Consider the following 144,179-nt stretch of genomic DNA (forward strand, 5'->3'; position numbering starts at 1 on the left):
AGATGAATCACGTTTTCCTGGATGAAGATCCAGACTAAGGAACTGAAAACTTAATTAAACAGGTAAACTTTGTGTGCACCATGAACTTGTTTAGAAAAAGATTGCCTAAGGAGTGTTCCATGCTGGCATTGTCTGGCATTGTCTGCTAGGTGGGAATGGAGCCAGTGAATAGATATTTAACAAAGGAACATAAAACTCAAACCAAACATTTGTCTTTCAGCTAGAGGCGGGGACAATTTTTGGATATGAATAGAAATGGAACATCAACCATTTTTTTCTTTTGGACAGAGTTTCTACATTTTCTTTTCAGTTGCACACTATACAGTATTTAACCACTTATCAAAAAGAGGGAAGTTAAAAATGGACCAAAGGCATGGTGCTCTAATTGATCCACTATAAATAAAATCATCAGCATTCCTACAGTCCACTGGATGCTATTTATTCAATAATTCTATCAAGGTGAAAAAAAGTGAGTTATTTGGCCATATAGTAACATTAAAAAAAATGTTTTTAACTGTAGTTAGGTTTTAAATTGAAATTTTAGCTAGCGAAACTAAAAACAGAATGCACATTGCAATGTCGCATGCCAAAATGACAGCCATCGACCGTAACCAGACTTCAAAATTCCAAAAATTATGGAACCCATTGTGAGGGATTAGCTCGTGGGGATCACCTTTTCTGAAATCACAGTCTGTAAGCAGGCACTTTCTTTTAAGTCTGGCGGATGCCAGATTTTATTTATAAACGGTTTGCAGATTAAAATAAACAAAACAGTAAATTAAATCCTTGCCGTCCGGCGCTAAACTAAACAAACAGGATCTCCTCTCTATACAGTGTGGGGCTAGTCCCTGACACCCACAAAACATGCAGTAAAGCAAACCTTTTCAGTCCAGCACTCAGCGCTCCCCTCACTCAGGTCCCTTCCTGAGTTTCAAGCCAGAGCCCTGTTGTGCTCTCTTCCTGGACATTTAAAGTCCAGCTGGTTGTGGACTCCAGTGGACCCAAACATCCGGACCGGAACCCTAGCCAGGCCCAGAGGCTGTAAAACCCGGAATGGATTCCGGTTCAGTCTCTCATGATAGAACGTATGCGAGGTGAAATGTACCTATGATCATGTATCGCACCTCGCATAGCGTCACATATCCTCCCCCTCTGCTCAAGCCCCTGCGGCTGAGCACTTGACCCAACCATACAGTGCACACGGGAGAGGGCATCTGCATTATTTTGGAGCTTCCCTGGCCTGTGCTCCAACGTAAATTTAAAAGGCTGTAGAGCCAGGAACCACCTTGTCACACGAGCATTTTTCTCCCTGTTATCACACATCCACTTCAGGGGAGCATGGTCTGTGACCAGCTTAAATGACCTCCCCAGTAGGTAATATCTCAGGGAGTCTAAGGCCCACTTAATGGCGAGACACTCCTTTTCTACGATGGCATAATTTTTCTCGTGCTTGTTCAGCTTCCTGCTCAGGTATACCACTGGGTGCTCCTCACCATCCCTGATCTGTGACAGTACGGCCCCTAGTCCCACCTCAGAGGCGTCCGTCTGTATAACAAACTCCTGGCTAAAATCCGGGGTTACTAGTACGGGTACCATACAAAGAGCCTGTTTTAACTTCTGAAATGCCCCCTCGGCTTCGGGGTTCCATTTGACCATGACCGACCCCTTACCCTTCGTTAGATCGGTCAAGGGGGCGGCAATGGTGGCAAAATTGGGTATGAAACGCCTGTAATACCCCGTAATGCCCAGGAAGGCCCTCACTTGTTTTTTATTGACTGGTTGGGGCCATTTTTGAATTGCCTCAATCTTATTGGTCTGCGGCTTGACCATCCCCCGGCCAATAACGTACCCAAGGTATTTGGCCTCCTCCAGGTCTATGGCACATTTCTTTGGATTGGCCGTGAGACGTGCTTCCCTAAGGGAATCTACGACCGCTTGTACACGGAGCAGGTGCGATTCCCAATCTGGGCTGTGGATGACCACATCGTCCAAGTATGCCGCTGCATACGAGCGATGTGGTCTCAAAATGTTGTCCATCATTCGCTGGAATGATGCAGGGGCTCCGTGCAGACCAAACGGCATCCGCTTATACTGAAACGAGCCCTCAGGAGTGGAAAAGGCAGTCTTCTCCTTGGCCGATTCAGTAAGCGGTATCTGCCAATAACCTTTCGTTAGGTCTAGGGTCGTTATGTAGCGAGCCTGTCCCAACCTGTCCACAAGTTCGTCGACCCGGGGCATCGGGTAGGCGTCAAACTTGGACACACTGTTAAGTCTTCTAAAATCATTACAAAACCTAATACTGCCATCAGGTTTTGGGACCAGCACTATGGGACTTGACCACTCACTGTGAGACTCCTCGATCACATCCAACTCTAACATATTTTTTATTTCTTCCGCAACTGCCTCTCGCCGGGCCTCTGGAATTCTATATGGTTTTACATTTACCCGAACCCCTGGTTCCGTCACTATGTCATGTTGGATCGTGTTGGTCAGTCCGGGTAAGGGGGAGAAAAAGTCTCTATTTTTCTGCACGAATGCCCTAACGTCACTTTGCTGTGCTACGGACAGAGAATCTGTGATGGGAACGTCAGGTATCACGGGTATCCGGTCTGTTGGAGGCGGGGACGTGGCCAGTAAAGTCTCTCGGTCCTTCCAGGGCTTTAAGAGATTTACATGGTAAATTTGGTGTGGTTTCCTTTTCCCTGGTTGGTAGACTTTGTAGTTTACCTCCCCCACCCTTTGGACAACCTCAAAGGGACCCTGCCACTTGGCTAAAAACTTACTTTCTACCGTGGGAACCAGTACCAACACTCTGTCCCCCGGGTTGAAAGTACGGACCTTGGCACCCCGGTTATAGACCCTCCTTTGGGCCTCCTGGGCTCGCTCCATATGTTCCCGTACTAGGGGCAGAATGGTTGCGATTCGGTCCTGCATCAAGGAGACATGCTCTATGATGCTCCTATATGGGCTGACCTCTCCTTCCCACGTTTCTTTAGCAATATCTAGCAGGCCCCTGGGATGCCTACCATACAAAAGCTCAAAGGGGGAATAGCCTGTGGAGGCCTGTGGAACCTCTCGTATGGCAAACATGAGATATGGTAGCAAAAAATCCCAGTCTCTCCCATCCTTGTCGACCACCTTTTTCAACATACTCTTCAATGTTTTATTAAACCTTTCGACCAGACCATCTGTCTGGGGGTGGTAGACAGAAGTACGGAGATGGGAGATTTTGTACAATCTACACAATTCCTTGGTAACCCTTGACATAAAAGGGGTGCCTTGATCGGTCAAGATCTCTTTTGGGATCCCCACTCGACTAAACACCTGGACTAATTCCTTGGCAATAACCTTGGCGGAGGTGTTACGCAAGGGTATGGCCTCAGGATAGCGAGTCGCATAGTCCAGGATCACCAGAATATGCTGGTGACCCCGGGCAGATTTCACGACCGGCCCCACCAGGTCCATGCCAATCCTTTCAAAGGGGACCTCAATTATTGGTAGAGGAACAAGGGGGCTGCGAAAATGGGGCGATGGTGCTGACATTTGGCACTCGGGGCATGATTCGCAGTACTCCTTGACCTCTGCATGCAAACCGGGCCAGAAGAATCTTTGGGCGATTCTCTCCCTGGTTTTTTTGTCCCCCCGAGATGTCCCCCCATAACATGACCATGGGCCAGGTCTAGCACCACCCTGCGAAAGGGTTTGGGAACCAGTAGCTGTTCTACCTCTTCCTCTCCATGTTTTATCACTCGATATAACAAATTGTTTTTAATTGCCATGTAGGGAAAGGACACCACCCAATTAGGATCCACCGGTTCCCCATCCAACACCTTAACATTTTCCCTGGCATTTATGAGGGTGGGCTCTCGCAGCTGCTCGGTACAGAAATCCTCCCTCCTGACCTCCAAGTCGGGTACCACATTTTGGCTACTCTCCATGTCAGGGTCAGGCAAGGTTTCCTGTTCATTACCCTCAAGCTGGGTGCTAGCTTCTAAGTCCTCCGGTTCCCCAGCCATGGCAGGGAAAGGAAGAGGATCTCCGGCTTCCTCGATCCCACCAACAGCATGCCCTTCCCTTTGGCAAAACGGGTCTGGTGAGAGTTCTCGAGTTTCCCCAGTAGGGGAAACGCTATCTACTGGCCTCCCTTCACTCTCCCATAACTTCCAAAAATGAGGAAAGTCTCTCCCCACTAAGGCTTCATGGAGCAGTGAAGGTACCACCCCCACTGAATGTGTTACACAGCCCCAGGGGGTATCAACCTCAACCACCGCTGTCTGGTAGTCCCGAGTGTCCCCATGGATGCATATTACCCCAATACAACTGGGGTGTAGTTTTGCGGGGTCTACACACGCACTCCTGACTAAGGTCACCACACTACCAGAGTCTAGCAGGGCTGTAAGAGGCTTGCCATCTATTGAAATAACGCACATTTGTTTTTCAAGGCGACTCTGACTTGTCGCAACACATGCGACCTGTGCAAACAGAGAAATGCGTCTTACCCTATCAACATAATCACATTGCATAGGTTCATCATTTAGAGGGCAATCTGCAGCAATATGGCCTAATGCATGGCAACGAAAACACCGTATTTGCCCTACCCCCAGTCCTTTTAACGGTCCCAAAAACCTTCCTGGCTTCTTTGGCCAGTCTCTAGGTCTAGGACCTACAGTCTCATCTGCTGTAACAACAGTCTTATCCACTCTCCCCAAACTCTTGAACCCCGGAACAGTCTTACCCGAACCGTTGGGAGATCTTGCACCCCGAGACACACCGAAGTGGGGCATAGGTGGGTTTATCAAGTCCTCAGTAGCACTGTACCTCTCCACTAGGTCCACCATTTGGGCTGCAGTGTTGGGGTCCCCCTGTCCGACCCACTTTCTCAGGGTAGCAGGGAGCGCACGCAGGTACCGGTCCATTACCACACGCTCCACAATCTGAGGGCTGGTCAGAGTCTCTGGCTGCAACCACTTCCTGGTGAGGTGGACCAGGTCAAACATTTGTGACCGGGGTGGCTTGTTGCTGGAATAGGACCACTGATGCACGCGCTGGGCCCGAACTGCCATGGTGACACCCAAGCGTGCGAGTATTTCTGCCTTTAGAGTCTCATAGTCCTGGGCCTTATCTGGTTCTAGGTCAAAATAGGCCTTTTGGGGTTCTCCTGTTAGGAATGGGGCCAATAGTCCCGCCCACTGCTCTTTTGGCCATCCTTCGCGGTCAGCGACTCTCTCGAAAGTCGCCATGTACGCCTCAACATCATCCGCCGGTGTCATCTTTTGCAGGTGGTAGGAAGCACGTACAATCTTTGGTTCCGCTAACACCGGAGGTGCGGACCCCTTTTTCAGTTCCACCAGAGCTTCGGTGAACTGTCGGTTCATCTCCTGCTGGGCAGCGTGTTGTGCTGCAACGGCCTCTGCGACTTGGCGGTGTTGTGCTGCAACGGCCTCTGCGACTTGGCGGTGTTGTGCTGCAGCGGCCTCTGCGACTTGGCGGTTTATCTCCTGCTGGGCAGCCTGTTGTGCTGCAGCGGCCTCTGCGACTTGGCGGTTGGTTTCCCGCTGGGCTGCATTGGCCTGTAGCAGGGCCTTTAACATTTCTTCCATTTTCAGAAAAGTGCCCGCATTCTCCACCACGTGTGAGGGATTAGCTCGTGGGGATCACCTTTTCTGAAATCACAGTCTGTAAGCAGGCACTTTCTTTTAAGTCTGGCGGATGCCAGATTTTATTTATAAACGGTTTGCAGATTAAAATAAACAAAACAGTAAATTAAATCCTTGCCGTCCGGCGCTAAACTAAACAAACAGGATCTCCTCTCTATACAGTGTGGGGCTAGTCCCTGACACCCACAAAACATGCAGTAAAGCAAACCTTTTCAGTCCAGCACTCAGCGCTCCCCTCACTCAGGTCCCTTCCTGAGTTTCAAGCCAGAGCCCTGTTGTGCTCTCTTCCTGGACATTTAAAGTCCAGCTGGTTGTGGACTCCAGTGGACCCAAACATCCGGACCGGAACCCTAGCCAGGCCCAGAGGCTGTAAAACCCGGAATGGATTCCGGTTCAGTCTCTCATGATAGAACGTATGCGAGGTGAAATGTACCTATGATCATGTATCGCACCTCGCATAGCGTCACACCATGGATAAAGTACCACCTACCTTTTAACTTTAATGACTTGGTCCTTTTGCCATGGTAACTGTTTAATAAAATACTAGAGGTCACGCTCTTGCCCACTCATAAAGTGATAACATCATCTACTATACTGATGCTTGGATCGACCTTGTGAACCATCTCTCTGTCATCTATCTATCCTTTCTTTCCCTCTTTTTGTTATTTAATTTATTATTATTTCAGTCATATATGCTCTATGTCAATTGCATCTATTTTGAATGATTTTCACTCATCCGTAACAAGTTTAATAGTTTGAGAAAGATTTTATACCAATATAGCTTAGATAACTCAATAAGGTCACCTACCCTTGGTAGTTACAGTTGCGAAAAACCCTTTTGGAATGATATGGATTTCTGCACAAACTGGTCATAAAATGTGATCTGATCTTCATCTAAGTCACAACAATAGACAATCACAGGCTGCTTAAACTAATAACACACAAATAATTAAATGTTACCATGTTTTTATTGAACACACCATGTAAACAAGCTACGAGTAAGCATCAGACGATGTGAAACATGTCAGCCATCTTTTTCCTTTTGTTCACTTTTATTTTGACTGCATTGCTTTAGTTGTTTTTTGTTTTTTTTGGATTTCATTTGCAATAAAGACATCGTTTTAAGGAGTGTGGCAGTCCAGGACCTTTTTCTATCCAATGCACCTGCGCATAGCCAGCACCCTTCTGGTCCAGTGGGACGGAAGAAAAGCCAAGGGATCAGCAACTTTTAGAGCGGTATTATTTCTCACCTCAGCAGTTTGGTAGTTTAAAAAACCTGGCCACGCTCTAACATCATTTGCCTCTTATTCTCTGACTTCAGCACCTTCCGATTTTAAAGGTTTTGTGCAGGCACTACCCACATTTCCTCAAAAACATCAATCCACCTCAGCGTTGTTTCTTTTTTTACCTTGTTCCTGTGGGGAGAACGTTTTCATTACTCCCTTCAACATCATTGCAAGACTTAGGCCGGGTACACACGAACAAACATGTACGGTGAAAGCGGTCCGTCGGACCGTTTTCACCGTACATGTCTGCCAGAGGGCTTCTGTACGATGGTTGTACACACCATCGTACAGAAGTCCGCGCGTAAACAATACGCGGGGCGAGTCCGCGTCGTCGCCGCGACGATGACGCGACGATGACACGGAGACGTGGGCGGGCCTGCCATTTAAAGGCTTCCACGCATGCGTCAAAGTCATTCGACGCATGCGAGGGACGGCGGGCGCCTGGACATGTACGGTAGGTCTGTACTGACGACCGTACATGTCCGAGCGGGCAGGATTCCAGCGGACGGTTTTAAAACACGTCCAGGAATATTTGTCTGCTGGGAAAAGGCCCGGCGGGCAAATGTTTGCTGGAATTCGGCCCGCTCGCGCCCACACACGACCGAACATGTATGCTGAAACTGGCCCGCGGACCAGTTTCAGCATACATGTTTGGTCGTGTGTACGGGGCCTTATAGAATTCTTGCTGGGACCCCAGTTCCTATTGATGTAGGTATATCGCCCATAACTACATCTCTCAAGAGCCTTTTCCCTGTACACAGTGTGTAGGTAAGCTCCAGTAAGTCAAGGCAGCAGCATTGTTTTGCTGGGAAAAAAATCAATGTCGGTATGTGTGTAGGGACAGAGAGAGGTGAAGGATACAGGGTGTTGCGTAGCCTAGCAGGCAGGGCTGACAATGCTGTATAGGATTTGAGGGCAAAGGCACCCTCTTGTCAGTGCCAATAGGAAGTTAGGAACACACTGGATTTCTGGCAGATTGTCCCCCATTTTGTACAGGTGTGTAGGCTTTTATATAAAAAAAAATTCAATACTTAACTTCCAAAAGTGTTATACTACACTAAAGAGATCCCTTCATTGGTTACCAGTAAAAGACAGAATCACTTTCAAGGCACTCTGCCTAATGCATAAGTGTATTTAAGGAAACGCCCCCCCCAATATCTATGTGAAAAAATAAAAGCCCATAACCCCCAATCGCATTCTACGATCCACCAATCAAAACCTACTCCAGATACCTAAAGCCAGATTCAAGTCCAAAGGAGATCGAAGATTTGCAGTCCAGGGACCTCGGCTGTGGAATGCTCTACCAACCACCATCCAACTGGAGTCGGACCACTTGGCCTTCAGGAGAAAGATTAAAACCCATCTCTTCTGAGGTCAAGGGGTTCCTTACCCATGGAATGGATACAGCGCCCAGAGGCGATTCAGTTCGCATGTGTGGCGCTTTACAAGTTTCTCTCACTCACTCACTAAATCTTTCACAAAAAAAAAAAACGTTTTATTATCACAATAAAGCCAATAAAAAGGGAACATAGAAATGAAAAAGCACTTTTGGGTTTAGCCAATGATGTTTTGTTTAATAATTCTTCATGGGCCACATAAGTAGTGGGTGGCAGGGGGTGTGCCCTTTGTCTGGACATTTTGTGCTAAAGGGCTTCATCTTTCTCATCTTAAAAGTTGGGAGGTATGCAGAAGAGGGAAAGAGCAGTGATACCACAAGTGTGCTGGTGTTGGCATTTGACAAGAAGCTTGGCAGGTCCCGGAATAGGAACAAAATGCTCAAAGACGGGCTGAAACCTCCCTGCTCCTGTACCCTAAACCAAAATATCACAATATACTTTCACTACAGCGTAAACATAATAAGCATGCAGCAATTAAGTATATCAGTTACCAAATGTAAGCATTGTTATTTAATGTAAGCCTTTCTTAATGTGCCAGAAGGGATGTTTCTTAATTCACTCTCATATGCTTGTACTCCAGAGTTACTCTCTTAAACTCAGGAATGCACTTGAAGTCACTTCGCTCTATAGGTACTCAACCTTCAGATTAAAAGGATCACTAGAGAGAAATTCACAGGTACACCCCTCATCTGCTGATCTCAGGCATCCAGAAATATAAGACATAGCAGGGCATAGACCACACTGTGTAGTGCATTCAATTACATTTTTCTCAAAAGTAATAAATATTTGCATTTGATTTTCATTAGCGTGAATCTTAACAGATTGAGCCTCAAAACCGATCACTCTATTCCTGTGGAAAACTGATGGTGCCCCTATCTCTGTATAACTGGCTCATAGAGGAAGGACAGTGCAGAAACAATGTCCAGAGGGAGATGAAGGGTACTGAGAATGCTCCACCAGCTAATGGATGATGCTGGCACAATGAATAGAGGTGAAAAATAAAAACATGGGAATTTCAGAAATCACATACGTGTTTCAGGATGAGGCCTCTAAGCTAGAGTTTCTGCTAAAGGGGCAGCAACCTTAAACGCGTAGTGCAACATTTTCGAATTTTTATCTATCCATTAAAAGTAATTTACTGCAATATGCAGTGCTGTCTGTGCTCTTTTATGTTCTGGTTCCACACAAATATCACCTTCGGCTACACACAGAGCTTGCATGGATTTGCAGTACTACCCAAGGCTGTTGACTAATGAAATCTATACAATTGTGAAGGCTGCTTTATCCAGAGTCACTGGGGCTCTGGTGATAGGCTGGCCCTGCAGGCCTCCATAAAATCTGCCTGTCCTACAAAAGATCACTGGGTATGCCACTAATCTTCCCAACACTCATTCCTAACTTTTTGCTGTATTGATTTTAGTGTATGCACAGAAAAAAAATCATGCCTAGTTGGGAAAGGAAGATCAATGATAGATTGTGAGAGATTCTCCAGACCTCCACACCCATTAACAATCACAACAACATCACTTAAAAAATGTACACGTTTGGCAAGCTATAAACCAGTGGTCCCCTAAATTTAGCCCTTTGTTTGCCTTTATCCAGCCCCTGGGGCACTATTCTTTCCACTGGCACAAGGAGTCATTATTCATCTTACCGAAAATGACAATAAAAGACTATTCCATCTGCAAACAACATCAACAAGGCACTAGTTCTTTTATTGACACAATCACTGGAATATATTTCTTTCCACTAACACCAACAATGGGGTGCAAAAATGTTTCTTCTATTGACGTCAACATAGAGGCATGACACCACCCTCTGACACCAAAGACACCAACAAGCACTAAGTAATTTATTACTCCCACTGACCAATGAGCCCCGGGCATTGAATACTCCTACTGACCACCAACCCTGAGTCACTTTTTGTCCCCACTGGCCACTGATGTTGGGAAATGTTCTACTCCCACTGGCCACAGCCTGTCTTACACCAAGGCCTGAAGGGCAGTGAACTGGCCCTTGGTTTGGAAGTTTAGGGACCCCTACTATAAACAGATATATCTCTCACTGATTTAATAAGGGGAAGAAGAAGAATTATCCTGTCACTGCATATTTACTAAGAGTGTCTAATTTCCAGGCACATTCTTAAGTATTGAAAAATGTAGCCGGTCTTATTTTCAACACATAAATCATCACTATTTATAGACTTAAAGCAGAGTTCGAAACCTTTTTATAAGGTTTATTAAAAGTCAGCAGCTACAAAAAGTGTAGCTGCTGACTTTTAATAAGCAGACACTTACCTGCTCGATGGTCCAGCGACGCGGCCACCCGGAGCTCCGCTCCTCCCCCCCCTCTTTGCCGGCGCCTCCATTCACTCTGTGGACACCCGGCCGTGACAGCTTTTGGCTTCACGGTCGGGCACGAACTGCGCATGCTCGAGCGGTGCTGCGCACCCTGAGTGGACAGGCGATCTCCTGGGACCATCTGTCTGATCATCTGTCCCAGGAGATCGCCTAGAGGGAGGGGCCGCCTAAGGCGAGAGTGGCCAAGGCGGTCCCTGGGCAGAAGTAGGACACGAAGTCCCACTCCTACCGAAGCCTTCACTCCCACCCAACAAAATTACATGCCAAATGTGTCATGTAAGGGGGTGAGGAGTGCTTAAAGCGGAAGTTCCATTTTTGGGTGGAACTCCGCTTTAATACATTAGCTTTGTTTTATTAAAGGATTTATACTGTAAATTTTAACGCCAGCTAAAAAAAAAATGGGGTTATAGAGAAAGTTGTGGAAAATAGCCCCTGTATTGATTATATTATCATCTGTGTCTGCAGCGGAAAGATTTCCCCTCAGTTCCTGAATAGTCACTGTGACGATGGCATGTTAACCTCACCCTGTGCAGAAATGTTCCATCTGACAGAACAACAATTAAGTCATACAAAATCCAACACAGTGTTAGCAGACAGATAGTAATTGTCTTTGTTGGTTAAGTCCTTAAGCTTTGTACACACGGCCAGAAAATCATTTTCGGCCTGTGCGTATAGCTGTCTATTCTATAGAAGTCATTCTCACAACCAGCTTCTGTTGAACAGGCTACTGTAACTGTCCTGACCTTTAGGACATATCCATAACATCGCAATAATGAAAACAGTGAAAAAAATGGGGGAATAAAGATGAAAAGTACTTAGCAAGGTATTGCCTGGTCTTTGGTTTTGGTAAAGTCTAATCACTTTAGTATAAGTTTCATCTGATAGAGTCACTGGCCCTCAGAATGACTCCTGTTGTTTATGCGTAGTATCAATGGAAAATTGAGAGCTCCCAAGTGGTATTTGAGGGTGTTTGCAGCAATAACATGACCAATTGAAGGGTCTGAGAGGGTGTGGAGTAGGAGGGTTAAAAGTGCATAGGATATTGCAGCAGATCCTCCCATGATCTCAATTTTCTAATTGTATCGATATTTTCACATGCTACAGTCCAGTAACCAAAAAAAGGTTGTCCACCATTAAATTACCTGTTGAGAGAGACTAGATATTATATACTGTACATCAGACGTATGGAACTCTTAGGACATTTAACATGGTTAATCAGCCTCCTTTACCTCTGTAGCGCTACCCCTAGAGGGCTGCGGGCTGATGATGATCAAAGGCACAGTCACGGTACACTTCCAGCACAGATAATGATGGTGAGTACAGTTCTCCCTCACTAAGGCAGAGACTGCTAGCACATACAGAGCATTAGTTCAGGCACACTGACATCAGGGCTGTATCCTGGCCTAGGCCAACAAGGCATAGGCCTAGGGCAGCACGTTGCAGGGGGGCAGCACGGAAAGAGTCCCTGCCCGCTTGCGCTATTAGTGTAGCACTGTTAGTGTAGCACCAGTCTTATGGGGCGGACTGGGCAGAGAGGCAAGCATCCCACAACTGTAGGGGGGGGCGGAGCTTCTAATTTTGACTGTCCTGAACCACAAACCTTCCTCACTGTGCTACATATTTTCTGCTGTATCATTGGCATGGTTATATATCTTTTTAGTCCTCTCCATAAAATTATCAGAATTTTGGGCCAGATTCACAGCAGAGATACGACAGAGTATCTCAGATACTCCGTCGTATCTCTCAGAGTATCTATGCGACTGATTCATAGAATCAGTTACGCATAGATAGCCCTAAGATCCGAGAGGTGTAATTGTTTTACACTGTCGGATCTTAGGATGCAATACCGCGGCCGCCGCTGGGTGGAGTTTGCGTCGTATTCCAGCGTCGGGTATGCAAATTAGGTTTTACGGCGATCCACAACGGTTTTTCGCGTTCGGTACGTCGCCGCTAGTCTAGTTTCCCGTCGCAATTTTAGTCATCGTTTTACCTGCCCTAACTTTACACAGCCCACGTATGTGCTGTATAAAGTATGGCCGTCGTTCCCGCGTCGAAATTTAAAAAAACTGTTTCTTGCGTAAGACGTCCGGGAATACGAAAGTACGCTACGCATGTGGCCGTTCGAAAAAATGACGTCACTTCGCGCAAAGCACGGCGGGAATTTCAAAACGGAGCATGCGCAGTAGGTCCGGCGCGGGAGCGCGCCTAAATTAAATGGCACACGCCCCTTTGAATTACGCGGGCTTACGCCGGAGGCCTCCGGCGTAAGTTTTCATGCAAGTGCTTGGTGAATCAGGCACTTGCGATGAAAACTTGCGGCGGTGTAATGTATCTACGATACGTTACGCCGCCGCAGTTCTATGTGAATCTGGCCCTTTGTGCCTAAAGTAGAACTATAGGAACACTTTTTTTTTTCATTTTGGATAGAGTAAGGGTAAGGGAAGGGCAGGTCTTTAACAGCAAGGGGTGTGGCCTTGACAGGAAGGGGTGGGTCATATTTAAATTAGGGGTGCACGAGTTTAGTCAGGCCTAGGGCAGCACAAAACCTAAATACATCACTGACTGACATAGAAATCAGTCTAGCATGGGATACTCCGATAAGTACAGGTTTGAATGAAGAGGACACTAACTTCACTGTCCTGAAAATAGCACTCCGTGACCATTAAGACTGTAAGAGAAATGAGGTCTTTGTCAGATCTGTACCCCATAAAACTACAATGACTCTTATCTCCCTGCAGTACCAAATTTAGCTACCAGATGCCTTATAGAGAAGTGATAGTAGACTGGATCCTCAAAGGTGAGGTCTCAGAGGTGATTATTGGCAGGTAGGGCACCTAGGCTCTGCATCAGCCAGGATCCTGGTGGACAGCATTTGAACCAGAAGCACAGCCTTCGGAGATGGCAGCTTTTCCCAGCTGGGGAATCTCCTAGGCTAGACGTGTAGAATTGTGCTCCACATGATATTCTAGGCCCCAATGAGGCTCCTTGGCCTGGCAGCATAACAGTCCAGCAGGAACTCATGCCTCAGCCTGAAGTGAGAGAGCTGGCACATGGCCTTCCATAATATTTATACTCCCCCCCATCATGCCCTAGTGGCCTGAACCTCCTACTGCAGGGGTGTCAAACTGGTGGCCCTCCAGCTGTTGCAAAACTACAAGTCCCATGAGGCATTGCAAGGCTAACAGTTACAAGCATGACTCTCACAGGCAGAGGCATGATGGGACTTGTAGTTTCGGAACAGCTGGAGGGCCGCTAGTTTGACACCCCTGTCCTACTGTGATGGCTGAGGAAAATATTATCATTTATAACTCAGCCTGGCAGGAAAACCTCATACTATAGCTAGTGGCAACAGTGACACCTACTGGCAACAGTGAGAGATCACAATTTCACTGAGCTTAGGGAGCAATCAAATACTCAACTATAAAAATCAAGGTGGGTTGGCTACCACCTTGACTACCATCTTGACTACCACCCAGCCAAAAATGTCATTTTTATATTACTTAGCAAACTAAGAGGGTGCTACACCTCGGATGACATCCCGATCGCCACATTGACCAATCAAAGGACGCCTTGTATTCATCAATAACAATGCAAGGCTTCTCCTGAATGGCGACGATGCATTAAGAGAGACTTGATAGATACCTAGCAGCAGAAAGGAAGCATCTCATACTGCTGTTGGAACACAGCACTGCTACTGAATGTAGCACAAGCTACTACAGTATAATACAGCAGCCCAAGAAACCAGACCATTCTGGCAAGAAAATAATTTGTTTGGCCCAGCGTGGCCTAAAATAACTATTTCAATTTATAGAAAACTTGGAATTCTACTATCACAATCAATTGCAATCTGTCACCAAACAAGCACCACCTTGAGGATGCAATAATATCGCCTTTCAGAAAGTGAGAATAATGTTATTTTTTGTACATGCTTTGCAAAATGCTTTCATTATTGCTTTTTATCATATCATTGATGTTATTTTTTTGTTATTGCTGTGAACGTTCATGTACATTCCTTCTGTGCAAATGAGGCAAAAAAACAAATGTTATTAGGATATTTCCTGTGCTGAATGAATGTTTTTCATTGATTTAAAACAGAAAATACCGTATCGGGCCACTAACTGGTTTTACTAAACCAATTTCTCTGTCTACACAGATGAAATGGATGGAGGAATCCCCCCACACTGGGACATTGTATCAATGTATTCTGGCAGCAGCACCCTGAACGATGGACATTTTCCAATATGCCCCATCAACAGAATCATCTTTTGTTGAGCCTGGGCGCCCATGCACAGAGGAGCGTCCTGCTGGCATGGCTGAATTTCAATCAGTGCATAGGCAGCTTTACAATACCTCCCACAGCCAACAAAATAACTGTCAGGCCAGCGGACCGTTTCCACGGATAAATCCTCTCGAGGATTTACGCGGATTTTGATGCGATGGAGTGTACTCACCATCGAATCGAAATCCGCGGCAAAATCCTCTGGCGATGACGTGTCGCGCCGTCGCCGCGATGATGACGCGGCGACGTGCGCGACGCAGTCATATAAGGAATTCCACGCATGCGTCGAATCATTATGACGCATGCGGGGGATCCCTTTGGACGGATTGATCCGGCGAGTCTGTACAGACCAGCGGATCAATCCGTTGGGATGGATTCCAGTGGATAGATTTGAAGACATGTCTTCAAATATTTATCTGCTGGAAATCCATCGCATGGGAGAAAAATCCGCGGAAACAGATCCGCTGGATTGTACACACCATAGAATCTATCCGCTGAAACCCATTCGCTGGGATTTTTCAGTGGATGGATTCTATCGTGTGTATGGGGCCTCACAGGAAAACCTTTGAAAATGGATGACATGAGTGTTTGGTTATGGCATGCCAACATTTTTCTATTATGTGCGGACCCTCTGGAGACATTCCCAGTGAAAGTATGGATAAAATGTGATGAAGCAAATTGTAAACAGATCTATACTGAAATAAAAACCACCCACCACCCTGGACATTGTGCTGTATTTAAAAAAAAACAGCCAACCGCTAATCTTTTCCCCATCACTGCATACTGTGCCTCAGTCGAGGCATCCCACTGTGTAGAGGAGCAGGGCTTTAATTCCTAATGTCACTCCAACTAGTAATTAGACCAACAGTCACCCTCCCTGATTATTGCTGATCTAATTACTGGTGGGGTAATATTCAAGAAGCAGATGGATAAAGAAGAAATGGATGAAGTAGTAACAGGGACATCTTTGCACTGCAAGTCCTCAGATACAGCTTCCTCACCAGCAAGGAGAACAGTGAGTAGCACAATGGTGACATCACCAAACCTTGCATGAAATTTCCTCAGACTCAGAGGTAGCAATGCTCTATGATTTCACACCACAAATATACAGCTATGAGGTTACAGAGCTGGAGTAACAAGGCACCAAAGGTGCACTTTTGTTTTTTAGAAGCAATCCAAGACAAAAATTAAAAAGTTTAGGTTGCTGCTTAGACCCACATTTTTCCATGCAAATCTTTACTTTTTGGGCCTGTGCCAGTGGAGTTTTGTCCACTTCAAATAGGTTTTGCATTCCCATACAAGTGTATAGAAACGCAAACCCCCTTAAAGCAGGTTAAAAGCAGGTCAGAAGGTCAAATGCGCATGAGGGTCCACTCATTCATATTTTTAGTCACCATGGTTAATATTGTTAAAGATGCTAGTGTCGCCCTACTGAATAAACTGGTGGAAAATATCCCTAAGCACACTCGGACGTTAACCATTTCAGCCCCCAAAGATTTGGCTGCCAAATGACCGAGCCACTTTTTGCAATTTGGCACTGCGTTGCTTTAACTGACAATTGCACGGTCGTGCAACTTGGCTCCAGAACAAAATTTACGTCCTTTTTTTTTAACACAAATAGAGCTTTCTTTTGGTGGTACTTGACCACCTCTGTGATTTTTATTTTTTACACTATAAACAAAAATAGAGTGACAATTTTTAAAAAAAGCTATATTTTTTTCTTTTTGCTATAATAAATATCCCCAAAAAATATATATAAAAATTCTTTTTTTTCCTCAGTTTACGCCGATACGTATTCTTCTACATATTTTTGGGAAAAAAAACTCGCAATAAGCGTATATTGATTGGTTTGTGCAAAAGTTATAACGTCTACATAATAGGCGATAGTTTTATGGCATTTTTATATATATATATTTTTTTTTTACTAGTGGTGGCGATCAGCGATTTTTATTGTGACTGTGACATTATGGCAGACACATCGGACACTTTTAATTCTATTTTGGGAGCATTCACATTTTTACAACGATCAGTGCTATAAAACTGCACTGATTACTGTATAAATGTGACTGGCAGGGAAGGGGTTAACCACTAGGGGGCTAGGAAGGGGTTAAGTGTGTCCTAGGGAGTGATTCTAACTGTGTGGGGGCTGGGCTTACTGTGACACGACACTGATCACTGTTCCCGATGAGAGGGAGCAGACGATCAGTGTCCTGTCACTAGGCAGAACAGGGAGATGCCTTGTGTACACAGGCATCCCCCCCCCCCCCCCGTTTTGCAGCTCTGTGACATGTTTGTGGGACACTGTCACGTAAATATACATTACTTTGCGCAGCCGTGCCATTCTGCCGACATAAAAGTACAGGACGTGGTCGGCAAGTGGTTAATATACTTTATATTCTCTGGGCGGCTAAAATTGCTATTGCGTCAGCTTTGAAAAGTCCTACTATAGACATGGCTTGGATGAAACCTAAACTAACGTGGATCATGTTGAACGAAAAATAGTGAGCATTCTGCGTGACAGAACCCCTTTCCGAGAAAATATGGTCCGGACCAGCAGCACCCTTCCCAGCCAGGAAGTTAGGGGCTCTGAGAGATTGGGGAGAGCCTACGCCAATAGGCTACTCCCATCACTCCCACCTAATCACATTCGGGAAATACTAACCCCTCCCCCCAAGGGGGAAGGAGGAGCAAGTGTTCTCTCCCGAACAACTGACGGGGCAGGCACCACCAAATCCAGGCCAAAGGCCCCTCAGCTTCGACCTCATGCCTCTCCGTCCAAATCGGAAGGCCTCCGCCTCCACGCCAGCAGGCTTAGCACCTGCCAACCGCCATCCCTTTACACCTCGCTGTGTACTCAGGACGGTTAGCATAGCACCACCTACTGGCAACTGATAAGAACAGATACTACACTTGATCTTAGCCAAAAGGCAGAGAAGCGATTGATGTAGAACAATATAGCGCCCACACATCAGAGTGGAGTTGGGACTCCTGATCTGCAAGTCAGTGACACAGAAGCCCTGGATCAAAAGTCACATTGGGGTTGTTTTGACTTAAAAAAAAAAAATTGTAATAGCCCATGCATGAACATCTATTTTCTTTTACTTTTTCAGATGCATCTGGACTCGTTCCTGGTCAGAGTATAAAATCTAAAGAAATGCATCGAAAATAGCTAAAAGTGTATTTGAGTGTTGGAAATAAACTACATGCTAGAGACAATGTACTGTTTTGTTTAAATGCAAATGTGTGACTAGTTCATGTCGGAAATACTGAAAATTAATGCAAATACCTTACAAAATACATGGATTCTAAAGATCCATGACGCGTGTACAGAGCATCATTGGGCAGGGCAGTCTGGGATTTAGATCAGAGCCACTCAGCAGGTGAGCTCCATCCACTAATTCTGTTTAAATGCAACATTTTCATAATTTACAGGAGTGCACTTTTAAGGGTATGTGTAATCTTTGCAAATATTTTTAGATGTACAGTATCTGCTAAACTGGCCATACAATCAGATTGTGCAATCTCTTTACAATCTTCTTTTGATTTTCTAAAACTATATAATATAAGGACAAACCTTAAAGAAGAATTCCAGGCATGGAACATAACTAACCAAAAAGACATAAAGCCAAAATACCAGATTAAGCAGAAGATAATTTAAAGGTCAAATAATATAAAAGTAACACACTTACAGTATACATTCACAATAAAACAGGCCTATTACACATATTCTCTCCATATATCACAGTGGCTAAGGTGTCCCAAGATACATTCTATATCCAGTTTGAGTTCAATATGAAAGAGAAACAGTCAGTCACTAAGGTTGTTGCAAAAAGCTGGCTTTAGTGTGGTGGACCTGCCAACATTTTTTACATGTTTTGGGTGACTATCTCCATCAGAATAGCAGCTGCATCAGGATGGAACTCATATTTAGACTATAAACACTGCAAATAACTGCAGAACATTCTCCTTCACCGGCATGAACCAGAAGAGAGGAGGAACATGGAGGCAGCTGAATGTTTTTCGTTGCATAGGCAACCTGTTCTTGGAAACTGTGATTCCTATACAAGCCCAGGATACTGGCATCATATAACCAGAATCAGGCCCCTGGGCAGGAGATCTACCTGACAGTACTGATTTTGTACAGAATGCGCTGTAGGCATAAGTAAGATGATTACCCATGGTAGAGGGAGAATGGACCCAGTGCGGCCAAAACATAGGCACCAATAAGCTGAAGAGCAGATCATGATGTGCCGTTCTTTACATGACCCGACGAGCGCATTCTGACTGGTACAATTAGTTTGATCCTTTTCTGTTTCAGCATGACTGTGCCCCGGTGTATAAAGCCAGATGCATATAGACATGGTTTGGTGAGTAGGACCTCAAGAAAGACAGTGTCCTGACCTCAAGAAAGACAGGGTCCTGACCTCAAGAAAGACAGAGTCCTGACCTCAAGAAAGACAGAGTCCTGACCTCAAGAAAGACAGGGTCCTGACCTCAAGAAAGACAGGGTCCTGACCTCAAGAAAGACAGGGTCCTGACCTCAAGAAAGACAGGGTCCTGACCTCAAGAAAGACAGGGTCCTGACCTCGAGAAAGACAGAGTCCTGACCTCAAGAAAGGCAGTGTCCTAACCTCAAGAAAGACAGAGTCCTGACCTCAAGAAAGACAGAGTCCTGACCTCAAGAAAGGCAGTGTCCTAACCTCAAGAAAGACAGAGTCCTAACCTCAAGAAAGACAGGGTCCTGACCTCAAGAAAGGCAGTGTCCTAACCTCAAGAAAGACAGGGTCCTGACCTCAAGAAAAACAGAGTCCTGACCTTAAGAAAGACAGAGTCCTGACCTCAAGAAAGACAGTGTCCTAACCTCAAGAAAGACAGTGTCCTAACCTCAAGAAAGTCAGTGTCCTAACCTCAAGAAAGTCAGTGTCCTAACCTCAAGAAAGACAGTGTCCTGACCTCAAGAAAGACAGAGTCCTGACCTCAAGAAAGACAGAGTCCTAACCTCAAGAAAGACAGTGTCCTAACCTCAAGAAAGACAGAGTCCTGACCTCAAGAAAGACAGAGTCCTGACCTCAAGAAAGGCAGTGTCCTAACCTCAAGAAAGACAGTGTCCTAACCTCAAGAAAGACAGTGTCCTAACCTCAAGAAAGACAGAGTCCTGACCTCAAGAAAGACAGAGTCCTGACCTCAAGAAAGACAGAGTCCTGACCTCAAGAAACACAGAGTCATGACCTCAAGAAAGACAGAGTCCTGACTTCAAGAAAGGCAGTGTCCTAACCTCAAGAAAGACAGAGTCCTGACCTCAAGAAAGACAGAGTCATGACCTCAAGAAAGACAGAGTCCTGACCTCAAGAAAGACAGAGTCCTGACCTCAAGAAAGACAGTGTCCTAACCTCAAGAAAGACAGAGTCCTGACCTCAAGAAAGACAGAGTCCTGACCTCAAGAAAGGCAGTGTCCTAACCTCAAGAAAGACAGAGTCCTGACCTCAAGAAAGACAGAGTCCTGACCTCAAGAAAGACAGAGTCCTGACCTCAAGAAAGACAGAGTCCTGACCTCAAGAAAGACAGAGTCCTGACCTCAGGAAAGACAGAGTCCTGACCTCAAGAAAGGCAGTGTCCTAACCTCAAGAAAGACAGAGTCCTGACCTCAAGAAAGACAGAGTCCTGACCTCAACAGTATTAAGATGAATTGGAACGCCAATTGTGAGTCAGATCTTTCTATTGAACATCAGTACTTGACCTCACAAATGCCTTTTTGGCTAAATGAGCAGAGACAAAGGGGAGGGGACAAACCAATAACAATGCCCACAGATTAGAAATTGGGTGTCTAACAAGCTCATATACTTGTAAAGTTCAGATTAGGTCAAGCTCAAGAAAGGCAGTGTCCTAACCTCAAGAAAGACAGGGTCCTGACCTCAAGAAAGACAGGGTCCTGACCTCAAGAAAGGCAGTGTCCTGACCTCAAGAAAGACAGAGTCCTGACCTCAAGAAAGACAGAGTCCTGACCTCAAGAAAGACAGAGTCCTGACCTCAAGAAAGGCAGTGTCCTAACCTCAAGAAAGACAGAGTCCTGACCTCAAGAAAGACAGAGTCCTGACCTCAAGAAAGACAGAGTCCTGACCTCAAGAAAGGCAGTGTCCTAACCTCAAGAAAGACAGAGTCCTGACCTCAAGAAAGACAGAGTCCTGACCTCAACAGTATTAAGATGAATTGGAACGCCAATTGTGAGTCAGATCTTTCTATTGAACATCAGTACTTGACCTCACAAATGCCTTTTTGGCTAAATGAGCAGAGACAAAGGGGAGGGGACAAACCAATAACAATGCCCACAGATTAGAAATTGGGTGTCTAACAAGCTCATATACTTGTAAAGTTCAGATTAGGTCAAGCTCAAGAAAGGCAGTGTCCTAACCTCAAGAAAGACAGGGTCCTGACCTCAAGAAAGACAGGGTCCTGACCTCAAGAAAGACAGGGTCCTGACCTCAAGAAAGACAGGGTCCTGACCTCAAGAAAGGCAGTGTCCTAACCTCAAGAAAGACAGAGTCCTGACCTCAAGAAAGACAGAGTCCTGACCTCAAGAAAGACAGAGTCCTGACCTCAAGAAAGGCAGTGTCCTAACCTCAAGAAAGACAGAGTCCTGACCTCAAGAAAGACAGAGTCCTGACCTCAAGAAAGACAGAGTCCTGACCTCAAGAAAGACAGAGTCCTGACCTCAAGAAAGGCAGTGTCCTAACCTCAAGAAAGACAGAGTCCTGACCTCAAGAAAGGCAGTGTCCTAACCTCAAGAAAGACAGAGTCCTGACCTCAAGAAAGACAGAGTCCTGACCTCAAGAAAGACAGAGTCCTGACCTCAAGAAAGGCAGTGTCCTAACCTCAAGAAAGACAGAGTCCTGACCTCAAGAAAGGCAGTGTCCTGACCTCAAGAAAGACAGAGTCCTGACCTCAAGAAAGACAGAGTCCTGACCTCAACAGTATTAAGATGAATTGGAACGCCAATTGTGAGTCAGATCTTTCTATTGAACATCAGTACTTGACCTCACAAATGCTTTTTTGGCTAAATTAGCAGAGACAAAGGGGAGGGGACAAACCAATAACAATGCCCACAGATTAGAAATTGGGTGTCTAACAAGCTCATATACTTGTAAAGTTCAGATTAGGTCAAGCTGACACTGCCTGGTAATGTCCAAATGTACCTGTTCAATCCTGCCCTGAGCACATTCCTTTTGAGCAGTGAAGCAGGCCAACAAAGCGATGGCCCAAAGAAATGCATGGGAGGCAGCAGAGGGAGCAGGAAAGCTTTGATACCACCAGGAAGTGCCATAGCATTGCCAAATTAAATGACACTTTTGTTTAGGTACCTAGAGTGTCTTACTGTCAAAAACAGAGCGTTGTCACCCGACTGGCAGGGACTTCAATACTTTCAGACATTGATGTAGAACAAATATAGTGGCCACAGGTCAGTTGGGACTCCTGATCTGCAAGTCAGTAACACAGAAAGCGCTGAAGCCCTGGGTCAAAAATAGAGCAAGGGACTGGTATTTTTACAAGAAGCCAGGAATAGCAGCCTCCATACTTTCTCAGCACAGTGAAAAAAAAATTCCCATTGTGTATACCTTTCAATTTTCATTTTTTTTATAAAGCTGCCACCTAGTGTTAGAACTCCAGTATAACCCGTATCATGTCAAAATGCAAAGCAACTTAATGGAAAAAAAAAAAAAAAAGTCTTGCAGGGATATTTGCCTACACATATAAAATTGAATTTGTACAACCTATGTACACAGAAAATATAGTTACAATTTCATTTTTTTGCAGGATCTTTGGCCAGGTGACTGTCTATCGGGTGCATTTCTGTTGCACACTGCTAGTCCCAGACAAACCCCCAGAAATCCTCCCAGTCTCCAGCTCTTTAAAGGGACTCATTTAGTCAGCATGTGCAGTTATTTTCCATCGCATTCTTTTTTTTTTCTCTTAAAAAGCAGATGTACAAAGGGATTATGGGGACCAATGCTGGGTACTGAAAACGGGTATTTCGAGTTATACTTTTTAATATTTATATGAGTTTAATGTGTAAAGTGCTTTGTATAGCGACAGAACATTTATCCATGGGTACCACCTGGGATAGACATAACATGCCCAGCACCACCCCTCATCTCTAGTGACTGAGATTTTCTCCCTGCCGCTGACACCCGCAATCACATAGGGACCAATGTATGTCCCTTTTTCATCCGCAAACGGATGGATGAAAAAAGCGGACATACGGTCCGCACGTCTGAAAGGGGTCTAATACTGTAGGCCTATCACACACACACTAAATGAATATGTAAATGAGTAAATAAACATATTTGTTGTGTCCTGTCCTATACATTATATAATTCCATCATTGACTGACTACATACCTGGTTTCCCTGCGAAAGGTTTGGATGATAGAGGAGACTGTAGAGCGAGGCACATTAGGCTTCACTCGGTGACCTGCCTCTGTCATTGTGAGGCCATGGTAGATGACATGGTCTATAATTGTGGCCTGAATTTCATCAGGGACAGCATAGTGTCTTCATGCTCCTCGGCCTCTTCCCCCTATTCCACCACCCTTACTCCTCCTCGAGCAGGCAGTTGCCCCTGTTCATTTACTCGGCCAGGTCAGAGCTGTATCCTGGCCTAGGCCAACAAGGCCCAGGCCTAGGGCGGCACTTTGCAGGGGGGCAGCACGAAAAGAGTCCCCGCCGGCTTGCGCTACACTGTTAGTGTAGCGGCAGTCTTATGGGGCAGACTGGGCTGAGAGGCAAATTAGTCTACCCCCCCCCCCATAAAGCGGCTGCACTGCTTCTGGTATGCAGGCTGCCGGCATTCTGCAACTGTGGGGGGGGGGGGGTCTGCTGCACCATTTCCATGGTTATATCTTCTTAGTCTTCTCCATAAAATTATCAGAAATGTGTGCTTAAAGTAGAACTATAGGCTACACTTTGTTTTTAATTGTGGATAGATTAAAGGGGGGGGGGGGGTTAGAGCCCCTGTCAGTTTATTTTTTACCATCCCCGTCCCATTGCAGAGATTTCCCTTCACTTCCTACCCCATATCCAAACAGGAAGTGAGAGGAAATCTATGCAAATTAAGGGAATTCATTGCCCCCCCAACCGGCCCTCAGAACTAGTGTCCTCACTCAATTTTTTTAGGGCCGGTCTTAAACAGAAAGGCGTGTGACCTTGCCAGGAAGGGGTGTGTCATATTTAAATTAGGGGGTGCGCGAGTTTACTCAGGCCTAGGGCAGCACAAAACCTAAATACACCTCTGGGCCAGGTGCCTCCATGTTCAGAAATTGCACTGGTCCTGCATGGTCAAGCTCTATACATACATGTTTAGCAGCATTCACAATCATGGACAACACCTGTCTGATTACTAAACATACTGTTTGATTGGTCATCTGAGACCAACTCCAACTCCTCCTTCGTTAGTCAAGTTCTAGTTGCACCTGACTGTCAATTGCTGTAATCATTTTATCAAATGTTCCAAGAGATTCATATACGGTATTATGTTCCTGAATAGTCTGGACAATTGAACAGACTATTGTGCATGTGATGACTTAAACAATAAAATGACGCTGACACGTGAGAACAACCATTAGACTGAGAATTGACAATCAGTTTAGATCAACAAGATCTATTCATTTGGAAATTGTGCTAAATGTAGGCTACTTGTACTTAATCATTTGAAAAATGTACTGAGACATGTACTGAGACATTTGCCATTTGATGAAATGAATGAGAAATTCAATTCAGTTGTGAACAATTGCCAAGTGGTTTGGAGATTTGTCCATGCTGTTTTGAGAATGTAATTTCCGTTTCAAGAAATGAGCCAAAACAATGGAGAAAAACTGTAAAAAAACAAAAAACCTGCAAGACAAAGGCATAATGAGCTAGTATGGATAGCATACTAGTTTACTATGAATTACTTACCTAAGATCAAAGCCCCACAGCGGTTCTCGTTTCCCCTGCAGCAGGCAAAATCTCTCCTGGAGTGACTTCCGAGTATCGCAGGCTCCGGCATTGCGATTGGCCGGAGCCACAGTGACGTCACTCCCACGCATGCGCCACCGCTAACGGCACACTGACTGAAGCAATGGAACCTACATGCCATTGCTTCAGTGCGCATATGCCATCTCCTAAACCGTGCAGGTTTAGGAGATATCCTGGGTAGCTACAGCTTTATTATAGGCTTACATGTAGCATAAAGTGTCTGTAAAGGGTTTACAACCACTTTAAACAAGCTGAAGTTAGAAGCTAATTGGCTACCATACACAGCTGCACCAGATTTTGTACTCTCCAGTTTTAGTAAATCAACCCCACCGAATCAGACTGTCAAAATGAACCATATAGACTTCAAGTATAACCACACAGCATGAACCTCATTCAGGCCGGGTTCACACTGGTCCGACAAACACTCCGACATTGAGAGCTCATGTCACATGACGTATGAAAATCAATGTTTCCCTATGAGAGACGTCTTAACTGGTCCGACTTTGAAAATGCTCCCTGTACTACTTTGGTCCAACTTTGATCCTACTTCAGCCCATTGAATATCATTGAAGTCGGATCAAAGTAGGATCCTTGTCCTTACCATCCGACTTTTGACATCCGACATGCGATTACAGCAGCAGTAAAGGAATTTATCTCACTCTGGGATTGTTTTGATTGGTCAAAGAACAAGTCAGACTATCACAAAGTCGGATCAAAGTAGTATCCTGTTCATGAAAGTGGGATGGATGTAGGACCAATGTCGGACCGATGTCACAGAGCAAAATAGGATGAAGTATAGTGTGAACCCAGCCTTAAGGAGTGAAGGACCCTTTCCTTGGGGTGTTTTGGATTAGCACAAAATGATGCCAACACAACATCCTGGTAGGAGGAAGATACCACTTTAGGCAAAAAAAAAAGTGCAGAGGCATGTGCACATTCTTACCCCGATGAAGGACCACAAAAGACTCTACAGTGCCTTGAAAAGGTATTCATACCCCTTGAAATGTTCCACATTTTGTCATGTTACAACCAAAAACGTAAATATGTTTTATGTGTTAGACCAGCACAACGTATCACATCATTGTGAAGTGGAAGGAAAATAATAAATGGTTTGCCAAACATTTTACAAATAAATATCTGAAAAGTGTGGCGTGCATTTGTATTCAACCCCCTTTACTCTGATACCCGTAACTAAATCCAGTATAATTGCCTTCAGAAGTCACCTACGTAGTAAATAGAGTTCACCTCTGTGTAATTTAACCACTTCAGCGCCAGACGGTTTTACCCCCTTAATGGCCAGACCATTTTTTTTTGCGATACGGCACTGTGTTATGTTAACTGACAATTGCGTGGTCATGCAATGCTGTACCCACATTAAATATGTCCCTTTTTTTCCCCACAAACAGAGCCATCGTTTGGTGGTATTTGATTACCTATGCAGTTTTTATTTGTTGCACTACAAACAAAAAAAAGAGCAACACTTTTGAAAAAAAAAAATATATATATATTTTCTGCAATAAAACACATCCAATAAAACATTTAAAAAAAAATCAAATTTCTTCATCAATTTAGTCCAATATATATTCTGCTACATATTTTTGGTAAAAAAAAATCCCAATAAGTGTATCTTGATTGGTTTGCGCAAAAGTTAAATCGTCTACAAACTATGGAATATTTGTATTCCTGAGGCTCAGAATCCTCCCCCCACATTCAGATATTAGCGCTTTACTTCACCCCCCTCACCAGTGCTGGGACTAGGTCATCCAGCACCCAGGGCGAAGATGGCAAAGTGCGCCACCCCGGTTCGAACTTGAGCCCCTTTCACACAGGCTTTCCGATCAGGTCTGTCTGTCAGTTTTTCAGGCGGACCTGATCGGAACCTCCATTCACTCCTATGAAGCGGCACAATTTTGTGCATGATCCTGACTGCGCGTGAACCTAGCCTTATAGCAGTTTCACACTGGTGCGCTGTGGTTTGACCACGGTGCGATTTGTATGTGTGATTTACTTGCAGTTTTAGGTGTGCTCCTGTTGAATTCTAGTGGACTGTGTGTTTTCTGATTGCACATCAAGGATGCAGCATGCAAGTCTGAGATTTGCTTTCATGAAAACAGTCTAATAGAATTGAATGGGAGCGCACCTAAAACTGTGGGTAAACTGCATATACAATCGCACTGTGGCCAGACCACAGCACACCAGTGTGAATCTACTATTGGCCCCCGTTCACATTGACTGTGGCTTTGAAATTGTGCGACCTAACCTGAAAATGGCACAATTTTAGAGCCGCATCTCAGTGTGACTTTGGGTTGCGACTTTGAAGACATCTGTGTGGCTTCATTCACAGATGTCTATTGAAGTCGCACCCTAAATCGCATGTACTACTTTTTCAAATTGATGCAGCGACTCAAAGTTGGCGTTGCATTGATTTGAACACTGCCTTGCTGGCAATAGGATGTGACTTGTCAAACTGCATGACAAATTGCTTCAATGTGAAGGGGGGGGGGGGGGGCTAAGAGATTAGAAAAGAGATAATTGGTGAGGAGGTTGGGGTGGTAAAAGTATGTGCCAATGTCTTCATTAGTGACAGAATGCAGAGATTGTGCTAGGCTGCATGGTGAGTACAGGACAATTATGAGAGCTAAGAGCAAACTGGGATGCAAAGGGTGTAAGATCTCTGTCTGGAATGCTGAGCTGAGACAGCAGCATGGTGAAGATTTATTGAGAGAACAGCAGATAATTTTTTCCCCTTCTCAGTGGTCTCTTAACTAAGCAGGGGAGCTAGGAGGATAGGTGCCAAGTGACTTACTGTGTGATCGGGCAGATAAGGCAGAGAGAAGTGTAGACGGGGAGGAGCGGAGATGAGCTGCTGACCACAGTAAAAGTAACAGGGAAGATGGTGAAGTTACCCGGGAAGGAGAGCAAGTTGAGGGCGGAAGTGCAGCTTGCTTGAGGAGAGTTAGCAGCAGTAAACAACAGAGAATAGTGGAGTTGGCCGATTGGCTGCTAGGATGAAGGACAGTCCTAGCAGCCAATCGCCTGTTTGATAATCTCGGGCAGCTCCACCCTCCACCCAGAATTGTTCCGCCTCCTGCTGTCGGCTGTGTGAGGATTACAGAACGACGGCAGGAGTAAGAAAAGTGTCATGCCACCTGCTCGCACCCGTGGCCCGGCTGCAGAAGGGCTGCGGCCCGGTAGTGGGCCGCGGACCGGGGGTTGACGACCACTGCATTAGACTAAAATCCAAAAGGTACAAAACACACATGCTCTGAACCAATGCTAACATTAGCACAACATTAGCAGAAGTTGCCCAAAGGGTGGCGGTAAAGAGCTGAAAATCCACATAGTTTTGCGTATGTTGGCTGGAAAAGTTCTGCCGTCTGTATGCAGAACACGTTCACGGCCACGGAATTGTCCGATGTAAATCCGATCGTGTGTACGAGGCTTTAGAAAAAAAAAAAAAAGTCTGCAAAAGACCTGAGACAGCCAGAGCTACAATGGGATGGATTAGATCAGGGATCTCCATACTTTGAGCAAAGTGCCAGTTTACTGTCTTTGAGACTTCTGGGGGCCGGATTCTGACCTGTTGGGGTAGAAAATGCCCCAGGGCCGAGCATCAGTGAGAATAAACATAGCCCTAGTGTTGGTGGGCAGTAGGAGGAATAGTGCTCCATCATTGCTATTAGTGGAAGAAATAGAGCCCCATTGCTGGTGTCATTGGGAGCAATAATGCCCCAAGGGCCGGAAAAAGGCTATCAAAGGGCCATATCCGGCCCTCGGGCAGCAGTTTGGAGAACCCTGGATTAGATCAAAGAATATTCATCCATTAGAATGGCCCAAAGTCCAGATCTAATTCCAACAGAGAATCTATGACAAGACCAGAGCTATTTTTGCCCATTCTTTGCAATTTTGAAAATTAGATTTATCCGCTGTAATGTCGCAGTCCCGCTAAAAAGAAAATCCGCTGATCACCACCATTACTAGTAAAAAAAAATTAAAATATCCCATAGTTTGTAGACGCTATAACTTTTGCGCAATCAATATACGCTTATTGGAATTTTAAACAAAAATGTGTAGCAGAATACATATTGGCCTAAACCGATAAAAAAAAAAAAAAAAAAAAAAAAAAAAACTTTCTTCAATGGATAGGTTTTATAACCAGCCGCCGCCTGGTTGTTCAAAGCACGGGGAACAGCTTTTAATTCAATAGCTGTGTTCCCCGCCGCAAGCGTTATATACAGCCCCTCCCCCTTGTCCGGGAAACTTTGATAGACAGATCACCCGTCCAATCCTGGGATGGGTGATCTGTGTATCAAAGTGCCTGGACAAGGGGGAGGGGCTGTATAGGATGCTCGCAGCGGGGAACACAGCTATTAAATTGAAAGCTGTAATGTTCCCAGCACTTTGAACAACCAGGCGGCGGCGACTCTCCTCTCCTTGCTCGCCCCCCTGCTCCCAGGCAGCCCACACTCGCCAGCCCTCAAAATTTACTCGCAAAATGCGAGCAAGCGAGTGTAAATTTTGAGGGCTGCTCTAGAGCATGTATTTAGTTAGTGACAGGGTCACTTTAAGGGCCCACTGCACCAAAAAAAAAAAAAAACAATCAAGTTTGGATAGGTAGTGACGAGTTGAGTAACCCAACGGATACTTATACCTTTGAGATATGCGGACAGAAACTACCTTCCACAAATGCATAATAAGGGTGTCAGCCACTTACATCCAGACTTCCTTGTACCAAGTTTATTCTGAAATAATGAAAAATGATTAGGAGAGGATGACAGTCTCATTTAGGTTGGCATTGTGATAGCATTTGTTTTTTTAGCACTGATATTTGGTAGAAGGATCTTTAAGCTGGGGTCTCTGCAAGGAATGAGATGCTAGCGTGCAATTCAACACACCAATGCTCGTGCAAAAAATGAAATTTAAGTTTTGGTGGACGTCAACTTTTAATAGAGATCACCCTCCCCATCAGTAATCCAATACTTCTAGAACAGTGCTTTTGGAATGTACCGCATTCTTCATATACTTAGCAAAAGCAATCCCTGGTCGTAGTCGGGTGAGCCGATGTAGTTCAGCAGAGAGCAGGCAAAGCTGTGTTTTTTTTTTTTTTTTGTAACTTGCTGAAAAAGTCAGTCTATTGTGACATCAGCATGTATCATCCATCTGACACACAAAGACAACAAAAGGTCCATCCTATAGAACTTTATTCCCCCACATCTTTGGGTAATATGAACACTTTTAACAGGACTAAAATCAAAACAGGGGTGGCAAACCATACACTGAAAAAGACGTAGCTCCTTGACTGGTGCACTACGATGAGGCTTAGGGGGTCACACCAGGCCTCATCTTGAAACCGTATTATTAAAGTGGGTCTCAACGCATGGTCTTCACAGGACTTTTGAAGTTACTGGCTGCCTGAAGCTGAAGCTGGTATGCCATAGGGTGGATTTTGAAGCCATATAACCTAAAATAAGGCATAAAACAAAAACAACAAAAAAACACCACAAGTTATACAAACAGAAAAGCCTTTATAAAAGCGACTACAATCATTCACTTTAGATTTTACACCATTCTTGGGTGTTGCAAACCCCACCACCGCCAATATTTCAATGTAACAGCATTGATGAAAACACCTCAATATCAGCATGTCACACCCCCTTCCTTTCCAGGCCATTTTTCAGAGCCGTGATGGCTTGACTGACTTTACTGTGTCATCCAACACTGTACCCAAGATTAATTTAACTCCTGCGACACGTATCGGCACACTCTGTGACTGCCGTGTCCTTGGGACACAACTGATCACAGATCAGGGTAAAAGGAACAATCACAGCGGCCCCTTACCATGTGATCAGCTGTGTCAAATTATAGCTGATCACATGTAAACAGATTTGACAGTCCTTTCCTCCCACGCTATGTATGTGGGAGGAAAGGAGAGCCGTTAACCGGCAAGCCTGTCAGTACATTGCTTACACAGATAATTAGGGCACTGGTGATCAGTTCTGCCCCATCAGTGCCCAGATAATCAGTGCTGCCTTCCCATCAGTGCCCCGATTATCACTGCCGCCCCATCAGAATGTATGGGATTGCAATGAAAAATTGGACCCATAAAACATGATTCTTAAGGGAGTACTTAAAGAAGTACATCATGCATTAAAAAAAAAAAAAAAAAAAACTCTGTCCCCCTTCCTAGACCACTAAATACACTAAGCCGAGTTATCCCCCCTACAAGTCCCTACTTGCCTCCTCTGACCGCAAAGCGGCCTCTAGCATGGTCTACAGTCTACCCAGTAACGATGTAGTGCCGAGCTGCCCGTGCCTGCGTGCCAACATCTCACAGAATTGAAAAGTCATACCCATACTGTCAAACAAATGCCTCATTCAAGTATAAAAATAAAATTTAAAGCGACTTTTGATTTCACCGTTTAAGAAAAAAAATTATATTCTAAAAGAATCGCCCTTGCAACAGAAGACCAAATACAAATGCTTCAGCGTTCAACTCCTGGGAATGTTGAATACCAGCATCCCCTTCCAAGTGCTGAGGTTCCTGGGGTGCAGCAAACTTCAGACTCGCCGCCCACCAGAGAGTCACGTATTCATGGTCTTCTATAGCAGTGTTACTTTTTGGCTTTTCTTTGGGAAGCGATGGTCACTTTACCAAAGCATGAAATGTACAAATGCAAAATTTTTCCAATGCTGCCCAAATGTATGCCTTGTTTTACCGAGCATACAGGTTCAGAATGTCACAAAAGGGAAGCTTTTGTCTATGTCAGCCTGAAACGTCCTTGCACATACTGCACTAAGCTCTACTCAGGAAATTACAGCGAGTTATTACTTTGCAGTTAATAATACATGAGCGTTTAAGAACAGCAAGTCTAAAAGTCTTGTAGCTCTCCATTTATAAACCAGTCATTTAATTCTAGAGTGATGACCAGCCATACTGTATGCATCTTTGCAGTTTCACTAATACAATCGACACAGGGAAGTTTCATTTGAATTTTGTAGATCATTTTCATCTTCTTTACAGATCTTGCCCACAGTCACACAAGATCTAGCACATTCCTCACACTTCTCATGGCAATCATCAACTTACCTAGGAACAAACTGATTGGCAGGTCTCTTGGGTCGATACTCTGGGTGAACCATAAACAGCATATGAGGGAATCCAGTGCCAAAATATGCTCCATCTGTGTGATGATGGCGGGAGGACTTTGGGGTGTAAACGTCCATACATTTGGGGCAATACAGCTTTACCATAGCTTCACCGGGAATGTCGGAAAGACCTGAAGTACAAGAAGTCAGCAGAGGGTGTTTATTGGGAGTTTATCTACAATCATGTTTTCAAACAATGGAAAAAGCACCAAACACTACCACTACGTAACGTATAAATTACCCAAACAAAACTAAGACCCGGTTCACACTGGGGCGACTCGTCAGGCGACACAGCCGCCTGACAAGTCCCGTCCCATTGTAGTCAATAGAACCATTCTAATAGGAGCGGCGCAAGTCGCTTCGACTTAGAAAAAGGTTCTTGTACGACTTGCATTGACTTCTATACAGAAGTCATTTTGCAAGTCGCCTTAGAAGTCGTCTTCAGGTCGCCTGGCCAGTCGCCCCCGAAGTCGTGCCGCCCCAGTGTGAACCGGCTCTAAATAGATATTACATGAATTTCAAACATTTGTTGTTATCAAGAGCTTTTAGAGAATACACCTATATCAGCATAAAATGCTCTAAAATTAGAAAAGCCACTCAGATCAGAAATATTGATATACTTTTTAGTGCAAAAAAAAAAAAAAAAAAAAAAGAACTGTGCTATAAGACTCCCATAAAAAATATAAATGAAAAGAACAGCAATCACACCACAGTGCAATCATCATAATAGTCTTAATATATGGAACAGTTTTCAAGTTTTTTATTTTTTTATTTATTACTGCACATGATATATGATTGCATAATTTATGAGCATTGTTGTGTATATGCAAAATTATTATTTTTTTTTATGAAGGAGCACTTGCTTCATGGTTATTAAATATTGATTTACTATTGACATGTAAGGGATAACATTGAGGGGAGAGATTCTTTTTTATATACAACCTGTGCAGCAAAGAGGTGAACATTTGAGAACAGAAAGGACAGGGAGGAGAATTGGAGAGGAAGGGAACTCACCGATTGGCAGCATGGGCTGGTTCTCACAGTAAACACGGGGACAATAGCCAAAGTCTCCCTGCTGATACTTCTCCAACTGCAGGAACAGAATACAAAACATGTAAGACATAACAACTCTTAACGTGGAATTCCAACCTCTGGCCATTTATAAACATTTTTACCTGTAGGTACAATAAAAAAAAAAAAAAAAAAGGCTTTACTTCCTCTTTAGATTCCACCAAAAGAAAGCTCTGTCTCAAGCAATGATGAAATAAAATGTATTTGGGAAAAGTGTTGCTTGAACAAGTAATTGTCAAACAGGGTTTGAACAGTAATTACAGGCTAGCACTGATGTGGATAAGAAGAGGTTCTCCGACAACAGGCAGCACAACCCTGTTGTAATTTCATTCATGAGACCCAGGGCTTCAATAGCCACACAAATAGAAGAAAAAAACATGAAGAGGGTTTTATAGGCTATTCCTTTTCCTGAGCTTGTCACAGATGTAAACGATGGTTGGTGGTGGACTCCGACACGCCATTCTTTGTTCTGACCATCAGGCTGGGTTCACACTTGTGCGATGCACGACACTGCATGCGATTTGCACCGCATTGTGCACCGGATCACATGCGATATCTGGGCAATACGAATTCAACTGTACAAACTGACTGAAATCTCATTCGCACCAAAATGGTGCAGGGCCCCATTTTTAGTCCACACTGGAATCGGATCGTATGGGTGGTCACACCTATACGATCTGGATCCTGCACCATTTCACAGTTCACACTGCGATCCAATCTGGGGGTGTCCTCTATTGACACCCGCATTGGTTCTCAGAGGATGGTGTGAACTGTCTGTGAATCATATGCAATGCGGGAACCCACACAGGTGCTGGTTTCTGAATCTCATATATGTGAACCGAGACTAAAGTGTCATTAAACTAAAATTAAAAACCATCAGAAAATTGTGTATTCTATGCTGTTCATACTCCGTCACTATGAGATTCATTTTCTGTATTCTGCCAAAAACCTGGTTGATCCTGCTGTTATCTGTCTACCTGCTGTTATCTGTCTACCCCTCCTGTCAATGAGCCCACTGCAGTTGGGTATTTTTTAGAGCAGCTAGAGCACATACTTCCTTTTCAGTGTATTTCTACCCCAACCATATCCTACCCATCAAATCCGAGTGGCCCATGTAACTATAGAGCCACACATGTGGGCATATACACAGTGGTAAATGAAAGCCTACTCCCTCCTTCCTCCATGCCCACTAACCAGCTAAAAACAACAAAGGCAGGATATTACATGTAGAATAATGGATGCTTCACCTCCCTCGTATTCTAAAACACAGGCTGGAAGGGCGCGACAGACTGACTGTCAGAAACTTGCCCACACCATGTTATTGCCAAAAAATAAAGATTTGATTTCAATTATATATTTGTATGGACAATTTAAAACAGTTTATTGATAATTATTTATTTTTACCCGCTCCAAAGGCTGTTTTTTTTTTTTTTCTTTAACATGTGACCAGAAGCAAAGGACCAGAAGATCCTCCTGCCACTGGTTCCCTGCAGACAGGCTGGGCAAGAGCTGGGTCGTGTGACAGCTGTATATTGATTAGGAAAAAGGTACTTTGTTTTTTGTTTTTAATAAAATAATTACGGTGTCATTATTCACATACAGAAATAGAAACGACAATGTAAATTAAACCGTGTGCGTTTAGTATCACTTTAAAGCAGGACTGGCTTAGACAACAAATCATCCAAGTTGCTGGTTAGGATTAGGGATGAGCTCCGGTGTGTTTGCACAGTCCACGTGCAGAGCCCGCCATGAAGTCTGCACGGTGCTGCGCTAACCACAGGCAGGGAGACATTGTTCCGATGCTCGGCTGCAGAGATCGGGAAACGTGTCCCTGCCTGTGGTTAGCGCAGCGCCGTGCAGACTTCCTGGCGGGCTCTGCACGTGGACTGTGCAAACACGCCAGAGCTCATCCCTAGTTGGGATAATCAGTCTAAATATTAGCAACCTTTCCAAAGAAGGTTAACATTTTTACAACAAAAACTGTTGTGCTATTAAAGAAGAAAAAAAAAAACACTACATAATTTTTTTGGACCCTGGTATCTGCATTATGGAAAAATCATACAATGGAGTTTTTCTTACATACAGTATTGACAAGAAAATAAAGGTATCCCACGGCACAGCAAACCCAGACAGCGGGTGTTCTGGCTGTGCGGTATGAGGAAACACATACGCAGGCAAGTTAAACAGTGGGCCAGAGCAACTCCTGACAGTTACCCAGTCTTACCCAACAAGGTAGAGGTGAATGAACATGATCAGAAGTGATCTTCCACTGATTTAACAACAGAAACCAGTAAGCAGGTACAGAAAATGACTTGCTGATCCTTTCAGAAATCGAACAAGCTCCTATCTTCTTGTAGTGACCTGACAGCGCTGCCTCTGCTGCACTATATTCTCAAGCAGTGTTGTCAGCCCCAGCCAGTTCACCACTACTGGACTATTATAAGCCTCCCTTGCCATTTCAATGACATAAGGAAAGGTGTTCTGTAGTCCAGTAGGGCTGAAAACACCCTTAGGTGTCGCACTGAGACAGAGAAAAAGTTAATGTATTGTACAGAATATTTGTTTTTGCCTAGACATACACTTGTACCCTCTAGAAAAACTATGAATAACCATGTTAAAACTGAACTCTGAAATTCCCATAAAAATTTCACCTCTGGAGCTGTTCAGGGTGCATAAGAGAAAGTTTGTTATTGTTAAAAGAAAAAAAAAAGAGCCCAGTTAAAGAGGAGCTCCAGGCTCCTTCAAAAAAAAAAAAAAAAGGTCAGAAGCTACAAATAATGTAGCTACTGACTTTTATTAGGACACTTACCTGTCCAGGAATCTAGCAATGTCAGCATCACAGTTGATTTTTCCATCAACATTCGGGTCCTGCCGCCGCCATTGCTTCTAAATGAAACCGGCATGGAAGCCTTGCGGCTTCATCACAGCCAGTTCCCTACTACGCATTTGTGATGCGGTTTCTCAATGGCCTGGGGGGTATTAGGTGGACCAGGTACCCGCTCCTCCTGAAAGGTGCCAAAATGTGGAACTGGAAGGGGGGGGGTGTACAGATAAGGGGAGCTTTCCCTTTTGGGTGGAGCTCTGATTCAAGTAGAAACATATGATATTGCACCTGCATTTTTTTTATTTAAAGCATTGGCCAGGACCCAGAGGTGGAATCAGAGAGGCAGGTATATCACATTCACTTTCTGAACAGCCCTGCAATAGCAAACTACAGTTCCCATGATTCCATGAGATTATCAGTGAATAGGTTAGATTAAAATGTGAGGTTGTGATGCGTGGGACAGGCTAGAAGTCTCCTGGCCTGTCCCTCAAAAAGCACAATGGGAGTCAGATCAGGAGTCCAATACCAGGGGGTCCCACCAACTCCATCAAATAGCAGTGTGATGACATGCTATTTGCTGTAACACAAGGGGAAGTTACAAGACCGATGGCCAGGGGAATAGCAAGGATCTCAGCCACCAGTTATGTAAAAAAAAGTCATCAGGGTGGCACAGCATGACTGCACGCCGATTCAATGGAAAAATTACAGAAGAGGAATTGTACGAAAAGAGCTAAATAATTTGTTGTTGGGTAAGAAAGGATCTTTTATATTATCTAAGAATAGTCCTGCTATTTAACTTTTAATAGTCCTCGAGGGTTCTGAAAGTAAACAGACTAATCAGCAAAGCTCATGCTCCGTGTGACTAGAACTCCAATTCTGACAATGTGGCGTGTGTTGGACCACTGTAGCAAGACTTGCTCACAGCACAGCGGTCTGCAGCCGCTTCCCAGTCAGAAGAATTTGTAGAGCAGCAACAGATTGTTTTAACATCCGATTCTAGTAAGCCTATACAGCAGCCCCCTAGCAGCTAAGGTACCCAAATATGTTATTCTAATGCACTAGCTTTTCATCAGGAAAGCCCTTATCTACATGTGTTCATGGTTACCAAGTTATACTATGGCAGCCAGGCATGTACAGGTGTTTACATTAACAGTTACAGACTTTGGAGAATGTAAAAAAAAAAAAAAAAAAAACAGGGTCTTCCATTACGTATATTTTGACCAGCTCTTGTGATTAGTAGAGTCCAAGTCTCATGTGACAGTACTGTGGCAATTACCCTGTTTCCCTGAAAATAAGCCCTACACCAAAAATAAGACCTAGATTTATACTCTGGGATGGCTGCAATATAAGCCCTACCCCAAAAATAAGCCCTAGTCAAAGTCCTATTAAAAACATGTAATCCGTTTTATAAAAAGATTATATAATGGGCAGTGTCTCCTTTTGTAAATTTATTGTGGAAAATACAATTTTTACATCACTGCTGGATGCTCACATGACCAGCCAGAGATCTTCTCCTCTCCTCCCGGCTGACATCAGCGGCCCCTACCTCTGCAGTGCTCAGAGAGGGGGCTGCCGTCAGCGGGGATCACGGTCCCTCCCTCAGCAATATTCAGAGCGGGAAAGAAGAGCTTCGGCAGGTCACATGCACTGTGCTGTCTATCATGCTTTAAGGCAGGGGTGTCAAACTGGCGGCCCTCCAGCTGTTCCGAAACTACAAGTCCCATCATACCTCTGCCTGTGAGAGTCATGCTTGTAACTGTTAGCCTTGCAATGCCTCATGGGACTTGTAGTTTTGCAACAGCTGGAGGGCCGCCAGTTTGACACCCCTGCTTTAAGGGATCAGGATATATTTTGAAGATGACATGACTGTATTTGAATAAATGTAGATTATTGTACATACCATTAATAAATAAGACATCCCCTGAAAATAAGCCCTAGTGAGTTTTTCATAGCCAAAATTAATATAAGACTCGGTCTTATTTTCGATGAAACACGGTAGCACTGTCACAAGGAAAGTCTATAGCACTGTGTAATCTACTTCAAAGTATAGCTCACGCAAGACTTTCCTTTCACTCTCAACAGCTGAATAGAGTGGTGGTGGAGGTCCGCGGATAGAGGTAGTGGAGGTCCGCACTGATTCATTTTGGTGTTAAACTTTCTACCTAACAAAAATAAATATATTTCCACGTGTACAAATTTCTTACCATTTGGGCAATGCCACGGTTAGTCAGTATATAGCGAGCATGGATCAGCCCATAAAGCATCTCTGCAGCTTGTTCGATGAGATCACTCTGATTGGGATTATCCTCTAGTTCCTCATCTAAAAAGGACAATACAAAAAAAATAAATACATTTTTGGTTCATAGTATGGAAAGGGATTTCTCTGTGTAAACAGAAAAAACACTGCGCTAACGTGTGAAATCAATTAAATATCAAACCATGTGAAATGAAATAAAAAGCTGCCAGTATTAATTACTAAATACCATAGTAAACAAAAAAGCAAAAAAACAAGATAATACAGCGCTATTAACTTGACCTGTGAAAAATATGTATGTGAAACAAATGGCCAATAATAATTTGAGTGAACATAATAAGTGAATTGAAAAATTGATTGCAAAATTCAAAGTATCAGACCCATCCAAATGAATGAATGAGTATAAAAGAAAAAATAGTCCATAGAAAATCAGTGAGTTGAGTCCATCTAAATAACCACCAGTATCTGCATGTAAAAAGATCCTCCACCGAAGATGAAGAGAAAAGACACCCAATACGTGGGAAATGAAATCTCCTTACCAAAGAAAAAGACCGGGCTTTCAACGGTCTTATAAGATATGAGGATGTTTAAAGTCTTCCCTGAAAAGACTACTCCAGATACGGCTACTAACACCAGCACAAGAACTCCAAGGGACAAGATCCTAATCAAATCCACTCCAGTGAGCAATTGGCGTTTGATGAATTCATAAAATAGAGAATGATGGGAAACCACATAGTGCGTTACTGTGTAAAAAGTTGATTTAATAAAAACAGGTGTACACTTACAATAATGACTTGGTATAATCGCATGTGGGATATGGCGTGGAGAGGATGGCGTTTCCTCGAATCCTCTGTCTGCTTCGTGTCTCCGTTCGTCACGTGTCTCTCCGTCTAGCGTGATGACGTCACTACGGCTAAGCTCCTCCTACGCGTTTCGTCGCAATACGGACGTCTACGGGGATAGGCTGCCGGAGAGACACGTGACGAACGGAGACACGAAGCAGACAGAGGATTTGAGGAAACGCCATCCTCTCCACGCCATATCCCACATGCGATTATACCAAGTCATTATTGTAAGTGTACACCTGATTTTATTAAATCAACTTTTTACACAGTAACGCACTATGTGGTTTCCCATCATTCTCTATTTTATGAATTCAAACGCCAATTGCTCACTGGAGTGGATTTGATTAGGATCTTGTCCCTTGGAGTTCTTGTGCTGGTGTTAGTAGCCGTATCTGGAGTAGTCTTTTCAGGGAAGACTTTAAACATCCTCATATCTTATAAGACCGTTGAAAGCCCGGTCTTTTTCTCTGGTAAGGAGATTTCATTTCCCACGTATTGGGTGTCTTTTCTCTTCATCTTCGGTGGAGGATCTTTTTACATGCAGATACTGGTGGTTATTTAGATGGACTCAACTCACTGATTTTCTATGGACTATTTTTTCTTTTATACTCATTCATTCATTTGGATGGGTCTGATACTTTGAATTTTGCAATCAATTTTTTCAATTCACTTATTATGTTCACTCAAATTATTATTGGCCATTTGTTTCACAGGTCAAGTTAATAGCGCTGTATTATCTTGTTTTTTTGGTTCATAGGACGTCTTTTTTTCAACCTTACTTTAAAAAACACACACACACACACACACACACATTGGCTGGGCAGACTTTGGTATATAAAACAAGCACTATAAATGCAGCCTGAGGTTCAGCAAATTACAAGTTCAGGTATGTCATAGCAGATACAACCAATGACTGGACTGGGGCACCAACAGCTTTACTACAGGCCTGAAAAGTCTACAAAAGGAAGCGTAATTGTAACAGATTCAGTAAATAACCCAAAAGATTTTACACAATAGTATTGGTATTAAACAAGCTACAAAAAAGCCCATTTAGACTGTCAACCTGCATGTAAGGAGAGGTACACAAAGTCTCTAGAAAAGACCCCTCTCCCACAAACTACCCTTAGCAGTACTCACCTGCACAGCTCCCTTTTTCCTCCGCAGCTTAGTGAGGGTACCTGGAACTTACCTGGGGAGAGCATGTGACCTGTTCCTGCAACACTGCTCGGGCCTAACAGACAATCGCTGTGACCAAGTATTTTCACATGACCAGGGGAGTGGTTTCAGAACTCCCAAGCCATGAACACAGCCGATCTCAGACCTTAGTGCAAAGTAGCAAGGAGCTGCAAGGAGATATATACACAAGGAGAGTATATGGGGGTCGGGGGATTCCCTTAGCAAAGACACAGTCACTTTGCCGTACAAACCAACCAGAGCAGCAGGGCTGTGGAGTCGGTAGATAATTGTTCCGACTCCTCCAGTTTTTTGTACTTCCGACTCCCCTGTATTAATATGCATTTATTATAAAACATGATTTTCCTAGTAGAATCCTATAGTCATGTTTAAAGTTTAAGCTAACAATCTGAGTTTACAAGTTATTATAGCCTTAGCTGAATGACAGCAGTTTTTCCAATGGTTTACAGCTATTGACCCTCCATTCCCTTCACTTATACAAGTGTCTCTAGTCCTGCAAAAAACATTTACTTAATCCCTTATCAGTGAGAGGCTAGGTTACCCATGGGCGCTGCGTTCCCTGTAACAGCAGAACACAACACTATGGAAAGTATAAGTATTGTGCGTTGCGTGCCATATAGTGAAGCACATGAAAAGCATGCTTCTTCGTGGTCACTTAACCTGTTCGTTTTGCGGTTACGTGAGGCACTGCATGCATTGGTCTTTATTCTTACAGTAGAGAAGTCAATTATAACTTTTTGTGAATTGGGACATTTAAACTTGCTTGTTTTTCGTATTTTTTTTAATTCCAATCTAAATTTAGTAGGAGTCGGAGCATTGTTTGCCGACTCCAGGTACCCAAAATTTCCTCCGACTCCACAGCACTGTAGAGCAGTGAGGACATATTTTCTGCACTGGTAAGATGTGAGGATAGGAATGGCTGCACAAAGGTACTGTGTTGATTTTTGATTAATCAGCAACAGTAACAGAGAAGACAATGGATTAAAGAGGACTGTGGATTTTATTCTGGGCGATATAGGAATGTGGAAAGCTGCCAAAATTTATCGATTGATAGGTCATCGTTGCATGTGAGATCTGGGATTCAGGAGCCTGCATGGAAATATAAATGAGGCAGTGACAGTGTGACACCTGTATGAAACATTTATACATACACCGCCAAGATTTCCATATTTTTCCAAATGTAAAAAATGTGTGTATCACGGGTGATAATAAGTATAAAAAGCAAGACTCCTTGCTTTTGAATTCTTGTGTGGAGGGAAGCACCGACACTATTACATAGCAAATCATAAGAGACCTGAAGCTTTTGGTAGACAGACGTTTTTCCCCTCCTAGCACAATAGAATATTTGTACCTCTTTTTTATTGTTTTTTTCATAACATCTGCTTCTGCATAAATAACACATTGCAAAGTCACAAACACAACAGTTTGTATATCCAAGTTCTTGTATATAACATGCACACTGACCTGGCTCCAGATCCAAAATCATATCTAGTGCCTGTCTATAATGTGGAACCTGTTCATTCAGTCCAGTCAAGTTGAATTTATCTTGAATGTAATCTTCATCTACCTATAAGAGCAAAGACAAAAAGGTATACAAGTAGAGTTCACATGTGTTCTATGGCAGCTTAAATCATGTGCAGAACTACAAGTGGAAAATACTAATCATGGGCTATCTGCTCAGTCTACAAAGCCTGGACTGCACTCAGGAGCACTGCAGACCACCAAGCTCTGAGGAAAGGGGTACGCCCCTGAAACGCGTCAGCCCTAACATCGATTATAGATTCAAGCGATTATCGTGTTCTGCTGAGGTTGCTGGATTTCTGCTGTACTGTCTTTTAAAGACAGATTTTAACTCTACTTTGTGAGTATAATGATTGATTTTAACATTTTAATAAAATTCATTTAGCGACATCACACTAGGTCGGTGCGCCCTCCGTTCTTTTCTCTTTTCTTAGTTTCATGAATTCCCACGATTCTGAGGAGGGCTGCAAGACTCTGGAAGATATATTCTAATTGAACTACACCACCCCATAGCACCTTTCAAAATATACCGGAGCGCAGGAGATTTGTCTTTGTCTGCACTCAGGGCCTAGCATCATGAAGACGGCCTCTCACATCGTATAGGGAGTGATTTCCAGCCTGGCCTTCAGAGAGAGGACTACAGGGCTTTGCCTTGGAACAGAGGGACTGAGATGTAAAAGCAGTGGTTGGAAAACACAAAAGTGTATCTAAAATCAAAACAGGTTTTCATTCCTGGATAGTGTAAGGAATTGGTAAAACTGTCTTTGTCCCACTGAAGAGATTTCCCTTCACTTCCTGTTGTGAAGACAAAGTGATGGATAATCTTTCAAACATTAGAGGAAATGCCCTCTTCTTAGAGAGCCGTCACTAAAACCAGGGTACCCATCAAAGCATTTCCTCCTTCCTCTGGCTCCGGTGACAACTGTAAGATTTTGGATTTACCATTTCAATCTATCCCAGTGCCAATGGTCAACAGGTCAAATAGAGCGGGTGGTCTCTCTTTACAGTGGAGGCTGCAAAAAGAAAAAAAAACCCTGACAGAGGTTCTCATCTTCCCCAAAAAATGTTTCAGCTTCAGATGCTCTTTAAAGTGGTTGTAAACCCTCAGGGACAAGTTACACCTACAGATAAGCCTAGATTAAGGCTTACCTGTAGGTGCTCGCAATATCCCATATTTGCAATTTCCCCAAGTGACACCTTCAGCGGCACATGCGCCGACTTGAAAGGGCACGCTGTGCCGTTTCAAGCCGGGGTCATGCCGTTAAAGGTGGCTCCCGCACGCATGCGACTTCGGCTAGTCACAGAGCCGGATTTTGCGGCCCCCAGAAAAAGATGGGTGAAGAATGGATGCTCACTTCCACGGAGGAAGACGTGACATCGCTGGCTTCTCCTTCAGGTAAGTGTCACATAATGGGCTACTATGCGATAGTAGACCATTATGCTTTACCTTTGCAGGGAGACATAGGAAGTAAACCCCAACAGGGTTTAATTCCTCTTTAAACTATATCAAAAGCCAAAACCTTTTTACTCTCTATTTTGGATAGCGAAGGGAATATTTAAAGGAGAAAACAAAAAAAACATTCAAACCCTCCCTAATATATATATATATATATATATATATATATATATATATATATATATATATATATATATATATATATATGCTGTTTTTATTTTTTGGACCTGTCCATTCCTTGCTCCTCACAAAGGCAAGTGTGACATGAGACTCATGAAATATCCATGTCACATGTCCCCAGGAGGCAACAGATCTAAAAATTTGTGCACTCTTGCAGCAAAAAAAAAAAAAAAAAAAAAACACACACACACCACAACACCACCTTATATTTGTGTAAAATCCCTGTCAGGATATCTGTGTCTCGGTGGGGAGATTTCATTTAACTTTCTGTCAACACAAACAGAAGTGAGAAGAAACATTTCCAAAGTGAGGGAAATCCCCTCCATAGGTGTCGCCAGAACAAGTGTCCCTCTTGCGAAATTTATCCTGAATGTCTGTGCTGATGAACTCAACATTTTGTATTTTCCCCATTAATTTCTGTCTTGGTAACAATGGCTACCAGGAAAAAGAGTGAATCTGCTTAGTGAAGGCACAGACAGCATTAAAAAACAAGAGGAGGGGGTTTACTTTTTGTACTGCATCCAAAGCAAAAAATAAAACTGTTTGGTTTAGCAATTTTTTTTAAATAACATGTTATACTTACCACTGTGCAGCTCGTTTTGCACAGAGTAGCCCCGAACCTGGTCTTCTGGGGTCCCTCAGTGGCTGTCTCGTCTCCTCCCCGCAAGAACTTTCCACCTTCATGCGAGCGACCATTTTGGTAAGTTCTTGCGGGCACGCTCCCGTGAAATAGCTGCTCACTGTATCACTCGGCCCCGGCGCGCCGCGTCATTGGATGATTGACAGCAGCGCGAGCCAATGGCTGCACTGCTTTCAATCAACCAATGAATGAGCCGAGAAGCCAGCGCGTTCACGGCGCAGGATTTTCAAAGGGGACAGGTAAACGGGGGGGGGGGGCGCTAATGCTCGTATGTTTTTTCACCTTAATGCATAGAATGCATTAAGGTGAAAAACCATGTACCTATGCCTATGTTTTACTCTACTGTGTTAGATCCTTTTACCAGGGGGAGATAATAAATGTATTCCCTGCATTATAGGGACACAAATTCCATCCAGTCCCTCCTGTCAGAAATTACACACAGAGGAAAGCCGATCGGTGGGTACACGGCACACACTGATTGTTAGACAGAGCCAGAACTTGTTTATGTAGGCATATCACTGTTCTGGCTCTCTGCCTAATGATTGGCAGGTGCCTTAAGACATTGGGTACCGTGCACCTGACGATTAGCTTCTGCTGTGTGTATTGGCAGCAGAAGCGATCCGGCGGCAGTGTGCATGCGCCGGACCTCGAAGTTCCAGATCACAAGTATATACACGTGATCCGGCACACAGGTGCCGCCCTGTAGCAATAAACCGCTATAGGACAGACCCGAAGCCATTAATACAGCATGTACACTTCTTAGTGTACAAAATAGTCCATTTGGGTCAGTTTGGCCCAAACAATATAAAGAGACAGTAGACCTGAAAATCCACTTTAAGCATCTTAACTGGATAGAAACCTAGGATTGCTCACCTCACAAAAGAATTCGTTGCCTCTTAATCCACAGAACCAGCTGATCCAGGACACCTCTTCTGAACTACTCATCTTGAAGGCTGTCAATCAATAAACATTAGAGTTAGTTTACCTTTACCAAAAAGCTGTCCAGGCAATTAAAGGTCATCTGCAGAAAAAAAAAAAAAAAAAAAACAATTGGGCAGTTCTGACTAAAGTTGTATAGTGCCCCCATTCTGAATGTTCGCTGTACTTTGTCTCTCTCTGGCGGGTTCCCTCCAATCCCTCACTGCTGCACGGTCTACCTGACATTTCAAATCGACAGTCTTTAAATTGTTAGTTCACCTTTACCAAGCAACTGCCTACGCAGATAAAAGGGTGTCTGTAGATACAGTGGGGATCGAAAGTTTGGGCACCCCAGGTAAAAATTTGTATTAATGTGCATAACGAAGCCAAGGAAAGGTGGACAAATCTCCAAAAGGCATCAAATTACAGATTAGACATTCTTATGTCAAAAAAGTTAGATTTTATTTCCATCATTTACACTTTCAAAATTACAGAAAACAAAATGGCGTCTGCAAAAGTTTGGGCACCCTGCAGAGTTAATATCTTGTACTGCCCCCTTTGGCAAGTATCACAGCTTTTAAACGCTTTTTGTAGCCAGCCAAGAGTCTTTCAATTCTTGTTTGAGGTATCTTTGTCCATTCTTCCTTACAAAAGTCTTCCAGTTCTTTGAGATTTCTGGGCTGTCTGTCACGCACTGCTCTTTTAAGGTCTATCCATAGATTTTCAATTATGTTGAGGTCAGGAGATTGTGAAGGCCATGGCAAAACCTTCAGTTTATACCTCTTGATGTAATCCCCAGTGGATTTTGAGGTGTGTTTAGGATCATTATCCATTTGTAGAAGCCATCCTCTCTTTAACTTCAGCTTTTTCACAGATGGCATCAAGTTACCATCCAAAATTTGCTGAAATTATATTGAATCCATTTTTCCTTCTACTCGTGAAATGTTCCCTGTGCCACTGGCTGCAATACAACCCCAAAGCATGATTGATCCACCCCCATGCTTAACAGTTGGACAGAGGTTCTTTTCATTAAATTCTGTGCCCTTTCTTCTCCAAGCTTACCTTTGCTCATTCCGGCCAAAAAGTTCTATTTTAACCTCATCGGTCCACAGAACTTGTTTCCAAAATGCATCAGGCTTGTCTATATGTTCATTTGCAAAGTTCAAACGCTGATTTTTGTGGTGAGGACGTAGAAGAGCTTTTATTCTGATGACTCTTCCATGAAGACCATATTTGTACAAGTATCTCTTTATAGTGGAATAGTGTACCACAACTCCAGTGTCTGCCAGATCTTTCTGGAGGGATCGTGCAGTCAAACGTGGGTTTTGAATTGCTTTTCTCACAATCCTGCGAGCTGTTCTGTCTGATATTTTTCTTGGTCTTCCAGATCTTGCTTTAACTTCCACTGTTCCTGATGACTGCCATTTCTGAATTACATTCCGAACAGAGGATATTGACATCTGAAAACGCTTTTCTATCTTCTTATAGCCTTCTCCAGCTTTGTGAGCGACAACTATTTTCAGTTTTCTAGACAACTGCTTAGAAGAACCCATGGTGCTGATTGTTGGGGCAAGGTCAGATGAGTCTGGGCATTTAAAACCTTTGAGATTGACATCACCTGGTCTTCCCAGACGATGATTGAGAACAATCCATGACACTGGCAGATCTCAGCTTTGCAAAGGGGGCAGTGCATGCTATAAATTCTGCAGGGTGCCCAAACTTTTGCAGACGCCATTTTTTTGTTTTCTTTCATTTTGAAAGTGTAAGTGATGGAAATAAAATCTATTTTTTTTTACATATTATAAGAATGTCTAATCTGTAATTTGATGCCTTTTGGAGATTTTCCCATCTTTCCTTGGCTTCGTTATGCACAAATTTTTACCTGGGGTTCCCAAACTTTCGATCCCCACTGTATATTTAAAAAAAGCTCTGACTAAAGTTGAATAAAGCCCTTGCTATAGGTGTAGGCCATTTACATACCTTCCGAGACTGACTGGAATACTCCCAGGACGTTGTCAAGTGAGGCCTAATCATTATGGGTCACCTCCACCCTCTCAGACTGAGCGCAGAGCTACAGCATCAGGAAAGAGAAAGAGCATGTGAGGAGGTTCGAATCAGCAAAAGAGCTCACCCCTGTGATGGTGGAGGTGAGCGTAATGACGAGGCCTCACTCACTTAGAAACCAAGGATGAGCTCCGGCATGTCGTAGAGCCAGCCAGGAAGTCGGCACTGTGCTGCGCTAAGCACAGGCAGTGAGACATTTCCGATCTCTGCAGCCGCGCATCGGGACAATGTCTCACTGCCTGTGATTAGCGCAGCGCCGGCTTACTGGCGGGGCTCTGCAAACACGCCGGAGCTTCATCCTTTTTAGAAACGTCCTTGGAGTATTCCAGTCAGGCTCCGGGAGGTATGTAGACGGCCTACACCTATAGCAAGTATATTATTCATCCTTAGTCAAAGCTACACAATTTTTATTTATTTTTATCTACAGGCACCCCTGATCTGCATTAACATTTTTTTGGTAAAGATGAACTAACCCTTTAAAGACTGTTAGGTTGGGCAAGACAAGAAAGGGAAGGTAGACAAGTAATGCAGGAGTGAGGGATCAGAGGGAACCTGCCAGACAGAGACAAGGTACTGGGAACATTCAGATTGGGGGCAAAAGGACATGTTCAGAGGAAAGACCATGGAGAGAGATGGCATCTGGGAAACAGGAGAAACGGGGGGGGGGTTATGGGGAGAATGTGCCGTATTCACAGCAAGTAAAAGACAAATGGGAAATTCATATGAAGACCAGAGCCGTGGGGGGCCGGGGGGATGGGTGAAAGGGGAGGCAGGAGAGGAAATGACGGGAAAAGGAATGAAAAGATGTAATGTGGAAGGACTGAGGGGTACCAGAATGACTGGAGGGAGAAGGAAAGCTGTGCAGAGAGAAGAGTGAGAGGACAACACAGCACACCGAGGACTGTGCAGGGGGCTCCGCCGATGACTAAGGAGGGGAACCAGAAGCGATGAGAAGAGCAGTGCATAACGCCAACTTCGAGGGGGGAGCATACGGCGCCTGGCGCCAACACCATGTGGGGGGGATGGGTCATGGCGCCAACACCGGGGGAGAAGCATACAGCGCCTTGCGCCAACACCAGGGGGGATGGGGTGCCTGGTGCCAACACTGGTTGGGGGGGGGGATAGGGCACCTGGCGCCAACACTGGGGGAGAAAGGGGGATGCAACGCCAACATCGGGGAGAGGATACATCGCTTGGCGCTCAACACCAGGGGAGGAAAGGGGATACAACGCCAACATCGTGGAGAGGATACAGCGCTTGGCGCTCAACACCAGGGGAGGAAAGGGGATACGCCAACATCGGGGAGAGGATACAGCGCTTGGCGCTCAACACCAGGGGAGGAAAGGGGATAAGCCAACATCGGGGTGAGGATGCAGCGCTTGGCGCTCAACACCGGGGGGAAGGATACGGCGCTTGGCGCCAACACCGGGGGGAAGGATACGGCGCCTGGCGCCAACACCGGGGGGGAAGGATACGGCGCCTGGCGCCAACACCGGGGGGGAAGGATACGGCGCCTGGCGCCAACACCGGGGGGGAAGGATACGGCGCCTGGCGCCAACACCGGGGGGGAAGGATACGGCGCCTGCCGCCAACATCAAGGGGGGATACGGCGCCTGCCGCCAACATCGGGGGGGGACTTTACGGTGCCCGTCGCCAACAACGGAGGGAGGATACGGCGCCTGCCGCAAACACCGGGGGTGGGGAGGATGCGTCGGCTGGCGCCAACACCGGGGGTGGGGAGGATGCGTCGGCTGGCGCCAACACCGGGGGTGGGAAGGATGCGTCGGCTGGCGCCAACACCGGGGGTGGGGAGGATGCGTCGGCTGGCGCCAACACCAGGGGCGTAGGGGGAGGATGCGTCGGCTGGCGCCAACACCAGGGGGGGTAGGGGGGAGGATGCGTCGGCTGGCGCCAACACGGGGGGGAAGATGCGTCGGCTGGCGCCAACACCAGGGGGGATGCGTTGGCTGGCGCCAACACGGGGGGGGGATGTGTCGGCTGGCGCCAACACGGGGGGGGGATGCGTCGGCTGGCGCCAACACCAAGGGGGGGGGGGATGCGGTGGCTTGTGACAACACCGGGGAGCAGAGGGGTGTATGTAGGAGTGGGGAAGCAGGCAGTATGTAGAGGAATAGGGGCGTAGAATGAGACAAAGGTGCTGACCAGAGCTCTGAGGGGTCGAGTGTGGGGAGTATGGAGCTGGGGGAGTAGTGTGGTCAGTGGGGTGGGAATGAGCCTAGATCTGGGGTAAGGGATGTGGTGAGTGGGGTGAGAATAGCAGTTGGGTGTATAGTGTGTGTATCGGATGAGCACAGACCTGCGATAAGGAATGTGGTCAGAGGGGTGGCATGGGTGAGCATAACACGGAGGGTGAGGAGTGTGGTCAGTGAGGTGTAGGTGAGCGTAGACCTGGAATACAGACTGTGGTCAGTAGGAAGGATCGGTGGCGGGGTTGGGGCTCGGTGTCCCCCGGATAGGGCGGCTTTGGCTGCGCTCACACCTGTTCTGTCCTCACGGCGGATCTTCCCGGTTCTCACCCGCCGCCACACACTAGGCCCGGTCCCCTGTCAGTGCGCAGGCGCGACCCGGAAGAGGCGGGGTCAGGAGTCACCCGCTTGGAATGCTGGGAAAGGTAGTTCTCACTCATCTCTAGTGTATATGGAGAGATCCTCTGCAGATCCCGGAACAGGTAACTGTTTTGAACAATGGCGGCTCGTGTGCTGTGATTTGCTTTTTACTAAAACACTCACCAGTCACCACTGCTGTGACCTTAGCTTACCACTCTCGCCTATGTAGAAAAACCACACATTGTAATATATACTGTACGTGTGTACGTAATCAGCAGTAAACAACAGTAGAACATGGCGGCAAATCTATGTAATCTCTGCACCCTCCATGTATTCCTCAGCATTGGACACTTCTGGGAGTGCCTGCCCCCCCCCCCCCCAAGTTATGAATGGTTCCAACCTCTGACCTCTCTATCACTGGAGGGCTCAGCAGTGACATGGGGGTCAGAGGAAGCAACCACAACTTGCAGGGGGGGGCACAGACATCCAGACTTCTCAGAAGTGTCCAATGCTGGAGGGGGAGATGAGACATTGGGGGTGCTGGAGATGAAGATATGAATATAAAACCTTTTATAACCCAACCTGGTCTCTTTACACCTGGGTGCCGTGCTGGAAATTTACTATTTTTTCAGATCTCTGTGTAATATTCTATAAAAACCTCGCTGTCCTAAAATTTCCTGCCTAACCGGACTCATTGGGCTAGATGTGGGGCTCATTCCCACCAGCCTGGCCCACTGTAGAGAGTTCTATGCCTGTGCGTTGGTTAGCACCTTAAGGGCTTGTTTACACTAGCATTAGCCCTCTGAAGGGCGAACAATGGTGAAGCGCACTTCAGAGGGAGTTTGACAGACAATAAGGAGGCATAAGAAGTCTCTAAAGTTTTCTCAGAAGCCCACATTGTCACCTGACCCTTGGATCCTGTTCCCCCACATCTACTACGGTCACCCTCTTCTATCTTATGCTCCCTCACTTACATCTTCAATCTCTCCCTCTCTACTGGCACCTTCTCCTCCCCTCTAAAACATGCCCTGATCACCCCCATACTTTAAAAGCCCTCACTGGATCCCACCAGCCTGAACAACTCAAGACTAAGGATGAGCTCTGGCGTGTTCGCACAGTCCACACGCAGAGCCCGCCAGGGAGTGGGCACCTCGCTGTGCTAATCACAGGCAGGGAGACATTTGCCGATGCTCGGCTGCACAGATCGGAAATGTCTCCCTGCCTGTGATTAGCGCAGCACAGTGTCGACTTCCTGGCGGGCTCTGCACATTGACTGTGCGAACACGCCGGAGCTCATAGCTACTACTGACTATCCCCTCCTCCTCAAAAAACTCCACTCTCTTGGCCTTCAAGACTCTGCTCTCTCCTGGCTCTCCTCCGGTGTGACCTAGAACTCTGTTTCCTCCTCTCCACTTCCCCTTTCTGTAGGTTTACCGCAAGGTTCTGTCCTCGGACCCCTTCCCTTCTCCATTTACACCTCCTAACCTAGGGGCCCAGATTCAAAAAGGACTTACGACGGCGTACATGGCGCTGCGCCGTCGTAAGTCCTAATCCGACCCGTCGTATCTATGCGCCTGATTCATAGAATCAGTTACGCATAGATATCCATTAGATCCGACAGGCGTAAGTCTCTTACGCCGTCGGATCGTAACTGCATATTTTTTCTGACCGCTAGGTGGCGCTTCCGCCAAATTCCGCGTCAAGTATGCGAATTCCCGAACGTACACGCGGCCGACGCAGTAAAGTTACGACGTTTACGTTAGGCTTTTCCCGGCGTATAGTTGCCCCTGCTATATGAGGCATAAGTGCGGCGTACCAATGTTAAGTATAGCCGTCGTTCCCGTGTCAAAATTTGAAAAAGTTACGTCGTTTGCGTAAGTCGTCTGTGAATGGGGCTGGACGTCATTTACGTTCACGTCGAAACCAATGACGTCCTTGTGGCGTACTTTGGAGCAATGCACACTGGGAAATTCCACGGACGGCGCATGCGCCGTTCCGCAAAAACGTCAATCACGTCGGGTCACAGTAGTTTTACATAAAACACGCTCCCCTGATCCAAATTTGAATTAGGCGGGCTTACGCCGGCCGATTTATGCTACGCCGCCGCAACTTACGGAGCAAGTGCTTTGAGAATACTGCACTTGCCCGTGTAAGTTGCGGAGGCGTAACGTAAATCAGATACATTACGCCCGCACAATTTTACGCGGATGTACAAGAATCTGGCCCTAAGTCTGTTAATAATCTCCCATGGCTTCCAGTACCACCTCTATTCTGCCGACACACAAATCTATCTCTCTACTCCTCACTCCTTCAGTCTCCTCTCGCATTACTAACTGATATATCAACATGGAGGTCACACCACTTCCTCAAACTCAATCTTTCTAAAACCAAGCTCATAATTCTTCCTCCAGCCCATGCCCCCCCCCCCCCATTTCTCCATCAAGATCAATAATCCAACCATCAGTACCCCCCCCCCCCCCTCATGCCAGGGTATCAGATGTAATCCTAGACTCTGACTTGTCCTTTCAGCCCCAAATCCAATCACTGTCCAAATCGTCCGAACTTCACCTCCGAATCATCTCCAAAATACGCCCCTTTCTAACCGTCAAGACCACTAAGCAACTTATTCACTCCCTTGTTATCTCTCGCCTTGACTATTGTAACTCCCTCCTCATTGACCTACCATATTTATTGGGGTATAGCACGCTCACGCGTATAGCGCGCACCCCTAAAGTTGGCCAGAAATTCCTGTGGAAAAAAGGATTTTGTACTTACAGTTTTGGTGTCTTGCGCAGCGTCCATCGGCGGCCTCGTCGGGTCCGGCGTCCGTCTGCGGCTTCGGGTGTCCTCTTCGTCGGGTCCGGGCAGGCTTGGCTACTGTCGCGCTCACGTCCTGTACGTCCAGGACGTGAGCGCGGGAGGAGCCGAGACTGCCCGACTATACACGAGTGGACTGCGCTCGGTATATGCCGGCGCAGTATTCAAACTCGGCGCGGGTATCGGCGTATATCGCACACCCACGGTTTTGCCCTGATTTTCAGGGCAAAAAAGTGCGCGGTATACGCCTATAAATACGGTACCTCTCTGCAAGCTATCCCCTCTTCAGTCTGTCATGAATGCCACTCCAGACTCACCCACCTTACCAACCGTTCAGTGTCCGCCACTCCTCTCTGACAATCCCTCCACTGGCTTCCCATTGCCCAACAAATACATTTCAAAACAATAACTTACAAAGCCATCTACAACTCTGCTCCGAGCTACATCACCAATCTTATCTCCAAATATCACCCAAACCGTCCTCTCCGCTCCTCCCTTCTGCTCTCAAGATCCCTTGTCTCCTCCTCTTAGGCTTGTCTCCAGAGCCTCTCCTATCCTCTGGAACTCATTACCCCAATCTGTCCGGTTATCTTCTACTCTGTCCACTTTTAGGGGTTTCCCACAAGAGATACGTTTTCAGGAAGCGCCTAAAAGTGGGAGGCCCATGCTGCCTCCAGCTAACAACCAAATCTTCTACTCATCAGTTCATCCCTCGCAGTCCCTACCTTTTTTTTCACTAGCCCCTCCCTCTTAGATTGTAAGCTCGCAGGAGCAGGGCTCCTCTAACCCTCTTGCTTTGAATTGTACTGTTTTTGCGTTGTGCTAAATAAATCCTGTATAATAATTATGTTGCCTTTTTACCACCTGTTCCTCGGTGAGGGAACCAGGAAGTGAAGCGCTCCGGCTTCACTTCCCGGTTTTCCTACGGCGCATGCGCGAGTCTCGCTACGCCTACCGATTAGCTCCCGCTGTGTACTGGGAGCCGAGTGTTCCCAGAACACAACGGGGGGGACGGGAGGTGACGTCATGCTCGCAGTTTACCCGAAACTGTGTGGCCGGAAGTGGGTGCAAATACCTGTCTTTAGACAGGTATCTGCACCCCCCTCCTCCCTCTTAAAGGTGTCAAATGTGACACCGAAAGGGGGGGGGGGTTCCGATCAGCGGGAGTTCCACTTTAGGGTGGAGCTCCGCTTTAACCCCTAAATACCTGTGCCACTGAACCGCAGCCACGTGGACTGCAGGTGGTTACAGCGCAACTGTAATCACTTGAATATCCCACCCGCCGAACACGACTGGGGGTTTCATTTTTGCGGTGGCTGCTGGTTGGGGAATGGTAAAAACGTGTCTCAACCCCCCAACAGCAAGTGTAAGCGAGTCTTAATTTGTGCTGGCACCTCATTTATTTGAGTGGATTTCCCAATGCACCACAACAGACCACAAATCATGCATACAGCCAGTAGTGTATTTAGGTTTTGTGCTGCCCTAGGCCTGACTAAACTCGTGCACCCCCTAATTTAAATATGACCCACCCCTTCCCGCCAAGGGCACACCTCTTGCTGTTTATGACCCGTCCTGGAATTTTCAAGTGCGGCTTCACTTCCTTGTTCCCTACTGCGCATGTGCGCGTGTTGCGCTGCACAATCCTAATGGTGCCTGCTGTTTTCTGGGACCTGTGTGTCTCCCAGAAGACAGGGGGGGCGGGGAGGGGGCGTAGATTCTGCGGCTATCTTTGCCTGGAAGTGGGTGCAAATACCTGTATTATACAGGTATCTGCAGCCCCCTCCCCCCTGAAAGGTGCCCAATGTGACACCGGAAGGGGGGAGGAAACCGGACAGCGGAAGTTCCACTTTTGTGTGGACCTCCGCTTTAATGGCGCTGTCTGCTAAAGTCCAGCTAAAGTCCAGCGTGTCAGGAAAGTGCGCTATTTTACATGCATTCCCAATATGTAAGGGTCTGAACCTACGGATGTTTATTTTTATTCCTTTTTTCTTTCGAATTAAAACCTATTTTATGGGGGGGGGGGGGGAACTATGAAGGCAAAAATGTTCATACGTACATCCAAAATCAAAACAAAGCCCATCTATCCTGAGAAAAAAAGGAAATGTGTGTGATCTACGAGCATGAATTACAAAAACATAAAGTTACAGAGCGTGTGATTGGCACAAAATAAAGAACATCCAAGACTATGAGGGCTCCAGCACAGAAAGGGTTAACCAACCCAGCCAGCTGAGCTTCCTGCCAGGAAAGGGACAGGCCAGCCATTCAGCTTGGCTGTAGGCTGGTCACATGACAGTCACATGACTCCAATGGCATGTCCTCCTTCCCCCCCTCCGTCCCTGATTAGCTGGCTTCCTATAAGAAGGTGAGAGGTACATTTCTGCGAAGGGTGAGCACTGGTAACTAGAACAGGAAGTGGCGTATTTGTGGACGCGGGGTGTGCGGTTTATCGGTAGCTGCGACAGCAAGACATTGTGCTAACCCACAGGGAGGCTCTGTAGGCTGATTCAAGCAACACATGGGCTATTTTTATAGACAGAGTGTTTATTAAAAGTTTTTATGGCGGTTTGCTATATATCTGTTTTTTATGTGATTTCCAGGGATGCTTTGCTGCTGAAGAGGTAAACCTAGAGGAGCTAGGAACTCTAAAAGTCCTAAAGCTGGAGACAGCCAGGCAACTAGCATTTTCAGAAGGAGCAATGGCAGCCGACACAATTTTCTCATGACGGCTTCTCCTTTAAAAGGATCATGTTTTCAGGCAGGCGTTCATGATCCATAAACTTGCATGGAGTTAATAAATAACGCTGCATGTTTCTGGTGCCACGGAGCTGCAGACTGCTGCCCATAGACATTAATGGGTGAAGGCAGCTGTTGGCGTAAGGTTGTGCATGCACACATCTGTAATGTCCCGAATGCACACCACCTGTGTTTGGGCCTTTATGTAGGTGCATACAGCCGCCTTCACCCATTCATTTCTATGGGTAGATGTATGCAGCACCAGGACATCCTGGGCACCAAAAATACGTAGCCTGTTTACTCTGCACGGGCAAATGCACCCATGTCCATGTAGCCTTAAAGTGGTTGTAAACCCACTTTTACCTACAGGTAAGCCTATAACAAGGCTTACCTGTAGGTAAGGAGAATATCTCCTAAATCTGCACGGTTTAGGAGATATTCCCCTCGCAATGCGCCGCTGCGCATGCGCAGGGGGGATCTACGGCGAAAGGACCGTCAGCCGCCGGACCTTCCCGAGGTGACGTCATCGCCGCTCCAGCCCATCACAGCGCTGGAGCGGCGATACCCGGAAGACACGCCGAGGCAAGATGAAATCTCGCTCGGCGTGAACCAGGTAAGTGCTACGCACCTCGTTCCGAGGTAAGTATTTCATAATGAGCTAATATGCGGTGCATATTGGCTCATTATGACTTTTCCCTTACAGGAGGAAAAACCAAAAAAAAAATTCATGCGGGTTTACAACCGCTTTAAAGTGATTGTGAAGTCTCGATTTTTTTTTTTCCTATAAAAATAATAAACATGTCATACTTACCTGCTCTGTTTCAGTGGATTTGCACAAAGCAGCCCAGATCCTCCTCTTCTCGGGTCCCTCTTTTGTGATCCTTGCCCCTCCCTCCTGTTCAGTGCCCCCCCCCCCCCCAGCAAAAAGCTTGCTTTGGGGGCACCCGAGCTGAGTCACAGCTCCTTGTGTCCATTCAAACATGGAACCCCCCGCCCCCTCTCTCCCCTGATTGACTAGCTGACTTTGAAAGCAGCAGGAGCCAATAGTGCCGCTGCTGTGTCTCAGCCAATCAGGAAAGGGAATTGCTTATTAACCACTTTAATACAGGGCTTTTATACCCACCTCAATACCAGGCCTATTCTGACACTTCTCTCCTACATGTGCAAATCCTCATTCTTTTGCAAAAAAATTACTCAGAACCCTCAAACGTTATATATATTTTTTTTAGCAGACACCCTAGGGAATAAATATGCACACACTCATGGAATGGCGCCAAACTTTGTTACTTAATAATCTCCTTAGAGGACTCTTTGAAATTTTTTACAGGTTACCAGTTTAGAGTTACAGAGGGGGTCTAGAGCTAGAATTGTTGCACACGCTCGAACGCACGCGGCGATACCTGATAAGTGTGGTTTGAACGGCGTTTACATGCGTGGGCGGGACTTGCGTGTGCGTTCGCTTCTGAGCGCGAGCTACTGGGTGCAGGGGGCGTTTTTAATTATTTTTTTTTTTTTTTGTTACTTTTTACACTTTCTTTAAAAAAAATTTTTTTTTATCACTTTTATTCCTATTACAAGGAATGTAAACATCCCTTGTAATAGGAATAGTGTGTGACAGGTCCTCTTTATGGAAAAAGGTGGGGTCAATAATAGGGTTGTCCAGATACCGATACCAGTATCGGTATCGGGACCGATACCGAGTATTTGCGGGAGTACTCGTACTCGCGCAAATACCCCCGATACCTAAATAGAATACTTCCCCCCCCCTTTCCCCCCCGCCGCTGCCGCCGCATCGAGGGACATGGCTAGAGGGACATGGCTAGAGGGACATGGCTGCATATGTGAGGGACATGGCTAGAGGGACATGGCTGCATATGTGAGGGACATGGCTAGAGGGACATTGCTGCATATGTGAGGGACATGGCTAGAGGGACATTGCTCCATATGTGAGGGACATGGCTGCATATGTGAGGGACATGGCTGCATATGTGAGGGACATGGCTAGAGGGACATGGCTGCATATGTGAGGGACATGGCTAGAGGGACATGGCTGCATTTGTGAGGGACATGGCTGCATATGTGAGGGACATGGCTGCATATGTGAGGGACATGGCGGCATATGTGAGGGACATGGCTAGAGGGACATGGCTAGAGGGACATGGCTGCATATGTGAGGGACATGGCTGGGGGGACATGGCTGCATATGGGGGGGACATGGCTGCATTTGGGGACACATTTAAAAAAAGTATGGTATTCGGTATCAGCGACTACTTGAAAAAAAGTATCGGTACTTGTACTCGGTCCTAAAAAAGTGGTATCGGGACAACCCTAGTCAATAAGACTCCACATCTCATGCTTTCCAGCCTGGAGGAGAGATCGTAAAAAAAAATTCATTGATCTCATGCTTACTAGCTGCAATCGTGGCTTTGTTTACTTCCGGGTACTTGAGGGTAACGTCATCACATCGCGCCCGGGCCTCCGAAGGTCATAGAGATGACTGGTGACCATCTGGTCACCAGTCATCTCTATGCTTCCCATCCGGCTCTGGACAATTCTTTCTCCGGGCCCCCGATGGCACGGGAGAGCCCAGAGAAGCACCGGATGGCGGTGGGAGGGGGGATGTCCCCTCCCGCCGCCTATTAGAACGATCAAGCGGCAGAACCGCCAATATGATCATTCTTATGGTGCGCAGAATCGCCGCCGGCAAATAATATCTGAATGATGCCTCTAGCTGCAGGCATCATTCAGATATCCCCTCACAAAGCCCAGGACGTCATATGACGTCCACCCAGGATGGGAGATCCCTTCTGTGGACGTCAGATGACTATGGGCCGGTACTGAAGTGGTTAAACACCTGAGCTTAGGCAGGAGACGGGTCAGCCTCTGTGGGGGCCTTTTTCTTGGCGGACATTTTGCTTTTACTACAAGAGAATTAAAAATATGCCATTTTTTTTTTATATTACTTGATTACATACCAAAATTGTATTGGACTTTTTTTTTTACCAGGGAACAAGTTTACAATGAGGAAGAGATCCACTCAGATAAACATGAGCTGTTTATGACATTTCGTCTGGGCCTACAAGCCATAGATTTGCAGCTTCAAAGTGCCAATGTATGAGAACTTCTGCCACTGTGCCCTGCAGTGCGATACGCCGATTCACGAACGTACGTGCGCCCGTCGCAATTAGTTACGCCGTTTACGTTAGAGATACGCCGGCGTAAAGATAAAGCTGGTCTCTAGGTGGCGCATCCCATGCAAAGTATGGATGTTGGAACAAGCGTATCTTTTTACGTCGTTTGCGTTAGTCGTAAATACGGCCGTGTGTAAATTAAGTTCACGTCACATTCATTGAGCCGACGTATCTTTGGGCGTAAATACGACGTGATACTGAGCATGCGCGCGCATGCGCCGTTCGTTCGGCCATGCATCTACATGGGGTCAAGCCTCATTTAAATACAACATGCCCCCTACAGCCTACTTTGAATTACGCGCGCTTACGCCGACCCATTTACGCTACCACACCGTAACTTAGGAGGCAAGTGCTTTGTGAATACAGCACTTGCCTCTCTAAGTTGCGGCGGCGTATCGTAAATACGGTACGCTACGCCCGCGCGAAGTAGATCGGCCGTACCTGAATCTAGGCCTTAGTCCGTAGGGTTCAATATTGAGTTGCCCACCCTTTGCAGTATAACACCTTCAACTCTTCTGGGAAGGCTGTCCACAAGGCTTAGGAGTATGTCTACGGGAATGTTTGACCATTTTTCCAGAAGCGCATTTGTGAGGTTAGGCACTGATGTTGGATGAGAAGGCCTGGCTTGCAGTCTCTTCTCTAATTTATCCTAAAGATGTTCTATCAGGTTGAGGTCAGGACCTTGTGCAGGCCAGTCAAGTTCCTCCACCCCAAACTCGCTCACCCATGTCTTTATGTCTTCAGCTGGTCATTCACTCTCCACTTTCCTCTCCCCTCACCTATTCACAAAACATCTTGCATTCTTTTCACAGAACACAAGGCATTCTGTGCTTGGACAAGGGGAGAGGAGGGGCAGATGAATGCCACAATCTTCCTTGGTTCATTCACAGAAAGCCTTTGTGGTTGTAAAAAGTTTGTGAACAGTTGAGGGGAGACAAAGATGGAAAGCAAATGACCCCATATTCTGAGCCAAAAATTTAGTTTCAGCACTCAGTTCTTCGCTTATAGTATTGTTCATGTGAATGAAACCTAGTCCAGCACCAACACCTAGGACACCCATCAAAAGTCCAAAATTGCTTTTTTTTTTTTTAGCTATTGTGCGAAAACTTGACTTTTTTTCTTCAACTCTTTTTCCTATCTTAGAGGATGAATTTTCCAAGGCTAATTTCGTTCACCAAGGCCTGTGAAAAATCAGATTGGTGGGAAAATGGAGAGCATAATACCAAGAAACCCTTCAAATCGTATGAGGTTGCCACTACAGGGGAAGAGGCAAGAAGCTTCTATGAGAGTCTTGTAGGTACTGACAGAGAGTCGTCGGCTTCAGGAAAACCATCTCGGAAGCGCAGAGTTCCCAGATCTCCATCACAAGAAGAGCCACGTGCAGAGTCTTCAGAGAGCGGACCAAATACATCGGTCCGGGAAACACCAAACCAGAGAGTGGGCCACCAGCTGCTCAGATGTTCACAAAACGGAGACATGAAAGGTTTGAGACAGCTGGTGGAAAAAGAACATTGTGACATCAATTTCCGAGATAGATACTATTGGACACCGCTGATGTGTGCGGCATTTGCAGGTAAAAAAGACGCTGTGAGTTACTTGTTGAAAAGACGAGCAGCCTGGGTTGGCGTTTGTGAAACTCGAGGCAAAGATGCTCTAACATTAGCAGAGGAAGGAGGGCACCAGGAGGTTGTCAAGCTTCTGCAGGATTCTTTGAAGGGTCAGCCGGAGGAATCGCAACCAAGGTGAGGAGATTATATTATCCACTTGCCGACCAGGCTTTTTCTGGCACTTTATGTGGTTGTAAGTTTGCAAGTTTTACGTGGTTGTAAAGAAGAAGAAGAATTTTATGCATTAAGGTAAAAAACCTTGTGTGTGTAGCAGCCCCCCTAATACTTACCTGAGACCGATCTTTCTCCAGTGATGTGCACGAGTCCCCCAATCATCCGGGACTCTCCCTCCTGATTGGCTGAGACACAGCAGCGGTGCCATTGGCTCCTGCTGCTGTCAATCAAAGTCAGTTAGCCCATCAGGAGAGAGAGAGGCAGGGCCGAACCTCAGCTCTGTGTCTAAATGGACACATGGAGCTGCAGCTCAGCTACGGTGCCCACATAGCAAGCTGCTTGCTGTAGGTGCACTCGACAGGAGGAAGGGTCCAGGAGCGTTGGAGAGGGACACGAGAAGAGGAGGATCTGGGCTGCTCTATGCAAAGTAACTGCACAGAACAGGTTAGTATAACATCTTTGATATTTTTTAAGAAAAAAAAAACTAGACTTTAGCCACTTAAGACCCGGACCAGGCCCCTTTTTGCGATTTGGCACTGCATTGTTTTAACCACTTAACCCCCGGGCCATTTTGCTGGTCAAAGACCAGAGTACTTTTTGCGATTCGGCACTGCGTCGCTTTAACTGACAATTGCGCGGTCGTGCGACGTGGTTCCCAAACAAAATTAGCGTCCTTTTTCCCCCACAAATAGAGCTTTCTTTTGGTGGTATTTGATCACCTCTGCAGTTTTTAGTTTTTGCGCTATAAACAAAAATAGAGCGACAATTTTGAAAAAAAATGAATATTTTTTACATTTTGCTGTAATAAATATCCCCAAAAATATATAAAAAAACGTTTTTTTCCCTCAGTTTAGGCCGATAAGTATTCTTCTACATATTTTTCGTAAAAAAAAAAACGCAATAAGCCTTTATTGATTGGTTTGCGCAAAAGTTATAGCGTTTACAAAATAGGGGGTATTTTTATGGCATTTTTATTAATATTTTTTTTTTACTAGTAATGGCAGCGATCAGCGATTTTTTTCGCGACATTATGGCGGACACTTAGGACACTTTTGACACATTTTTGAGACCATTGGCATTTTTATAGCGATCAGTGCTATAAAAATGCATTGGATTACTATAAAAATGCCACTGGCACTGAAGGGGTTAACACTAGGGGGCAGGGAAGGGGTTAAGTATGTTCCCTGGGTGTGTTCTTACTGTGGGGGGAGTGGCCTCACTAGGGGAAATCACTGATCTTCTGTTCATACATTGTATGACGAGAGGATCAGCATTTCCCCCCCTGACAGGACCGGGAGCTGTGATCTCGTGTGCCCGGCGGCGATCGCGCCCGCCGTGCACGTGCACGGGAGTCGGGGGGGGCACGCACGCGTGCCCCTAGTGGCCTGCGAGAGAGCCGACGTAGAGCTACGGGCTCTCGCACAGGAGAGCCAACCTGCCACCGTAGAATGACGGCGGCAGGTCGGCAAGTAGTTAACTGACAATTGCGCGGTCGTGCGACGTGGCTCCCAAACAAAATTGGCGTCCTTTTTTTCCCACAAATAGAGCTTTCTTTTGGTGGTATTTGATCACCTCTGCAGTTCTTATTTTTTGCGCTATAAACAAAAATAGAGCGCCAATTTTGAAAACAATGCAATATTTTTTACTTTTTGCTATAATAAATATCCCCAAAAAATATATAAAAAAAGTTTTTTTTTCCTCAGTTTAGGCCGATACATATTCTTCTTCCTATTTTTGGTAAAAAAAAATCGCAATAAGCGTTAATCGATTGGTTTGCGCAAAATTTATAGCGTTTACAAAATAGGGGATAGTTTTATTGCATTTTTTTTTTTTACTACTAATGGCGGCGATCAACGATTTCTTTTGTGACTGCGACATTATGGCGGACACATCGGACAATTTTGACACATTTTTGGGACCATTGTCATTTTCACAGCAAAAAATGCTATAAAAATGCATTGTTTACTTTGAAAATGACAATTTCAGTTTGGGAGTTAACCACTAGGGGGTGCTGAAGGGGTTAAGTGTGACCTCATATGTGTTACGAACTGTAGGGGGGCAGGGCTGGACGTGTGACGTCATTGATCGCCTTTCCTTATATCATGGAACAGACGATCAAAGACAGCGCCACTGTGAATAACGGGGAAGTCAGGACGCTCTCTATGTTGCAGATAGAGAAAGGAGCTGTGTGTTAGTGGACGTTCTGACTCTCCTGTAGTCCTAGGAAGGGGGCGAGCACGACACTCCACACCAGAGAGAAAGCCTTGCATTACTGTGTGTAGTAACAGACAGAAGAACAGGAAGTGAGGATTTCTCAGAAGAAATAAGGACATTTAAAAGCAAAATAGAAGGATGAGGTAAGTGAAGGAGGACTGCACTGAGGTAAAGGAAGCTATTTAGGGAAAAAAAATTGTACCTTTGCAACCCCTTTAAGGAGCAAGGTCATCGCGACTTCAGGTGCTACTTGATAGACATCTGTGTGACTTCATACATATATGTCTATTGAAGTCGCACCTGAAATCTGCAAAAGTAGTGTACCGTTACAACCCCTTTAAAGGGGGGAGAGTTTATAGCAACACTGCAGTGGTGGTGCATACTCTAAAGCCTTACTTCAAAAAAGTTTGAATAAAATGTCATTTAATTCTACTTTGTTAAACCGCTATAAAAATGTAAGCATTGATAAATGCAAAGCAGTAACTGTAGTGCTGACATGCCAATCTTTATTTTGCAGAACCCAGCCGCTAGAAAGAAAATACTGCAATGTTTGCAAGACGTATTATCAGGAAGACAGCATAGACACACATGAACGATCTACCGTACATCTCTTCAACAAGAAAAAGAAAATCCCATCTACATATTATGCTATCCCAGAGCACAACGTGGGCTTTAAGATGATGCTTAAGGAAGGCTGGGACCGGGAATCAGGCCTGGGACCGGAAGGGTCAGGCAGAAAATTTCCTGTTCAGACCGTTCTCAAGAGAGACCAAAAAGGTCTTGGCTTTCAGAGTGAACAGAAGCCCAAAGTCACCCATTTTGCTGCAAATGACAAGCTAGCTGTTGCTGGGTCACAGACTAAACATGTGAGGACAGAAAGGGTGGCTACGGTCAGCAAAAAAGAAGAAAAAAGGAAGGAAGCCAAAACTAAAGCCTGGGAAAGGGATTTGAGGACATATATGAACATTGATTTATGATATTGTGTTTTTTTTTTAACATATTCTTTGTTTTGGGCAACGATAGAATCTGTTTGCACAATAAAAGAACCTTCCTTCAGGCAACAAAAGTGGTCATGTATGAAAAAAATTGTATAATACAAATAAGGCAAAAAGTCACCACAAAAAAAAAAAAAAAAATCTGAATAAAAGGGTTTATAACAGAGGTCTCAAACTGGCAGCCCTCCAGCTTTTGCAAAACTACAAGTCCCATGAGGCATTGCAAGGCTGGGAGTAAGGCTGCATTCACACCTGAGCGTTTTGTCGCCTGAAGCGTGACGCTCGAATACGCTAGAGGGGAAATAATACATTATTCCTTATGGAGATGGTTCACATCTATACGCCTGACGCCGAACGACTGAAGCTCAAACAAGTTCCGGACCCTTTTTTGTCGCGCGTATCGGGCGGTTTGGTCATTTTTAAGCGTTTCCATTTCCCGTAGAAAGTAATGGAAACGCTCGATTCAAGCGACTTGCGCGACAACGAGGGTTTGCTACGGGCGTTTCGTCGCTTTAATCAATAGAACATTTCACCCAGGCAGAAGATTAAAAAAATCTACCAACATAGCAACAAGTGATGAAATGATGATCATTTTTCCTATTGGCTAAAATAAAAAACGTCGAAGTACAAAAACGTCGGACGACGCTGTATGCAAACGCGCAAATAAGCATAAATACGCGCGACAAAACGCCTCAGGTGTGAATGCAGCCTTACAAACATGACTCCCACAGGCAGAGGCATGATGGGACTTGTAGTTTCACAACAGCTGGAGGGCCTCCAGTTCAAGACCCCCAGGTTAGAGGAATTTGTCACTTCAAGAGGCAACTAATGAGGGCAGGACCACCAATCACAGGTCAACTAATAAAAAAAAAGCTGTGCGGTTCTGTTAGAAGAACAGATATATGTCACTGATGGATAGGCACAAGACCCTCTGCCTAAAGTTTTCTGGAAGATAACATCGGGTTTTGATGTTTATACAAATACTCTGAATTGTGACTTTTTAAAGAAGATACTGAAAGCCCAATATTGACCTTTCAGTTTCAATCAGCTAAACACATTTCAGGTGCTCCAAAGGGTCAAAGTCTTATGCCTTGTACACACGATCGGTTTTCCCGGCGGTAAAAAGTCCGCCGGGAAAACCTAGGGGAAAGCCGAGAACCTGCTCGGCAGCTTTTTCCCCCTACACATGGCCGGTTTTCCTGGCAGGAAAACTGCCATGAGAGCTTTGGCCGGAAAACCCGACCGTGTGTATGCTCCACCACAGTGTTTCCCATAGGAAGACCGCCGGGAATCGCGGCAGGAAAAAAGGAAACCTGTTCTCATTTTCCCGTCGGTTTTCCTGTCGGGAAAACTGCCATGGAGCATACACACGGCCAGTTTTCCAAAAGCTTCCCGACGGGAAAACTGGTCGTATGTACGAGGCATTACAGTTGGTTTGCTTTAGAAAGCAGCCACAGCTTATGCAATAAAGCCTGTAACCTCTCAGCATACTGTAGTGCAGCCTTTTTTAAACCAGGGTGCCCAGCTTTCTTCAGGGGTGCCTTGGCAAAATGCCTAAAAATTGTATACAACCAAGTAGGTGGATGAAACCTGCCTTTTAGATACACAAAGCCACAGGTTTTCATTATGCACCATTACAGCCTTCTAGCCGCTGGCGCCCTAACAACCAATGACGTCATTGGTTGATAAAGAGGACATCAGGCACCTGCATAGCATCCAAGTTTGTCGCACCCATGCCTCCCTCCGTCAGCACTGAGCTATCACATTAGCTGTGTGAGGGTCAGGGCCGATCCTAGGGTCACAGGCGCCTGGGTGCAGAAATATTTCTGGCGCCCCCACATGGGCGTGGTCATCTTACTAACTCCTCCCCGTTACAAATGTTTCTATGGCAACGACTCAGACTTACAGAGATGCTCCCTTAAGAAGTCTTCATTATCCTGAGATCCTCCAATGATCTCTTAACAATAAACAAATTACAGGAAGAGAGTACACTAATGGGACCTGGGGGGGGGGGGGGGTCTCTCTGATGGACACAGAGAGGGCTTCTATTAGGAGGTCTGGTAGAAAGAGCCCCCAGACATACTACATACATAGTACAGGAGACGGTCAGAGACTGCAGACATGATACAGGAGATGGTCAGAGACTGCAGGCATGATACAAGAGATGGTCAGAGACTACATACATAGTACAGGAGACGGTCAGAGACTGCAGGCATGATACAAGAGATGGTCAGAGACTACATACATAGTACAGGAGACGGTCAGAGACTGCAGACATGATACAGGAGATGGTCAGAGACTGCAGGCATGATACAAGAGATGGTCAGAGACTGCAGGCATGATACAAGAGATGGTCAGAGACTGCAGGCATGATACAAGAGATGGTCAGAGACTGCAGGCATGATACAAGAGATGGTCAGAGTCTGCAGACATGATACAGGAGATGGTCATAGACTGCAGACATGATACAAGAGATGGTCAGAGACTGCAGGCATGATACAAGAGATGGTCAGAGACTGAAAACATGATACAAGAGATAGTCAGAGACTGCAGACATGAAACAAGAGATGGTCAGAGACTGAAAACATGATACAAGAGATAGTCAGAGACTGCAGACATGATACAAGAGATGGTCAGAGACTGCAGGCATAATACAAGAGATGGTCAGAGACTGCAGGCATGATACAAGAGATGGTCAGAGTCTGCAGACATGATACAGGAGATGGTCATAGACTGCAGACATGATACAAGAGATGGTCAGAGACTGCAGGCATGATACAAGAGATGGTCAGAGACTGAAAACATGATACAAGAGATAGTCAGAGACTGCAGACATGAAACAAGAGATGGTCAGAGACTGAAAACATGATACAAGAGATAGTCAGAGACTGCAGACATGATACAAGAGATGGTCAGAGACTGCGGAAATGATACAATAAATCTGGTCAGGGGCCAGCAGGAACCACAGGTCAGCGGCCAGCAGGAACCACAGGTCCGCAGACAGTTCCCAGCAGGACCTACAGCCTGTGGGTCCTGCTGGGAGGTGGCTGCGGATCTGTGAGTCCTGCAGGGGGCTGGCTACGGATCTGTGGGTCCTGCAGGGGGCTGGCTACGGATCTGTGGGTCCTGCAGGGGGCTGGCTACGGATCTGTGGGTCCTGCAGGGGGCTGGCTGCAGATCTGTGGGTCCTGCAGGGAGCTGGCCACGGACCTGTGGGTCCTGAAGGGGCTGGCTGCGGATCCTGCTGGGGGCTGGCCGCGGACCTGTGGGTCCTGCTGGGAGCTGGTCATGACCTGTGGGCCCTGCTGGCCTGTAAGCCATGGCTAGCTTCCAGAAGGACCCACAGGTAATGGGCAGCTCCCAGCAGGGGGGGAAATAAATAGAATGCTCATGTGGGGGTCAGGGTCTCTCACCTCAGCCATTGTCCAATGGCAGCTGCCAGCTCAGCAGGACAGGTCCTCCTCCCTGCAAGTTGCATGGCCTCCTCCATTGTTGGGGAGGGGGGGGGGGTGTGATGGCGATGCTGCTGGGGTCAATTACATGCACTGACTGCAGCCAGCAGCGTGCCCAGGCAGACCCCTGCAGAATAAAACAGAAACAGATTTATTTCCTCTCCTCCCTTGAGGAATACTCAAGGCTCTCAGCACGCTAGAAATTAGCAAACACACTCACAGTGACATTAGCATTGTTAGGAGCGCCAGGAGGAGCCGCGGCCGCCCACTTACATTTTTTTTCTTGTTGTGGCTTCAATCGAGTACGAGCGGCGCGTCAATCGCCTGTCTCGGAGGAAGCCGCGGACTGCAACTCCCAGAAGCCACAGCGTCGGCCCTCTGAGAGTGTGTTTGCTACGCATACGGAGCTTTGGCACGGATGAAGAAGAGGAGGAGGGAGGGAAGCCCTCTGACACTTCGGCGCCTCCCCCCTCTGGGTGCCGGGCACCCCGTGCGCCCGCCCAGGATCGGCCCTGGTGAGGGTGAAAAGTTGAGGGAAAAGTTAAATGCTGGAATTCTAGCCAATACCAGTGTGCAAAGGTGCTTTGGAGGAATAAATCGCCTCTAACGTTTGGGTGTCCTACATGTGTGGATGTTGTTGCATTTTAGGATGGGGTGCCTTGAGATTTTGCTGAGTTTTCAGTTATTTAACACTGCTGTAGAGAAGGGCCCTTGTTCTTTCTGTGGAAATAGAGATCTCTCTGCAGGGGTCCTATAGTTCTTCTATAGTAAAGCTCTTGTTGCCTGTTTTTGGAGAGTTTTAGCTTTGGCTCAGACAGAGCAAAACTCTGCAGAGGGACCACTGCTTCCACACAGGGAGCAAGGGTCCTTCTTTACAGCAAGCAGGGTTTTCTGCTTAGGCTGTGGCTGCTTTTTAAAGAAAACACACATTTTGTTTTAATGCACCTGGATAGTATTTAGCCAGTTTAACCTGAAAGTTCAGATTGTCTTTGACAAACCAATACAAAAACCCTGAGAATATTTCTAATAGAATTCCAGGCAAACGGTTAAATACACGTTTAGTGTTTTTCCTAACGTGATTTTTGGCCATCAATTCTTGTGATACACACATCTGCTAATCAAGGTGACCACTCTATTACTCCCCAGTTTATTATTATAGCTTCCTGGGTCAGCTCCTGGCTTACAGGACACACTCGAATGCAACAGTAGTAAGAAGAGTCGGTAAGACTTTAGGTTCAGTAAGTATTTATTGTCAATTTTTAGATAGACATAACAGAATCAACCAGGTCAAGCACCCAACAAAGGGTGACCCGATCAATAAAAGAAGAAACAAAAGAAAAAAAACAGTAAACTGTTACATTGCCATACCAAATAGACAAAAAGGTACAAACAAATGTTAAGTAGGCACTTTGGTGGTACAAACATATATAGGCAACGCAGTCGGGCAGAGACTACCCATGGCCTGGCCGCCCCTTTAGGAGCCTGCTGCGGCCAGGAGCCAGGGCAGTAATATCTATAACATCAATAATGTCAGGGCTGGGATGCAGGGAGCAATTAGACAGCATGGGGAATGTACCGTAACCCGAGGGTTCGGTTAGTGTACCACTCTGGTGGGAAACTAATGAAAGAACGGTATGGTCCGCTTAAATGGCACTGTCGGTAAGACTTTAATCCTTGAAGTGTCGTTTATTGGTACATCAAAGTGACAATAAAAAAATAATGCTGATGAGTTTCGTCAATAGCCTTAGTCGTAGCTAAGGCTATTGCCGAAACGCAACAACACTTCAAGGATTACAGTCTTGCCGGCTCTTCTTACTACCGCCCATGTAAGCAATCAAATGACTTTATAGCCACCCAACTGCCATCACCTGACAGCTGTTGGTCAGCTTGTTAGAATTACACGTACTACTGGCTCTGTGTGTGTAAATCTCCCCACTGCTGTCAACTCATGCCTTACATAGGTGGCAGTGAAATGATTAAAAACAATACCCATGTACAGGTCAATATGTATTTCAGCATATTTAGCCGTTTGCGCAGAGTTTAATTTTAACAGTAAATATAGAAATGGGAATAAAATAAATACCATGAGGTCGATTTACTAAAGATGTTGAGAACCCTCAGTCAAAAGAATGTGAATATTCACTTAAATTATCATGTCATGTTCTAAAAAAAATGTAAGGAACATTTATACAATGTTTTTTGAAGTTGAAAGTTGATCTAATCTAAGTAAATGAGCCCACTTTTGTCTTCTTTGGTAAAATTCACTGAAGTGGCCTTTTAGTTGCACAAAAAAATAAAATATTTTCTCTTGTCTAACGCTGAAAAATATTTTTATTATTTATAAAAAAAATATTAAAAAAGTTGAAAGTTGATCTAATCTAAGTAAATGAGCCCACTTTTGTCTTCTTTGGTAAAATTCACTGAAGTGGCCTTTTAGTTGCACAAAAAACTAAAATATTTTCTCTTGTCTAACGCTGAAAAATATTTCTATTATTTATAAAAAAAATATTAAAACAGAAATGATGGTGGAATTCAGACCAAGTTGCAGCAAAAGAGTTTGCGGTCTATTAAAATATTTAATGATAAAAGCAATTTTGTCTGTTCTTATACTGAATTGTGGTTTGAACCGTTATGAGCATCTGCTTTGCTATTGCCTATATATGTACCATGTTTTGCCACTTGTCTTTGTGTAAGCGGCTGAAAAAATTAATGAAAAATTGCATGTATTATTGGAAGTTGCTATTCTTCTTTGCTGCGAAGGAATGTGCTATATGTTTTAGAGTAACAGATCTAGTGGTGAGCCTAGTGGCAAGGCTTGAATGCTTACCCTACTCACTTAACCACTTTTTCCATGAGGTTTTTCAAGTTAAATGGACTAAGGTAGAAGGGGTGGTGCTGAGATAATAGCTCTAAGAGGAAGAAATTTACCATCGATTTAAATCATTTTGCCTTCGCCTCTCTGCCCAAGACAATGATGATCTGCAAAGCCTCTTTATTTCTAATTCTTCTTCATGCGGTTCCACCAACCGGTAGGACAATAATTAGGGAATTATTCATATTCAGAATATTTTGCTTTAAACTGTAGGCTAGCTTGCCATAGTTTTCCTGAAAGTCACTGACTTATTTCATTACATGTTTTAATTTATTAAATGTTTTTGTTTGCCTAAATATTTAGATATTTCAGATATATTTGATTTCTAGTCCAAGCTCTTTATTTAATTCTTTAATTCTTCTTCATGCAGTTACACCAACCGGTAGGACAATAAATAGGGAATTATTCGGATTCAGAATTTTTTACTTTAAAACTGTAGGCTAGATTGCCTTTGTTTTCCTGAATGTCGCTGAATTATTTAATTACATGTTTTAATTTATTTTATTTTTTTGTTTGCCTAAATATTTAGATATTTCAGATATTTTTGATTTCTAGTTCAAGCTAGTTTTATTTTATAACAAACACATTTTATTACTCTATGCTGTTTACTGAGTATTTATACTCATGCTAAACAAATGTTTCTGATTTACTAATGAAGTAGATAAAGTTCATCTAGCTTAAAAAATGTAATTAACCTCTGTTCACTTCAATTCTCTAATCATGTGCAAGGTAAGATTCTGTATTGTTCAAATTCCCCTGAATATGATTGGGTACTCAAAGTGAAAATTGTGTAACTAAGATAAGTAAAAATCTATTTTTCGAAGTGCACATTCTCTCATACAAATTTGTTTTGGAAGCCTATAAAAAATAAATAAAGCTATCAGATGTGCTAGATCTGTGTCATTAAATTGTCTAAAAAAAACTTTTTTTATTAAACTTAATTAATTCTGGGTTAATTTTGGCAATGATGCTAGCGTACTACACTATACATTTTTAATTTCTGTACTAAATGATAACAATACTGAATCCAAAAATAGAATTCAGAAAAAAAAGCTAAACAATACATGTGAGACTGAATCGTTTTTAAGTGTGGTTGTGTTAACAGGACTATCAAAAATGTTTTTTTTTTAATAAACCCTAAAATTGTTACTGATTCAGAGAAGTCATTTGGAAACTAGAAATACAAATAGGTGCCTGCATTTGAATTTTTCTTTTCCCTAGGATAAGCTGAGATTTTTAAAATATTTTTTAAAAATGTGTCCTTTGGTGGGGGAGGCTAAATATATTAAGTAAATGAATTTTGATCCTTTCTGCTTATGTTTGTAAAATATCAAGGACATTTTTATTGTACTGGATATCTCAGTTTTGAATTCTGAACATCTTTTACATTTATAGCTATTAATGTGCTGTGCCAAAGTTATCAAATGGAAACTTACCCAAAATCCCAATGGCTTTTCTCTAGAGAATTGAACTTATATATACCCTGGTATAACCCACATTTAAATACTACTGTTATGACTTTCAGAACAAATTGCTATATTTTATTTTTATACAGAAATGGTTAAGTTCCGATAAAAAAAAAAAAAAAGGTCAGAACATAAATTGTAGGTGTGCAAGTCCACAACATGTTAGATATCAACCTATACAGTGATACTGAAATGAAATAAATTAAAACTATAATTTATCACTTCTTTCACTGCTGCTAAATATTTTATATTTCATCTGACTTTTTTAATTTATTTACATATACCCTATACGAAAAAAAAATGCCCTCTTCAAAAGGAGTCACTTATGCCCTGTACACAAGATCGGACCTTTGTCCGACCAAACTGACGGAATTCCATCGGAGGAAAAGAGAACATGTTCTCTATGTAAGCTCCAATGGAATTCATCTGAATTACTGTGATGGGGCATCCGTCTGACTTTTTCCATCGGAAATTCCGATCGTGTGTACGGGGCATTACACTTAGTGAATTCTTGTGTTAATATAAAAAATATTTTAATGAGCTAAGAAAAAATATCTTAATTTACAAATTGCAGCTTAAATACTAACACTAGGGATTTTCTTTGGTGTGTAAAAATGTGGTTGTGTATGTTGTTTATTATTTCTATATTGCTTATATCACTCATCCACTGTACATAGTATTAGATGTAACAGGTGTGGGTATTATACGAGTACATAAAATACTGAATTGTACATTGTGTAGAAAAATGTAGTATTGAGAAACATTATAAAAGACCCCCCTCCTCATTGTCTATCTATCTATCTATCTATCTATCTATCTATCTATCTATCTATCTATCTATCTATCTATCTCTTCTCACATTACTATAAATATAATTTATAGTTTTTATTTTCTATATCCCTTAAGCCTCGTACACACGATCAGTCCATCCGATGAGAACGGTCTGAAGGACGGTTGTCATCGGTTAACCGATGAAGCTGACTGATGGTCCGTCGCGCCCACACACCATCGGTTAAATAACCGATCGTGTCAGAACGCGGTGACGTAAAACACAACGACGTGCTGAAAAAAATTAAGTTCAATGCTTCCAAGCATGCGTCGACTTGATTCTGAGCATGCCTGGATTTTTAACCGATGGCAGTGCCTACTAACGATCGGGTTTTGACCTGTCGGTTAGGAATCCATCGGTTAAATTTAAAGCAAGTTGGCTTTTTTTTAACTGATGGTTAAATAACCTATGGGGCCCACACACGATCGGTTTTGACCGATGAAAATGGTCCAACAGACCGTTGTCCTCTGATTAACCTATCGTGTGTACGAGGCCTTATACTTCTGTTCAATTACAGTGAAACTAGCAACCCAGTTGCCAAGAATGGTCACAAATGTGTTGGGGATATATTTTAATACGTTTTTAATTGTTATACACCATGTTATTGCAGAAGATAAAATATATATTTTTTTAAGTGATTTACATAAGACAAGACAAACGATTATCTAATAATTATTATGCATGTGAATGTATATATGATAGGATGACCAGAATAGATTAAGAAAAATAGCACTCAGAAAATGTCTATTTATCTTGACACACAAACATGTACGTAGATGTCCCTTTTAATTTTTATGTTTAAAGTGTATTTTGTATGATTATTATTATTATTCAGGATTTATATAGCACTAACAGTTTGCTCAGGGCTTTACAAAATAAAGGGCCACGGTATAGTTACAATATAATGCAAGATAAGACACGAGAGCCTTGCTTGTGGGAGCTTAAAATCTAAAACAAAATTAACGCCAAAACATATTTTTCTTTCTATATAGAGTCGGGAAGAGTTGAAAAAAAAAAAAACTTCCAATGGGTGCACAGGTTCTTGTAAGAACTGTACATTTTCCAAATTAGAGAGACACTGTGGAGTTGAGTTAACAAAACTGAGGAGTGCAAAATCTGGTGCAGCTCTGCATAGAATCCAATCGGCTTCCAGGTTTTTATTGTCAAAGTTTAATTCAACAAGCTAGAGTTAGAAACTGATTGGCTACCGTGCACAGTTGCACCAGATTTTGCACTCTCCAGTTTTAGTAAATCAACCACTGTATGATTTTTTAATTCCAGATGTGTATATGAGACAAGAAATCTAGAAAAATCTTCCAAATCATACATAGACATTAATGTATCTATTATATCCAATACAGTGATGTTTTTTAGTATGCTTTTTATGATGGCAGGCAAATAATAATAAAAAAAAAACAGATATAGGCATGTAAAAGCTAAGTCCTCTTTTGCTAAAAAATAATAAATGCACCACTGCCGAGCCAAAGCCCCCTGATTTGCAGACCGTACTCCAATTAAAGACCCATCCTCTCCCTTTACCCTATAACCCAGTGGTCATCAACCATTGTCCTCAAGGCCCACTAACAGGCCAGATTTTATGTATTACATTGGGTAGATGCAGACTAGAATACTGCAACCCCAATCGCGTTCTGCGATCCACCAACCAAAATCTACTCCAGATACCCAAAGCCAGATACAAGTCCAAAGGAGAACGAAGATTTGGAATTCAAGGCCCTAGACCAGGGGTCTCAAAACTTTTTAAACAAAGGGCCAGTTTATTGTCCTTTAGACATTGGGAGGGCCACATTGTGGCCAGCAGAGGCAAAAAAGTTGGCATCATTGAGAATAAATATGGCCTCAAGATTGGTGGTCAATAGGATGGGTAGTGCCCCTATTTAATAGGAGGAATAGTATCCCATCATTGGTATCAGTGGAAGAAAGAGTGCCCCATTGTTGCTGTCAGTTGGAGGCATGGTGCCTCATATCAGTGGAAGAAATAGTGCCTCAAGGGCCGGATAGAAGCTATCAAAGGGCCACATCTGGCCCTCGGGCCGCAGTTTGGAGACCCCTGCCCTAGACTATGGAACACTCTACCAACCAGCATCCGGGTTGGAGGTGAATCACCTGGCCTTCAGAAAAAAACTCAAAACCCATATTTTCTGAGGGCAAAAGTACAGTAGGGAAAGGATACTAAGCGCCCAGAGGCGATTTAGTTTGCATGTGTTGCGCTATATAAGTTTCTCACTCACTCACTCACTGAGCAGCAAATGATATCACCTGTGATGTATTTCAGTTATCTTGCAAACCTGGCCTGTTAGTGGGTCCTGAGGACAGGGTTGATGACCACTGCTTTAACCTATTCCTCCTGTTAATGTCCCTCCATTTACATTTCCTTTCCTTTTTTTTTATTTAAACCTTGGGTGACATTGCAAAACTAATACCATGCATTTAGCTACTTGTTTGAAATATATAGCTTCACATCCTAAACAGTCGCTTTCATAACCTTTTAATATCCATATAATATGTTCTTCCTGATGAATATGATCTGTACAGCAAAGTTGCTAAAGGTGAACCTATCCTTTAAATATCGAGCCGTGCATTTCCCACGCAGATTTCACAATCATGCCTTCAAAAATACCCGCACATACCAGTGTAGTTAAAGGCAGCCCATGTTGTTTGATACCCCCCCTCCCCCTCACTCTTTCTTGGGTCTCAAAGATGCAAAAAAAAAATTGCACACATGCAGGATTAGCTAAAAAAACGTGCTGCCTAATACACAAAGCTGTGCTATATCCCCCGCAGGTTCTTTCTTACCTCCTCCAATAGCTGTGGCCTTTTGCGCTGTCTGCAGCCTACCAGTAAAAAAAAAGGTAAATAGGCTGTTCACTTTGCAAGGGAATTTTCACTTTGTAAGGGAAGTTCTCTTAGTGAACGAGATAAGATGCTGACTTCAATCATCCAATCATATGCACACAGAAATGTGTTTTTCTTTTTGTTGTTTTCTTTGCATATGTTTGGGTATTGTTTGCAAAGGGAACTTTCACCACATTCAGAAAGTTAGGGAAAATCCCCTTGCAAAATGAACAGCCTATTTGCCTTTAGGAAAACGACCCCCGTGCCCCTTCTCTTTTCATTGTAACGATTGCCCATTTGTTCACTGCCATTGTTACTGTCACCATTGGACCTTTTGTTTCCCATGCACTTTCAAGGCTGACCGTTTTTGTGTTTATATACACACACACACAGGGCCGACATCAGGGGGGTATAGGCAGTACACCTGTAAGGGGCCCGGAGGCCCACAGGACCCCAGGTGGCAAGCCCCCCTTTTTTTTTTTTTATAAAAAAAATAATAATAATTATATTATTTTTTTTCTTTTTAGTGTGTATATATATATATATATATATATATATATTTTTTATTAAAAGGGCCCAGAGGTCCCGGATGGCTACCCCCCTTTTTTTATATATATTTTTCTTTATTTCTTCTTTCTCAATTCTTCTCAATTCGCGGCAGCACCCCCCCCCCCCCCCCCCCCCCCGGGCCCATGCCTGAAGCTGTGTAAGGGGCCCCATAATTCCTGATGGCGGCCCTGCACACACATATATATACAGTGTGTGTGTATATATATATTTTTTTTTTTCACATATACAGTGTGCGTGTGTATATATATTTATTTTTTATTTTTCCACATATACAGTGTATATATATATATACATATATATATATATATATATATATATATATATATATGTGTATATATATATATATATATATATATATATATATATATATATATATATATATACATACAATGTGGGGGTGTGTAAAACTGAGATGAGTTCCATGCAGTTTTCATATCAGTGTTAAAACCATGTTCTATTTATAGTTTTATTTTTATAAATGCATTAAGTAGGTGGTATACATTCACCGCTATATTTTATACTTGTGTTTGTTGGTTATCACCTTTTAAAGGAAGGAAGGAAGGCCAAGGAAGTAAGAGGGCTGCTATTGCTGTTCTCATTCTGAACATGCTGGTTGCCAGGCTCTCTCTGCTTTCACTTGTTTCTGAGTCTGACCTGGAACAAGCATGCAGCAGATAAAGTCGGCATGAAGTCAGCACTTCCAAATCAGGGATTCAGAAAGTCCTAACATAAATATGTACTGAGAAAAATATAAAACTGTGTGTAAATCTGGAGTGTGAGATACCAGGCACTTTAGGGACACTTATTGGACAGGTACTGTAGAGTACATCTGTTGTGCCCGAATGCCCATCCACTGCCTATATACAGGATGTAGACGTTGGACACTATATTAGCAGGTACTTCCTCCAGAGAAGCTGTGCCTTCAGTCCTGAATTTACTGTCCTCTTTATGTGTTTAAATAAGTGCTCCAGCACATTGGTGCCCACTGTTGGAGAAAAAAAACCTATAAGTTGGTAAACTGCTAACATCTAAAATTAAAGCCGCGTACACACGACCGTTTTTCATGACGTGAAAAATGCTATTTTTTTAATTGGTTGTTAAGAATTATCGTGTGTAGGCTCCAGAGCATTTTTCACGATGTGAAAAATGGGCATTAAAAATTTAGAACATGCTCTATTTTTTCTGGTCGTTTTTCACGAAGTGAAAAACGGTCGTGTGTACGCTTTAATGATGGGAAAAAACGCGCATGCTCAAAAGCAAGTTATGAGATGGGAGCGCTCGTTCTGGTAAAACTAACGTTCGTAATGGAGATAGCACATTCGTCACGCTGTAACAGACTAAAAAGCGCAAATCGTCTCTCACCAAACTTTTACTAACAGGAAATCAGCAAAAGCAGCCCAAAGAGTGGCGCCATCCAAATGGAACTTCCCCTTTATAGTTCCGTCGTACGTGTTGTACGTCACCGCGCTTTGCTCGAGCATTTTTTTTCCACGATCGTGTAAGGGAAACCATGGTGTTTTGTGTGTTATCTCCTATGTCTAATAAACTTTTTTTTTTTTTTGCATTTTGATTATAAGCAGTTCATGATTGTATTTCTATATGCCATTTTTTTGTTGTTTAGGCCCCTTTCACACATGCCTTCAGTTTGTTTCATCAGTTCAGGAAAGTTTTTTCAAAGAAAAACGGATCAGTTTGCATCAGTTTTTCATCAAATTACCATCGACTAAAATGTCCAGGAGATTTAGTCGACTAAATACAACTAAAACTAAAACAATTGCAGAAGACTAAAATGGGACTAAAACTAAAATGCCATTTTAGTCCCAAGACTAAGACTAAAGCTAAATCGAAATTAGCTGCCAAAATTAGCACCCTTCATATAGCTTCATGTCTGACTCCTAGTTAAAATGCTGTATATCCTACTTCTGGGTGTATTTAATATTATATATAATGATATAAGTTATATATATTATTACTGTTTCACAATTAACCCCTTAAAGTAGCGATTATCTGCTCTTTTTGTACTATAAAGAGATCATTTTTGTTTTTTTAACCACGTTATGACAGGTGATACAAAAAAAAGAATACTGCTACTAAATATCTTAGGACTGGTTCACACCTATGCGTTTTTTGGTGCTTTTGCAGAAAGGCACTAGAGTTAACCGGTTAAAGACTGGCTCACACACATATACGTTGGCAGAATGGCACAGCTGGGCAAAGTGATGTATATTTACGTCACTTTAAATTTCCCACCATGCGGGCGCTCGCGCCGCTGGCGGGACACACGTGTGCCCCTGCCGCAAGCTCCGTGACCGTACCCGTGAACTCGATGTCCGCCGGTGTCCCGCGATCGGGTCACAGAGCTGCAGAACGGGAAGAGGCCAGTGTAAACAAGGCATCTCTCCGTTCTGCCTAGTGACACTGACACTGATCTATGCTCCCTCTCATTGGGAGCAGCGATCAGTGACGTGTCACTTGTAGCCCAGCCCCCACACAGTTATAATCACTCCCTAGGACACACTTAACTAGGGCTGCAACTAACGATTATTTTCATAATCGATTAGTTGGCCGATTATTGTTTCGATTAATCGATTAATTGGATAATGGCCTTAAAAAATTACAAAACACAAATTGCCGCAAAAATACATGACATGATTTTCTGCAGCTTCTCCATTGAAGTATATTGAACCAAAAAAAACAAAATAGCACCATTTTGCGTTAAAAAAAGTCCTTGCCCTTTCCAAATACGCAGCAGCTGAAAAAAAATTCATGGATGTGAACGTGTCCCATAGGAAAACATGTAAATGAACTGTAGTGTGTTTCTGCAAAAAGCACCAAAAAACAGAGGTGTGAACCAGGCCTGAGATGTTTAGTAACATAATGGGGTTAAAAAAACAAAAATAAGTACAAAAAGAGCAAATAATCGCTACTGTAAGGGGTTCATTTTTTTACTGTGGAACAGTGAAAGTAATATTTACAGTAGCGATTTGCTTTTTTGTACTAATAAAGGGATCATTTTAGTTTTTCTTTAACCCCATTGTTACTGGCCGATTAATCGATTATGAAAATTGTAATCGATTAATTTCATAATCGATTCGTTGTTTCGGCCCTACACTTAACCCCTTCCTAGCTCCCTAGTGGTTAACCCCTTCACTGCCAGTCACCTTTATAGAGTAATAAGTGCATTTTTATAGCACTGATCGCTGTATAAATGTGAATGGTGCCAAAATAGCGTCAAAAGTGTCCGATATGTCCGCCATAATGTCGCAGTTACAATAAAAATTGCAGATCGCCGACATTGCTAATAAAAAAATATATTAATAAAAATGCCATAAAACTATCCCTCTATTTTGTAGACACTATAACTTTTGCGCGAACCAATCAATATACGCTTATTGCGATTTTTATTTTACCAACAATATGTAGAAGAATATGTAGCGGCCTAAACTGAGGAATTTTTTTTTATATATATATATTTTTTGGGGGATATTTATTATAGCAGAAAGTAAAAAATATTGCTTTTTTTTCCAAAATTGTCACTCTATTTTTGTTTATAGCGAAAAAAAAATAAAGGTGATCAAATACCACCAAAAGAAAGCTCTATTTGTGGGAAAAAAAGGACGTCAATTTTGTTTTGGAGCCACGTCGCAATTGTCAGTTAAGGCAATGCAGTGCCGAATCGCAAAAAGTGGCCCGGTCATTTGGCAGCCAAATAGTCCGGGGCTGAAGTGGTTAATTTAACACAGTGTCCTATGGGCCACATTCACATCTATGCTTTTTTCAGCTGCTGTGTAATAGGAAAGGGTCAATTACTTATTTCCATGCTTTTATTAGCTTTTTTGGTTCAATAGACTTCAACGGAGAAGCTCCAGAGAAGCATGTAGTGTGCTTTTGCCGCGATTTGCATTTTAAAAGATCTGCCTAACAATAAATTGGCCTAAAAAATGCATTAAAAAAAATGAAAAACGCAGAGAAATCGTGTGAAAAAACGCACCGCAAAAAGCACTGCAGAAACATATCAAAAGCAAACTGCATAGGTGTGAACCGAGCCTTATGCTGGCCATACACGTTTCAATTTTCAGACGAGAATATTCGTAGGAAAAATCTTTGTACATCCGCTGAATGAAAGAATGTTGTTTGAAAATTTCACTTGCTTTTAACATTCAGTTTTAATACGAATGCAATTTCTGAACGAAAACCACATACATTGTCTGAAAGTTCTTTTGACCAAGAAGTTTTCTATTCTGCTCTTTCGAATTTTCTCATTACTGTGGTCGAAAACAAATGTCGATTTGACCTCACTATAGATTGGAAAATTGAACAAATGTTTTTTTAAGAAAGAAATTGTTTTTGTATGGCCAGCATAAATGACAGCAGGCGCAGGTAGCTTTTATCCAGCCACCTACTTATGATAATGGAGTATATCATACATAATATATTACATTTCTGTCTTTAATTTTTTTTCTTTAAATAAAAAATGTGATCTGAGTCTGATGATATTTACCAGATTCAACCTCTAATCGTATATACGGGAAAACCTTGGATTGCGAGCATAAGTCGTTCCAGAAACATGCTTGTAATCCAAAGCACTTGTATATCAAAGCAAATTTCCCCATAAGAAATAATAGCAACTCAGATGATTCGTTCCACAAACATTTATTCATAGGTCCTTCAGTTTATAGTCCATATAAAAAGATTATAGCAATGTGACCAGGTTGTGTAACCATAAAATGTCCATCCACAATTGAGAGCCTCCCCAAGGGGATTAGAAGCAAAATCCAGCAGGGGCTGCAGAGTATAAAAGAGAAGAGAGGCGCCTCTTAGGCCCCTTTCACATTGAGGCGTTTTTCATGTGGTACAGCGCTAAAAATAGCGCTGCTATACCGCATGAAAAAACCTGCCTTGTAGTGTTCAATGTGAAAGCCCGAAGGCTTTCACACTGAAGCGGTGCACTAGCAGGAGCGCTCCAAAAGTCCTGCTAGCCGCATCTTTAGAGTGGTGTGTTCAGAAATGACATTCGTATTAAACCCTCCAGAGCTGAAGTGATTAACCACTTTCTTACTGGGCACATATACCCCCCTCCTGCCCAGGTGAAATTTCAGCTTCCGGCACTGGGTCGCTTTAACTGACAATTGTGCGGTCGTGTGACGTGGCTCCCAAACAAAATTGACGTCCTTTTTTCCCCACAAGTAGAGCTTTCTTTTGGTGGTATTTGATCACCTCTGCGGTTTTTATTTTTTGCGCTATAAACAAAAAAAGAGCGACAATTTTGAAAAAAAAAACAATATTTCTTACTTGTTGCTATAATAAATAGCCTAATTAAAAAAATAAAAAATAAATAATAATTTCTCAGTTTAGGCAGACACGTATTCTTCTACATATTTTTGGTAAAAAAAAATCTAAATAAGCGACTGGTTTGCGCAAAAGTTATAGCGCCTACAAAATAGGGGACAGAATTATTATTTTTTATTATTTTTTTTTTTTTACTAGTAATGCCGGCGATCTGCGATTTTTATTGGGACTGCGACATTATGGCGGACACATCGGACACTTTTGACACATTTTTGGCACCATTCACATTTATACTGCGATCAGTGCTATAAATATGCACTAATTACTGTATAAATGTGACTGGCATTGAAGGGGTTAACACTAGGGGGTGAGGAAGGGGTTAAATGTGTACACAGACACAGATCGGTCTCCTCTCTCCCTGACAGGACGTGGATCTGTGTGTTTACACACACAGATCCACGTCCTTGTCTCTGTAACCGCCGATCGTGGGTGCCTGGCGGACATCACGGCCGCCAGGCACGCGCATCGGCATCTCAGTGATGCGGCAGGCACGCGCACGCTGCCGTCGGCGGCGCGCGGTCGCCCCCCAGTGGCCGGAGGCCGTATATAGACGGCCTCCCGGCAATTAAGATCCACACTGCGGCCGTATAAAGTCGTACGGCCGCCAGGAAGAGGTTAAAACATCTTTTTTTTAAAATCATATATTTCAGTGATGTGTATAGCTGTTTGGCTGAAGTTCAGCCTTAAACTGGCTTTATCTAAACATGGCCTCAGCTCTATAATTTTTTGGGTTATTCACTTAGTCAGAGAGAACGCAGCCAGGTCTCGTACATCAGAAAGCGGTTTTATTATGCTAAAGTATGAAGCCACCAAAAAAAAATGAGTATTCAATATATCTAGGTCATCTTTTAGCCTATATTGGTTAGATGTAGACGTACGTAGAAAAAGATCTATAATCATGATAAACATTGTCGCACTGCCTGCGGTTATTCGCTTGGTCTTTGTAAAGGACCTCAGAGAACGTAGTTCTCGGCTCAGAAACTATTGCTATGACATGAATAGATTATGAGATCAGGAGGCCATGTTCCCTAAAGCGTAAAAGCAGCAAAGGTGAGGTGCATAGAATGAGCAACATCCCCATAAATGTATAGTTTATAAACAAAGTCCAGTTATGGTATATACAAAAGGTAAAAGTCAACTGTCTTTTTAATTTTTATTATTATTTTAATGTTTTCCCAACCCCAGTGCAAAACTCCTATGACCAGCAGGAGTATGCAACTAAAGACCATCTCAGGCCTCGTACACACGACCGAGTTTCTCGGCAAAAACCAGCAAGAAACTTGCTGGGAGATATTTTTTTTGCCGAGGAAGTCGTGTGTACATTTTCGTTGAGGAAACTGTCGAGAAACTCGACAAGCCAAAAAGAGAGCATGTCCTCTATTTCCTTGACGGGAATGGAGAAAATTGGCTTGTCGAGTTCCTTGACAGCCTAACAAGGAACTCGACGAGGAAAACGATGTGTTTCGCCCGTCGAGTTTCTCGGTCGTGTGTACGAGGCTTCATTCTGTGCTCTGCAGACCCTCCCTCACTACCTTTGAGAGAGGCATATAGGTAATCGGGTACGAGAGTTTACTCTTGTCCCCTCATAACAACAGAATATGGAGGGCACAGGTACTAATAGTTTAGAAATAGAAATTGGGCACCCAGCACTTAAAATCCCCTCTCCCCCCCTTTTTTTCCCCCTTTCTAGTCATTTTTCCTGGGGTGGAGGAGACGGGGAGGAGAGGGCAAAGGTGGAGGAGAGAGTAAAAGATTAGGAGGAGGCAGGATTGACCCATATTGTTGTGTTATGTGTAATTGTTTATTTTTGTGATTTATGTGTATGAAATGTTGAATCTATTTTAATTGTGGAATCCTTTTGTATGCTTATCGATAATGTAATGTAAATTATATTTATGTTTTAAAAAAATCCAATAAAAACAAATTGAATATAAGAAAAGTTTGATGTGAGCTTTTGGTCGGAAATTCCGACCATGTGTAGGCCCCATCTGACTTTTTCTGTCGGAATTTATCGATAGCAAAAATTTGAGAGCTGGTTCTCAAATTTTCCAACGGGAAAAGTTCTTGTCGGAAATTCCGATCGTCTGTGTGCAATTCCGACGCACAAAAAAAACACGCATGCTCTCAATCAATTTGACGCATGCTCGGAATCATTGAACTGGCTCATTTTAGTGTTGTACGTCACCGCGTTCTTGACGGTCATAATTTTGTGTGACTGTGTGTATGCAACACAAGTTTGAGCCAAAATTCCGTCGGAAAAAAATCCACGGTTTTCTTGTCGGAATTTCCGATCTTGTGTACGTGGCATAAGACAACCTAACCTACTGTAAATGTATTTGTATAGTTTATGGGGAAATAATAGCTGGCCTTTAGGTAGACTATTTTACTTCTCAGCTATGAAACTATAAACATCTTAGCTGAAAGGCCATTAGATAGGGTAGACCTGTGCCTATAGGTGCCAAAGGTGAAAGGGTGGCTTTTGTAAAGCTATAGGTAACACATCATTTTTAAACCTTCTGGGTTTATGATCCCAGCAGATGCGTGTTGCTTTGGCAAAATTGTGTGCCTATAGCAGCCTTTCTCAACAAGGGTTCTGTGGAACGCTATGGGTCCTCCAAGGGTTTCTAGGGGTTCCTTGAGCAATGAGTACTTTCTGCCTCTCAGATAAGTAAACTCTAACAACAATTATCTTTTTAGCTATCTGTAATGGGGATTATTCCCAATGACCACAAACCTAAGAATCATTATTTCCATTAACCAGTAAAGTTATTGTAAGGCTTATTTTTTTTATTTTATTTTTTTAAATAACAAACATGTCATTTACCTCCACTGTGCAGTTCATTTTGCACGGAGTGGCTGTGATCGTTGTCTTCTGGGGTCCCTCTGTGGCTCTAGTGGCTCTTCCCCGCATCGTATAACCCCCTAGGAGAAGCGCTCCAGGGGGGGTTACCTTGCGGGCACACTCTCAAGTCCAGCATTCGGCATCCATAACCGCCGAATGTAGGACTCAGCTTTGCCCCCAGCGCCGCATCATTGGATTTGACTGACAGCAGCGTGAGCCAATGGCCATTGGCCCCCTGCTGCTGTCAATCACAGCCAGTGATCCAATGAGGAGAGAGCGGGGGGGAGTCCGAGTGACAGCTCTATGTGTCTTATGGACTTATGGACGCATAGAGAAGAAGCTTGGAAGCGAGCATGCAGCGGTGCACCAGAGCACGCTGCTTTTTCTGGGGGCACTGCTCGAGAGGGATGAGCCAGGAGCCCTGGTGGATGACACAAAAAAAAAAGAGGATTGGCGCTGCTCTGTGCAAAACCACTGAGCACAGAGCTGGTAAGTATAACTTGTTTGTTATTTAAAAAAATTAAAAAGCAAAGCTTTAATGCCACTTTAAAGCAGAGCTCCACCCTAAAGTGGAACTTGCGCTCATCGGATTCCCCCCCCCCCCCTCCGGTGCCACAATTGGCACCTTTCGGGGGGAAGGGGAGACAGGATACCTGTTTTTGACAGGTATCCTTTCCCACTTCCGGGGGTCCGGCCGCTGCCGTGACGCGGCAGTGATTTCACCGCGGGGCTCCCTCCTCCTCTCTTGGCTGCCGGACTAATAGGAGCGAGGAGCAGGGCCTTGCAAATGCGCAGTAGGGTTCCCGGGTTGAAACCGAAAGGCTACACTGCCGGGTTCCCTTACCTGCAATGGCGGCGGCAGCACCCGACAGCTGATGGAAACATCAGCTGTGGTGCCGACATCGAGGGACTGCAGGACAGGTAAGTGTATATTTATTAAAAGCCAGCAGCTGCAGTATGTGTAGCTGCTGGCTTTGAATTTATTTTATTTTTTTCCCGGACCTCCGCTTTAAGGTCCTTATTTCCTGATAAGCTTCTAAATTGTACACCACTAAACTGTCCAGACACATGTATTTCATCTGTGTTATTCGCTGTTTCACTGGAGTTCACCTTTAATTATATAATTAATACATCATTTTTTAAATAAATATTTGTGTCCTTTTGTAAAAAGTTACTAGGGATAATAACCTTGTAGATGTCAAGGAGACTGGGCACTAAATCCACAATACTCACTCGAATTACCTTAATTTCAGTTCTCGGTAACCCACTGCATCCACAGCACACACAGACCACCTCACAGGGTCAGTAGGAGGGTATTAGCAGTGTACTTCCTGAAGCCAATGCAGTGTCATTTTTTTCTCCCTCGCTTTGTGGATCACCATTTGTGATCAAACTTTTAACAGGTCACCACCAAACTTCCAAGGCAAGTTTAAAGCTGAACAGATACAAAAGCAGCAAAAGCAGTTTTTGTTATTTTATCTGTAGCGCCATGCTCCCATTGAGTATGTGCTAGATGTTACATTATAGTTGTCTGAGCATTAGTTTAGAATAATTATGCTAAATTGTTGGTTCTGTTTCAGTTCAGTTGGGTTGCACAATTTTCCCCTTGACGGTGGGTGTCGCTGTTACCACAGGTCAAGGTTGGAAAGGCAACAGGCTGGATGCATTGGGTATCTCTTTTCCAGAAGCAGCTTAGGGGGCGTGGTCAACCCACTGTGCATTCTGGGGAGGGGTATTTAAGAGACAGACGCCATTTGGCCGGGTTTGTCTTCCGATCCTGACCTGATGGCCCTCCTGGTCTCAGGGATGTGTGAGCTGTTTCATAGCCTCCGGGCCGGCTGGCATGAGGGCTCGCAATTGAGAGTAGGTCCATAAGTTTCTGGGGCCTACTGATCCAGGGATGGTCCTTCGCTACCTTACCTACAGAAGGAAGCTGCACCAGTGGGATTCAATTGATGGCCATACCCTGGCAAATTTACCTCACCGTGCTGCCGGTCCGGCTGAAAGATTCTGGCACTGTGAGTCGTGTACTTTATTGGAACTATACAAAATGTGCGAGTGGTTACGCGATCTTGTGGCAGAAGATCGAGGGGCGGCCTGACAGCATTTAGACTTTGACGAGCTTCGCACCAGCTGCTAGGCCAGTGAGAGTAGGCCTATTTGGTGGTTGCTGAAATCCAGTGTGGAGCTGAGTTAATCCTCTGGATCTAAGTTGGACCCGTGATCCTTAAAGCAAAGGTACCTGAGTCTTTCCCCATCCCTCTACCCCTCTGTTGCAGAACTTTGTTTAATAAAACCCTTAAAAGAGGCTTCCTGTTTGGTGCAGACATTCTTACGGACATCTCTTCAAGGAGAACCCCTGAAACGAGCGTATATGGAACAGTAAGGTAACGGCAGACCCAAATCTAAACCAGCAGCTCCTTTGGGGGTAGTGCTACATATCTGTTCTCGTTCAATAATTTTATTGGTACTTCAAACAGATAAACACATACAACCGATACGTCTCACAGAGGTTAAAGCCAGACAAAATTTGCTTGATTCAGCAGGAACTGATCGATCGACATCAGTACAACCAGCCTGGGTTTTTTCTTTTTTTCTTGTGATTACTGCCACCAGGTACAGCCGGTAACAGTAATCATTGTATTCTGACATGAAATCGTTCCCTGTTAAAATACAATAGCGCAACGTGAGGGATTCCCCCATCAACACTAAAAGTATTGATGGGGAAATCGAGCGATTTTCTATCCTTATAGCCGTGGTTGAGGAAAATACATTTGCTTAATGTATGGCCAGCCAGTAAGGCATCAAGAGAAAACAGGTCATAAACAACAAAAGCAACAGGATTAACCACTTGATGACAAAATACGTCTACAGCGTGGTCGAGTTATTCTGGGAGAACGTCTATGGACTTCCTCCCAGAATCTTGCTCCCGCACACCCCCTGGGGCGCGCTAGAAGACCCGGCGCATCACGGATTGTGGTAAATTGCTGCTGATATCGGCCATTTACCACGTGATACTCTGCAATACCCTGTGCAATACTCTGCAATACCTTGTGCAATACACTGCAATACCCTGTGCAATACTCTGTATTACCTTGTGCAATACTCTGCAATTCCCTGTGCAATACTCCGCAATAACCTGCGCAATTCTTCGCAATACCCTGTGCAATACTCCGCAATACCCTGTGCAATACTCCGCAATATCCTGTGCAATACACATCTCACTGTAAAGATGACGTGTCATGCTATATTTCTATTACAAGGGATGTTTACATTCCTTATAATAGGAATAAAAGTGCTAAAAAAATTATTTTGGGGGAAAAAAGTGTCAAACTAAAATAAATAAAGTAAAATGAACAATACATTTTTTTTTTTTTTTTTAAAGTGCCCCTGTCCCCGTGTGCTCGCATGCAGAAGCAAACTCAAACGTAATTCCCCCCGACATATAAAAACGGTGTTCAAGCTACACATGTCAGGTATCGCTGCGATCGTTAGAGCGAGAGCAATCATTTTGGCCCTACACCTCCTCTGTAACTCAAAACATGTAACCAGTAAAAATATTTGAAGCGTTGCCTTTGGGGATTTTTAAGTAGCGAAGTTTGGCGGAATTCCACGAGTGTGTGCAATTTTGAAGGGTGACATGTAGGGTATCTATTTACTCGGCGTAACTTTATCTTTCATATTATGCAAAAACATTGGGATAACTTTACTGTTTTGTTTTTTAGCACAAAACATTTTTTTTTAAAACGCGTTCGAAAAATTGCTGTGCAAATACTGTGAGAGATAAAAAGTTGTAATGACCGTCATTGTATTCTCTATGGTCTTTGCTAAAAAAGCATATATAATGTTTTGGGGTTCTATGTAATTTTCTAGAAAATAAATTATGATTTTTACATGTAGTAGAGAAATGTCCTGGGTGCTCCAGAACACCTGAAGGTGCTCCCTGCATGTTGGGCCTCTGTATGTGGCCACGCTGTGTAAAAGTCTCACACATGTGGTATCCCCATACTCGGGAGGAATAGCAGAATGTGTTTTGTGGTGTAATTTGTGGTATGCATATGCTGTGTGTGCGAAATAACCTGCTAATATGAAAATTCTGTGGAAAAAAAAATCTTGATTTTGCAAAGAATTGTGGGAAAAAGATGACAACTTCAAAAAACTCACTGTGACGAGATCCTTCCTCGCCCAGGTCCTGCTCTCCCGACACTCCTCTGCTACCAGTGAGTCAGCTTGCAGATTGCAACGTCTGATGGTCCAGTCATCCAAGGTTCCGGGATCCGAATTACAGCTATGTGCCATTCGGACCCATTAAGAACAAACACCAGGCAGGCTGTATGTAAGTTCCAACAGGACTCTTTATTTCAAGTACACAGCACACTTTTATACAGAATTTTGGAACATCCCACTCCCAACAACCGCTTTCCTATTGGTCAATTGTAAAGTATATCCAGTCTTCACTCAGGTCCCCCTTGACCATGCAAATGAGGGCTTGAAATTGTCAACAGGGATTGGTCCAATAGCTTGGATAGAAAGACTTGTGTATTGAGACAGAAGCCCCAGGGGGTAATCAATGTACACAATAACCTGGTTCCAGCTAGACGGCCTGACTCCGACACCCGCTCTTAACCTGCAGAACACAATAAAAGGTATTTCGCAAGCTGGTTCCACTTAGCATTTCAAAAGCCTTGCATTGAATGTCCCTCTCCTGTGTAACATATGTCAAGTAGAAACACTTTAATATCTCAAGGTCCATGACATTACTTCCCCTGGGAACCAGTCCAACAGCCGCAGTGGGACCCAAACGGGTCAACTCGAGGATGTTGGAAAAGTAGTCTTAAAGTTCCAGGACTGTGCTGGGATGAACCATCTGCCTTCCTGTTTTGAGGTCCTGGCCCATAATCGGACGGCAAGAGGCTCACATTCAGTCCTCTCCAAAAGCCCCTGTCCCGGCTAGGTCTGTCACACATCTCCCCCTTTGGCAGGAGACTAACACTGGGAGAGACCCCAATTTCGGTACCCACCCAGTACCCCAGATACCTTGTCCCAAAGAGAGCATTACTCACCCAGCCAATCTCTGCCTCTCTCAGAGAACACGCCTGCCGCTGGGGAGAGGCCTGGACTGGCCCTTCTCCCTGGAGTCCTTTCAGCCGCTGGAGAGAAGACAGGGTGGCTGGGCTCAGTTCATCATGCCATTGGGAATCTGGGCCAACTGGCCACCATTCCTGGGGTATACCAGTGGAGACTGCAGTCCCATCCACTGATGCTAGGTAAAAATCCCCCGGTGCTTGCAAAGCAAAGCCGACATCCTCCTGTCTCAGTGCCGCACCATTTTCTGGGGTTGTGTCTGTGGAGATCGGAGTCCCATCCACTACCACAGGAACCCCCTCTTCTGTTAGTTGAGAGCAGAGGCCCGGGGCACTCTGCTCTGTTGCCAGCTCTTCCGCTGGGTTGCTGTGAGTGGGGACCACAGTCCCATCCACCGATATCCGCTCAAGCTGTAGTCGTGTGCAGCAGCCAGTAGCATCCTGCCCTGCTGCCAGTGATTCAGCTGGGAGTACGAGCTTTACCACCTCAGCTTGTTGCTGGGGAGGGGGGCCAACCGCCCCGGCTCCCTGGAACTCCACAGTTGGTCCCAGTGCTGGGCAGAGATGGCTAGCATTCTGCCCTGTTGCCAGCACTTCTGCTGGGGGTGCATAATCCATAACATCCTCTGAACAGTCCATACACTCTGTAATCTGTGGCTGGGGAGTGATTGCCATCTTCTCACCCTGAGCCTCCGGAACTGCCACGGGGGTGGGGCAGAGGTCTTGATCCCTCTGTCCTGTGACCAGCGCTTCAGCTGGGGAAGTTCCTTGTAACTCCACAAATACTGCCCTTGGTGCTGGGCAGAGCACAGTGAAGTTTGGCCCTGATACCAGCTCTTCTGCTGGAGGCTCCCCAGGTTGTTCTTCCTCAGCAGAAAAGTCTATCAAATCCCCTGTCTCTACAACTGGTGTCTGGGGATAGAGGTTCACCATCTCCTGTCCATGGAACCCAGAAGATGCTATGGGTACTGAGCAGAGGTTAGCAGAGCTCGGCCGTGCGGTCAGCACTTCAGCTTTGGGAATGGCAAGCTCCCGATTTTCCACTGCTGATTCATCAGCCAGGATTTCATCACTGTCAGCTGATATTTCCTCATAGTCCCAGGTAAAGGGAACCTCACCCTGCTGCTGAGCGGAGTCTAGCAGCTGTTTGTAGGTGATTTCCAGTTCCCATTCTTGAGCGGCCAGGAATTCCAAATCTTCCTGTAACCAGTGCACTTCCGGGACATTCAGTCTTCGCTCTCTGTGCTCCATTATTTCCTCCCAACGCCACTCCCGATCGCTCCCAAAGTTGGGATCCCTGGACATCCTCCAATACAACAATCCCAGGCCATCATAGTCAAAGCCTTCCGTGGGGCTGTCATCCGCTGACCACGGGCACTCTTGGACTACATACCACCGGAGGGCTCTGTAGCTCTCGTCCAACCGCATCTCTTCCCGGATCAGCCTGCTTAACTCTGCTGTCCACTCCTGCTTTGGTTGTTCCCCCAATAACAGCATCCGTACTTCATACTGTGACCAGTACCTTACATGGATGGAGGGGAGAGCTTTTCCCTGGTGTCGCTGCTCGCGGGCTAGCGCTTCTTTCCAGAGTTCGCAGCGGATCGAATCAGACCATCCAAGCAGGACCTCCTCTGATACTGGTCCTCTGCGCTGTATCTGCTTCTCTCGCAACCTCCTTCTGAATTCCTCTTCCATGGTTACTGATATCTGTACCTCTCCTCTTCTTTCATTTGGTGCTGCTTCTTTAGGCGTTGTCACCGATCGCCGTATTTCTGCAATTCTCAGCTCCTGTTGCCGCTCTCGTTCTCTCTGTTGTCGCTCTCGTTCTCTCTCATCCTGCCGCTGGAGGTCTCTAATGGTATTCTGTATGGCGGTCTCTGATGGGTTCGCACCATATAATGCCAACCGCTGTTGAACTCGCTGCTGGAACAAGTCTTCAACTGACCGGGGTCCTGCATCACCATCCCTCTGATCCATCTCGGCTAGCGCAATGATCAGGGTGGCCTTGTTCTTCCCACCGGTCCCTCCACGGCTCTCAAGCAAGTCTTTTAGCATGGTTCTCCTCCAGGCTGCATAGCTGGTCATTCATGGTGGTGGTTTGGAGTTGTCCCAGTAACTGGAGAGCAAATCCCACTGCTGCCACCAATGTGACGAGATCCTTCCTCGCCCAGGTCCTGCTCTCCCGACACTCCTCTGCTACCAGTGAGTCAGCTTGCAGATTGCAACGTCTGATGGTCCAGTCATCCAAGGTTCCGGGATCCGAATTACAGCTATGTGCCATTCGGACCCATTAAGAACAAACACCAGGCAGGCTGTATGTAAGTTCCAACAGGACTCTTTATTTCAAGTACACAGCACACTTTTATACAGAATTTTGGAACATCCCACTCCCAACAACCGCTTTCCTATTGGTCAATTGTAAAGTATATCCAGTCTTCACTCAGGTCCCCCTTGACCATGCAAATGAGGGCTTGAAATTGTCAACAGGGATTGGTCCAATAGCTTGGATAGAAAGACTTGTGTATTGAGACAGAAGCCCCAGGGGGTAATCAATGTACACAATAACCTGGTTCCAGCTAGACGGCCTGACTCCGACACCCGCTCTTAACCTGCAGAACACAATAAAAGGTATTTCGCAAGCTGGTTCCACTTAGCATTTCAAAAGCCTTGCATTGAATGTCCCTCTCCTGTGTAACATATGTCAAGTAGAAACACTTTAATATCTCAAGGTCCATGACACTCACCATGCCTCTTTCTAAATACATTGGATTGTCTTCTTTCCAAAAAGGGGTAATTTGGGGGGTATTTGTACTTTTCTGTCATGTTTGGGTCTCAAGAAATGAGAAAAGGCCGTCAGTACTTCAGGTGTGATCAATTTTCAGATATCGGCATCATAGCTTGTGGACTCTATAACTTTAACAAAAACCAAATAATATGCACCAATTTGTACTTATTTTCACCAAAGATATGTAGCAGTATAAATTTTGGCCAAAATTAATGAAGAAAAAAATACAAATTTGCTAAATTTTATGACAGAAACAAGAAAAATTATTATTTTTTTTACAGAATTTTCAGTTTTTTTTCTTTTATAGTGCAAAAAATAAAAAACTCAACAGTGATTAAATACCACCAAAAGAAATCTCTATTTGTGTGAAAAAAAGGACAAAAATTTCATATGGGTACAATGTTGTATGACTGAGTAAAGCCTCGTACACCCGGTCGGACATCTGACAAACTTTCCCTTGGATTTTTGTCTGAAGGGAGTTGTCCGGTCACACCCACAGCATACACACGCTCTGACTTTTCTGAAAACGTTTCTAAAACTTTCCCAACATCACGTGGTTTTTCTGCTCTTTTCTGCTCTTTATCGCCACCCTTTGGTTAACTTCTGCTATTGTTGGTTGATTTTAACATTGGTTCTGGGCATGCGTGTTTGTACTTCGGACAAAAGTCCGATGGCTTGCTGTACACACGGTCAGACTAGGCACCATCGGACTTTTGTTGTCGTAAAGTTTGTCCGTTTGCAGACCAAACTTTTTGTCCGATGAAACCCAAAAAAGTTGGTCCGATGGAGCGTACACACGATCGGACAAATGTGAAAACTTGTTGATTTTGAAGTTTGTTGGCCGAAAGTCCGAACATGTGTACGGCCTTTATTGTCATTCAAATTGTGAGAGCACCGAAAGCTGAAAATGTATCTGGTTAGAAAGGGGGTTTAAGTGCCCAGTGGTCAAGAGGTGAATAGAGTGTTTTTATCTTTAAATTGACTAACTAACTTTATGTTTTTTTTTTTATTCTTGGATGGAGTTCTGGAGTTCTACTTAAAATTTGTTTGTTTGTTCAATGTACTCCTGTATTTTTGTCCGCTATATGAAAAATTATTCAATAAACTTTATGTTAAAACAAGAAAAAAAAATAGTTTGGTGGATATAAAAAAAATTCTTAGTGCTTGTACTTTTTACATCAGGCATTTTGTATATTAGAGGCAGCATGGGGAATTTTCTGTATCACAATTTGCACTTTCCAAAATTAATTGATTACTAGAATACCAAAAGCAACAGGGTGTACTGGAGTAGTACTGCAATGTCTAAACAAAATTAAATGGAATGAAATAACGAGCAAGACGGGTATGTTTACGCTATGCATTTCAAGGCTTCATTGTTAGTTTTGTCTGGAGTGTAATTAAAAGCTGGACCGACCCTTTAATACCAGTGTAAAATGAGAGAAAATGTATTTTGCAAATAATAAAAAGAAATGTGGGCCATATTTATAAACACATTAATGTGACTTTTGTGAAGCATTCAATGGTGGTGAATCAATCACTGTCATTTAAAGCAGTGATTCTCAACCCTGTCCTCAAGTATCCCTAACAGGCCATGTTTTCCTCTATCTTGCACAGGTGCTTTAATTCCGAGTCATGGCCTGTTGGGGGTACTTGAGGACAGGGTTGAGAACCACTGATTTAAAGCACATGCACTAGGGAAGATTCACCTTCAGTGAGTGTTTGGTGAATGTTAGATTAACTGCTTAATAAATAATTACAATAGAATTACAATAGAAAAAGAACTAAGAGCATTCAGAGCCGGTTCACACTTCCGCGGCACGACTTTGGGGGCGACTTGCGTCGCTCCTATTAGAATGGTTCCATTCCATTGAATGGGATGCAACTCGTCAGGTGGCTGAGCCGCCTGACGAGTCGCCCCAATGTGAACCAGTTCTTAGCATAACAGTGATACCTCTAAAGATAAGGGGAAAAAAAGAAGAAAAGGAGGCAGATGCTGTGGGAGAGTTTATGGTGTAGTGGTTTGACAGATAATTGGATGAAATATATGACGAAAAGCTAAATTGCAATGGTGTAATCACATCAGGGAGGTTGCTGAGCTCCCTAATGGGATATCGGACAACCTGGCGTATAAGCCTGCAGGAAATATAACTATCCCTGCGCAGATTAAGGTAAATGCTCGGTGGGGTGATGCGGACGATCCTATGTTCTGCGGATTCTGGTGTGCTCACAGTTATGCTTTATACACACTCATATACACGCCAGATTGCATAAAAATTTAAACTCAAAGGGGTTGTAAAGGTACAATTTTTTTTTCCTAAATAGCTTCCTTTACCTTAGTGCAGTCCTCCTTCACTTACCTCATCCTTCCATTTTGCTTTTAAATATCCTTATTTCTTCTGAGAAATCCTCACTTCCTGTTCTTCTGTCTGTAACTCCACACAGTAATGCAAGGCTTTCTTCCTGGTGTGGAGTGTCGTGCTCACCCCCTTCCTTGAGGGGGCCATCAGGAGAGTCAGGACGCCCACTAACACATAGCTCCTTTCTCTATCTGCAACTTAGAGAGCGTCCTGACTCTCCTGCTCGCCCCCTCAAGGGAGGGGGCAAGCATGACACTCCACACCAGGGAAAACGCCTTGCATTACTGTGGGGAGTTACAGACAGAAGAACAGGAAGTGAGGATTTCTCAGAAGAAATAAGGACAAGGTAAGTGAAGGAGGACTGCACCTTACAACCCCTTTAAAGTGGATGTAAACCCTAATGTTATACAGTATAGGATTTCATGTAATCTGTGCCACAAAGAGTTAATCCAGCTCTGAGCAATCCTCTTATCTTTTTTCAGTGAGATAAAAACTAACACACAGAGAAATAGGAGTCAGTTCTATCCCCTTGCTGTGAGTGACAGGTGATTTACATATATTTTATGCACAAGCCTGAGAGAGGCATTCTGTGTACTTCAGATCCCCTCCTCCTTTCTTCTCCGGCTCTCCCAGGATTGGCTTCTCCACACCTCAGCATGATTGGGCATGCTGAAGTCATTTGGTGAGTTTTCTGGGTTTTGACTAGTTAGTAATCATAGTAGAAGTTCAGTGTAAGAAATACACAGGAGAAAATGCATGTTGACAAGGGGAGTGTAGAGGTGGGTGGGGAGTCTGCTGACATCACGACTCCACCCACAGAGCAGCGGACAACAGACCCACCCACAGAATCTGCCATTTTTGGGTCTCACAACAGACAGAGGGGAGACATTTGACAGGTAAGGATACATGCAGGAGGCATAGATAACCACTGTGGCAGTAGTTTAGAAAGGATGAGAGTGGGTTTACATCCACTTTAAGGTTTGACCTCATATTATATGGTTTTGGTAAATCTGAAGACAAGAATATGCAGAAAATCGAATAATGTGTATGGGGTCTAATAGGTGTAAGAGCCCCAAAAGATGGGAAACTGGTGTCAGCAGAGGCACCGGAATGTGAAGGAGAAGCTGAGGAATGGATTCTTGATTTATTTGACTTTTATTGCTCACAGAATAGTATAAAATGCCGTATGGTGGTATACATTTGGGCGCTTCTGCTGACACCAGTTTCCTATCTTTTTGGGCTCTTACACCTCTTACTAAGAACTTTCTGAGATGGCAACCAACAACACAAGGTAAACACGTGAATGTAAAAAAGTTTTTCCAGATTTATTAATCACATCATAAAAAAACATAAAACAATCATATAAGATGAACAATACAATCATGTTTTCTGGACACACTACAGAGACCTCATATATTTGCATTATACTTAGTGTCCAGTTTCACAGGTAAGGGATTGTGGTCATTCGATGCATATATAGGACAAGGATAATATAACACAATTGTATTTGGTAGTAAAATGTGATATGACTGTGTGTGAATTGCTTTAACCCATAGTTTATTTTTCACTTTGCCTTTCAATAGATGGCAAGACGATTCTGAACATCACACAACTTGAGCTCGTGACAGTGGAAGTTGGACAGTCAGTGATCATCACTTGCTCCTTTTTCTATAATTCCCCCTCTTATACTGTAAGATGGACTCGAGGCTGCAATCACAGTGTGTATCTTACTGATCAAACATGTTACAATGGCAGAATTCATAATTCTGATGCAGATCCTACCAATATAACAACTGACTCAGGAACTTCGTGCTGTGAAAGGCATCCTACGATGACCATTGTCAATGTGACAGAGAATGACTCTGGAATATACTGCTGTCATATACAGACTGTTCGTGGGAAACAAGGAGGTGGAACTGGAACCAGATTGGAGGTCATACCAAAAACAAAAATAGCAGGTATTTAGCTGTCACTGGCACATATAGCCCACGTTTATTGTTTTTTTATCATTTTACTATGAAGTCCTTCCTGTCTACCTCTCTAACCATTACTGTTGTCTACCACCATTCGTAGGCATGCGCAGGGGGTGTGCTGGGTGTGCCTGAGCACACCCTAATCACCCCATGCGGCGCAGATTTCCCCTGCTGATATTTCACCAAAGCCCCCCAACGAGGCTCCTAATTTTTTTTTTTTTAAGTATTAAAACAAAAGAAAAACGACTGACACCTTCCACTTCCCTACTGATACCAACCTCTGCCCTACCTACAAGTCCACTGCTCTTCTGACACCATTCACTGCCCTACTAATGACATCTATGTTTTAATACATTTGAGGTGCACACTATAATGCAATAGGCTGCGCAGTGCGCACACCCATGCTACCATTTTAGCCACCTTTATGTTTACTACAATCTACTTACCTTGAGACAGTCCCAGACAAAGTACATCTATACTAATTCAGCTTTTATGCCCATTCGCAACCCCCCTCTACGTTATATAGTTGCATGTATTCATACCACCAAGATTTTACACTGTGTGCTCTGTACTGCTCATCCTCTTCAAAATTTGCACTCTTGTGTCTTCCTTCTTCCGCACATGTCCAACGCAAACTTCATTTAATGCTATGGAGAGTTCATAGTCTTGCAGAGAACAAGCTCTCTATCGGTGTGACCTAGGCAGCCTAAATCACATGGTCTCTGACTATCAGGAGTATTGTAGATGTTTGGCCCCGTACACACGGCCGAGGAACTCGACGTGCCAAACACATTAAGTTCCTTGGCGAGTTCAGCCCTGAAGCCGCCGAGGAGCTCGGCAGGCCGAGTTCTCCCATAGAACAACGAGAAAATAGAGAACATGTTCTCTATTTTCTCGACGAGTTTCTCGGCGGCTCCATCGAGCCGAAAGTGTACACACGACAGAGTTTCTCGGCAGAATCCGGCTCTGACCGAGTTTCTCGCTGAATTCTGCCGAGAAACTCTGTCGTGTGTACGGGGCCTTTGAGGTCATTAGTAACAGCAGATAATATTTTTTTCTTTTTTTGTTTCAGTCCAATAGGCCCTGTTTGGAAGACTTTGTTTTGCTTAAGTCAAATAGACCCCCCTCTGGTAGAGCTACAAACAGGGATGGACTACATCCAGACTGGCCCGATTTAATTTTGCAAACAGAGAGCCCTTGCTTACATCAGGGTCCCCAGAGACCCCTTAAATCAGAGTCCCCAGAGAGCCCCCCTTACATCAGAGTCCCCAGAGAGCCCCCCCTACTTCAGAGTCCCCAGAGAGCCCCCCCTTACATCAGAGTCCCCAGAGAGCCTCTGCCTTGCATTAGGGTCTTCAGAGAGCCACCCACTTACATCTGGGTCCCCAGAGACCCCCCTTACATCAGAGTCCCCAGAATGACCCCCCTTACATCAGGGTCCCCAGAGAGGCCTTCCTTACATCAGGGTCCCCAGAGAGCCCCCTCTTATATCAGAGTCCCCAGAGAGCCTCAGCCTTGCATCAGGGTCCCCAGAGAGCCCCCCTTACATCAGGGTCCCCAGAGAGCCCCCCCACTGACATCAGAGTCCACAGAGAGCTGCTCCTTACTTCAGGATCACCAGAGAGTGGGCAGGCAGTGAGAGATGATGTAATCTTTCCACTGCCCTCAGATGCACACTGAGGCGGAAGAGCGGTGATGCAGGGCAGGCGGTGAGGGATATCATCTTTGTGCTCTCCCGTGCTGCCTGCCCACTCTCCAGCTCTCACGTGCTGCCCACCCCACAGCTGCGGAAAGGCCACGGCCTGGTAGTGGACTGTGGCCCTGTGGTTAGGGACCCCTGGGACTCAGGGATATGGGCCCCAGATTCGGGGCTTTAGCCCCAAAGCCACCCCCTAGCAACGCCACTGGCTGTCACTGAAACCGGCCCACTGAGCCGGTAGTCCGATTCCCAGTATAAAGACATGGATGAGCATATTTGGGGTGGAGGAACTTGACTGGCCTGCAAAGAGTCCTAACCTCAACTCGATAGAACCCCTTTGGGATGAATTGTGGAGTGGAGACTGCGAGCCAGGCCTTCTCCCCAAACATCAGTGCCTGACCTCACAAATGCGTTTCTGGAAGAATGGTCAAACATTCCCATAGACACACTGCTAAACCTTGTGGACAGCCTTCCCAGAAGAGTTGAAGCCGTTATAGCTGAAAAGGTGGACCAACTCAATGTTGAACCCTACAGACTAAGACTGGGATGCCCTTAAAGTTCATGTGCGTGTAAAGGCAGGTGTCCCAATATTTTTGACAATATAATGTAGATTGACACACCGTTACCTTCCAGTAAGACAGTAAATTTCATTACAACAAAAATTAACACTATCAACAGCACTCAAACACTGTGTTACCTCTCAGCAATATTGTGCAGCTCTACTGATTAGGAAACAGAGTTTGCCAACTGTCCCTGATTTCAAGGGACTGTCCCTGATTTGGAACAAAGTCCCTCTGTCCCTCTTTTCTTCTCATTTGCCCCTCATTTTAGTCTGATCTATATATGGTAGTTGTATATAAAATGCAATACTTATCTATCAAAAAGTGTTTAACAGTGCTAAACCTTTCATCCAATTTATAAATTGCTGCATTTGTAAATTCCAAAAGCCAATACAAAGGAATAGTAGTGGTTAAAAAAAAAAAAAAAACTTGTGGATTTAACCTCCCTGGCGGTATCCCCGAGCGTGACTCGGGGTGGATTTTCAATGCTATTATCGGTATCCCCGAGTCATGCTCGGGGTAGATGTGCAGAGTGTGCAGCTTACTAGTGTTGCTCACGAATATTCGTATTGCGAATATTCGGCTCGAATATGGCATATTCGAGTATTCGCAATATATTTCGAATTTCGCGGTGAATATTCGCTATTCCGAATATTCGCATTTTTTCTATTTTATTTTTAAAACAGATCACATCCTATCGACGTCTAAAAGCATTGCTGGTATGATTAGAGACCCTGGGCCGAGTAGCTAAGCTGAGGCGATCCTTTTATGTTGCCGAATATAAAAAAAAAAAAATTGCGAAATTTCGCTATTGCGAATGCGAAAATTATTGCGAATTTTCGATAACTGTGGTAAGAGAACTCTGATTGTCTCTGATGCAAAAGAGGGGGGCTTTGTGTATGTTTCTGTTATGAATATTTGTATGTTTGATATTTTTTTTTTTTGTAAGAAGGAAAAAATTGCGCATACCTTAAAAAAAGGGGAGAATACAGCAGCAACTCAAAAATGTTATACAACATAAATTAATACAAGACAGAATTGTGAAATACACAGTGAAACAAATATATAAAGAAATATAGTCCCAATAATAGAAAAATAATCTTTCATAAAAATGTCTTTGATATGTGAAGTGAAAAAAAGTCCAAAGCATGCAGCATGAACGTGTTCAATCTTCAAGGTGTTTGATTGACAAACGGCTGTGACAGATGGATAGAGTAAAGAATCACCACCAATGCAAAACACTTTTTATTTTCTATTGTAAAATATCACGAATATTCTGAGCCAATCAGAGTGCTCCTTCCGCATTTGCCGAATATTCGCAATTATTTTGTATTGTAAAATATCACGAATATTCTGAGCCAATCAGAGTGCTCCTTCCGCATTTGCCGAATATTCGCAATTATTTTGTATTGTAAAATATCACGAATATTCTGAGCCAATCAGAGTGCTCCTTCCGCATTTGCCGAATATTCGCAATTATTTTGTATTGTAAAATATCACGAATATTCTGAGCCAATCAGAGTGCTCCTTCCGCATTTGTCGAAATTTCGCAATTATTTTGTATTGTAAAATATCACGAATATTCTGAGCCAATCAGAGTGCTCCTTCCGAAATTTCGCCATCAATATCACATTCGCTTTTTTGCGAAATTTCGATACAATATCACGAATATTCTGAGCCAGAGTGCAAAATATCACGAATATTCTGAGCCAATCAGAGTGCTCCTTACGCTGTTGTTGAAATTTCGCAATTATTTTCGCATTCGCAATAGCGAAATTTCGCAAAAAATTCATTTCGATAAAATATCGCGAATATTCGAATTTAGCGAATATTTTTTTGAATATTCGGCTATATATTCGTGATATATTGCGAAATCGAATATGGCGTATTCTGCTCAACACTACAGCTTACCTCGCAGCATCCACAGACAAGTTACTCACCTTGTCCCTGGATCCAGCGATGTATGCCCGCTGTGTGAGCGAGCGGGTCCTCGCTTGATTCACAGTGTCCCCGTGTGCTGCTGATCTCCGTTCCCTGCGACGTTACGACGCACGGGGGCGGAGAACGGCGCCAAATTCAAAAAAGTAAACAAACACATTACATACAGTATACTGTAATCTTATAGATTACAGTACTGTGTGTAAAAAATACACACACCCCTTGTCCCTAGTGGTCTGCCCAGTGTCCTGCATGTACTTTTATATAATAAAAACCTTTCTTTCTGCCTGAAAACTGTAGATTGTCCAAAAGTGTCCCTTTATGTCAAAAATGGTTTTAGATCAGCTAGAAAACAGCGATAATAAATTATAATCACTTGCAGAATTGTGCGATAGCGATTTGTGGGGAAATTCGTCATAAAAAAATAAAAGTAATGACAGCGACAATTCTGCAACTGAGCAAATTTCAGTGATTTTGATTTGATTACATTTTTGAATAATTTTTATCAGAATTATATTATTATTTGTTATAATTATTTATAATTATTTATTATATTATAATTTATAATTTTGTTTTAAAAAAAAATCATACCCGGGATGCCTACAAGACTCTTGTTTGGTCAGATTTAAGTGAGTTATTTCTAAGAATTACAGGCCTACAGTATAAAACGCCAAATTTCCTTGCAAAATAATTGTACCGCTTTTGGTACGTAATTCCAGACAGAATCATACCGCCAGGGAGGTTAACTAAAATGTATTATTTTAGGATAATTCTCCGTAAAGAGGGTGTGGCTGGGGGTGTGTCCTATGCCTACATACTTTTGCTAATAGGTGTCCCTCGTTCGTATCACAAAAAGTTGGGAGGTATGAATTTCAAAATGAGATGAGATACTATTCACTGATGTTGAACTGGTTCTTATTGTTTCCCTCTTTTCCCTTAGCTACAAATCAAACTTCAAAGATAATGCAATATGTCCTGTATGCCGTGGTAGGGGTCGAGGCGTTTATTATATTGGTACTGCTCATTGTTGTCGTCAAATTTTGTCACAAAGGTAAGTTATTCTGTAACTCTTTTTGATTTTTGTAAATACCGAGGAACTGAGAGAAATATTATCTAAAAGCAATGCAGGACGAAAGTGTAATGCTGCGTACACACAATCGGATTATCCGTCGGAAAAAGCTTGGATGTTTTTTTTGACGGAATTCTGCTGAAGCTTGGCTTGCATACACACGGTCACACAACAGTTCTCTGAACTTTCGACCGTCAACAAGGCGGTGATGTACAACACTACGACAAGCCCAAATGATCTGAGCATGCGTTTAATTGTTTCCGAGAATGCGTCTGAATTTTGCGTGTCGGAATTGCTACAGACGATCGGACTTTCCGATAGGAATTTGTTCCGTTGGAAAATTAGAGAACCAGCTCTCAACCTTTTGTTGGTGGAAATTCCAACAGCAAAAGTCCGATGGAGCCTACACACGGTCGGAATTTCCGTTCAAAAGCTCACATCTGACTTTTCTAGTCAGAATTTCCAATCGTGTGTATGGGGCAATACATGCTAACGTACACTTACCTCCAGGCCATCCACTAAGACTTCAGATACCCAGGCCCTTTTCACCATGTATGTTGTGTGCGTCCAGCTTTACCTATAACCACTTAAGGACCTGCTCATGTATATATACGTCCTGTTTTTAAAGATGGATATCTCGGTAACGGCAGCAGCTGCTGCCACAACCGAGGTATCCATCTTTAGCAAGAGCGGTCCTGTAAACGATAACGGCGGTCTCCGCGGCGGATTTGCCGCGAGATCGCCGTTATCGTCGGTGGGAGAGGGGGCTCTGAAGGGACGGCACGAGTATGCAGTCCCTTCAGAGTGCATGCGTCAGTGACGTCACCGGCTGCAAGCAGTGTGAATATCTTCTAAACCGTGCAGGTTTAGGAGACATTCATTGTACCTGCAGGTAAGCCTTATTATAGGCTTCCCTGTAGGTACAAGTGCCAAAAAAGGGTTTACTTCCAATTTAAACGATAAGTGTACAAAAGTACAGTAAACTCATTAGAAAACAAAAAAATCTCAAAATCATTATAATTTCCCTCTTTTTACCAATATATGTATGTGTATGTAATATTGTATCACTGAAAGCTAATATTAAACTTGATTGTTTTACAGGCTCAACTCAGGTTGTGAATCAGGTAGGTTTCTACCTCTGAAGCATTTTTTGTATATTTACTACACCTACTGTACATAAAGTTTAAAGTTTATGGGCAATAGCTAATAGGAATAATGATCTAATCATTACCATAAAGTAACCTGCAAAGGTAAATTATAGGGATGAGCCAAACACCGCCGGTACGGTTCGCACCAGAACATGCAAGCACACGAAAAAGTTGTGCGAACACCGTTAAAGTCTATGGGACACGAACGTGAAAAAATCAAAAGTGTTAATTTTAAAGGCTTTTATGCAAGTTATTGCCATAAAAAATGTATGGGGATCCGGGTAATGCTCCAGTATTAATGCAAAAAAAAGTTTTAAATTTTTAAATATTTTTAAATATTCCTTTAAATATCGTGTCTGGTGGGTCCCCCTGTTTTTTTTTTTAAAGGTACTGGTGGGTCCCCTTAGTCTGCCTGTAAAGTAGCACATCTTTCCCATGTTTACAACAGTACCGCAGCAAAATTGCATTTCTAAAGGAATTTGTTTTATTTAAAATTGCTCACAGCTGTAATGTATCACTGCAATATACAGTACATAAAAAAACAGACCCTTATCTGAGCATGCAACCTGGCAGGCTGCAGAAAACGGGGGGGGGGGGGGTGAGAGGCTTCCCCGCAGACTGCTGTCTTTTCGCTTTGACAGCTGTTATATAGGCAACGGCGGGGCCACCCGATGACGTAAGCAGGTGGCCCCCTCTGACGTCACATGACATAAGAAGGGGCGGGTCACCAGTTTATGTCACCGGGTTGCCCTGTCCTTGCCTATATAACAGCTGTCACAGCGAAAAGACAGCAGTCTGCCATTGAGGCGGTGCTTTATTTTTTTCTATTTTGAAGGGTCTGTCTGCGCCATGATTGAAGATGGATGAACATCGCGGGACACTTTTTTTAATAAAGGAATTGTCAAAAACTGTCTCCTCTCGTTTTTACTTTTTTTGACACTTTTTTGGTGAATGGGTGATTCCGATAAGCCCCCTGCCCGCAGACCCCCACAACCACCGGGCAAGGGTTGTGTGGATGAGGCTATAGTCCCCATCAACATGGGGACAAGGTACTTTGGGGGACCCCAAATCACTTTCCCTATGTTGAGGGCATGTGGCCTGCTACAGTTCAGGAGGGAGGCGCTCTCTTGCCCCCCTCCCCCTTTTCTGCTGCCTGCCAGGTTGCATGCTCGGATAAGGGTCTGGTATGATAAGGGTCAGACCTGAAGGGTCTGGTATGGATTTTGGGGGGGACCCCTCGCCATTTTTGTATTTTGGTGCAGGGTTCACCTTAACCATGTCAATATCAATGTTATATAAACTACACTGCCTGCACTGACTGAATATAAAGTCTACACTGGATATATATGTGTGTGTGTATATGTGTATGTGTGTGTATATATATATAGATATATATATCAATATATATCTATAAATATATATATTAAATAAACTGCCTGCATTATTATTTAATTGCCCAAATTCAGTTTTGTATATTAATCTTGATGTTAGAAATTGTTTTGCTCAGCCAAAACACATGTTATAAAGCCAGCTAAAAACAGATACAACACTTAGGGCACTTGCACACTGGGGCGTTGGATTTAAAGAAAATAAAAATTGTTTAAATCATCTGATGAAAGACATGCCAAATTTTTAGTATAGTCTTAACCATGTAGCTAGCAAGAGGCTGGCTATATTATAAACCAACACATGTATTTTATAAGATTATTTTCATGTTTATAGAACTCAGATTCTACTATTAATAATTTCTTATTGTTGTTGCCTGAAATTATAGGTCGTTGAAGAGGAGTTGGTGTATGAAGCAAAACTTCATTATGCTGAGATCTGTCAGACCAAACCAGCAAAGCGTGTGAAGGGTAGACGTTCAGAGGAGAAAGTTACCTATGCTCCTGTCAAGCTGCGCTAGTAAATAAATCCAAGATTTTTTTTGTGACAAAAAACATTTATGAAATAAACAAGGTGACTTAAATTAGTGTAGTATTGATTCATATCTCATACATGTTACTTTATTTAACCACTTGCCTACTGGGTACTTTTACCCCCTTCCTGACCAGGCCAATTTTAAGCTTTCAGCACTGTCACACTTTGAATGACAATTGCGCGGTCATGCAACACTGTACCCAAACAACATTTTTTACTTTTTTTTCACACAAATAGAGCTTTCTTTTGGTGGTATTTAATCACCAATGGAGTTTTATGTTTTGCTAAATAAACAAATAAAGCCCAAAAAATTTGAAAACAAAAGTACAAAAACGTTTTCATAGTTTGTTATAAAATTTTGGAAACAGGTAATTTCTGTATTTCACTGATGGGCACTGTGAGGCAGCACTGATGATGCTGCACTGATAGGTGACACTAATGCCCGGCACTAATGGGCACTGTTAGGCAGGGCGGGTAGGCAGCACTGAGAGGTGACACTGATGAGGAGTCACTGATGGGCACAGATTGGCAGCACTGGTGGGCACACATTGGCAGCACTATTAGGCACTGTTTGGACTGCACTGATAATCAGTGTACATGTTACTTTTAGAGAAGCCGGTTATCGGCGCTCTTCTCTAATCCTCATGCTGTCAGCATGAGAAAAGGAGTGCCAATGATCAGCTTTTATTTACATCCATTATCAGCTGTGCAGGCGTATGATCACGGGAGGCCATCATATGATGGCCTTCCAGAACTAGCCTTCTGCGCTGTAGCCGTCATTCGGCTATAGCGTGGTCGGCAAACAGTTAAAGTTTATCCAAAGTCAAACCTTTTTTTATTTATTTTTTGCTGTCCAGTAATCCACCAGGACAATTAGAGTGAATTTACCTAGCTGGCACACATACAGTTGTAGGTACCTGACAGGGCTATTAACCCCTTGCCGCTCCATCCAACCTAAAACAAAACAAAAAATTATCTTTAAGGATTTATTTTTCCTTTTAAAGCTTAAAGGTTACCCTAAATAAATACAAATTTAAAATGATCCTGTTACTTTAAAGCATGAATAACAGCACAGAGCTTGTGCTGTGTCATTTGACCCCTTCTATCACCTAAAATACCTGGCTGATCCTGTTATGTTCTGCCCCCCCCACCCTGATTTATCATGGCTGCTGAGCCCTGACACCGTGGTCAGTTTACATGCCTCCATCATCCACAGCTCTCCTCTGTCCTCCTCTCCCCCTTCCCCTCCCTGCCTGTCAGCTCGTACCAGTGTCTGCCCCTCCTCCCCACCTGCTGAAATAACTGTAATTTTAAGCCAATCCCCTGTCTTCCTTAATGATGTGTGCCCAGTGTATCTATTTTATTAAAAAAACTCTGTTCTATACTATATTTCAGAGCGTCACTCTGCGCTCAAGTGACCGGCCACCTTTCTCCTCCTCTCCCCTCCTCCTCCCAACTGATAATTGACAAAAAGCAGCCATTCTTGTTATCCATGAGTTCATAGAACCCTGAGTCAAGATTCATCTCCAGCTAAAACTTTTTTTAAATTTTGAATATGAGTTAAAACTTTGATCAGCTTTTAAATGGTATCTTTGTTCCCATGGAAGGGATTTGTCTTCTCTTCTTTTTATTGAGTGAGGAAAAATATTCATCATGCGGACAAATGTATTGTGTTCTTATTGGGGGGATTTACTATTCCCTCTTATTCTGTCTGATACTCATGAAATCAACAGGCAGTAAAGGAAAATCTTAATGGAGAACAAACCTAACAGGGGTTCTAGCCTTTCTCTATTCTATAAAAAAACATAAAAATGCCAGCAGTTGAACTTTAAAGCTTTTCTCGTTTATATTCTTTAAAAATGCTTACCAAATATGTTGTATTTTAAGTTTTATTAAATGCTTAAAAATTGTTTTTGCTCAATGCTGATTGCGTTTGTCATGTATTCCCTACTGCAAATAATAAAGAGTTTGATACATTTTTGAAATTCAAATAACTTTAAAGAAAAACTTCATTTTGAAGTCGCTAAATAGTATCTTACAATGCCATACACGATACAGTCTCTTTAAATGTCAATATAACAGAATAAAATAATATTGTTTTTTGGACCTTTAAGGTATCACCTTTCTACATTAAATAAAGTTTTTAGTAAAAAGATTAAAGATTTTGCTGCCAATTAGCTCATAGCCTTCATTTACTTTCCATTTACTCTCAAGTAGCGCGAAAGCCACATTTCTACATATAGGTTGGGATGTGGTATCCATACAAATTACCAGTCCCTCAATCTGCTTTTAAAAAATGTAATGCTGCAAACTTCCAAAAAATTGAAGTGAATGCATTTTAAAACCAAAATAGAATAATTAATAAAAGCATAAACAAAAAAATGTACATATTCTTTTAGTATTTTTTTTATAAAGGAGATCAGCCTGATAGTAGAGGAACTGGCTCAGTTAAAGTTTAATAAAGCAGTAGGCCCTGATGATATTCATCCCAGAGTTCTAAGAGAACTTTGAGGTATAAATTCTTCTAACAGGAGAAGTTCCCCATGACTGTCTCCCCGCAGGGATGTAGTCTCAAGGGACGGGGCAAGCATGCTGACTAACCCCCAGTCAGAACGGCTCGGATGATGGGGGGAAGCTTACTGAGGAGAAACAGGAAGTGAGAAATTCAGACAAAGAAAAAAACATTTAGAAGGGGAATCGAAGAAAAAGGTAAGTGAACCAACAATGCACTAGCTTAAAGGAACCTACTTAGAAAATTAAAAAACAACCTTTACAACCCCTTCAAGAGCTGCAAATACAAAGAAACTACAGCTACAGGGAAGGATTGGGTCTATGAATGTATAAAATATTCCAACAATACTAATACAGTGTTCTCAAATAGTGATTCATACCCTTTATTAACACTTAAGCCCCATACACACTATGGCCCAGATTCACATACATTGGCGCATATTTATGCCGGCGTAGCGTATCTTTTTTACGCTACGTCAAACCAGCGCAGAGAGGCAAGCACAGTATTCACAAAGCACTCGCTCCCAAATCTACGCTGGGTTCCCTCGGCGTAAGCCGGCGTAGGTGGAAGTGGACGTGAGCCATGCTAATGAGCCGTGACCCCATGTAAATGAAGGACTGAGCGTCATAAAGTTACGAATAATGTACGGCGCATGCGTCGTCCCGTGGACGTATCCCGGTGCGCATGCTCAGAATCACGTCGAAACTACTCCCTAAGGTACGACGGATCACTGCCTATGACGTGAACGTAATCTACGACCAGCCCTATTCACGTACTACTACGTAAACAACGTAAAATACGACGGCTGTTCCCTGGTCCATACCTTTTCTTGAGTTGCGCCTCATAGATGGGGAATAACTATACACCGGACGTAAGCCTTACGCAAATCGCGTATATTATTCGCTGGGTGCAAGTACGTTCGTAAATCTAGGTATCTCCCTCATTTGCATATTTGCAATGAGGCGGCCAGCGTAACTATGCGCCCACGATACGCTGGCGTAGGAAAGTTACGTAGGTCGGATGAAGCCTATTTTCAGGCGTATCTAGTTCTGTGGGCACGGCACAGATACGACAGCGCATAGTTACACTTACGCGGCGTATATCAAGATACGTCGGCGTAAGTGCTTTGTGAATCCGGGCCTATCAGTTTTCCTGCAGGTTTTTGTCTTCAGGTTTACCAAAACCATCTAATATGAGGTCAAACCTCAAGAGTTTCAATTTGTATGCAATCAGGCAGGCCCTTGCACTATATGGTTTTGGTAAACCTGAAGAGAAAAACCTGAACCTGATGGTGTGTATGGGGCTTTACTGTAATGAATATGACTTTACTGTTCCTTAAAGGGGTTGTAAAGGTTCGTCTTTAATTTTCTAAATAGGTTAGTGCATTGTTCGTTCACTTACCTTTTCCTTCCATTTCCCTTCTAAATGTTTTTTTTATCTTTGTTTGAATTTCTCACCTCCTGTTTCTCCTTAGTAAGCTTTCCACCATCATCTGAGCAGTGGAAAGTTATTTAGAACAGCTTACTGAACACCTTACTGAGGAGAAACAGGAAGTGAGAAATTCAGACAAAGAAAACAAAGAAAAAAAAAACATTTAGAAGGGAAATGGAAGGAAAAGGTAAGTGAACTAACAATGCACAAGCTTAACTACTTCATTACTGGGCACTTAAACCCCCTTCGTGCCCAGACCAATTTTCAGCTTTCAGCGCTGACGCATTTTGAATGACAATTGCGCGGTCATACAACACTGTACCCAAATTATATTTTTATCATTTTTTCCCCACAAATAGAGCTTTCTTTTGGTGGTATTTGATCACCTCTGCGATTTTTATTTTTTGCGCTATAAACAAAAAAAGACAGAAAATTTGAAAAAAAACCACAATATTTTTTACTTTTTGTTATAATAATATCCCATTAAAAAAAAAAAAAAAAAATTCCCTCGGTTTAGGCCGATACGTATTCTTCTACATATTTTTGTTAAAAAAAATCGCAATAAGCGTATATTGATCGGTTTGCGCAAAAGTTATAGCGCCTACAAAATAGGGGATAGATTTATGATTTTTTTTTTTTTTTTTACTAGTAATGGCGGCGATTTGCGATTTTTTGTCAGGCCTGCGATATTGCGGCGGACGTATCGGACACTTTTGACACAATTTTGGGACCATTCACATTTATACAGCGATCAGTGCTATAAAAATGCACTAATTACTGTATAAAGTGACTGGCAATGAAGGGGTTAACACTAGGGGGTGAGGAAGGGGTTAAATGTATTCCCTCATTGTGTTCTTACTGTGTGGGGGGAGGAGGGTGACTGGGGGAGGTGACCGATGCTGTGTCCCTATGTAAAGGGACACAGATCGGTCTCCTCTCTCCCTGACAGCACGTGGAGCTCACAGAGCTCCACGTCCTGCTGTGTTACCGACGATCGCGGGTGTCTGGCGGACATCGCGCCTGCCAGGCAATCGCATCGGCTCCCGAGCGATGCGCCGGGCATGTTGGGGAACAACAACAACAGGACGTCCAGGGACGTCCATCCGGCACTTGAGAGCCGCGCTGTGGACGTCTTTTGTCCATAGCGCGGATCCCAAGTGGTTAAAGGAACCTATTTAGAAAATAAAAAAACGAACCTTTACAACCCCTTTAATTCAAGGTTGCCACATGAAGGTGTTTGTTTATAAAGTTGGTGATGCCGTTAAGCAGTATCATGCAATTGCAAAGACGGTAGGTGGTGACGTTACCTGACCACAGTTTCCATGACATCATGTGGTACAGTACAAAGGAAGCTGCTATAGGCATAAGGTATTTTATACCCTACTTACATCAGTTATCTTCTGCAACACAAGATGAAGACCTCCCTTATTCTGAAGATCATTATTATCCAATGCCTGACCTTCCACTGGAGTGCAGGTAAGCAAAAACAAACCGCCATCTATGTGGTCATAGGGTGGGTACGGGCATCCTAAGACCGCTAAATGTTTGAGGAACTGCATATATTAGAATTAGTTGTTGAAGGTGACCTAGCCATGCTTACTATACAGTAAAATGCTTTAAAAATGTGTATGGGTGTAACCGTATTTTTCCCACCACAGATAATTCCTTATAGATTATTTCTCAAATATGTAATGATATTTAAAATATTAAGTCTAAAAACAGATCAACTTAAGAGTACAGAGAAAACATGTATATTACATAAACATTTATGTAAACCAATAAATGTATGGTACATTATATTTTATTTATATAAAGAACAGTAACAATACAAGCCTTTTTTTCAATAATTTAAATTACAGTGAATTTTAAAATGAAAAATATAAGCCTAATCACACACCAAAATTAGTCTATCATGAATCTTTTATTTGCAATATTTGTCTGTTTGTACTTTAAGTATGACATGTTTTACAGTTGAGAATATTTCACAATGGTCCTTAAATTATTATTATATTTTTTATAACAACTAATATATAAAATAGTCTAAGAAAACAAATGCCCTACCAATGTGTGTAAAAGGCTAGTGTATGAACTTTTTTATGGTGTCTCACCATTTCTACACTGGACTATTTAATCACTACTTATTTATTGTAGAGATCTCTGAAGTGTTTAAATTTATTTTATTTTTTGTGGATTTTTATTCATTTGTTGCACTGCATTTTCACTGCATATACATGTGTATTATTATATACTGATATGATGAATATCTAGAAGTGACACTTAGATTTTGTTTGTACTTATTATGTTTTTATTTACACATCATTATTGTTATTTAATTTATACTTAGAGATTTAGCGCCACTTCATTTATCGAATTTTATAACTACTATATAAAGATTCAAAAACATCTGTAAGCTGATATTTTTTAAATAAACTGTGTAAAAAAACAGCTCTGAAAATGTTGCATGTTGTGTGTTTAAACAAGTTGCAAGGACATGTATTTTAAATATCTTTTTAAAATTTTTTTACATTTCTGAGTAATAGTTAAAATTATAGTTATAGTTAAAATTATAGGATACGTTATATGTTATGTTGTATCTTTATATTTGCTTCTTTTCATTTCTTTTTTTACAGGATACATGATTATGAATACACAAACTTAAGAATATATTAAATCTCCCAATGTATATATGAGAATAAATAAATTAACACTTATATAAAGGTTGCTAAAGTAAAAAACAAAAACAAAATAAATTGATGGTTTTCCATTAAAATTCAAAAAATAGGTAAATCTGGGGAAAAAAATTGAATTTACTCAAGTTATACATTCTATTTAGTAGTACATGATATAGCATAATCTTGAGATGCATTGCTCCACTTTTGAAAATGCTATCAATGATGAAGACTAATTAACCAATAAAAACAAAACAAAATACAATTTAAATATATTAAATAAATAACTTTAAGAAGGTAGATAGTACCAAAAGTAATTACTACATTACTTAAATAAAAAAATAAAATCATAGAACTGTTTAAAAGAAATTAGAGATTACTTTCAGTTTAACACATATACTTTTGAATACATTAAATAAATGAATGCTGATTTTTGTATTGAAAGCTAGAATAATCATAATTAACCACTTCCAGCCCAAGGACGTCATATGACATCCTGGACTTTCAGTGGGGATATCTGAATAATGCCTGCAGCCATAGGCATCATTCAGATATCCATCTCTTCAGCCGGCGATTCTGTGCACCATAAGAACAATCATAGCGGCGGTTCCACCGCTTAATCGTTCTTATAGGCGGCGGGAGGGGACGCCCCCCTTCCCGCCGCCATCCGGTGCTTCTCCGGGCTCTCCTTTGCCATCGGGGACCCGGAGAAACAATCCGCCGGCGTCCGATGAAAACCATAGAGTAGACTGGTGACCAGATGGTCACCAGTCATCTCTATGATCGTCGGAGGCCCGGGCGCGATGTTATGACGTCACGCCCGGGTCCTGGAATGTAAACACAGCCGCAATCGCGGCTGAAAGCATTAGATCTGTGAATTTTTTTTCACAATCTAATGCTTTCCAGCCTGGAGGAGAGATGTGGGGTCTTTTTGACCCTGCATCTCCCCATAAAGAGTACCTGTTGCGAACCATTCCTATTACAAGGGATGTTTACATTCCTTGTAATAGGAATAAAAGTGATCAAAAAAAAAAAATGTAAAAAAAAGTGTAAAAATAAAAGAAATTGAATAATAAAAAAAAAATAATAATAATAAAAAAAATTTAAACGCCCCTATCCCCGGTAGCTCGCGCCCAGAAGCGAACACACACGTAAGTCCCGCCCACATATGTAAACGCCGTTCAAACCCCACATGTGAGGTATCGCCGCGTGCGTTAGAGCGCCAGAAAAAATTCTAGCACTAGATCTTCTCTGTAACTCTAAATTTGTAACTTGTAAAAAGAAAATAAGCAACGCCTATGGAGATTTTTAAGTACTGACGTTTGGCGCCATTCCATGAGTGTGCGCAATTTTAAAGTGTGACATGTTAGGTATCTATTTTTCTCGGCATAACTTCATCTTTCACATTATACACAAAAATTGGGGTAACTTTACTGTTTTGTTATTTTTTAATTCACAAAACCGTTTTTTCCCCAAAAAAAGGCGTTTGAAAAATTATTGCGCAAATACTGTGCGAGATAAAAAGTTGCAATGGCCAGCATTTTATTCCCTAGGGTGTCTGCTAAAAAAACATATATAGTGTTTGGGGGTTCTGAGTAATTTTCTTTTTTATTTTTTTTTTATTTATTTATTTATTTATTTTGTATTTTTTTTTCCGCTCAGTCAATAACTTTCTTGGTGACTTGCTCATGGAAGATGGTCCCCCATCGTCTCCGAAGAAGTTTTAGCATCATCTGCGGATGTATTATTGCCTTTTTTTTTTTTTTATGAGTATATTTTATCTTCCCTTTTTTTTTTTTTATTATACAGAGTAAATTAAATTTTACAGCCTAGTCGGAGACTAAGAGTATACCTAGATTGAACCAAACGGTCCCCTCCTCCCCAATACCTTAACCCCCCCCCCACCATCTCGTGACTCCACATTACTAATTTGTCCCAACTACTACTTGGATTTTCTATTTCTCCCTCAAGTTTTCCAAATATCCCCTGTTTTTTTTAAACTCGATCCAATTTGCCCATTTGTCCCTGTGTTCCGCGTTTTCCTCGTCTGCCCCGTCCTTCCACTCCTCCCTCCTGTAGGTTTCTTCCACAGACTCCATCCACTCCCACACTTGTGGGCTTTCTGCTTCCCTCCACTTTTTTGGTATCAGACGTTTGGCTGCATTCAATAAATGGGGGGTCAGAGATTTTTTATATGCTTTTATACTCTCATTCCCCCCATGGAACAAAACAACCCATGGATCTTCTGTTACCTCTTTTTTAGTTATTACCTTAATAAGTGGCAGGATTTTTTTCCAATAATTTTTAATTACCGGGCAGTCCCACCAAAGATGAGCCATCGTCCCCCTTACCGTACATCCTCTCCAACAGTCTGCTGACTGTCCGTCTCTGTATTTGCTGATTTTATCTGGGGTAGCGTACCACCCCGTTAAGCATTTAAAGTTCATCTCAGCAGTCCTTACATCTGTTGCGGAGGTGTGGGTCATTTTTATTATTCTTGTTACTGACGTTTTTCCTCTGGGAGCTTCCAATTCTCTTTCCCATTTTAGGATATATTTTGGGATTTCTAACTCTTCCCTTTTAAACAGAAACCTGTAAATTTTAGAGATATTACCTTTTGAGCTATCGGTAATGCAGAGGTTTTCTATCGGTGTGTATTCCTCGCTTGGTCGAAGAGGTAGCGGTAGGCGCTTAATAAAGAGCGCCAGCTGCATATAACGCCATTCATCCAGCCTCATGGATTCTATCTTTATTTTAATTTCGTGATGTGTCAGTATCTTACCCTCTTGTATTATATCCCTAACATGAGTAATTTTCTAACAAAAAAATTATGATTTATGCATGTAGCAGAGAAGTGCCAAAATAGGCCCGGTATGGAAGTGGTTAATAATAATATACGTTAACCAAGAATAATAATATATACTGTGTTTCCATAATGCTGTCTGTCTATATACAGTACTGTGCAAAAGTTTTGGCAGGTGTAAAGAAATTATGTAAAGTAAGAATGCTTTCAAATATATATATATATATATATATATATATATATATCACACAGTGTATATATATATATATATATATATATATATATATATACATATATATATATATACACACATACACACAGTATTGTACAAAAGTGAGTACACCCCTCACATTTTTGTAATATTTAAAGCGGGGGTTCACCCTATAAACCCAAAAAAACATTTTTTTTTTCTTCTACCATAAAATCAGGCATTGTAGCGCGAGCTACAGTATGCCTGCCCCGATTTTTTTATCCCCGTACTCACCATGTACTCGTACATCGAAGATACCGACTCCCCTCGGGGAATGGGCGTGCCTATGGAGACGGAGGATGATTGACGGCTGGCTCTGGCGCATCACGCTTCTCCGGAAATAGCCGAAATAGGCTTGGCTCTTCACGGCGCCTGCGCATAGCCTGTGCGCAGGCGCCGTGAAGAGCCGAGACCTACTCTGGCTGTCTTCGGGGAGAGTGACGTGCCAGGGCCGGCCGTCAATCATCCTCCCTCTCCATAGGCATGCCCATTCCCCACGGGAGCCGAAATCTATAATGTACGAGTACACAGTGAGTACGGGGGTAAAAAAATCGGGACAGGCATACTGTAGCTCGCGCTACAATGCCTGTCTCGATGGTAAAATCGTGTCACTGAGGGTGAACCACTGCTTTAATTATATCTTTTCATGTGACAACACTTTGCTACAATGTAAAGTAGTGAGTGTACAGCTTGTATAACAGTGTAAATTTGCTGTGATAAAATAATTCAAAAGTGAACATTTTCAAATTGGGCCCAATTAGCCATTTTCCCTCCACAGTATCATGTGACTTGTTAGTGTTACAAGGTCTCAGGTGTGAATGGGGAGCAGGTGTGTTAAATTTGGTGTTATCACTCTCTCATACTGGTCACTGGAGGTTCAACATTGCACCTCATGGCAAAAAACTTTCTGAGGATCTGAAAAAAAAAAATTGTTGCTCTACATAAAGATGGCCTAGGCTATAAGAAGATTGCCAAGACCCTGAAACTGATCTGCAGCACGGTGGCCAAGACCATACAGCAGTTTAACAGGACAGTTTCCACTCAGAACAGGCCTCGCCATGGTCGACCAAAGAAGTTGAGTACACATGCTCAGCGTCATATCCAGAGGTTGCCTTTGGGAAATAGATGTACGAGTGCTGCCAGCTTTGCTGCAGAGGTTGAAGGGGTAGGGGGTCAGCCTGTCAGTGCTCAGACCATACGCCACACACTGAATCAAATTGGTCTATTTTTATCCATTTACAAAATGCAAAGTGAGCACACAGAAGAAAAAGCTAAATCAAATATTTTGATATATCAATATTTGGTGTTACTATCCTTTGGCTTCAAACCAGCCTCAATTCTTCTAGGTACACAGTGCTTGTGCACCCAGGGTTTGAATGAACTCAGAAGGTAGGTTGTGAGGAATGTGTACATTGATTTTTACTAAACTGACAGTTTTCATCTTTAGCAAATTTTCCCCAAAACATAAACATCAAAATGTGTTGAGTTGTTTAGGTGAAAATTTCTTGGAAAAATCTACTCTTTTTTTTTTTTAGGAGGGGGGGGATATTTAGAGTAGTTATTTCATTTATTGTCCTTGTATTTGTGGGGTGTTGTTTTTTTATCTGTAATTAATCAATATTTGTGTACTCTCAATTTACCGTTTTTATTTTTGATTTTTTTTTGTTTCTGTGGGAAAAAATGTAAAACTATGAGGTCAATGAGTGTCCATTCATTGGCCCAAAAACTCTCAAAAAATTCTCTCTTCCATATTATCTGCAGTAAAGAAGTAGAGAATGTCTACTATCCTATGCGTTTAGGTATCTGTGAAAATTTCAAAAGCGGTGAGCTTTTGAACTGAGGTGTTGTTGGAATAAACAAAAATGCAGCTTAAATGCATTGAAGCACAAATGCATTGGTGCACATTCATACACACACATTGGGGTTGATTTACTAAAACTGGAGAGTGCAAAATCTGGTGCAGCTGGTAGTCATTCAGCTTCTAACTTCAAGGAGTTGTAAAGGAAATATTTTTTTTGCCTAAAATGAATGTCTGCAAGGTAGACAGACAGAATAGTGTAATGATTCTGTTAAAAAACGAGTAAATACCTATTAAATTCCTTCATCTATATCACCTCCGGCGTTCTAGTTTCTGTTCTCTCATTCACTTCCTGGTTTGCGGTGCTCCTTCATGTAAGAACTACATTTCCCAGTATGCATTGCTGCACGCCCAGTAATTCACACCTCCTTGAAGTCTCTAACACATAGAGAGCGTCCCGCCGCACAGACGTAGTTCCCAGGAGGGGGCGAGCACGTCACTGACCACCGCAGTAAAGCCTCCCTTCACGGTGGTCAGTAAAATCCGACAAGCAGGAAGTGAACAGAACAGAGAAGAAATAGAGAGCAACTTCTGAGCAAAGACGAACAATGAGGAAGTGAAAAGAGGAATGTCTGCAGGTAAAGGATGCTTATTATGAAAAAAATATGTTTTCCTTTACAACCCCTTTCAGCTTGTTCAATTAAGCTTATAAAAATATATAAAAAAAAATGGAAGCTGGTTTCTATGCCGATCTGCACCAGATTTTGCACTCTCCGGTTATAGTAAATCAACTCCATAATGAATTAAAGGGGTTTTACTAAATCTGGAGCATGCAAAATCTGGTGCAGCTCTGCATAGAAACCAATCATGTTTTTTTTTGTAAAATTCCTTTTATTGAAAACATTTTTATAAAGACATAACATACAAAACATAACTGACCTGGCCAAGTTAAACATTCGGCCAACATGGCCGGCAAAACCAATCATGTTTTAAGTTTTATTGTCAAAACTTATTTGAACAGGCTGAAGTTAGAATATAATTGGTTACTATGCACAGCCGCTCCAGATACTGAGTGCCCCAGTTTTAGTAAATCTCACCCTATGGCTCATCGACAATGTCTAGAATCTTGGATATGTAAAATCCATAGCCTAACCTGAATCTTATGCATTGATGGTTCCTTCTTTTAAAAGGTGCTCGGACAAAAATGTTGACAGTGGAACAACTATCATTTCTCAAAGTCACTGTTGGGAAGTCTGCGACCTTCAACTGCTCCTTTGTGACCGAGTCTCCCACATTCACACTGAAATGGACACTGTGTTGTGGTGACAATACACCCCTTGACAAGCACTTGGTTTACAAAGACAGAGTGATCCTAGGTCCTTCTTATAAAGAGATCACCATCATTAACCTGAGTGAACAAGACACAGAGAAGTATTGCTGCCATGTTCAGACTGCGCATGGTGAGGAGGGGAGTGGAAATGGGACCATATTGCAAGTCGTACCGGACATGAAATACCCAGCTGGACCAGGTATTGATGGGGAACATTTTCTGTCACAATTACTTTATTCTGACGGATTAAAACACCCTCAAAGTATTTAGTAGCTGCTGAGAACTTCTACCAGTCATCGTCTCAAATGAAGCAAAATGAACATCTATGAAATGCATTGAAGTTGTTTTAAGTCATCTTGCTTGGCTATAAAACGTACAAACCAGAGAAAAGGTATATCTAAAAAACACCAATAGCTGCGCTTTGGCTAGAACACCCCAAGAGTCGATAGCATTTTTTTCTGAAATTCTAGTTTTGACAATTAGCGAGGCCACACAAGTTGGTTCCTTCAGACAAAGTCTAAGGACCTTACAGCTCTAGCAGACTATCCAAATGCAAGGTCTACATGAATACATATATATATTCTCCGCAGCACAGCTACTGGTTGATAACCTTTAGGCCGGGTTCACACCTATGCGAATTGAATGCGTGTTTCCCCACTTTCAATTTGCATAGCAGGAGAATGTGACTGTCTCTCTATGGAGCAGGTTCACATATCTCCGCAGCGGGTCCGGTGCGGTGTGCGGGAAAAACACGTGCCTTTTTTTGGTGCATTTCAGGTTCGATTTCAGCCCAAAATTCGGGCTAAAATCGAACCTGAGCCGGTGAACCAGCAGGCACTGGACCCCTGCTGAGCGCCGCATGCGGCAACAGTGGGAACCCGGCCTCATAGTTCTAAGAAACCATACACACAGTACAGACCAAAAGTTTGGACACACCTTCTCATTCAACAAGTTTTCTTTATTTTCATGGCTATGAAAATTGTAGATTCACACTGAAGGCATCAAAACTATGAATTAACACATGTGGAATTATACATAACAAAAAAGTGTGAAACAACTGAAAATATATTTCATATTCTAGGTTCTTCAAAGTAGCCACCTTTTGCAGCAGACCCATCTCTAGAACTGTTAAGAGGAGACTGTGTGAATCAGGCCTTCATGGTGGTTTTCTGCTAGGAAACCACTGCTAAAGAAAGGCAACAAGCAGAAGAGGCTTGTTTGGGCTAAAGAACACAAGGAATGGACATTAGACCAGTGGAAATCTGTGCTTTGTTCTGATGAGTCCAAACTTGAGATCTTTGGTTCCAACCCCCGTGTCTTTGTGCAATGCAGAAGGTGAATGGATGGACTCTACATGTCTGGTTCCCACTGTGAAGCATGGAGGAGGAGGTGTGATGGTGTGGGGGTGCTTTGCTGGGGACACTGTTGGGGATTTAATCAAAATTTAAGGCATACTGAACCAGCATGGCTACCACAGCATCTTGCAGCGGCATGCTATTCCATCCGGTTTGCGTTTAGTTGGACCATCATTTATTTTTCAACAGGACAATGCACTTTTTTTGTTATGTATAATTCCACATGTGTTAATTCATAGTTTTGATGCCTTCAGTATGAATCTACAATTTTCATAGTCATGAAAATAAAGAAAACTCTTTGAATGAGAAGGTGTGTCCAAACTTTTGGTCTGTACTGTATGTCAGTACAGATTCACATGTTCAGATTGTTATAAAAATAGTAAGAAAGGCACACACTCATACAAAGTTATTCCTATGCATGAATTAATGGAACAACCATATGTGCAAAAAACAAATGCATCTTTAGCATACACCCTGCATCATCCACCACCCTACCTACCCACCCATTCCCAGCTGCACGTTTTTTTAAATGAAATGCAATCAATCAGTGATCACCCTTCTCACTAAATACACAATAATTGCGCATTTTGACTTACCTGAAAAGGGGGTCAAAAACGTTTAGTGAGTTCTTAGGCCGCGTACACACGGTCGGACAAATCCGATGAGAATGGACCGAGGTTCAGTTTCATCGGTCCAAACCGACCATGTGTATAGCCCATCGGTCTGTTGTCCTTCGGTCGAAAATTTTAAAACATGCTTTAAAATCGACCCGATGACCCGCTGCCCGATCGGTCCAAACCGATGGTTAGTACAGAAAGCATCGGTTCAAAACCCGCGCATGCTCAGAATCAAGTCGACGCATGCTTGGAAGCATTGAACTTCGTTTTATTCAGCACGTCGTGTGTTTTACGTCACCGCGTTCTGACCGAATCGGTTTTTGGAATGATGGTGTGTACGCACATCAGACCATCAGGCCACTTCAGCGGTGAACCGATGGAAATGGCCCGTCGGACCATTCTCATCGGATTTGTCCGACCGTGTGTACGCGGCCTCAGTCACACTTTTGGGCACAAGAGGTGCAGAAGTAAAGTGTTTCCTATATTGAAGACTTCTTGGTGTTGGGAATTCTGTCTCTTTACAAACTTTTTATTGAACTTAATATGATTTTTTGATTTTCCATTAGTGTTTGTTTGCACATATGGTTGCTTTTATGTGTCTGTTACATTAATTCATGCATATGAATGACTTTGTATGAGTGTGGGTCTTCCTTGCTATTTTCATACTTGTATGGAAATTAGTGATTCTAATTTAAGGGGCCGCAACTCACAATTATAGTTTATTTATGTTTTAAAGGCTCATACACTGGTTATTACTTAATTTGGTTCACATGTTCAAAGGATCACCTTTTTTACGCTTACCGTATATACTCGTGTATAACCCGAGATATAACCCCAGATGTTTTTTTAGGCTGAAAATTCCTCTCTCAGCTTATACTCGAGTCTATACTCCTGACTGTGTACCTGATTATGGTGCAGAGTCAGACGGCGTGCGGCCATTGTGGAAAAGTCGTGCCTCCTCCTCGTTCTGTTTATCTAATTATAGTGCACTGCAGAGTCAGACGGCGGGCGGCCATTCTTGAAAAGTCGCGCCTCCTCCTCGTTCTGTTCCGTGATAGGAGGAACACGCAGTTTCCCAGCAGACACTGGGCCAGATCCACAGACGAAGTACGCCGGCGTATCTACTGATACGCCGGTGTACTTTCAAATTTCCCGCGTTGTATCTTAGTTTGAATCCTCAAACCAAGATACGACGGCTTCTGGGTTAGATCCGACAGGTGTACGTCTTCTTACATAAGAAAATATTGTGTTGCGCTGATAATCAAGTAAAAAATTGCATACATATATTTATACACCATATACATAAATAAGAACCCCCTACACCTCAAATCAGGGAGGTATATGTGCAAAAGATAAACAAAAACCACTCAAAAACTATAATGTGAAAAAATTCAAATAGAACCAGCAAAAATAGTTCATGGAAAAAACACAGTTCAGTACATAGGCTAATAGGAGACAGGTGTGAGATCCACAGTCCTTTGGTGTGCAGCTGTCATTATAGCAAAAAAATAAAAAATAAAAAAAAATAAAACCTTTTCCTTCTGGACTCCCCGATTAACACAGGATATCAGCCGCTCATAAGGAGAAAAGAAAGATATATGGTGCAAATAACGTAATAAAATGGGAAATGAACCCTGCAATACAATGATTGCACTCACGGAACCTCGATGGTAAAAAGGCTCAACTGCAATCAGTCATTGAACGCCGCTCAGTGCTACGATCTCCTCAGAAGGACGGATTTGACCGTCGATCGCGTCACTCGGCTTCTCCCCCACGCGTATCGTCAATAGCCACTTGACGTATCGTCAATAGCCACTTGACACCCATGAATAAGTCAAGTGGCTATTGACGATACGCGTGGGGGAGAAGCCGAGTGACGCGATCGACGGTCGAATCCGTCCTTCTGAGGAGATTGTAGCACTGAGCGGCGTTCAATGACTGATTGCAGTTGAGCCTTTTTACCATCGAGGTTCCGTGAGTGCAATCATTGTATTGCAGGGTTCATTTCCCATTTTATTACGTTATTTGCACCATATATCTTTCTTTTCTCCTTATGAGCGGCTGATATCCTGTGTTAATCGGGGAGTCCAGAAGGAAAAGGTTTTATTTTTTTTTATTTTTTTTTTTTTGCTATAATGACAGCTGCACACCAAAGGACTGTGGATCTCACACCTGTCTCCTATTAGCCTATGTACTGAACTGTGTTTTTTCCATGAACTATTTTTGCTGGTTCTATTTGAATTTTTTCACATTATAGTTTTTGAGTGGTTTTTGTTTATCTTTTGCACATATACCTCCCTGATTTGAGGTGTAGGGGGTTCTTATTTATGTATATGGTGTATATATATATATATGCAATTTTTTACTTGATTATCAGCGCAACACAATATTTTCTTATTTATTCACTTTGGTTTTGTGCACCTCACGTGTCTGCAGCTTATCTTTAGTATTTTATATGGTTTTAGTAATAGCGCTGTAGTACCTTTTTACATATTTGTACGTCTTCTTACGCCTTCGGATCTAAGATGCAATACTTCGGCGTCCGCTGGGTGGAGTTTTCCGTGTTGGGTATGCAAATTAGCGATTTACGACGATCCACCAACGTACGCGCGGCCGTCGCATTTTCTAACGTCGTCTGTAGTCGGCTTTTTCCGGCGTATAGTTAAAGCTGGTATTTTTCGGCGTATACATAGACTTGCCATGTTAAGTATGGCCGTCGTTCCCGCATCGAAATTTGAATTTTTTTTTTTTGCGTAAGTCGTCCGTGAATAGGGATGGACGTAACTCACGTCTAAGTTAAAAAAATGACGTCCTAGCGACGTCATTTAGCGCAATGCACGGCGGTAACTTTTGGGACTATGCATGCGCAGTTCATTCGGCGCGGGGACGCGCTTCATTTAAATGAAACCCACCCCCAACCCGCCCAATTTCAAATCCGCCGCCAGAAATACACTACGCCGCCGTAACTTACGGCGCGAAATCGCTGAGGATTTGAAAATGCGCCAGGTAAGGCGGCGTAGTGTATCTCTGATACGCTACGCCGTTCTACATGTATGTGGATCTGGCCCACTGTGTTTAGTGTTCCGCCTATCACGGACATTCTTTCATCCTCTTGTCTGAGGATGAAAGAATGTCCGCACTACTTCTGCTGATTTCAGGTGCGACTTCAATAGACATCTGTGTATGAAGCCACACAGATGTCTATCAAGTAGCACCTGAAATCTTGCTGACCTTGCTACTTTGCTACTTTGAAATCGCGCTACTTCAAGTGACTTAGCGCAATTTTAAAGTAGCATCAATTTGAACCAGAGCAGAAGGTTCTCTTTTTTTAAGAAGCCTTTTCTGGAAGGTTCTCTGTAATAAAGCAGCCAATCACTGTTTAGGTCTTAACAGAAAACACCAGATTGCTGTTTGGTGATATCTGTTTGGTAGCTGTGGGTTGAAAGACATTTTAATTCCTCAAACTGTACAATGTTTAAAGAATATTTATCACAATATATGATTGCTGTAAAAACTGTACACACTTTAGTTTCCTCGGTTTTAAAGAGATTTGTGTTGTAGTCTTTTGAACTTACATGTGTGATTTAATGGGTTAAACCTCTAAGTAAAAATATATTATAATTGTTGTTGTAGCCCAAGCTTAACTGCTTCCCGACCATCGATATACGTCGGCAGAATGGCACGGGTAGGCAGAATGACATACAAAATGTGTCAAAAGTGTCCGATGTGTCTGCCATAAAGTCGCAGTCACGATAAAAATCATAGATTGCCGCCATTACTGGTAAAAAAAAAAAAATATATAATAAAAATGCAATAAATCTATCCCTAATTTTGTAGATGCTATAACTTTTGCACAAAACAAATGTATATTTGCTTATTGCGATTTTTTTGCAAAAATATGTAAAAGAATACGTATCGGCCTAAACTGTGAAAAAAAAAATGTTTTATAGATTTTTTGGGGAAATTTATTATAGCAAAAAGTAAACAATATTGCATTTTTTTCAAAATTGTCGCTCCATTTTTGTTTATAGCGCAAAAAATAAAAACCGCAGTGGTGATCAAATACCACCAAAATAAATCTTTAGTTGTGGGTAAATAAAGACGTCAACTTTGTTCGGGAACCACGTCACACGACCGCGCAATTGTCAGTTAACCACTTCCAGACCTGCGCACGACGATGTACGTCCATTTTTTAAAGATTGATATCTCGGTAACGGCAGCAGCTGCTGCCACAACCGAGGTATCAATCTTTAGGCTGGGTTCACACTTGTCCTACAACGGTCCTACATTGGGAGCTCATGTAGCATGACGTGTGAAAATCAATGTTTCCCTATGAGAGCTGTCTTAACTGGTCCTACACAAGTCGGTCCGACTTTGAAACTACTCCCTGTACTACTTTGGTCCTACTTTGATCCTACATCAGCCCATTGAATATCATTAAAGTAGGATCAAAGTAGGAGCCTTGTCCTAACCATCCGACTTTTGACATCCGACTTGTGATTACAGCAGCAGTAAAAGGAATTTATCTCACTCTGGGATTGTTTTGATTGGTCAAAGAACAAGTCAGACTATCACAAAGTCGGATCAAAGTAGTATCCTGTTCATGAAAGTAGGATGGATGTAGGACCAATGTAGGATCAATGTAGGACCAATGTAGGACCAATGTAGGATCAGTGTAGGACCAATGTAGCAGAGCAAAGTAGGATCAAAGTAGTGTAGTAGTGTGAACCCAGCCTTAGGCTGGGTTCACACTACTACACTACTTTCATCCTACTTTGCTCTGCTACATTGGTCCTACATTTATCCTACATTGGTCCTACATCCATCCTACTTTCATGAACAGGATACTACTTTGGTCCGACTTCAATGATATTCAATGGGCCTGAAGTAGGATCAATGTAGGACCAAAAGTAGTACAGGGAGCATTTTCAAAGTCGGACCGACTTGTGTAGGACGCTACAAGACGCTCTCATAGGGAAACATTGAACACAGAGCAAAGTAGGATGAAACTAGTGTAGTAGTGTGAACCCAGCCTTAGTGTGCGCGGTCTGGTAAACGATAACGGCGGTCTCCGCGGCGGATTCGCCGCGAGATCGCCGTTATTGGTGGCGGGAGAGGGGCCCCCCCTCCCGCCGCTCTCCTGCGCCCTCCGCCGCTTACCGTAGCCATCGGTGGTGGCGGAGGTGATCTGGACCATTCGGCAGCTGAGCGGGGACGAGACTGAAGGAAAAATCTCCTTCGCCCGTCCCCATAGCTTTGCTGGGCGGAAGTGACGTCAAAACGTCAGTCCCGCCCAGCCTCTTAGGCCCCGTTCACACGACCAAACATGTATGCTGAAACTGGTCCGCGGGCCAGTTTCAGCATACATGTTCGGTCGTGTGTAGGCGCGAGCGGGCCGAATTCCAGCAAACATTTGCCCGCCGGGCCTTTTCCCAGCAGACAAATATTCCTGGACGTGTTTTAAAACCGTCCGCTGGAATCCTGCCCGCTCGGACATGTACGGTCGTCAGTACAGACCTACCGTACATGTCCGAGCGCCCGCCGTCCCTCGCATGTGTCGAATGACTTTGACGCATGCGTGGAAGCCTTTAAATGGCAGGCCCGCCCACATCGCCGCGTCATCATCATGTTTACGCGCGGACTTCTGTACGATGGTTAGTACAACCATCGTACAGAAGCCCTCTGGCAGGCATGTACGGTGAAAACGGTCCGACGGACCGGTTTCACCGTACATGTTTGCTCGTTAGTACCCGGCCTAAAAGAGACAATTTTTTTTTTTGTCATTTGAAAAAATGACATTTCCAATTTTTTTTTTTTTTTTTTTGCATTTAAGCCCAAATATGAGATCTGAGGTCTTTTTGGCCCCAGATCTCATATTTAAGAGGACCTGTCATGCTTTTTTCTATTACAAGGGATGTTTACATTCCTTGTAATCGGAATAAAAGTGATCAATTTGTATTTATTTTTTCAGTGTAAAAAGTAATAAAATAAATAGAAATAAATAAGAAAACAAAAAAAAAAATTTTTAAAGCGCCCCGTCCCGACGAGCTTGCGCGCAGAAGCGAACGCATACGCGAGTAGCGCCCGCATATGAAAACGGTGTTCAAATCACACAAGTGAGGTATCGCCGCGATCGTTAGAGCGAGAGCAATAATTCTAGCCCTAGAGCTACTCTGTAGCTCAAAAAATGCAACCTCTAGAATTTTTTAAACATCGCCTATCGAGATTTTTAAGGGTAAAAGTTTGACGCCATGCCACGAGCGGGCGCAATTTTTAAGCGTGACATGTTGGGTATCATTTTACTCGACGTAACATTATCTTTCACAATATATAAAAAAATTGGGCCAAATTAAAAAAAGTGAATTTTTTCCAAAAAAAGTGCGCTTGTAAGACCGTTGCGCAAATACGGTGTGACAAAAAGTATTGCAATGACCGCCATTTTATTCTCTAGGGTGTTAGAAAAAAATATATATAATGTTTGGGGGTTTTAAGTAATTTTCTAGCAGAAAAAACTGTTTTAGTCTTGCAAACACCAAATCTGAAAAACACCTAAGGTCTGGAAGTGGTTAAAGAGACTCAGTGCCGAATTGCAAAAAGTGCTCTGGTCTTTGGCCAGCGAAATGGTCCGGGGCTGAAGTAGTTAATTACAATTGGACTTAAATTTATACCGTACATATTGTATAAGTATTTACAAGAATGATGTAATGACAGACATACTGGTTTCTCACATCTTACACATAGTTCATGTTAATAATACAGTGTAAATGGAGGGCTCCACCTGCTGGACACATAGGGAGCTGCAATTCTTTTCTTAGGACAACTTTCAAGCTCCAGCCCAAATACAGTACTTACCAGGGGCGGACTGACCATTGAGTCCCTCGGGCACTGCCCGAGGGCCCCATGCCACTAGGGGGCCCCATCAGGGTTGCCAGGCTCAGTAAAACCAGGGACAGTATGTAAAAATCTATGTTTTTTTTAGATCTGTCCCTGATATGTCCGAAACCGACATGCTCTTGATGTGAAAACATGTTTTTGCACATGTGTAAAATGGCTGTGGATACAGCTGAGCCTTTTTTGGGTGGCGCACATTTTTCTTTTGACCTGTAAAGTATTACAAATGCTTTTTACAGGTAAATAATAATCATCATTCAAACAGACTGGCTGTCTGTTGGAGTTTTAAATTTAACAAATAAATAAAACTGAAATCTATGCAGTAACACCTCAGCCAAACCCCTTTATCTTTAAAGCCCATCTTCTGCCTCCCATCCGCAAACCTGAAGCCCCCACACAAGTTCTTCAGATACCCTAAAGCTGAACTTCATAAATTACACAAACTACATTTGCCGTGCTGCCCCCCCCCCCCCCCCCAAATGCAAGGATTAAATGCTTGTTTAGTATAGGGGTGCAGGGATAGAGTATTTTATTTTCCTTATTGCTCGCTTCAGTTCTGTCCTGATCTGTTGAAAGATGTGGGCTGTGGGCATCACAAGGCTATTAACCTTGCATTGTACATTTACCGGCCACTTTATTAGGTAGACCTGTTCAATTGCTTGGTTGGTAGGACATATTGCTAATCAGCCAATCACATTTCAGCAACTCAATGAATTTAGGCATCCAGACATGGTGAAGACATGACAATCAGCTGTTTTATTTATTTATTTATTTTCGTACATACCGTCTTTCACCGCCGCTTCCGGGTATGTCTTGTGCGGGACTGGGCATTCCTATCTGATTGACAGGCTTCCGACCGTCGCATACTGCACGTCACGAGTTGCCGAAAGAAGCCGAACGTCGGTGCGCAGGCGCCGTATAGAGCCGCACCGACGTTCGGCTTCTTTCGGCAACCCGTGACGCGCTGTATGCGACGGTCGGAAGCCTGTCAATCAGATAGGAACGCCCAGTCCCGCAGAAGACATACCCGGAAGCGGCGGTGAAAGACGGTATGTACGAAAAAAAAAAAAAAACTGCCGATTGTCATTAGGACAACTCGGCTGAATGTAATGTTAAAAATTAATTTTTTGGGTGAACCTCCACTTTAAATATTTCTTTGCGCTGTGCCATGTCTTTGGCTATGACAGAGATAAATGAACACTAAAGGTTCCTGTAAAAAAAAAAAAAAAATAATAATAAATAACAAACATGTTATACTTACCTCCACTGCGCAGCTCGTTTTGCACACAGTGGCCCCGATCCTGGTCTTCTGGGGTCCCTCGGCGGCTGTCTCGGCCGCCGAGGGTCATTAGGACAACTCGGCTGAATGTAATGTTAAACATTTATTTTTGTGTGAACTCCCGCTTTAAGTCTCATTGTAACCACATTAAAACAGGACTGTTTCTGCATGTGCCTCTGTCTCCATGTTAATGCTTCTTATAATTATATCTTTACTTTAATTAGCAGGTATCGGTGGCTGTACTGGGAATCTGTGGCTGTTGATGGAGATCCTTCGCCTTCTCCTTCTCACTTTCATCATCATTCTGCTGAGTATCATTGTCAAGAAATTGTCTTAACATCACCTTCTTCCAGCTTCGGCCCCTCTACAGCCCAAACTTTTTTTTTTTCACTTTTGCATACTGTGGGATAGTCGGTAGTGTTATGTGCCCTCATTGGGGGATTTCTGCTCACTTCCTGTTATGCCTGCCACCCATCAAAAAGACAGGAAGTGGTGGGAAATGTTCCCTACAGGGACATGGACAACAATAAACACACGACAGAGGTTCTAGCCCTTTTCTCACTGTCCAAAACTAAAGAAACCAGTTGCTGGGCTATAAAGTGTCAGCATTTCGGTACTACTATACTGGAATGAACATTTACACTTTAAGGCCTAGCCACAGCCAGCTTGTTTCCTAGTTTTGGATAGAATGAGGAAGGGTTAGACCCTCCAGCAGGTGTGTATTGTAACCTCAGTCAGGGAGTATAACGGCCCTCACTCTCCAACGCACAGGAACACTAAATATGTCAGACCCCATATGCAGACATTTTTTTTATTATCCCTCTATCACTGTCTTTTACTGCTGACTGTGCCACAACATTTATGTTCTACAGACAAATGGGACCATCTCAATGGACACATCTCGATAGCCAGTGAGAAGAAGCAAATTATATGAGGGATGTAAACAGAGCCTCGGTCTTTCTGACATTTAGATTTGGCATAGTTAGTGCATCTGTACTTTGAAAGGTAATGGACAGTACTTAAAGTGGAGGTTCACACAAAAAAATCAATTTTTAACACTAGATTGGGCCTAATTACGGGAAGCAGAATCAGGTGTTTTTTTTTTTAAATCAATGCAGTACTTACCGTTTTACAGATAGATGTTCTCCGCCGCTTCCAGGTATGGGCTGCGGGACTGGGCGTTCCGATTTGATTGAAAGCCTTCCCACTGCCGCATACAGCGCGTCACCAGTTTCTGAAAGTAGCCGAACGTCGGTGCGCAGGCGCCGTATAGAGCCGCACCGACGTTCGGCAACTAGTGACGCACTGTATGTGACCGTCGGAAGGCTGTCAATCAAATAGGAATGCCCAGTCCCGAAGACCATACCCGGGAGCGGCGGAGAACATCTATCTGTAAAACGGTAAGTACTGCATTGATTTTAAACAAAACACCAGATTCTGCTTCCCGTAATTAGGCCCAATCTACTGTTAACATTTTTTTTCCGGTTGAACTCCCGCTTTAAGTGGACTGTACATGAATGCTTTGTTACATTCAGCGCAAAATTACAGGCTGTCTTGTTAGAACAGTGGTTCTCAACCTGGGGGTCGGGACCCCTTCGGGGGTCGAATGATGATTTGCCAGGGGTCACCAAATCCTGGGCTGTTCCTGAAGCCCGCACCACTCTCCCAGCCTTTTTTTTTGCCACTCAGTTGGGCTGTTTCTAGAGGCTGCGGGCCTCCCACTCACCCTGTTCGCACCTACCCATTCAGTTCACGGCATGGCTGGGGGGCAGAGACTAGAGGTCAGCTGACTGGTGAGGAATGTAAAGTGGGAGGGGCTGGAGGAGAACCTATCTCCTGATTTTGGCATAGGTGTCACTGCTACGAGACACCACAAATTCGGAGACACAGTGAGTAACACTACCTGTGATTATAGTTGCCATTAAAAGTCCCCACTACAGTTCTCAGATCAGCAGATGACCTTGATCAAGAGCACCCAAGTTGGCCGATCACAATCCCCCCCCCCCAGCATTGCCACTCATCCCAACTCCCCCCACCAGCACTGCCACTCATCCCAAACCCCCCCGCCAGCACTGCCACTCATCCCAAACCCCCCGCCAGCACTGCCACTCATTCCGAACCCCCCCCGACAGCACTGCCACTCATCCCGAACCCCCCGCCGGCACTGCCACTCATCCAGAACCCCCCACCGGCGCTGCCACTCATTCCGAACTCCTCGCCGGCACTGCCACTCATCCCGAACCCCCCGCCAGCACTTCTACTCATCCCAAACCCCCCTGCCAGCACTGCCACTCATCCCGAACCCCCCGCCAGCACTGCCTCTCATCCTGAAATTCCCGTCAGCACTGCCTCTCATCCTGAAATTCCCGTCAGCACTGCAACTCATCCCGAACCCCCCACCAGCACTTCCACTCATCCCATTCCCCCCACCAAGGAGTAAGAGAAGGTATAAAAATAGAGAATATATGAAAGGGAGAGGAAAAGAGGGGGAGGAACAACGAAAAAGGGAGAGAAAGAATAGGAGAAAGAACAAGAAATATGGAGAGAGAACAAGAGAGAGGGATGGGGGGGGCAAGAAATTAGGATAGAGAAAGATGAAAGGGAAAGAAAGGAGAACAAAGAGAAACAGTGAGTTAGGGGCGCAAATTACTTGTCTTGCCTTGGGTGCTGACAAACCACGCTACGAAAATAATTTTACTGTTAAGGGTCCCCACAACTTGGGAAATTTTATCAAGGGGTCACGGCTTTAGAAAGGTTGAGAACCACTGTGTTAGAACAACCCACCTGCTAATTTTTAAATTCAAAATATTCTTCCCGACAATATGTGGCTCAATCTGAGCACTTAGTAAACACTTAGGGGTTGATTTTCTAAAGGCAAATAGTCTGTGCACTAGTCTTTTGCTAAGCTCTGGAGCAACTGCACTTGCAGATGGCACAGTCTATGTGCCTTTAGTAAATCCACCCCTTAAGCCCCGTACACATGAACCGAATGTCAGGTGACATCGGCCGGTTCAATAAAAACGGCCAATGGCTGAAGCCTCGTACACACGACCGAGGAACTCGACGGGCGAAACACAACGTTTTCCTCGTCGAGTTCCTTGTTAGGCTGTCGAGGAACTCGACAAGCCAATTTTCTCCATTCCCGTCAAGGAAATAGAGAACATGCTCTCTTTTTGGCTCGTCGAGTTTCTCAACAGTTTCCTCGACGAAAATGTACACACGACCGGTTTCCTCGGCAAAAAATATCTCCCAGCAAGTTTCTTGCTGGTTTTTGCCGAGAAACTTGGTCGTGTGTACGAGGCCTGAGAGTGCTGACCGGACTGTTCTGGTGGGGGCGGGGGGGAACCCCTGTCAGAACACAAAAGAACAGAAGGGGAGATCACTGTACTAACGTTGGATCGTTAGTACAGAAGCTTTGACCAGAGCAAAAAAACGAGTGGTGTATACCAGGCTTTAGTCTTTTTACAAAATGCTCATTGGACAAATGTCTAAGGTATTGGCCCAGCTGTAACAAATTGTCACCATATTTTGTCCAATATGAATTTTTCCTATGATCGTCAGCTCCATCTAGTAGCCACGCTGTATTTTCCTGATTGAGGTATTTCAGTAAAAACACCAAATTGTAGCCCCTTGATAAAGCTGATGATTATAGAAAATACTGTAATCATATTAGACAAATACAAATACGACAAACAGAAAATTGTATCAAATACTTACCATCATTTTTCTTTCCTGGCGCCAATCTATGACAGCATCCATGTGACACATGTGGTAGTAGCCCCACCTATTTTGGCTCAAAGGACCAGTGAAAAACTATTAACGCCCAAACAACAGCTCATTTCCTGCACACCACTAGGAAGAACTGGGTGGGTTTAGTATGCTGCATTGGATAGGTGCCAACAAAGTAAAATTATGGTAAGCATTTAAAGTGGAGTTCCACCCATAAATATAACATTACATCAGTAGTTTTAAAAAAATGTCATTAGTCCTTTAAGAAAAAAAAGAAATTTTTTAGATGCCTTCAAAGTGTTGTTGCTAGGCAGAATAGTTAATCTTCCCTCTTCCTGCACCTAGGTGCTTAAGCTTCCTAACCTACACCGCACAGACTCCTGGGAATGTAGTGGGTGTAACTTTCCAGGAGTCTGTGCACTCCCCAGTCTCGAAGAATCATGTGACTTGGACAGTACAGGTGCTGAAACCTGATCTGACCCCTATTACACTGCTTGTGCAGCACTGAGCATGTGCGAGATCTGCAAGGCTGAAATCCAGGAAGTCATACAGTCTGGCTTCATGATGCCCACACTTAAGATGGCCCCAGTCAATTTCTATTTTATAAAGTGTCTAAATGCTGTAACAACCTAACAAAACGGACCTTAGTTTACAGACTAACTTTACTAGAATACATTAAGCTTGTGTATTACATGGATATTTATATTTAAAAAGTGAAATTGTGGCCGGAACTCCACTTTAATACAATTTTCCACTATCCTGGTACCAACATGGCAGCATACATGTGGTAGATCAATAACTAGCTACCTCCATCAGAAAGGCTGTTACCTTGACAGCAGATTCTCTCTCTTTCTAATTGTTATATTATGTAACCTGTTTTCTTTGCAAAGGAAGTGTAACAATGTCAATGTCTTACAAATGTTAAAAAGGAAGAAAACCCGCCCTGCCCAACTCTTCCTATCTCAGCGCTATGGGGTAACAGATAACCACAACACAGTTATTGATATGAAAATGCAAATAACAGTATCAGATATATCCAATATATCAATAAGCAACAACTTAAAAAAAGTCATACTTATAAACACAAAGATGGAAACTGTTACCAGTAGCAAATATACATCAAAGAGGCGTTTCCGTCAGTAGAAAAAAACTGGCTGGCTAGTACATGTACATCAACATATACATATAAATAGTAAAACAGATAAATAAATAGATGCTGGTGAGGAGAAAGTCTCCAATAGGCACAGATGGCGGAGATTACTGATGTGTGCACCTTTCACCAATAGTTCCTCCACCGCGTGCTCAACAACGAGATATAATGCCTTAAGCCCCGATCCGAAAAATGCCGTTTTCAAATCGATCGTACGATAATCGGATCATTAGTACAGAGCTTTTGAGAAGCAAACATAGCAATTCACCCAATATTAATCTATCGGACATGTACAGAAATTTTTTCGTACAATGCCAGATCGTACGATTTTCGTTTAATCAGTACAGCTGTCATTTGAAAATGCAATACAAATGCATTACAACACATGACATAATTTCCAAATCAAAGAGGTTTCGTGACTTAAGTAAACTCATCACATTCGACGTGAGATTAGCATGCAAAAAAAAAAAAAACGGACGATCATTCATCCGATAATCGGATCGTGTGTACTGGACATTAATCGATATCCTGCCATATGCTCAGTCTGAACCTCTTATGGAATCATCCATCATTCAAAGACATCCAGGGGCATAAGAAGAGAGACTCCACATAGTCTAATTCCGTTTTAACGATTTATTCAATATTTCAATAATTCCATAAAAGTTCCATAACACTGCGGTAATTCCAAGTGACCATAAATCTCAATGACGTAGTTGATTTAGCCCAGGTTCACACTGGGTACGTTTTGCTTCGATTTGAGATGCGATTTCACATGTGAAATCGCATCTCAAATCGGCGGCATTTTCCGGCAATGGCACTGTCCTAATCGGTGCAACGCCGCATCTGTGGCGCTGCACCGATTTCAAAAAGTAGTTCCTGTACTACTTTTTGCGATTTCTGGCCGCGATTTACATAGACATCTGTGCAGAAACCTGCACAGATGTCTCTTAAATCGCGGCTGAAATCGGGACTGCCGGCGGGAGTGAAATCGTGCGAGTTCAGCTGAACTCGCACGGCTTCACTCCCGCAGCCCAGTGTGAACCAGGGCTCAAACATTAAGTAAGACACTTTTACCCAGAGCTAAAGAAGCCAAACATGCTTTAGTGTGGATCGTGATGATCTCAACGTTCCGCACTTCCTCCTTCCGGTTAGCTTCCTGGTTCCTGGAACGCATCAATGATGTAATTTACGGTCGCCGTAAGATCACGCCAATGTCAATGTCTCATGCCGCGTACACAAGACCGTTTTTCATGTCATGGAAAAAAACAACTTTTTTCTCAACCTGATTCCTCTCAAGCCTGCCTTGCATAGAAAAATAGAGCAGGTTCTACATTTTTAATGGCCATTTTTCACGTTGAGAAAAATGCTCTTGAGCCTACACACGATCGTTTTTAACGACCAATTTAAAAGATTGCATTTTTCTCATCATGAAAAACAGTCGAGTGTACACGGCATGAGGCTATTAGAAAGAACAACAAGATAAATATAGGCCACTGGGACTACAGAGCATTTTGTTCCAAGTTAGAAGTAAATATTAGGGTGGGGAAGGGTCCAAGGGGCATTTTTGTAATGGAAGCCTCAAGAGGGACCAACAGACCTTAATTATGTTCATGCCATTTTCAAATGCGTAACATGGGTCCATATCAGCGGAAGGGGCAATATTTTTTTTTTCTTAACACTTTGCAGGCAGATGTAGAACTGGTATGGCAGACAGTGTATCTGCAATCGGGCCCAAAGAATAAAAGTGAACCCTTAACCAAATGACTAATTCTGAAAATGTAAAGAGAGTATTTGTCATCTTTGTATTATTGTACATTTGTATTCCTTGTTTTCCAGCTATTTGAATAATAATAAACTTTTTTCAGCCATTAAAGCCCGTGCAATGTTCTGTAAAGTTGAAATTTTGTGAAAAAAACAAAACAAAAAAAAAAACCTTCAGAGTACAGCAAAGGGTTCTACCCTGCCCAATGATATACAGTAAAATTGTTTATTCTTGTTTTCCCTGTTACTCCAGGTACACCAGGAAACGGAATTACGAACTATTAGCATCATGGGTAAAAATCTGTAAAAAGTTAACTTGTACATTTGCTTACTCCTTTTTGCAATCACTTCCTGCTCCTTGAATGTAAGGGTTTTCATGCTCTAGCCACATAAGCCAGTGTTGTAAGAATAAAAATTACTGATAACATCAATGAGTTATTTCCCAGTTTTACAAAATCACTGCTGTCGGCATTCTGAAGTAGAAAGATCATTTTTATGAACAGTCCATGTCTTCACTCCTTTACTTCCCCTTCTGTCAGGGTGGCATAAAGACTTTAATTGTTTGCCTCTGCTTAAATTGGCTGCCTCTTCTAAGGCTATCAGAAAGAACAACAAGGGATGTATTTCCGGTATCTGCAGCTTCGGCATGCACTTAGGGCTCAGTTTCCAGAGCCGGTCACCCTGGCCTCTCACTCGGTTGAATGTCTCCTCACAGCCCGCGACATAGATAGAACGATGTAAAACAAAAAGACCCAAATAATTAGGACAACATTGGCTGCTTGGGGCCGAACGTCTGTCACTGATTAGGTCAGGGGAAGGGGGGGAAGGGGTTTTGGTGGGGACTTTTCACGGCACTGTTTGGACACGGTATAGTAAAAAGTAACAAATGTTTATTGAACATAAAACAGGTATCATAAAACAACATTTAAAGACAATCCCCACATTGCACATCAGAAAGTTATAAACAAACTATGTCTGAATGTAAGGAGTCGATCGCCTCGACCGGTTTCGCGGTAGTGTACCGCTTCTTCAGGAGGGGGTTTATCTACAAGATATGCATAAAACATATAAATATACAAGCAAGTTTATACAGTAATTGTAAACATTGTATGACATAATCCAAGCAGCACGCCTTATGGTGGAGCAGAGAACTCACCCAGACTGGTCAATTGATCGAGCCCGGAGCCCAGTTGAAGCCTTCTATGGCGCAAGGAGGGGGATATATTTATTTAGGACGGGCTCTATTAAAGGATAAGAGTGATGAATTATATGCAGCAAAATGATCAATTAATTGATGGGATGAGGGTCACCAGTGGGTGCGTGGGGATAGTGTATCACAGTGGCGAAAATTAGGAAAAATAAGGAAATGGAAAAAAGGGGGGGGCGGGGCAAGGGGGGGGGGGAGAAGAGGGAAATTATTGGAGGTGGGGGGAGAGAGACATGGAGCATGACACTCAAGTATAATGTAGATGAATGAGAGGGAAGAATGAAGGGGGTGAAAAAAAGGGGGGGGGGGGAAGGGGGAAAAGAAGAGGGGACGGAGTGAAGGAAGGGCAAAGGAATGGGAAATGTGAATAGAAAGAGGGGGGGGAAAGAGGAGGAAAGTGGGGGGAAAAAGAGGGGGGGGGAAACAGGGGAGTGTATGTGGTAAGGTGAGAGGGGGGGGGGGGAAAGAGGAGGAAAGTGGGGGGAGAAAGAGGGGGGGGGGAAACAGGGGAGTGTATGTGGTAAGGTGATGGTGATGGCGAATTGTGTTGGTGGTAATTGGGTAGAAGTAAATGTGCGAGATGGGGAACGGATGGTGAAGAAAAGGGAGGGAAAAAGAGGGGGGGAGTGGGGAACAGGGGGTAGGAAAGAAGGAAGGGGGAGGGAAAGAAAGGGTAGAGTAATCCGTTGGGAGTGGGGGAGGGGGGGGGGAGGGAAAATGGGGGGGAGGGGGGAGGGAAAAGGAATGGGGAGAGTTGTGAGGTGAAAAATAATAATAGTGGATACATGCAGAGTAACCAGGGTGGGAGTGGGAAATAAAGTGTTGTGAGAAGGTGGGGAAGGTATCAAGGAAAACCAAGGATAAGAAAAACCGATCACCAAGCAAACGAATAATAAGTAGACCCTGATGGGTCCTTACCATTGCTGTAATAAAGATACGCAATTTACTGGGGCACAAGAGGACAGTGACTTTAAGCCAAATGTATGGTGTGCTGTATTGCCAAGGTATGGGCAGTAAGAAGCACTGAATCCAGCTGAGGAGGTCAGAGAACAAGTTAGCCAGTTAATCATGCAGCAGGGCAAGGAAGAAGGAGGCCGGGTAATTGGGTGGCAATCAGGCTTACCGTGGCTGGTACTCGTCGACGTGTGTCCCCAGGGAGAGCGTCCGTGCTAACTCACAAAAACGGCTATCTCAGCCGTTTTTGTAAGCATCCCTGGACGGCGTGTGACGTCATCAAATTGTGACGCCGCCGCCGTCCAACGTCCCACCAACCCTCGCACGTGAGTGCGTGGGTGTGCAGCCGCAGACCCAATGGCATGACGCCGGGTCATAGGCTGCAAACAAGGAGCTGTGATTGGTGCTCCCTGCTGGGGACGACACTCCATGCGCCAGTCCCGAAGGGAAGGCCGGGCATCGGGCTGGACCGGCCAATCAGGGAGGCTGAATTCCGGAGGCGTGCTGCTTATGGAAAAAAGAGAAAACAATTGTACAAAAGACATTTAGATAAATGGTTACAGCAATAAGAGTAAAAATTACTCAATACATATAATTGATGGGAGATTTGTCCATCATATTGCCTAGAATACTGCATCAGAGCTCAGAATTCTAAAATCAAAACAGGGAACAGCAGTTATATAGAACAGGTCTCTACCAATGTCCCCATGTATGTTATGGCTCGGAGGCCAGATAGCCCACACATCAGGTCATGATTACAACCTTTGGATAAGGGGAATTCGATTGGAAAATGAAAGGGGAGAAAAACAATACAGGGGAGGAACGAGAGGGGGAAGGGATAAAAAAAAAATATATATATATAAAAAAAAAATATATATATATAGGGGAAAAGGAGGAATTGGGAGAACAATGAGCCGGAGCAGGGCCATCCTCTTAGAAAGTGCATGTGTTAATATTCACGTAAAAATGGCTTGTATGAATTTACTTCATTCAATCCTGGGAACCTCATAGCATTAAGATGTTCAATCCACAGGCATTCTTTCTGTAGGATGGCCCTGTTCCAATCTCCCCCCCGTTGAGTTTGGGGGATTACTTCCAAAACAAAGAAACGTATAACAGAAAGATCCTATCGGTGGTATAGTCCCACATGACGTCCTACTGTGGTTAATTTGCCTACATCAGAATCATATAGGTGGTCACCCATACGTTGCCGAAATTCTCTAAAAGTCTTTCCTATGTAAAAAGCTCCACAGATACAAATCATAAGATAAATAATGCCCTTAGTGCCACAATTGGCAGAAAAGGGGGGGTAAAAATCCTGGCCATTGGGCAACAAAAAATGTTGCCCCTCCATCACCCAGGGGCATCTTGGGCAATTGCCGCATTTATAGGTGCCTCGGGGTGATGTATCGGCCGTATGTTCTGTAGTATAGTGGCTTTGAGTCAGTCGATCCCGCAATGAACTGGCTCGACGAAACACCATCTCAGGCTGTTGTTTAACGTATTTTTTTAGGATGTCATCCTCGGTAATAATATGCCAATGGGTTTGTAGTATGTTGCGCAGTTCATTGTGGTTAGCTGAATATGTTGTAATAAATCGTACTGATTCATGAGTACATTTCTTTGTATTTTTGGAAGGATCATACAACAGGGAATGTCTGGATCGACGGCATGCCCTGTTGTAGGCCTTCTTTAAATTGGTGTGGGTATAGCCACGAGCCAGGAGACGATCTCGTAGTTCATCTGCCTGTCTCTTGAAATCTGTTGACAATGTACAATTTCTACGTAGCCGCAAGTATTGGGCGAAAGGGATACTTCGAATAAGGGGTTTTGGGTGGGCACTAGAAGCGTACAGTAAGGTGTTGCCCGCTGTAGGTTTCCTATAGAGGTCCGTGTAAAGTATGCCATCGGCCTGTTTGATGACAGTCAGGTCCAAGAAGGGGACCCGACTCTTATCAAACACAACCGTAAATTTCAAATTAAATTTGTTAACATTAAGCATCTGTACAAATTCAAGTAGGGATTCACCTGAACCTGTCCAGATAATGAACAGGTCGTCTATGAATCGATACCATAGCAGTATCTTATCCATAAATCTACTGTACATATCGCTGGCATTAAGAAAACGTTCCCATGCACCTAAGTATAGGTTTGCGTAGGCTGGGGCACAGGAGGTGCCCATCGGCACGCCCTGGGTTTGCAAAAACAGTTCGTCATTAAAGGTAAAGTAATTTTTTGTCAATATAAATAATAGCAACTGCAAAACAAAGTCCACCAAGGGCCAGGAGGTGTTTTCCTGTTCATGGAGGAAAGAGCCAGCCATCCTGACACCCTGCTCGTGGGGGATGCTGGAGTAGAGAGCCTCCACATCCAAGGCCACGAGCCCCAAGCAGCCAATGTTGTCCTAATTATTTGGGTCTTTTTGTTTTACATACTAAATGGCATGTAGGCACCTGTTTACCTCGTATACTTTTATTATAAAAGAGACCATACTCACCCCTTTTTTCAATAGATAGAACGATATCCTCCATATACTGTAGACTCACCTGCAATGGCAGCGGAGCTGATAGGGCTTTCAACGCCTGGCAGAGAGACATTCCGAGCCTGACAGAGGAGGATTGGTCCGAGAGCCTCCAGCAGTATGTTCCCCTTATGATAGCTGCCAGGGATCGGTTGGTCCAGATCAAGTTCCTTCATAAAGTGTACTATACGCCACAGCGGCTGTCGGTCATCTACCGTTTGACTGACGACCAGTGTCCGCGCTGTAGAATGGAGAAGGATCTGGGGGTTTTGGTAGATCATAAGCTCAATAATGGCATGCAATGCCAAGCTGCGGTTTCCAAAGCAAGCAAAGTCCTTTCTTGTATTGAGAGGTATGGACTCCAGAGAGAGAGATATAATTTTGCCCCTGTACAAATCATTAGTAAGACCTCATCTGGAATATGCAGTTCAGTTTTGGGCTCCGGTTCTCAAGAAGGATATTGGGGAACTGGAGAAAGTGCAGAAAAGGGCAACTAAACTGATAAGAGGTATGGAGGAGCTCAGATATGAGGAAAGATTAGAGGAACTGGAATTATTCACTCTTGAGAGGAGGAGATTAAGGGGGGATATGATCAACATGTACAAATATATAAGCGGTCTATATAGTGAACTTGGTGTTGAGTTATTCACTTTATGGTCAACACTGAAGACAAGAGGGCACTCTTTATGTCTGGAGGAAAAGAGATTTCACCTCCAAATACGGAAAGCTTTCTTCACAGTAAGAGCTGTGAAAGTGTGGAATAGACTCCCTCCAGAGGTGGTTCTGGCCAGCTCAGTAAAGTGCTTTAAGAAAGGCCTGGATACTTTCCTAAATGTACATAATATAACTGGGTACTGACATTTATAGGTAAAGTTGATCCCGGGAATATCCGATTGCCTCATGGGGGATCAGGAAGAAATTTTTCCCCCTGCTGTAGCAAATTGCATCATGCTTTTCTGTTTTTTTTTTTTTGCTTTCCTTTGGATCAACTGTGGGTATAGAATTGGGTATATGTGATTGTACGATATTATTATTATTTTATTTCTTATGGTTGAACTTGATGGACTTGTGTCTTTTTTCAACCTGACTAACTATGTAACTATGAATGGCAGTAGGCAATTTTATTCACATGGTTTGGAACTGTTCCCAGATACAGATGTTCTGGCGGGAGGTGGTCGCTGACATTGGGTCAATTAGTGGGGGTGCCCATCAGGCTTGATCCTCTGATCCTTCTCTTGGGTGTGACTGACAATTTGCCTACCAATACGCATACAAAACTTTTTATTTTCTACTGTGCATACTACGCTAGGAAAACTATTCTGCTTAATTGGAAAGCACCTGAGCCACCCCGGATCTCTGCATGAAAAAAGCTGGTGAATGCCACACTCCCTTTATATAAGCTAACATATATGTGTCGCAACTGTCCTAAAAAGTTTCAGAAAATATGGTCCAGATGGATAGAGGCCAGGCACCTCACAGTTTAGGTGAAAGACTTGGGTCATGGCCAGTGGCGGCTGGTGCTCAAAATTTTTGGGTGGGCGCAAACGGAAAAAAAAACCAATTGCAGCCTCACTGTGCCCATCAAATGCAGCCACTGTGCCATCAATTGTCACCACTGTGCCATGCCATCAAACGCAGCCACTAGGCCATGCCATCTAACGCAAGCACTGTGCCATGCCATCAAATGCAGTCACTGTGCCATGCCATCAAATGCAGTCACTGTGCCATGCCATCAAACGCAGCCACTGTGCCATCAATTGTCACCACTATGCCATGCCATCAATTATCACCACTGTGCCATCAATTGTCACCACTGTGCCCATCAGTTGTCGCCACTGTGCCATCAATTGTTACCACTGTGCCATCACTTGTTACCACTGTGCCATCAATTGTTACCACTGTGCCCATCAATTGTAGCCACTGTGCCCCGCAATTGTCGCCACTGTGCCCCGCAATTGTCACCACTGTGCCCAGTAAAATGTTGCCACTGTGACCTGTATGTGCCATCAATTGTTACCACTGTGCCCATCAATTGTTACCACTGTGCCATCAATTGTTATCACTGTGCCCATCAATTGTTACCACTGTGCCCATCAATTGTTACCACTGTGCCCAGCAATTGTAGCCACTGTGCCCCGCAATTGTCGCCACTGTGCCCAGTAAAATGCTGCCACTGTGACCTGTATGTGCCATCAATTATTACCACTGTGCCCAGCAATTGTAGCCACTGTGCCCAGTAAAATGCTGCCACCGTGACCTGTAAAATGCCCCCCCCCCCCTGCCTGGCACTTACCTTTCTGGGGTCAGCCATGCTTCTACCGTCCCTCGATGACGCTTCAGCCAATCAGGTTACCGGTAACCAGAACCGGTGAACCTGATTGGCTGAGACGCCTGTCAATCTTATCCAAGGAACGCACCGCCGGTACATCCCGAGGATAAGCATTCAGGAAGCCGACTACAGCCTTAGGGCTGTACTCGGAATGCCTATCAGAGCCGCTGGCTCTGATAGGCACTTCCACACAGCCAACCAGCCATCTGAATAGTGGGCGGCAGCGACGAAAATACATAGATTCATGCAATGCATGAATCTATGTATTTCAGTGGCTGTGCGAGAGCAAAAGGGGGCGGCGCTCCAGCGCCCTCTATGGACGAACCGCCACTGGTCATGGCACCGACTCCTCTCCTCCCTCCACCTCCTCCTCTGCCCCTCTCCCGTACCATTTCCTTCCTTTCCCGTTTCCCTTCCTTCTCCCCTTCCCCTCCCCAGGGTATCTGTTGATTTGCGTTACATTTCGACGCCCCCCCCCCCCTCTCTAGGATGGGCAGTTGAATAAGTACTCCTGATATTTTTATGTATGCTTGCCCTGAGGCTAAATCTATTATCACCGCTAGATGATTTTTGTTATATCTGATGATGTTCCTCTTGGTCATATAATGTACTAGTTGTTCTTTGTTCAGTTAACTCAATGTATTCCGAAAAGGTGTCCTCAGCTATTCACATATTCAAAAAAAAGAAAGAACAAGATAAGCATAGGGCACTGGGACTACAGAGCATTTTGTTCCAAGTTGTTCCAAGACAGAAGTAAATATTATGCCCCGTACACACGATCGGTTTTCCTGTTGGAAAAAGTCTGATGAGAGCTTTTGGTCAGGAATCCCGACCATGTGTATGCTCCATCAGACTTTTTTCAACAGGAAAACTGCTGGAAAAAGATCTCTTTTTACCCGTCTGAATTTCCGATCGTGTGTACAAATCCCAACGCGCAAAATTCCTACGAATGCTCGTAAACAATTTGACGCATGCGCAGAAGCATTGAACTTAAAGCGGTTGTATAGTCCCATACACAATTTTTTTTGGGGACACCTGTAAGGCAAAAGGCATAATGAGCTAGTATGCACCACATTCTTGGCAGTCAAAAGTTCAGCAAACTTTTGTGTGACCGTGTGTATGCAAGGCAGGCTTGAAAGGAATGTATGTGTATGGGGCATTAGGGTTGGGAGTCCAAGGGTAATTTTGGTAATGGAAGCCTCAAGAGGGACCAACAGATCTTAATTCCAACCCATTTCAGATTTACCTGACAAACTTTTGGAGAATTTGCACAATTTACTGAAAAAATTACACAGAGATTTAACATAAAAAGCCCAAGCTCACAATACACTTTGATATACAGTCAGTGAAAGTACTAAACCCGTGTAAAAACAGTTTCCGTGCATCAATTACTGACCAACTTTGACCAAAGAGGTGTTAGTTTTAAACAGTACGTATACACAAGCAGTAGCGGAAACAATACTAAAACTGATACTGTGTATTTTATTTTCGTTTAAGTGCATAAACCAACATCTTTGTATTTGGTCTAAAGTGTGATATCCTGCCACCACCAGCATAAAGATACCTATCTTGTTTTTTTACACATAGACAGCTTAAACACTGACATTAATATAACGCATTACTTGAGGTCAAAAACTGTTGCAAGCATTGTGACGGACACAGGGCTTAACTCACTGACCCCCCGAGTCAATTTCAGAGCGCCTTCAGACGGCTGGTGGACTTCGCCAGATTCCCTCTGGCCGGAGTGGGTCTTTCCTTCCTGGGTATCCTCGGAAACGGGAGACAGGACTCGAGAAGGCGATCAGAGAGATTTCCGTCAACAATCCTAGATTCTTCCGGCATTGAACTAAAGTTCGTTAAACGCCATTCTTCTGGCTGTCTTCTCCCCCCCCTCCGTGCTGTCTTTTCCCCCCCTCCGTGCTGTCTTCTCCCCCCTCCGTGCTGTTTCCCCCCCCTCTGTGCTGTCTCCTCCCCCCCTCCGTGCTGTCTCCCCCCCCCTCTGTGCTGTCTTCTCCCCCCCCTCCGTGCTGTCTTCTCCCCCCTCTGTGGTGTCTTCTCCCCCCCTCCGTGCTGTCTTCTTCCCCCCTCCGTGCTGTCTTCTCCCCCCCCCTCCGTGCTGTTTTCTCCCCCCTCTGTGCTGTCTTCTCCCCCCTCTGTGCTGTCTTCTCCCCCCCTCCGTTCTGTCTTCTTCCCCCCTTCGTGTTGTCTTCTTCCCCCCCTCCGTGCTGTTTTCTCCCCCCTCTGTGCTGTCTTCTCCCCCCCTCCGTGCTGTCTTCTTCCCCCCTTCGTGCTGCCTTCTTCCCCCCTTCGTGCTGTCTTCTTCCCCCCTCCGTGCTGTCTTCTTTCCCCCTCTGTGCTGTCTTCTTCCCCCCTCCGTGCTGACTTCTCCCCCCTCCATGCTGTCTTCTCCCCCCTCCGTGCTGTCTTCTTCCCTCCTCCGTCCTGACTTCTCCCCCCTCCGTGCTGTCTTCTTCCCTCCTCCGTGCTGTCTTCTCCCCCCCTCCGTGCTCTCTTCTCCCCCCTCCGTGCTGTCTTCTTCCCTCCTCTGTGCTGACTTCTCCCCCCTCCGTGCTGTCTTCTTCCCTCCTCCGTGCTGTCTTCTCCCCCCTCCGTGCTGTCTTCTCCCCCCTCCGTGCTGTCTTCTCCCCCCTCCATGCTGTCTTCTCCCCCCCTCCGTGCTGTCTTCTTTCCCCCTCTGTGCTGTCTTCTTCCCCCTCCGTGCTGACTTCTCTCTCCTCCGTGCTGTCTTCTCCCCCCTCTGTGCTGTCTTCTCCCCCCTCCGTGCTGTCTTCTCCCCCCCTCCGTGCTGTCTTCTTTCCCCCTCCGTGCTGACTTCTCTCTCCTCCGTGCTGTCTTCTCCCCCCCCTCCATGCTGTCTTCTCCCCCCCTCTGTGCTGTCTTCTTCCCCCCTCCGTGCTGACTTCTCTCTCCTCCGTGCTGTCTTCTCCCCCCTCCGTGCTGTCTTCTTCCCCCCTCCGTGCTGACTTCTCCCCCCTCCGTGCTGTCTTCTCCCCCCTCCATGCTGTCTTCTTCCCTCCTCTGTGCCGACTTGTCCCCCCTCTGTGCTGTCTTCTCCCCCCTCCGTGCTGTCTTCTCCCCCCTTCGTGCTGTCTTCTCCCCCCTCCGTGCTGACGTCCTCCCCTCTGTGCTGTCTTCTTTCCTCCTCTGTGTTTTCTTCTCCCCCCCTCCGTGCTGTCTTCTCCCCTCCTCCGTGCTGTCTTTTCCCCCCTCTGTGCTGTCTTCTCCCCCTTCTGTGCTGTCTTCTCCACCCTCTGTGCTGTCTTCTCCCCCCCTCCGTGCTGTCTTCTCCCCCCCTCTGTGCTGACTTCTCCCCCCTCCGTACTGCTCTCCCCCCTCAATTTGTCAGGATGGAGAGCGGAGGTAGGAGCCGGCGCCGCTAAACCCGGCTCCTACCATTTCTGAATGAACA

General features: G+C 43.7%; 2 protein-coding genes and 1 pseudogene across 5 annotated transcripts; 1 reads left to right on the top strand and 2 right to left on the bottom strand.

The window, feature by feature from the left end:
* Positions 1 to 17,836: 17,836 nt before the first annotated feature.
* LOC120914687 lies at positions 17,837 to 17,919 on the bottom strand (annotated as a pseudogene).
* A 12,250-nt stretch (positions 17,920 to 30,169) lies between these two features.
* On the bottom strand, positions 30,170 to 49,698 carry CSNK2B (casein kinase 2 beta). 3 transcript variants are annotated; one of them, XM_040323519.1, is made up of 7 exons: positions 49,600 to 49,698; positions 44,991 to 45,070; positions 41,785 to 41,887; positions 38,232 to 38,347; positions 33,147 to 33,222; positions 32,074 to 32,263; positions 30,170 to 30,447 (listed from the first exon to the last, which is right to left on the bottom strand). In XM_040323519.1, the coding sequence occupies exons 2-7, from the start codon at positions 45,060 to 45,062 to the stop codon at positions 30,357 to 30,359; spliced, it is 648 nt and encodes a 215-aa protein (XP_040179453.1). In that variant the 5' UTR covers positions 45,063 to 45,070; positions 49,600 to 49,698; the 3' UTR covers positions 30,170 to 30,356. The 3 variants fall into 3 exon arrangements, with proteins under 3 accessions (XP_040179453.1, XP_040179455.1, XP_040179452.1); XM_040323521.1 differs by lacking the exon at positions 49,600 to 49,698 and adding an exon at positions 49,522 to 49,591; XM_040323518.1 differs by lacking the exon at positions 49,600 to 49,698 and adding an exon at positions 49,417 to 49,496.
* Positions 49,699 to 49,702: 4 nt separating this feature from the next.
* GPANK1 (G-patch domain and ankyrin repeats 1) lies at positions 49,703 to 63,475 on the top strand. Of its 2 annotated transcripts, none has more exons than XM_040323517.1 (3): positions 49,703 to 49,788; positions 59,553 to 60,149; positions 62,920 to 63,474. In XM_040323517.1, exons 2-3 carry the CDS (start codon positions 59,554 to 59,556, stop codon positions 63,377 to 63,379), a joined length of 1,056 nt encoding a protein of 351 aa, XP_040179451.1. In that variant the 5' UTR covers positions 49,703 to 49,788; position 59,553; the 3' UTR covers positions 63,380 to 63,474. The 2 variants fall into 2 exon arrangements, with proteins under 2 accessions (XP_040179451.1, XP_040179450.1); XM_040323516.1 differs by lacking the exon at positions 49,703 to 49,788 and adding an exon at positions 54,759 to 54,845 and having other exon boundaries at positions 62,920 to 63,475.
* The last annotated feature ends 80,704 nt before the right edge of the window (positions 63,476 to 144,179 follow it).

Source organism: Rana temporaria, chromosome 9 (assembly GCF_905171775.1).
Source record: "Rana temporaria chromosome 9, aRanTem1.1, whole genome shotgun sequence".
Classification (NCBI taxonomy): Eukaryota; Metazoa; Chordata; class Amphibia; order Anura; family Ranidae; genus Rana; species Rana temporaria.

Excerpts from the sequence above, each read along its gene's own strand:
- CSNK2B (XM_040323518.1), bottom strand. The coding sequence starts at position 49,459 with ATGCTCACCCATGCCACCCCTCTGACCACATTCCTTATCGCAG. Across the intron at positions 45,071-49,416 it reads GACCACATTCCTTATCGCAG|CCTTCAAGATGAGTAGTTCA; the intron begins GTCTGTGCTCAT and ends ATTGATTGACAG. Across the intron at positions 33,223-38,231 it reads ACCGTGGCATTGCCCAAATG|TTGGAGAAGTATCAGCAGGG; the intron begins GTAAGAAATTTG and ends CTGTTCCTGCAG.
- GPANK1 (XM_040323516.1), top strand. The coding sequence starts at position 54,781 with ATGACTCCAATGGCATGTCCTCCTTCCCCCCCTCCGTCCCTGATTAGC. Across the intron at positions 54,846-59,552 it reads AGCTGGCTTCCTATAAGAAG|GATGAATTTTCCAAGGCTAA; the intron begins GTGAGAGGTACA and ends CCTATCTTAGAG. Across the intron at positions 60,150-62,919 it reads CCGGAGGAATCGCAACCAAG|AACCCAGCCGCTAGAAAGAA; the intron begins GTGAGGAGATTA and ends TTTATTTTGCAG.